Here is a 135,979-nt window from a genome sequence, read left to right as displayed (position 1 = left end):
ACAATTTTAAAAGTTATCTTACTAGTAACTAAATTTTAATGTTCAATAAAATATTTTTTCTGAAACTATTATAATATGATATAATATAATGTATAGTTAATAACTATAAGATATTTTATAATTGTAATTATAAAAATTAAATACATTTACCGCATCCTACAGCTCAACTATTCACTTAAATCAACTCTTATTTTTACGAAAAATTTAATTTTAATTGATTATAATGTATATATAAATACATTTATTTACACATTGTAGGTACGTATATAAATAATTTTACATTTTGAATTTAAGTTTCCAAATATTTTCTCAATAAAATATCAAATTATAAACTATTAACTTATAAAAGTCTATTGTGTACAGCCCCAAAGTTTAAAATTAAAAAAAAAAAACATTTTATGATTGTATTATAATAAAATTTGAAAAAAAAATTTAATTGATAAAATAAATATACTCGTAAATGTAGAAGTTAATAAAAAGTCATATTTAAAAAGCATTGAAACGTAAATAAGTAAAAATATAATGTGTATCCATAAAATTCAAACGATATGTAAAATTTTTAATGTCAAAACAAAGTTGATTTTCCGCGTTCTTTAGGTGGGTAGGTGAATACTGGCGAATTTAGCGTACAACTATTTAATAAATTCCAAAACTATACGTACCACGTACGAATATATCATTCCAGAAACGTTGAATCGTTGTTTAGGTACTATGAATGCGTACAATAATAAATGTTATTATGGCCTTAATATAAATTTGTGTTTTCATAAATATAAACGAAACAAGACTTTAGGATTTACGTGTTTTACGTACCTGTGGATCTATGGTGACCTGTATACGTACGTTTTTGGCGTATTTCGGAATCATAACTTTACTTTATTCTGTAGCTGAATTCATTAGGGATTTAAATGTGGATTGAACAAGTCAACAACAGAGTTTAAGTATTAATATGAGGGAAGGTTCTAAGTATAACACTGTTTAAAGACAATACAGCGTGTGTACTGTGTACAATAGATGACTCTCAATATAGACTGTTAAGTGTCTAAAGAAACAATATGTATTTAAAAAATACCATTTCGGTAGTACACTCGTGAATAATTTGATTTGCGAATCAGCCGACATTTGAGCATAAATATATTATCGCAAAATTGTGATTGTGTGCGCATTGTCTCTTTGACTGTGCCAAAATATCGTATATCATTCGCAAATCAACATATCAAACGAGACGAATGGTGTAGAAAAAAATTGAAACTACAGAAATTGTACATTATAATCATTATAATAAATTTTAATACAAAATTTGGATTGGTATTTAAATTTTAATATTTATTATAATTCACGAGTAATAGTATATGTATGCATAAAATTAAAAATAAATTGGATCATTTAATTCAATTTTAAGTACTAGTCATAATTTATAACTACAAATAATATAATGTGATAAACATATTGCGATAAAAATATATAGGTTGGACATGACAATGAGTCCTTATTAATCCGAAAATTACAGTAGTTGTTTAATTTTTTTATAATACACATAGTTATATATTTTTAATCAGAAAATTAGTGAGTGATCTAATAACATTTATTTTGTGAATTACTAATCTCTTTCAATAATATATTGTACAACATGTTAATACACAAATCATAAACGGTCGTGGATTGGCACATAACCGGGCGTAAAATTTTTTTGTTTTAAAATCAATATTTGAGTAAGAAGAAAATCATCTTATATATTCGACAGACGGTGGTAGAGGCTGTTGTTGATTTTTACTTTATACGGCGTTTTCGAGTGTAGTTACTTAACTGCATTAATTTCACTGCTGAAAGTGTCGTTTAGGAATGAAAACCAATCGAGTTGTGCAAAAACAAAATAGTGTATCAAAAATTGAAAAATAATATTGTTATTGTCAATCAATGAAACACATTGACGGCTGATAAGTGAATGTTTATTCGATCATTGTCAATCACAGAAATACGTTCTCCAATTGAGAAGTAGACGACTTGCTATAATATACATATAATACATTATATAGTATCGAAATCAGTGCCAACTGCCAAAGAAGCTTTATGAATAGGCTTAGCAATAAAATAAACAGACACTTTGTTCACCTGTAGTAAGTATAATACGTTTTCTATCTTTAATAATATGGTATATCGGTGATAGATAAAATGCTAAAACAAAAAAATTTGAGATTATTTTGATATTAAATTTGACAAGACACTTAAGTTATATCAATTTCATAATAAATATTATTATATAATGATAATTGATTATTTATAACTATTAGGTGTATAAAAATCCCAATACTGCAATAATGCAATGGATTTTCCACGAGATTCGCTAGATTAGTAATAAAATATTAATCTAGTTACATTTCAAACATTATTCGTTCAATATTAAGTAAATAATAGTAAAGATACTATTTATAATAATATTAATAGTTGAACATTTTTATTTTTATAAATTATTAAATTTCAATTTACAGATATGGAGATATAGGTACTTTAACTTCATGTAAGTCTCTAATATCTTGTGACGTTTCAAATAATATTCAACTTCAAAAATGTACAATTACTACATTTACTTCATGAATAACTATATTATAAATTATGTCTTATTTTCTTCTTATTTATGGACAGAATCTTCCAATTCAATGTTTTATATAATTAATACTTGTGAAGCATTTCACTTATATGTGATATTACATGTTCAATAAAAGCGCTATCCTATTTTTTTTAATTCATTGCAGCCACAAAAAATTTAAAATAAGATGCTAATATCAAGATTAAAATAACTAGAAAATTAACCAAAATATGTATTTTTTAATAAAAAAATAAAATGCTAAAATGGCAAAATTTCATTAATTGACTTACTATAAGTAATATAAGTAACTGTTTTACTAAAACAGTTTTCAGAATAATATGTAATTATTTTTATTTTTATTTGTTAGCATAATAATATTATTTATTCACATTTTTTGAATAAAATATTAAAATAGACACATTTATCGATTTTAATTAATAAAAGTTGTTTTATTTTAAATTGTTCTCTATTATGTATAATTATATTTATTTTTAATTGATATAAGTTATATATAATAAGAAATAACGTTTTTCTCGTATAATATTATAAAGGAGAAATTTCTCAATTTGAATTTAATAGCTTTAAAATCTACTGGGCTACCAAAAAAGTATACAAAACATAAGTACACAAATCGTGTAATCAGAAAAAAACCCTAGAGACTCAACTCCATATTTCGCACACAACTCGTTTATAGCTTTTTATGACTCTCTGCACATGTGTACGATATTACCAACGATGTACATCGAATATATATTAAAGTTTTAATATTAATATTGACTTTCAATTTTAATATTTTTTTTTTTTTTATTTTATAAAGATAAATATATTTTTTACAGTTATTCAATTTTACATTTTTAATTTTAAATGATGATTATTTTAATACAATGGTTATAAATATAAAACAGAGGCAAATAGATGAAAGAAATAATATGACTAGAAACAAAGCATTTTTATCATTTATAAAATTATACTACTTACCTATGGTAAAATATAGTATTAAACATAGTTCTTTTGAACTGATATAAATTTTTTAGAAGCTTATATATTGTAATTGTATTCGATTATTAAAAATAAGATGAATTAGTATCTAAGCCGGTTATAATTATTTAATTTGAAATTTATACGTAAGCTCAATCAAAATATTAATCCACACTGCTTAGACATGAAAATTTTACTATTAAAAATTGTATTTACAAAATCTAAATTAATAATAATAATGAATTGTTATTATATCAATAAAATAAAATATAATTTTACAAAACAATTTTACTTTCATCTGACTACATTTAAGTATTGTTAACCAAAGTAAGTTTATTTCTACATCGAAGTAAACTGTAAAAATAATTTTGTTTCACGTAAACCATTAAGAAATAAGTATTAGTCATCAAAGTAAAAATTAAACTTACAACTTTGTTTTATTTTTATATTATTAATTTTAACAAAAATTTTAAGACAACAGGTAATACGGTAAAAAGATTATCTTGAAAATATCAAACATAATTTGTTATATTATATAACTGAGGAACCAACGATATAGTGAATAAGATTTGACTTAACAATAAACTAATTATTATAAATTTATATATCGCATTAGGTTAAGGTCAGTTCTCATAAAATACCTATAATATTTAGCAGATTCGATTTTCTAAACCAGTGTTTTTCAACCTTTAAATTACGGTGACACACAATTAAAAATATTACATAGTTTGCGACTCACAAAATAAAAATAAAAACAATGGGTAATGTTTAGTATTAAATTTTAATTGATATTGTAAAATTGAAAATAACTTAATATATATATATATATATATATATATATATATATATATATATATATATATATGATAAATGTCAATAATATAAAAATTATTTTTAATTATTTTAGAAATTTTACAATGATACATCATTGAATTCAAAATTAACACGCTTATAATATACAGCAGATCAGTATTCACTTGTTTACTTTTTTTTCTTTTCTTTTATTATTTAAATTACTCAGAAATTATCTTTAAACTATTATTATTACATCATATCTGTATCTGTTAATAAATATCTTAAAAATTAAAAATATATTTGAATACGTTTTTAAAATTTTGATAATGATAACGTCATATGTATAAGTTAATAAAATGAATAACCATAAATAAAATAATATATAATATTAATAATAATAGTAGTAAAATAATAAATATTTATAAATACAATAGAGTTTTGCTTATCCGGACCTCGCTAGTCCGGAAATCCGGTTAATTTGAACCAACATACAAAAGCAAAAATCTTTAAACTCTTATATATCTTATATTCAGTTAAATAAATAAATAAATCATATAATGTATATTAGTGTTTATTATTTATTTAAATTATTTGCATAATAAAACCATTGATTTGACAAACCAATAGTCTTATCTAATATCCAAATTTTGTTTTATTAACATTTCAAAGCTGGTTTTGTTCCAAATTTCCGATGATCTTCATCAGGTGTCTTCAATTCTAGATTGACGAGTCACTTCGGACACAGAATATTGATTTTTTCTAGAATAAATATAATTATAAATATATCTTTAAAAAGTTGAGATATGAGCTGATTTTTAAATAACTATGGACATCACAATTAAAAAAGTAAAAGTGTTAGGCAATTAAAAGTAAAAAAAATTAACTTACAAATTTCAAATATTTCTTCCCTGTAGTTTATTTATTAGCTTAAATAATTTTTAATACTACTTATCAGAGATGGTGAACCTTTCAGTATCCGCCAGTCAAATACAGTGAGTTCCGCTTAATGTGATCACTTTGGTGTAGGTCATTTTGATTCTATTAACTGGTTGATTCTATAAAGCATTCACAACATTACACATACAATTTGGTTTGGGATTTTCATTTTTGAGTCTAATAAACGGTTTGATTCTATAAACCAGTAATCACATTAAGCGGAACTCACTGTACAAATTTTGATTCTGTTTTATTTTTCTTGTGTGTCAAGTAATTTGATGACCCTTTTTTTAAACTTAAAAATGCCTTCATCCATGGCTTGAATGATAATAAACAAACCTTGCGTGTTTCACTTAAAGATCATGTGCGTGTTACTCCGTCAAACGCGTGACATAGGTTCGCAATCTCTGCTATATTATGACTTTTATATAAATGATCGCTAATTAAAGTTTCGAGTTCCGTCAATGACAACTATTAGTGAAGTTGATCTTTTAAATTTATAATGACAATTAAACCGAGTACTGATTCGATTTACATTACTCACTAATATTTATTATTGCTGATTGCAGCAATGAAATAAGTGGTTTAGTAGGCCTATTCCATCTCACTAAGTTGCTGACATTAAATGTCAAGATACTAACGAGCTGCTAAAGGATTTTCAGAAATGTTGAAGTAAGTGGTTTAAACGTCTCTCTTATTCACCAACTTACTTACAATGAACAGCAAAACACTATTCACTTACGTAGTTCATTGAGGGCAAGAATTTTATAAAATGTCTAACGTTAAATTTTCGTGAAATAGTAAATTTAATAAACTACGGTAAACGAAACGATACCACTAAAAAAAAAATAACATTTTATTAAAAGACTATAAAATCGACAAATACAGTTGCACGACCATTTAATGGTCAATATAACATGTTTAGTATAAGGGGTAGAGGAGAAAAAAGAGGTCATACAATTTAATGTATTTGTGAATAGTGTGTAATGCGTATAGTTTTAAATAAGGAGTGATCGATTAACTCCAGGATAAGCAGGGTAAGCTGCAAAATTTGACCACTTCTCCGCTCATCAAAACATCTAGTATGTATGTAGGTATTATGAATTTATAACTGATGTTAAATTAAATTAGGTAATGAAAATACAAAAATATTAAAATTTAAGAAAAAGGCAAAGAAAAATATAAAAACATCATTTTTTTTAAATGCAATTTTATAATGCAAAAAACTATAATAGAATATTTGAATGCAAGTTTTAAAAGTATAGCACAATCTATAAGTAGGTACTATAAGATTATCATATTGTTTTTAAAATAAATGTAGAAAAATGCTCCTTTTGAACTATTGTTAAATTTGACATAATAGTATGTAGTATATTATATAGGTAAGTACTCAGATCTGAAGAGTTAAGTATAGTGAACTAAGTACTAGTGCGTCTATACAAGTTTAAAAAATAATTCACAGTCTTCAATATTTTTTAGTTTTTTTGTTATATGAATTGATATATTGTAGGTATTTTTTTTTTACATAAAAATTATAAAATTACTTTAAAATTAGATACAGGTATATAATGATAATAAATGTAATTATAATATGATCATAGATAAAAATGTAAATAAATAAAATAATTCTAATAGGTACGTGTTAAAAAAATGTTTAAGTTTATCAAATCGATTTAATACTTATATTAGTTGGTTTTATGTTTTTCCTCTGTGAATAAAATAATTTAAATTAAATTTTTCACATTTAAAGAGTATAACGTAAAATCGATAATTTTTAAGAAAACAATTGTTTAAATTGCTAAACTAATAAGACAGAGATATACTCCAAAGTATTTTATCCAATTAAAAATTGTTTAACATTTTTCTGTGAATATGCTAAGGTTAGCATTCTGATTGAAAACTATTCAAAAGAGAATAACCATGTAAGTAATTATTTATAAATAATAATGAATTATCTTCTTTTTTTTATGAATGTTTATTCTCATTATTCAAACGTCAATATTTAATTGTAGGTATTCATATTTTTTTTTTTACCAATCGTTATAATGATTTGAAATGCCCTTATATATTGAGTATATTTTCTTTGAATAATTATTAATGAACAGAGCGCTTTTAGACAGAATTACTTGAACGATAATTTCAAAGTTGAAAGTCAAAAACAACATTTTCTTAAGGATCAAATTATATAAAATAAAAAGATGAATATCGCTAAGAGATTTATATCAAAACTATGACAAAATACATTTTACACATGTTCAATATTATTATAAACACTGAAAAAAAAATATTTAAATAATAGTTAAGTATTTTAAAAAAATATTTTTTTTTAATGGTAATCCATTAACATAATATACTTAATAATATATAGTGTTGAGTCTGGTTTGAGATTCGACTACCATTTAATCAATATAAAATAAATAAATTAAATTCAACATAATATTCGTTTTTCGAAAAAAAAATTGACAATACTATAAGGGAAATGAGTATACGTAGCCTGAATAATATAATATGTGATAATGACTGGAGTCTATGCTAAAATAAACATAAAAAATAAAACTTAAAAAGTAGATAGCCGCTTTGATGTGGAGTAGGTTAAATTGTAATTCAATAGTAAATCATTGCATTAGAAAAACCCATTGTGATCAATGACGGTCTGTCAGCTCTTATTAATAAGTATATTTTATGAAAATATATTAATATTATTATTAATAATTAAAATTACAAAATGTAATAAAATATAATGATACGGGTGTACGTTTTTTTTTATCCCCAGTTATTAAGTAATTGGAATTGTCAACTTTTGATTCGCCAAATTACTAAATCTAATTCAGAAACCTTCCTCAAAGTTGAAAATCAAAGTATTTGTTCTAAAAAATATTGAATAACACACATAAAATATAAATCATTGTATAATCAATCACTCTCCTCATAATCTAAAATTGAATAAGTTAAATATCGATAAAAAAAAAAAAATGTATTTATATTTTATACAATAAAGAGATAATGAATACGTCTATATAAACAAAAAACAAATGACTCGTCAGAAATGTTCATGTATGATATTATGTGTCCATGACAACCGTAGTGATGGCGGATGGACATAAGGTGTTATGTATGTATGTACCTACTCGTACTTATATATTATGATACGTACAAAGTAGATGTTATATTTCAAATAAATAATAAAAAAAAAAAACCATTATATACCCAGGTAGTATTATTTTTTTTTATGCCACACACATTTTGATAAGAATACGAATACAAAGAAAATACGCTATTGTTCTTTAAAAAATAAAAAACTTGGAACTTACTAGACTTAAAAATATGCAACAGTGACGTCATATCAAAATATCACGAACACCTACTGTTTCATTGTTGTGGAAAGAAATATTCAAATTATAAAATGGACATATTAAGATCTCGGAGTGAGTTTTATTTTAAATGTTTTGTATTAATATTTCTGGACGTATAAAATGCTTTAATATTCGTAGTTATGAAAATCACACCAATCCTCTGGTATTATTATTCGAAGTTTATCGCAAAGTTTTTTCATGGTTTCTGAGTTTCTGAACTCACTTTATATACTAACATAGTAGGTTTTTATATTATTTCCTACAATATTCATAACTCTATAAAATGTATAGGATTAAAAATAGAGCAGGATAGAAAATTTAAGTTTATTGAAGTGAAGTGACTATATAATATTAATATATTGCTATTATTCATATTACAATTATTATACATTTTTAGAGCAAAGCCACATATCGCTTCAGTTTAGTTAAATGTACGAGTATATTATATGTAATAAGAAATATAAGTGTTAATTTACGATTTATCTTTACAGAATGCATTTAATTTTTCAATAATAAATATGATTTAACCTAAGTTTGATAATTCACGCATATGATATTAATTCATTATTTTAATTTAACTTCAGTCTTCATATTCAATCTAACATTTTTTTTTTTATTAATTTAACAACTTTCCGTTATCAATATTATTTACATACCTACTTTAATTTTTGTAATATTTTTTTTATTTTTTTTAACAGCACAAGCTCAAATTAATTTTTAAATATTATGGATATAAATTTTTTTTTTCTGAAAGTTGTATTTTGAGACATATTTCCTGATATAAGTTAAATTTTAGAGGAATTTATATTACTTGTTATAATATTTCAAAACCTGGGCTGGTAATATTTTTTGTTATACTGATACTTTTTAAGTCATATATATTATATATTAATATTATTTTTTTTTTTTAGAAACTACTTTTTACTTGAGTAAAATAAATGCTCGTAAGCATGTATCTAGATGTAGTTGTATGAAACTTTTTAGAGCGTAAATATGGTTAGAAAGTGTTTTACTTTAACATATTTAATAAGTATAATGTAGGTAACATAATAATTTAAATAACAACACATTTGTGAATACATTTTTGCCAAGAATGTTAAATTTTAGAAAAGTAATGTATCATGAAGGGAAAAGTCTAATTAGAATTGTTTTTATGTCAATTCAAATTAAGATAATCTATAAACAGTCAAATACAAAATTTTCATCAATATTAGTTTGGAGAACAGAAAAATATCAGAAACATAAAACTCAAATAAATTATTATAGTTGCATAAATTTTGATGTATTTACATAAAATATATTTAAATATATATTTTTTGCCTTTAAATAAATCAATTAATGTAAATCGTTTTTTTTTTTTATTTACTTCGACTATAACCAATATATGCCTCAGAGTATTCAGATTGCGCCCAGAGGAATGTATGATATGTGGACCCTAAGTATAAAACATCGCATATAAAATTACAGCCAAAATTACCATTTAGCAACGTTGCCATTTTAATAAAATAACAATAGTTTATTTTTATACTCATACAATTCTTTTTTTCTTTTTTTTTCTGTAAAAAATATTTAAATGTATTGCAGTCCTAAACTTAATATATATGTCGATACAAACTTGATGAACGGTTGTATCAAAGTCAAAATAAATTTAAAGTGATTTTTATGGTAAGTTTATTATAGTTTATTTGAATTTCTATACTTATAAATATATCCACCGTCAAAATATATTAAGGTGTGCTTTTAATATTACACTACAAATTTAAATTAATTTTACATGTGTTTAAAATAAGTATATCCGGTATTGCTTGTAATACTTACAAATATTAAATTATATTTTTTTATTTTTAAATAATAATAGACAAGGTTATATTAATTACAAAAGGATATTTATTAAAACTTATATCATAGAAAAAAATATCTAGTACACACTATTGTACTTAAATTTTATGGTATCAAATTCTTGTGGTTCTATACCTAAAATATTTGTATTTATGATTGATACCTAAAACCTATATAACACGTTTAGCCTTAAATGCACTTTGTTTTTATGGCCAATAAAAGTATAACGTTTTTAATATTTGACTTATAGAATGTTTTAATAAAAATCTACGATTCTTAGTTCCCGTTAAAATGACTCGAACGAACCAATATTGCATACTCAATACGCCGTGTTATACTTTATGCGAAACTGATATTAATTCTAACACAAGACCAAAAACTAACAAAACATGCAAAGCAACCACATTGAAAATAGAATATTGCTTAGGAAAACATTAGGAATAAGAAAATATGACGGATAACAAAAGATTAGATAGCACTTCATACTTATCTCTCTAAAAAGTAGAGATAAACTTGTATGAATATTCGACCCACTACTTTCATTGTATTGTACATAATTACGAAAAGGCCGATATTATCAACCTAATTTCAACAACAGACAAAAACTGTCCATCTCCTACGCCCTCTAAAAACACCACAACCACATACGTAGTTGATGTAGGCTGTCCGTTTCATTTTATAATCTAAGAACAAGACTCGAGTAATAAACAGTTATTATTAATGTTTAATCTCTCCAACTTGCAATTATTTATAAAATGTAACTAACGACAATTATTATTGTTTGTAGTGTAAAATAAAATATTTTTATATTTCTTAGCTAAAATAAGACGTATTTTCTACGATTTAAAATTATACGCAAATTAATCGATTTTTGTTGTTGTCGTGTGACGCGTACTCGTGTATGTTATTATGTGGTATTTTAGTTTTTTGTCAACGTTACGTAATATTTTATTTTACTTCTCTAATTCTTGCACTTTATAATTTCTATTGAAATAAAAGTCCATTAAAAAAATGAATGTTGAATGTATGTCGAAAACGCGCTGACAATAATAATATACTCTATACGACTATATATAACTCTATATCGCTTACCACCGTCCACAATATGCAGTTTACTATAAGCTCTGATATTTACTTGATTCTCGTATACTATGTGACACAGTTATGTACGTGCACACATGAGAATGCGGATAGTAGAAGGTGCATGTCATATATTATGTACGATGCACCTGAAGCTTTTCCAAAGGTCAATTGGCCACCCACCAGATTACGGTTAGACTACTGTCTCTTATGCTAGAACACATTATTAGTAAAGAAAAAAAACCAAAACCTTCACTGATGGCTTACTTGAAAACAATGTATTACATCCTACGCGAATTTTGTGCTTTCGTATTAAACGCTGCTGTCATGACGTAGGTATCAACTTAACTATAGTATAACTATACATAGTAATATAGTACTATACATATAATATTAGTTATAACAAATACCTATTGCTGTGTTATGTCGAGATTTAAAAAAAAATTGTTATTTATATCATTAAATATTTATAATGATCAAAACTGTAGGTATGAACTATTTTATTAAAACTTATAAATATGTGTTTCATATAAAATATCCTAATGTCTATGTGCATATGAAAAAAGCCCGAAGCAATCGCTCTGCTCTAAAGTAAGTTTTGACGTTATCTCGACATTAAGTAGGTCAATGTAACGGATGTGTTAAATAAAATACATTTTATTGAAAGCCGGTGATGCATATATATTTCCATTTTCCTGATGTATTTTTTTTTAATTCTCCCACTTGTTAAAAAAATACTAGGATTTTTTAATACTTGACTTCTTGAGTTATGTATTAGATTCATAAATTGTCTATCCAAACCATAGTCATGTTAGACGATTTTATCATTTTTTTTATATTTTAAAATAATATAGTAAATAAATAACTATATATTATGTATGTAAAATACACACATACTCATACACGCCAATCCACACATACAGGCCATTGTAAAACCAGTATACTACTCTCTCCTCTCAGGATAAAAAATAATAATAAAAGGATAATTTTTGTTTATTTATAGTACCTGTATGCTTATTGTAAGACGCTTATCGGTTAAAAATCCATATTATAAATTAATAAATAATAAATAGGTACATTTAATAAACCTATCTAATTTATAATACCTTAAGAGTTTATCCATTCCAGTTATTTATATATATATATATATATATTTTTTTTTTTTCATAAGAACTATAACTATACATTTTGCATAATATTAAAATTCAAAATAAGAGAGTAAGCGGAATTCACATTTTAAAACTAAAAGGTTGTCATAAAGAAACGATTTGAATGTACATGTTCGTTTATAAGGAAGTTTTCATTAGTCGATATGAAAGAATATCACACTAAATAAAGCATAAATTAGTACAATTGTCTACAGACGAATTAAATTTCTTTACAAACATTTTTTTTCTTTTTTGTTCGATTTGACATCTAATTTAATGCGCTTTTAGCTTAAATTCCTTTATTATAATTATTCAATGATTTTTTTTCAAGCCCAAGGAATCTGAACTCTATAATTTTTTTGTCTGATACTCCTGATAAAATAAAATTAAACTTGTATAATGTTTATAGGTATATATATATATATTATATATTATTTAACTACTTTTCGTAATAAATTACTAAAAAATATACTATGTATTATATTTTAAAATATAAATTAAAAAATTAAATACCAAATGAAAGTATTAAAAAGGGTGGCTGCTTTCCTCAAAAATGTCACGTATTATGTATAAATATTATTAAGAATATGATGTATTTTTTTTTTTTAGTAATTTGTATATAACTAATCTGTTTCACATCTACTTATTGTGCCAAAGTGGTATAGATTGTAGATTGCATTTAAAAATAAAAAAAAAAAATGTATTATATTTTATAAAGATTAATATTCATTATGTTATTCAATTTTTTTTAAATAATTATGAATCATTAATAGTTTGATGTAATTTATACTGTATTTTAACTATAGAAATACATTGTTTATAGTTAAAAGAATTTAACATTTTAATAACATTCGTTAATTTGGTTATAATTATTTAATTATAATAGTTATATAATACTGTTAAGTAAATTTTATTAATTTTATCTTATAGTTATTTAATTTTACATAATATTATGACAAAATACGTAAATACGTGTGTTAAATTATTATTTAATGTAAACACAATAAATTATAAAATTAGCAATAATAGTAAATATTTACTATAGAATAAACTGATTTATTAAAAAAAAAAACACATACGTATAACACATTTTTACTTCACGTGTTACATAATTTCTATTCTCAGGAAATTAATAACGATTTAATAATGCTATAATATTTTATATTTTTTATATAACAAAATATATTGTTTTGACATACATTGATAATTTTTTATCAGGTAGGCAAAATCCATCTAAACGAAGATTTAGCCTTCTTGTCATTTGTTGTTTATTTAAAGTAAATGGTCATTTGTGTAATTTTAAAAAATATATATTTAAATTATTGAGACTTGACAACCTGCTTAGTATTTATTGTTTTGAGTTTGGATATGAAACCATATAATTTAATGCGTACAACTTAATTTAGTAGTATAAATTTTAATTAAACAATTTCATTTTTTAACAACCAGAAATATTGTTAATGAGAAACTTTTTATGGAAATTTAATGGTCCTATTATAGTAAAAAAAATATGAATTGATGTATTTACCCTTGTAAACAGAATAGAATCGAGATAGAAAACGACTAGGGATGTTTTCAACATTCTTGACACTTTGAATTGCATAACACGTAACTTCCACGACGTTGTGTTTCGCATCGTTCATGTTCTGTGCATTCAAATACTGCAGTGTTGAATTTGCATTTTGACCGTCCCATTCAAATTGTGAATAATTTACAGATGTCGAACAATAAATACTTGATCTGTGGTCCACGGAATCCGTTAAAATTCCAAACTTCTATTTATAATAATATGTACAATAAATTTAAAATACATTTTTATAACATAAAATTTTTTTTAACTATAATAAATAGTATTTAACAAAACAAATATTAAATATATAATTCATTGACATAAAGTTAATCTTCTTATCGATCACCTAAAAAATGATTTAAATCAATACAAAAATTAGGAATCTCAATCACAAATAAATACATCATTTTTAAATAAATTCATTCATAATTTAAAACGGAAAACCCACTTTAAGGAATAGAATTATATATTGTTCGCACAACAATAAGATATAATTTAGTCTAATTGTGTGTTTAAATAAATAAACGGTTTACAAGATTTAAAAACTGCAATATCCGAACTTAAAATTTCAAATTACAAAATATAATTTTCATAAATCTACAGGAAGTAAATTAATCGAATCTGTAATCAAGTTTAATAATTGATCTGTAATATACAAAAGATAAAAAATAATAAGTATCGTATTACTATTATTATTTTTAAAATACGTGAAACCTCGATAATTCAAAATTCAAAAGAAATTAGATGTTTTTAAGTTATCAATTTTTTAGGTGAAAAAATTAACTTTTTGAGTTTTTAAAATGTATATACGCGTATCATAGTTTTTAATTATTATACAATACTTACAAAAAATTACAGTGTGTACTTATTATTAAATTATAATGAAAAATGTGATTAAACAGTTAATATTTTTTTTTTATGTTTAATACGTATACGTGTAACCAGATCGATCGTAACTGGCAATACCGAATTAAGTGACAATAAACTAAATGAAAAATAGAACAATAAAAACAATAAACACGATTAACTTTAATTATCAAAACACACCAAACAGATTAGATGTACCTATGGTTTTAAAATTATACGACATTATCCGTCTATATTAGGAACCCAGAATGTTCGAGTTATCTATAGTTTTTCTTTCGAGTAATAGAAATTTTCTCAAGGAAAAGGCATTTATTTCGACTTATTAAGGTTTTTGACTTATCGAGGTTCCCCTGTATTTTTTTGGTTATCTATTATACGTGTATATAATATAAGGGGTTACAAAATAACAACCATCGATTTAATTTATAATTGTTCATACATATATGTAAGCTTAAAATGTTTAAATATTATATTCTTAACCACAGAGATTCTACTGATATTGTTGGATTGATGAAGAGATAACATGATTTTGAGTATTTTTTAAACTGTGAATATTGTTTTGTTCATAAATTTGTAAAAAAATTATAATTATTGTTAAAATATATTTTTATTTCTACCATTTGAGCATTTTGAAATGTTATAATAGTTTTCATGTTATAATTACAAAAAAATTGTAAAACTGGTAAATAAATTTTTTTCTATTTTTCGTTATCTCATCTATTATAATAAATACTAAATCTCAATAGGTACTTAATATGTGTACTAATTTTTTTTATAAATTGTACGAAAAAATAAGTAAATTATTTTGACTATTATGAACTTTATACATAACTAGCTGATCCCGCATGGCGTTGCCCATGACAAATTAAATAATGTCATTAGATAAGCTTTTAAATTGTATTTTCTTAGTTTTCACAATAATAGTATGTAAAATGATTATTATTATCCTTTACATTAAATAAATTTATATTTTTTATGTCTTAATTCTAAAATACCATAAAGCATGTTATCGATTTATTTAGCAAATTATAATAACTATCCATTGATGGAACGATATATTTTTCAGCATATTATTAAGTTTTGTTTTCAGCATTCCAATGGTAATTTCTACTAAAGTTTTTTTGTTTCTATTACATTTTTAATCGTATTAAATTGCTTTAAATAAACTTAAACTTAGAATATGCTCTAGAATGTTCTCATTATTTGCGGTCATTGCTATAATTTAGAATGTTATCGTATTAATATTGTGTTTACTTTGTGTTGCAGGTTATTATCATTGTGATTCATTTATGTATAAATATTGTTTATAATTCATCGTACACGGTGAACCAACCCTATCTGTAATAATTAATTTTGAATATCTTAACCACAAAACAATCACTACACTAATGATTTCGTTATTGTTTAATATTGTGTATTATTAAGTATTTCAGATCATTATAATAATTTCTCGAAATTTACGGTATCCTAAAATGTGGTTGAATTTTTTTCTTTAGATTCCTATAATGTATAATCTAAATATTTAAAATTTAACAACGTTAGATAGAATTGTAAACATACCTATCATTCTATTAAAATGATCACAATTATTATATGAATAAACCGTTAATAATATTAAACATTAAAGACGGCGGTAATGGTATAATTCTATAAGTAAGTCATAACAACGTTACATTCCAAGCGTAATACGTTTTACTAGCTTTACGCCTTAATATTACTATATTCAAATATTCAATGAAATCGAGCTAAAACGATCACTCTATTTAATCTTATTGAACATAAATCCTTTTCTAAGACCAATGCATTTCAATTAACGCATATAAAATATTACATTTTTTTATCTTTTTGAGTGCAAAATTAATAAATATACATTTCTTGAAAAAAGTTAACAAAAGTAGTACCTATTTATTTTTTTCATTTTTCATGTAAAATATTTTTATTTGTCAACAACTATTAATAAAAGCATCACTTTTCTATAAATTTAACATAACCAATAAACATTTTCACACTATGAAACATCTTTTTTTTTCATATTACGCTTGAAATTAGTTCCAAAATATTTAAAATTGTTTTATTATATAATAGAAAACTATATGTTTAAAATAATTTTTCTGTTTGTTTTGATAATGATATAATTGTTTATCGTTTATTTGTAAATATATACACTATACGCTTCTTTGTACACACAAAGAGTTTTCTATGATTCATTAATTAATAGAAAACTGTTGTATTTTTCGAAATATAGTTATTATTATTTATTATTGATTTAAAATTCAAACTGATAATATAAATCTAGGGTGAAATAAGAGAAGCAAGAAAATAACTTAGCACGTATCTCTATATATTTTCCGTGCTTATTGTCACATTAGATATATAAATAAAATGAGTATTATCAATATTAGGTTTGTACGACCATAAAATACCGAAAAAGTGATAAATTTCAAAAACAACTTATTTAAAAAAAGTGGCTGATAATATTCATAATAGTTTTTAAACTGTTTTTATTTTATAGCTATTTGTTTATTTTGTTAAAACATTTAAAAAGTATACTTACTTATATGTAAATAAAGTATTCAATGTTGAGGAATATAAATTATTATTCTATATTATAAGATATTTATTTTTATGAATAAGGTTTAATTAAATTAAAAATGTTTTCAAATAAAATCAAAAACATTGAAAAATAATAACTTTTTATTTTAAATTTTTAAGTGATAAATTAACTTAATTATTTCATACGCAAAACAAAATCTTAGTTCCTACATTAAAAATAGTATTTTTAAAAACGCGTGCAACCAAACATTTGAATCGAATTATTTAAAGTTTTAAAAGCTTGAGGGAAAGTGCAGACTTTTTTATCTCTAGTATTCCATTCATTATAATACATTCGCATTATAAAAACTTTTATTTTAATTAATATATTTTCAGCTGGATATTCGATTTAAATCAAAAAAATATTTATAGAATAAAAAATAAATAATAGTAATACTAATTTTTTTATGTTTCTAAAAAAATAATAATTTATACTTTTTTATTACATAGATTATTAATATGTTGTTTAGTGTTATGATTTATAACTATTAATATATAAGTATTAACTGTGAATTTGTTTTTCTAATGGTATTTTAAGTAGTACCTACATAATCGGTAAAGTCTTTCCCATTTTAGTCGCGTGTAACTTGTACCTTGAGTAGGTCACAGTAATGGATGTGTTTAATTATTTGAATTCAATAATAAATTATTGCGTCGAAAAATGGTCTTGAGATGAAACCATGTGTCAAACTTTATTTCTATACGTATTTACAACTTATTAATAAATAATTTTTCTTATCAAATTCATAGAAATACTTTTTGTTTTCAATAAAATCGTATTACAAATCGTGTATTATACTTTCAAACGTTAGATTTAATAATTAAATGTTTTATGAGCAACAAAAGTGTTTACAAATTTTCTTGATTTTAATGAATTTCGTAAAAGTGACGGTTGTATAAATATTAAAATACTTAATATATATTAAATTAATTTCTGAAACAACAACTTATAAAAAACAATGTACTTAGTTGTACAAATATATAGGTTTTTTTACTTATAAGCCAAAACTATATAATCATAAATTTAAATTTAAAAAAAAATCAATTTGTGTTTATCAATAGCTTAAAAAAAAACACAATATTTTAAAATGTATACCAAGTCTGAAAAAATGCTAGTAAAAATATTTATTGAAAATATCAAATAACTATCTAAATTATGTTTATAAGTATAATAATTTTACTAGTGAATAAAAATACTAATAAATTAATGCATAATATTATTATGTTATAAACTATAGGTACTATAACTATACGTCTATACATACTATTATAGCTTTCAAAAATGCAACATAAATCTTTGAGCTTAATAAAATTTGAGTTGTGTACCTATCCGTGGGTTTGCCTATTCATTATATTTATAGACCATTAAAAAAAAAAAAACCTAAATAAAAAATATTAAAAAATATTCTAAATAAAGACTCAAGATACCACACAAAGAGCTGATACAATAAAAAAATTATTTTACAAAGATTCGGTGATTTATTAAAATTAAAAATAATCTAACTTTAAAAACTGAACACAGATAGGTATAATACTAGACAAATTGATAACATCAAAGTACCATCCATGCACGAATAATTAACAAAATTCACATGCTTTTAGTTCAACTTAACTACTTAAGAATTTTAACTATTATTTTGTTAATTTTCTAACTATTTATTATATTTATATTTTAAAATGTGATTTCCATGGTTGAATATTAAAATGGATATTATACAATCAAAGTAGATCCAGGTCTTTTAGTTAGAAAAGAAGAACATGTTATGCTTTATACGACGGTTAAAGCGCAAAGGATACACTGTTTTATTTTTTATTATGATAGTACAACCTATAAACATACCTATAGTAACCTTGTATCCTTGTGACTAAGTTAACTCTTTGATTGTTTTTTTCTCGTATACCTATGGTGTCAAATGATACTAACTATATTCAAATACCTAGTTCATTAAAACTCATAATTTTATTTATATACTAGCCGAGGGTATTTTTTCTCTAGAAGTCGGTTTTCAAAAAATAATATTAACCTATTGAAATAGGTATGTAGTATGGGTATTATAATTGTATAAATAAGAAATTAAGATAGAAAATATAAGAAAATAACAATAAGATGACAATAGAAATTATGAAAATTATTTATTATTTATCATTTATTTTTCTCCATAAGGTCCTGGCATATTATTATGTCTATTTCCAACACTATTTGTTAAACATCTGTTATTACATTTTTTATTAAGCCACTCTTCAAATCTGAAATAAAAATAATTTACATTAATTTAAAAATAAAAAAAATAATTATTAATTATTAATTATAATTTATCGATTTTGTAATACATATTATTATGTAGTTTCATACTTTCTATCGGTTGTTTTATCTACATCATAAGAAACTATTGATTTTTAATTTAAAGTTAAATATCTTTGATTTTTGTAGTCATTAATTTTAGTATTCTGTAAGGTTATTTTGGTATTTATTTTACCCTTGAAAATATTTGCAAATTTATTCCACAATGTTAGAGTTATCTGTAGTTATATATGAAATTTAAATTATTTAATAGTGAATCAAAAATGAAATAAAAAATACCTTCTCATTACTATCGTCAATTAGTATTATTTCTTTTTTTCGTGTGTTTAGTCATTTTTAAAAAAAAAACATTATTTATTTGACCCACATCATCAATAACAGCGTTTATATCTGTATGTATATAATATATTTTTTTTTTTTTTGCAAAATATAGACTTGGTAATTTTTTATATATTTTATAATTTCATACTTATAAATATTTGATTTTCTAAATTTTGAATTAAGTTTATTTTGATGAATTCAATAATTTCAATGTCCTTTTCTTCAATTCATTTAAATTCTTTTTTCAATCTAAAGAAATTATATTAATAGGTACTTCTTTTTTAATTTAATTAATAACTACCAATTTTTTTTTACATATTCGCTTCAGGAATAACAGAATTTATTATTATATGTGGTGCATTTGTTATAACTAAATTATTTTGGTATTTATATTCACCAATTTCGACGTTACTAATAGTTATAATATCATTTTTTCCCCTTCAAAATTATTAATATTTTCATTCCACAAATTTAATACAATGTGCATTTAATTTATTAATTATTAATATTAATATCTGGTATTTTAGTAATTGTCTGTTATTATCATTCCTAATTATGTTTTATAAATAGACTATTGATTTATATTTAAAAAATGTATACTGTTTTTAATCCTTCATCAATCAAATTGATTTTTTGTTTTGTATATGTTTCACCATTTGAAGTCGATATTTCTGTTTGTTCTTTAAGGTCATTAATTATTGCAAAAATATCTCTAAAAAAAGTTTTATAATTATCATAATTTTTTCCAAACTTATCTTTTTAAATTTATTTTACCGATGATTGTATATTTGTATTATTCATTTTATTAAAGATTGTATGAATTTTTGTGAATTTATATTCTTTTGTATTTTGTTCTCGGACTAGTGTGTAATTCTTTTTTTTCCATTCAAAATATACCACTGTGATAAGCTGTAATTAAATATTATCAATTATCAAATTAAAATCAAAATATATTAATTTGTATTTATATTTACTTTTTTACTTCATATAAATTTGGATTTATTAAAAATTTTTTGAGTATTATAATTTTAAACTTTTTATTCCATAATAATTAGAAACTTTGATATTTTTTGAAACAATTATGTCATTTCTATCACCTTCAAAATTGTCGATTTTATGTGAATTCCATAATATCAATGACATCTAAGAAGATTTATCGATAATAATTGATAATAAGGAATAACAATATCTTTTATAACAACAGATAATTTCTTTTTACCTTTGAATATGTATCATTAACCATTTCAATTTTCTTCCTTTTTAATTGCATTCCAGCATTTGACAAAGATATTATTATACATCCCATATTATTAATAACGCCAATTATATCTGAAATTTTAGAATATTAATAAATTGATATCTTGAGTATAAATTAATATTATTAATATTAATAACCTATCAATGTATTTTTATCAATTTTTGATAGTTTATTTAGTTTGATAAAATTATAATCAAATTTTTTATATAGAATTATCTTCCTCATTTGCTATCTTGATTTCTGATTTTTCTGTTACTAATATTTCAAAATCATGTTTTAATTTTTAAAGCTTGAATTTTTTTTCCTCATCACACAATTTTTTACATGATAAACATCCTGAATCTAAATTATGGGATTTATTAATGAAATTAAATAATTAAAAAAAACATATAATATACTTTAATTTACTTAATGTACCTTCAACCAACAATAATAATAATTAATAGTTACTCAATACCCATGGAAACCATTCAAAATTCAAAAAAAAATCTCAAAATCCCCATTTTTAATAATTTTTCTTTTCCACATAATAATAATATAATATCTATACAGTTAATAATTGAAATCTAAAAAATATAATAAATACCTATATAATATTTCAATTATTTTATATTTAGCAACATAAAATAAACTTGATGTATTTTCATCCAACAATAATAATAATTAATAGTTACTCATGGAAACCATTCAAAATTTAATTCAAAAATCAAAAAAAAATCTCAAAATCTCCGTTTTCACACCTAAATGTGGCGTCCTGACGCAAATATAATGGACGATACGTTCTTCTCGAAGAAAAAAATGTATTAAAAAAAAAAAAAAATTAAATCAATCTAATATGTTTTAAGAAATATGGTCACAATGATCATTTTATTATATAGATATTCTACTAGTATTCTATAAGTTAAGATACAAAATAATCTTACTTATCATATACATATAAAATTTTTTTTTTTTCAAATTTAAATATAAAATTTGAAAAAAAAAGTTTAATTTAGAATACACATGATGTACTCATTTACAACATACCTATATGAATACACTAAGTTGCATGTTTGTGTAACAGAAATACTGACGCTTTTGCTTTCAAACAATTTCCTTTAATTTGATGAGAACTCGTGGGTTCTAATAATTAGAATTGTATTAAAAACTTAACTAATAAGTCATATTATCTAAAATTTTTACACTCAATCACAATAAGTGTTGTTCATTTTCATGTCTAATGAAACAAAACAAAATATTTCAAATCAGCATTTTAATACCGATTGGGCACTAATATGATGTGTATGCCATCGAGTATTGAAAATTTATTATTTTATACTAAATATTTCAACGAAGTAAAGGATATTAAGAAATACATTTGTAAGAAAAACATACATTTTGGATATTTTATTTATTAAACATTATTGATCATTATTTCACTAGTAATTAATAACCATAATAATTAATAACACGTGAATTATATTAAGATATGACCCCATTTGTTATCCACCTAAGGTCGAAATACCTATAAATTGTGGTCCGCAGAACTAGGGTCGTCAATGGTTTTTTTAAAGCCAACAGCAGGCCAGTGGTGTGTACGGTCAGGGTCAGAACGTCATACGCTGAGCGCGGGACCACTGAAGTGCGTTAGTTGCATCCTAGGGCGCACACAACACGGAGGGAGCCGGAGGGAGTGCGTCTGTCGATGCGCCACCCGTGTTAAGAACGTTCCAGTCTGCGTTGAATGTCGCGTGCAAACAGGTGCGAGAATTTCGCTGCCGATGACTTGAAAACGCATACAAAACGTAAGTTGATACGTCATTTTACAAGTATAAAAATATTTCAAATAATAAATTAAATGCATATTAGTCATCTAACTTAATATATTATCAAATGATTTTTCAAGTTTCATTATTTTCTTATTAATTTTTTTAGACATGGATAAAAATAATGTAACTCTTGTTTTATTTCAAATATTTATCAAACGCATTATGAGTAGATGATGTTCGTATAAAATATAATATGACAAAAATGTTGATATAGTAATTGTTTTATGAATAAATTATGTTTGATATAACTACCTAACTATCGCGTTTTCTCGAACTATCAGGTATTAATTTGCTAATAATGTAAACTGTTACTTTATTGACTGATTTTTATGACTGAATTTAATATATATATTTTTTTTTATGTAGTTTTAATAAAATTTTGATATTTAAACTGATTAAAATAAAGTATTAAATATTGTTTAGATTTTGTTTTAATAACGTTAGTTAATCTATTTTATTTTTTTTTATCTATATAGAAAATGTTTAGTTATTGTTTCATCGTAAAACAAACTGTAGGATGTATGTAAATCATAAAATATAGAATAATTATACAATTTATATATAATAAAATACATTATTATTACTTCGCTTAATAAGCTATTTTAAGTATTTATTGTCAAATCAATGGTGTAACTTAAGCTGATTGAATGCTTAATACTTAGTCAGTTTATAGATTGGAATTATTAAAAGTTGCGTTTGTAATAAAAATGTATAAGAAAAAATAATTTATCTTTAAACAATACAAATAAATTACTTTTATATCATTGTCTTACCATTGATCCTTTGAACAATGCTATTTGACATGAATTCAACTTAGAATAAGTCTTACATATTTCATTTACACGCTTATAATCTTCCTGTATGAATGTATGATATACAATACCTCGTATTATGGGAAATATTAAATATCCCAACATTTTGTTCTTTTGTTTTTATTTTTAATTAAATCTATAAAGCATATTTTAATTTAAAGATTATAAAATATTATAAATTTAACAATTAGATAATATTAGAGACCCGGTATTTTCTTGGTAAATATAATATTACGTTTTACTGATAGTTGTTTATACAATTTATTATTTTAGAATAATTTAAAGATAATTTTTGTACTAAATTAAAAATAAATAAAAAAGATGAAAATAAGTAAATTGTATTATGATAAGTTTTCATACATTATAAGTATATATAGTAATTCAAGCATTGTTTGTATAAGTGATCGGAAGTTATAAGAATATACCTTAATAAAATTATGATCTAATACATTTAGTATTTATATATACAATTATTATATAAAAATTGATGGAATTAATAAAATTATTACTCATTTAAATCAAACTTATCCTATATGAATACTTAACTATCCACAACTTTTAGCATACTACTTTAAGCATATTTTGATGATATATATGGGTATATCATGTTTTTTTTTTTTGTTGTTGTTTCCTTATCAATGGGATTAAAATTAATAGAACTTACCTTAATTAGCTTAATATTTTTATATTTTTTTCTTATAATAATTTTTACTTTCAATATCTAATAAATACTAGTTAATTTTTTTTCCTGTAATATACATTTAGGTATACGGATATAAAAATGACTTTTGTGGGATCTTGTATTAAATTAAAAAAATTAAAAACCTATAGAAAAATATCTAAATTTGAAAATTGTTTGTGTTAAAAAATGATAACAAAAATAATTAAAAACTAATAAAGAACCTTGTATTCTATTTTTAAATGAATGGTATTAAATAAAAAATTCTTATGAATTTCAAATTACAAAATGATTTACTAATTTTTACGGTTTTTATGAATTTTTTGAAAATACTATAAACGCTTGTAAACAAATATTGTAAGTATACATTTTTGATAATTTTAACTAAAAACTAACAAATTATGAGGAGGTTTGTATAAAGTTATTTTTTATTTTATTTAACCTTGTTTTTACGCAGTAAAATATATTTAATCGATATTTATAAAAACAAAATTGAAAATTTCTTATGTTATAAAAATTTAAAAATATTTGAAATATTTTGATAATTTTATCGTAAATAAAAATAATATAAAAATGTAGTTGACATTTCAAATATTTACGATCACCTATTTATTTTTAGAACGATTTTGTTGAACATTTTTTAAAAATGTCTGTTTTTCCTTAAATTGTTGTCGGTTTTACCCGATTAAAAAAAAAAGTACTGGAAATTTTATCAACAGCTTATTGTTTACTTAGAAAAAAAAACATGGTCAAGTGGATCTCACTCTGCTGTACATCATATGCTGTGTGAATCACTATTATATATAAGAATGTTAAATTTGAATCCAATAATAGGTAGGTATATGAAAAACGATTCTGAACGGAGATGATTTGCCAGCCTAGGATATAATATACATATAAAATATATTATATTTTAAAATGAGTGGTGGAAAAGGTGGTTTATGTTTTATGACATATATATCCCAAAATTAAATCTTGTACAGAAAATTTCAATTTAAACAACTGGTATATATTTTAAGTTTCTACGAAAAGTTATTTTTAACTATAACAAAAATCTAAAATTATTTGCTTGTAAACAATCGTTATATTTTACACGTAAATATTTGATTTCGTAAAAATTTGAATTCTAGATGAAATGTATTTTTAGCCAACACTCAACTTATATTAAAATTATTGTAAACCAAACTTCTAGAAAATCTTTCATTAAATTCAACTCTTAACTATTTGTACAAAAAATTTTTATGAATACAACTACAAAATTATTTGCAAATATTCATGATTTTGATGAATTTTGTCAATATTTGAACTTCAAAAGCTAATAAAAATTGTGCCTATGTATTTTTATAATTTATGAATCGCTATAAGATTAACTCATGAAGAACTTTGTAATAAAACGATATTTCAAATGCCTATAAATAGACATAAGTAAGCGAAATATTTTTGACTAAATTATGTAAAATAAATACCAATCTAAATAACTGGTGAAATTGTCAAGTATCTACAACTTATACTTTATGAATAATAACAACTATTTATAATCGTTTGAGGATAAATAGTTATAATAACGTGATTTCATAAAAATTTAAAATTCAGACGCTCATAACATTTTTTCTTATAATGACGATTCGAATTTTCTCTATAGCTATTTGAAGGAAAACTTAAAGAAAACATTGTCTTACATTTTTTAACCTTAAATATAAATACAAAATAACTTATGAATTTTCAACTACAACATTACTTGCAAATTTTAGCGATTTTGACATACTCTGTAAAAGTTTGAACATTAAACGCTTATAAAAAAAAAATTGTGACAAACGGTTTTTAATATTTTTAACAATAAAAACAGCTTATAAGAAACATTGTAGCTATTAAATTAAATTTTTTTGGTATCCAAAATTTCAGAAAATTTCAGTTATCTATAAAAACCTAGTTAAAAAAAGAGCCAAAATATAATTGTGTATAGATAATGCTAAAATACAAATTTGGTAAAAATGTCATGTTCACTTGAGTTACAACTATAAAAAAATCGATTTTATTGAAAAAACTAGTTTCGCGTAAAAATTCTTGATTTTCCGTTCCTTTTTTGTGGTTTTTACCGATTTTTTTGAAAAATTGTAGAAACCTCTTACTTTTGACTTTTATGGTGCACCAAAGATATTCACTTTCACTTTGCATTGGAAGCCACCCCTGAAGTTTGAAATTGAAGCATTATTTTGACAAGTTATGCTGTATACAGACACAAAAAAACACATATCATTATAAAATCAATGCATTTATTACTTTGTTCAGAATCTAAAAAACCAGAAATTAAATTAATTGCATTTGAAATAAATCAGTACATTGATAGCACAGCTTAGTCGTTTTATGGATCGAAGAACTTTAATACATACAACATACCTATCTATGTATCTCTATCATTTTCAATTTGAAAGTAATATACATTTTAAGTGGAAAAATCATATCAAAGCTGAAATGTCAACTGGAGTAGACAAAACAGATTTTAATTTTAATAAGGTACCTACAAATTATGTTAGGGACGTTACGTGAATAAACGTCAGACTAATATATAATATACATGATACATAAAGTATACTCAATGGGTATACTAAGCTATACAGGGTTAATCTTAGATCTTAACAGTAAGATTCAATATTCTAAAAAGAATTAATATTTTTAAAAATGTTATTTTACCTAATGTATAGTTAAAAATAATCAAGAGTATAATATTGTTTTCAAAAATTCTCCATTATAATGAAGTCAAATTTCGCAGGAAAAATTATTTATAAGTGTACTTTTTAAATATGAGTGTTTGCAGTAAAATAATTACCCTTTTTACGTAAATGTATATTATTATTATATCTGTATGAAAAATGAATAATATAACTCTTGTAACAGAATAACTTCTCTTTATATTTCATTTTTAGAAAGATTTTTTTTCATGTCCAACTGTTTTACCTTTATGTTACATGCAATTAGTTTTAAAAGTAATGTAGATAATTATAGTTTTTAATACATGAATTATAGTTAGGTATTTTTATTAAATTTTTATTGAATTCTTATCTATAAATAATGTATATAAAAATAAATTATATAAATACAATTATTCATGTTTTTAGGTCTATTGCATTTTTCACAATAATTAGTAAAAATGTCATTATAAATAAAACGTGTAAATTAAATAAAAAAAGTCATCATAAGTATTTAAAACTGGAATTAAAAAAATTTAATGATAAGGCACATACATTTTTTACAAGTGATCAAAGTTGAAATTTTATAGACATTGGATGTTTAGATAAAATTTAATGATTTGTTCACAATCATATTTTGTTATTTCATTGCAATTCAAAAAATATTAACCATTGAAACTTGAAACATTGTATTTAACTTAAATTTTCATTTTCTAAATACAATTATTTATTTCTAGATATTAAGATTAATTATCTATAAATCTATTGGTTAAGAATAAAAATTATATGTATTTGCATATTTTTATTTTATTAAATAGTAGCAAGATACCACATATTTTAGCTTAATGAGTGGTAGGTATGCAAAATTTGATTTTATATATTTAGAACATACCTAGTTCATAACATTTAAATAAAAAATATAACGTTTATGTTTGAAAAAAAAATAGTAATGATATTACTTAACTTAATATTTGTTTACATATCGGTTATTTTTACTCTAAAATTGATAATGTTTTGTAGATAAAGCTCGTGAAATAGTATGATGTAAATATCAATTTTTGTAAAACCTATATTGTGACTTACTATACATTATTCTTTGACAAATAAACAATGACATTTTTCTTTATACTAGAACACATTTTCTGAAAACTGCGAGGAGCGTATTTTAATTTTAAAATTCATCTAAGTCTTAAATAGCTAAATGTAACTTACCAGATAATACTTATTATCCAATATTATAAAAATATACCAATCGTTTTTATTTGGAACACAAACAAGCTTTTTATTTAAATGAATATTTTATTTTTCAATAAATACGATGAAATCAAGGATTTGTCATTAAATTAAATTTAGTACATCCGTTCCTGTGACTTCCCAATAATGAAAAATACTTGATGCACACAATTCAGCAAAACAATTTTCCTACTTTTTTAAATTATATTGGTCATATATTTTGTTTTTTTTTTTATAATATGATACAGTTTTTTTTTACATTATTGTCGTTGTCACATGCATTTATTACATTTTTATTTATCATTTATATTTGCTTATCGTTACAGCAATACTCGAATGTAATATAACATCAATTATACTAAGTCACTATAAAGTATAGGATAAATAAGGTTTAGTATTAACAATAAAAATAAATGGAAAATAAATGTTATTTTATTTTTCATTTTTTCGATTTTCTAACAGTTACTCCTCTCACATATGGATTCAATTCGACGAATTTTACCCTTATAGTTTATTGGAAAATTTATGTTATAAATATAATCATGGTTAAAAAAAATTATATAGGTAATAGGTGTATAATATTATATTTTATTCTTCTATTAAAATGATTAAATACTTTCAAAAGTTTTAACAATTTTAAAACCATTGTTTATGTCAATTCTGGGTGTTGACAAGATAATTAGTTAAGTTTATTTTAAACTTTAAAGTTAACGAGTACCTATTATTTATAATTACCTAACAAAATCAATTATGAATTAATCAGTAAATTTGACTCATCCCTGTCAAATGTTTTACTGTGACCTATTGTCTACTGTATATATGTACAAATTATTATGAATTATGCTTACTTTAGATTGAACAATTGATATTTTTTCTTTATAATTAACTTTTATCCTAATTAATAAAGTATATCCAAAATATAATCAACTATTTATTGCCACGTTTAATTATTAAATTTGTCTATAGTTTATAATTTATAAATACTCAATAGGTATATATCATGTCATAATTAGAACAGTCACTTGTTACAAATAATTTAATGAACATCACGGTAAATTCTAAGATACGTAGGTCGATAAATTTTACCGACAAAATCATAAACTACACCGTTCAAATTCCAAGTATATTAAGTACGCATATTTACGATTGATGTCAACAAGATAAATAGATAATGTAGAAATTATAGGAGAATTGTAATACATTATACTATTATAGTATTATTGTTTATACGCGCAAAACTCGTAATATAATCAGTATTTAATAACTAATTTAATTTGTATTATTAAAAATGTTACAGTGTTATTTTTAATGTAGTTAATTCATAATTCTTGGACAATCAATTTTGTCTTCAAATAAAAATAAATGCATTTTTGCTATATTATTTAACCTAAAAAAGAATAATAACCAATGCTATATAAAATATAATATTATTCCTTTTATGACAGCGCTAAATAATTAGTATGTTTTTCATAAATATTATATTATATTTTATACATTATTTTAACCTATAATCCTACAAAAAAAATAAAATATTTAATTTTTTTTTTTATACATTGAAAAATTTTTTTTGATATTTTACATCTTAAAAAACAATGAAAAAATTAAACAATGATGAATTTGTTTTTTTAGATATTCAATATAGGTTATAATACTTAATATAATTAACATTTTATACAATTTAATTAAAAACAAAAATTTTTAATTCATTGATTTCCTACGAACTATTTAATTATATAATTATTAATTACATACAAAAAATATAAAATCATAATATTATCATAGTTTAATTTTTATTTAGCTTCTCATTATCAGTGATAGCAATAAAATATATAAATCAATCTTTGTCAGTGATTTGTGATTGCTAATTATTTTGTATTATACCTTTTTAGTTTAGACATATTTTCATTATTACTTTCTTCAACATATTTTATAAAACTATCTATTGTGCTTTTTTGTTACATTTGATTTTACAATTTCAAACCAAACTCTACACCTGCTAAAAAATAATTTTAAATTATATAACTATTGACTTTTAAAAAATATATATTATTTAAAAGTTCGCCGAGTTGGCCTTAGAAAATATGAACATATAAAAACGAGAAAAATGATAAAGGAATTATTTTAATTTCTTATGAGAGGCATACAACTAGTACTTGTATTAATGTAAGTCCTATGCAATTTTTTTTTTTTTTTTTGCAACGACTATACTTTATAAGTGCAAAGAGTTTTATTTTTTCAACGGACTAAAGATGAGTCGACATTTTTGTAAAAGAATATACCAACAGATACCCACTTCAAGCGTGAGAAGTATGGAGAAACTACTTGACGGATAATTATATCTCTGTAGGTACAGGCAAACGTGACTTCAATGATTGTACGATGCTCTATGTATGAAAAAATATTCTACCAACCTTAATGCATTTTATGTATATTATTATATAAAACAAAAAAATTTTTTGTATTTTCATAAGGATCCAACGGGTTAATAATTTTATATTTTTATAAGTGCATTACTTTCTCTCGAATACATGTTTGTATTTTTTACTTTTACAATTCTATATTATAGCGGTTGATTTGTAAAACTCAACATTAAAATAAGATATACATTTTGTTTATTTATTTAATGTTTAATAATATGTATGAGATATTGTTTTAGTTTTATTCCCTTAACCTAAATGGACCACTATCGTAAAGTTTATTAAAATGGAAATATTATCAAGTTTATAAAGTTATACATAACTCATACACAACACTCAAACGACCGTTAAAATTTTATTTATTTGTTGGTGAACTGTGTATTGTCTATAAATTGTATACATTATTTAGTACCTTTTACATTATAAATACGTATAAATCAATAATAATTATAATGTTCACTGACAAGTTGAATAGGATTGAATCTTTATAAGTCTGATTGTTCACATAAATAAGTAATGGTCATTTAATCAAAATAAAAAGTTACAATAACTATAAAAAATAATGTGTAAAGCTATGAAATTATATGTATTAGATATAAAAATACTAATATACATGTTTTAATTCTGGTAGGCACAGAAAAGGTTCAATCTCTTCAGAATTTAATGAAGCCTTTTCAACAGTATGAATATTTTGTTATGTAACTATAATTTTTTACGTACAAAAATAATAGTTTTTAATTGTTCAATATATTTATTACCTATACATATAATTAAGTACCTATACAGAGAAAGAAGTATACAAAAATAAAAACAAATAATGATTGACTGTATTTTTAACATTTAATAATAACTTATGAAAATTGGAGTATTATCCATATTCATGAGATCTAGCTAGCAGTTTCACTGAAACAGTAATCAGTGATTTATAAATTTTCTTTCTATGAAACATTAAATTATACCCTAATATTAATTATTACATAGTATTATATTAAAGACAAATAATTTATATTCAATTAACTGCTTTTTAGATACATAAAGGTGGTTACTTAATAATAAATTTACCATACGATAAAATATAAAATAGAATATAACATGTATATAAGAACTCTTTTTTTTTAATATAATACTTTTATATAATTTTATAGTAAAAAAGATAATGCTTGATTAATTAATAATGGTCATAAACTAAAAGTCGCTGTGAACCCCTATTCAACACAAGTCGCGTTTTACGCTTCATGTCGTCCTTTAATTATAGGTACCTCACAGACACTAGCAGATAGTCAGTACATTGGACCATGGGACAATTTTTAAATAATATAATATGAATAAAATAACTAAAAAATTAATGTTTGCGAATAAATTTAAAATAAAACAATAACGACTGAAATGTTAAAAAAATTTCCAACTGCAACATTATTTTTTTATTCAATGCAATTATTTGTTTGGTGGGATTAAAAAGTATTTAAAATATTAAACTAAATTCGTATATACCGATTATAGACAGTTTAAGCGTATGTATATTGTTACAATAATGTTTACTTACATCGTCAAATAGTAAATATAATATCTATTTAATATTTATGGAGAAATATAATGAATATTTTATTATACATTAATTCAAGTTTATACTTAAAATCATTCATAAAAAAAAGAAAATTTAAATAGATTATAATTACTAATTTTGGACTATATTATTATTATGTTAAGTTAAACAAAGCTAAACATGTTCTAAATTCTGATTAAAGCAAATTATATTAGTTTTTGGTAGATATATCTATTATTTTAATTATTATTCGATAAATAATATATTTGTACACATTTTTTAACTATAAAAAATACCCGTAAATACATTTATATAGTAAGCGTACTTTAATCAAGGTTCGCTCATAAACAGTTTCCAAATCCGATGGTTTCGAATTTAATATTATTTATTTATTGATTCTGGATGAACAAACAACTCGTTTGGTATCAATATGATACTATTCGTTAAAACAAATATTAATTTTTACGTTCTATTGAGTGTACATAATAACTATTTACAACAAGAGACAAGATAAATAAATTTAATATCTTTTCTCTACATTCGAAGAAATCATTGTCTAAGCAACACATATCTCTATACAATTTTTTTCTATAAACCAAATTGTTGCATAAGAAAAATTCTAAATACGACACTGTGCAGTATTCATCCGGAAATCATCACATCATATCCGATGGTTTTTACGGAAGCTAGTTCTTCGATCAATAAAAATACTGATATGGCTCAATAGCTACACGAGCCGTGACCGGAATTTTACAATCACGCATACTATAACATTTCAAAAAAAAAATTACGATTATATTATAATGGACGCACGACTAACCCGAGTGTATAGATCAAAGACGAATACATTATTATTATTACTATTATTATGTGTACATAAATAATGTGACTTTATTTTGCTTCGATACGCACGTGACCATCGTTATTTCGAACACGAGTGAGATGCTCTTACATTGGTCCACGAAAGTGCAGTATACTTGATCCACAGAATTTCTAATGGTCTATTTTTGTACCATTACATGATAAAAATGTATCGTTTCATATAAGTAGTCTACAATAAAATACCAGTACAGTCATGATAATCAAATTCCAAAAAAGTGATAACCAACATAAAAATGAATATTGAATAATTTTAAAGATGAAATTTATATTTTAAAATTATTAAAATAATGAACCTCATATTAAACCGTTAAAACGATCCAAACGAATAACATCTAGTCATGGGGGGAGACATTGGGGGTGAACATTTGCATTGTACTCAATTTTACACATAATTTATGTCATAAAACTAAAGACTCACAAATGATAATATATCCATCAAGGTTATTTTCATATTTTCACCTGGAAATTAATCCAATTTTAAATAACAGCAAAAAACAATATTTTGAATTCTGAGCGGAGCGATGAATTTATTAATTTTAAAATCGCGCGTGGGTGTGTGTTGTATAGCATAGGACTTGAAAATTATAGAAGCTTAAATAGAAAAAATTTGCACAAAAAACAATTTTAAAACATGTATGGAAAAATTTGAAATAAACAGAAAAAAATATTCGAAGTTCCGCAACAAAAAAAAAACATGTTTTTTTTAATACAATTAATTTAAAACCATAGAAAAATAAATTTATAATTGTTTTAATAAGGCAGAAAATTTGTTGATATTTTTGTATTATAATAAAATCAAAAAATAATTTTAAAAAATACTGTAAAATTTCAATCATTTACAAAAAATTTGCTATTGAATAAACAATTAATAGATTAAAGAAAAGTTAAGTTAACTTATCGACGATAAGATGGTATTTCGAACTATTCATAGAATATAGATTAAATGCACATCCCGGTTTCATTAAACTAATATTGAACTATGACAATGGAAATTAATAATATTAAGTTTTATTTGAATAGTGTGCATTTTAATCATCTAAATCGAAAAACGATTGAGTAGTTATTGTTTTACTAAGGATGATAATTCTTAGTAAGGATTTTATATATAAAACTAAATAGACGTTATTAATATTTTATAATTTTTTTAGTACTTAGAACATTTTTGTTTACCTACTATACAATTTTAGAAGATTAATAAATAATATAATATCAATTACTTACCAACATTTTTGAATCGTCGTTGACCCTTAATTTTTTAAACAATTTAAACTAACGATCGCCAATTGGTAGATCACGGTTAGTATCTAGATCTCAGAAGGAAGAAAACTGGACAGTCAAAATAATATCTCAATTAAATTGTGCTATTAATTTATTATAAAAATTTAACAAAACATTTTTTTGTCTAAGCCTTATTTATTTATTATTTTAATCTTCTGAACTCCAATAGAAATTATTTACTAACCCCTATTCTAAACGTTAACATATTGGTTACCATGTTACCATTTCATAACTTAAAAATTATTCGTTTTGTCTTTATAAATAAACATTTATAAAAAAAAATTTACGCTTAAAAATATACCGTCAAAAAATTAAATTTTCATTTAAAAATGGGTTTATATCCACAAAATAATCCATAAAAGACAAAAAAAAATATTTTAAATTATAATCTAAAAGTATAACTCAAAATTCCAAAAATAATAATTTTAATAAATTAAAATTAAAATAATAATGTTAGTATAATTAGTAAGTTACAATGTTACAAGGGGCTTTGGTTGATTTATTAAAAAAAATTAAAAGAAATCAAATTAATGTATCAAAAAAAAAAAGAGTACATTAATTACATTTCAAAATATTGTTGTGCTAGTTATGAACATAATACAAAAATGCGCTATTTTTAACAACGATGATTAAACATTAAATAAAAAAAAAAATTTAATTTTAAACAAGTTCTAAATCGTTTAAATGAAGAGCAATGTATGTGTTAATAGCTTACTTTAATTATACATAATGCAGAATACATGTCATAATTAATATTAATGTTATTGCAAACCAATCGAAATTAATAAATATACCCTGTAAACTTAAGTTGATAATCATTTGGCAAGGGCAGTGTTTCTAAACCTTTAATTCGGAACACTATAAAATTATTAATATTAAAGAGTATTATAAATTATATTAGAATGCAAAATAATTGTTTTTATTATACGGGTTGAGAATCAAGGGACAAAGGATTATTTATGTTATATATAATAATCAAAAAAGAGTAAGAGCTTATAAACGTGTACACATAGAGTAATATTAAGTGGCTGAATAACAAACTATAGAAATTGGTACCGTTCAAAAAAAAAATTAAAAACTAAATATTATAGAAATGATCTATTATAAGATTTTGTCAAAAAATCGTCCGTTTTTAAGAATATAATTATTATATGCACATTGTTTACGTTTACTACAAATTTTCGATTTTTTTTTTTTAGGAAACACTTTTTAATAAGATAGTAAGAGACAGGAAGACATTTTTTTTAAGCTTTTGAAGAAGCCGTACTGGTTATAAAGCCAAGAATCATCGAGGAGTACCTACTGCTGTACAGAATTGTTTTTTATCCATTCTAGTGAAAATAAAATCAACGGTACGATGGATTTGATGAATGGTATAATGCTTGAACCCAAACCCAAAATGGTGATTGAGAATTTATTATATTAAAATTACATATAATTACTAGAAGACTTTCAATAAATCTTTCTTGGGAAAATGTTTTGAATATTTTTGAAAATGTTGTTAGAAGACCTACATAAAAGGTCTGTAAAGTTAAAGATTACAAAGGGGTTGAACATAAGGATCATTAATATACTTTACATAAATGTAGAAAACAAATTATTATACTACCTAATGTTACCAATATGTATACTAAATATAAATACAGGTTAGACTCTTGAAAAAAATATATTCAAAAGTGTACACTATAATATAGTGTATATTTTACATACAATTATCCAAACTATTAATGTTATATTATAAATGTATAACTATTTATAAATAAATACAATATTATTAATAATATTCACGCTTATAAAATGCAATATTAAAACATAATACATTTAATTAAAACATATTAAAACAATAATAATATTATATTATGATGGTAATTATAATACATTTTATATTATATTAATAATATATAATTATAATATTACATACAATATTAACCACCCAAACTATATAATGTATAAAACCTATAATATATATATATATATTATTATATATATTATATAATGTTCAAATTCTTAAAAAAAACATTGATCTCTTATAATTCTTTTTATAAATATAATCGTATTGTTAGTAATACAATATGATACAATTTACTACAATGTTGTGTAGCTACAGATATAGCTCGCGCATGTCTAAGCAATTCTTCTGCAATTATAAAACTATCCACCTTACAATGTAGATTACCTGTATTATATTCTCCGAATCACAACCACACCACTCAACAACCGAAATGGCTGGATAATTTAGAAAAGAGAATAAAAAAAAAAGTACAATAAACTGTGAAGAGTATGATTGTATAGTAAAATTTTAAAGAGCACTTGTTTCATAAACCATAAAAAACTAGCTTCTAAATATATAGTTATTTTCGCTTAAGTATATTTTTATACTTAAAATTCATACTATCTTAGACATTATTATAAATAAATAATATTAAAATAATATTTAAAATATTTATTATAAAATTATTAAACTTTAAGTGTGTTTTTTTTTTTTTTTTTTTTGTAAATGTATCTTATACATTCATACATTTTTATACATGTAACAGTTGTTAATGTTGAATACAGAATAATGACGAATTGAGCAAATAAGATGTTAAAATAAATAGGTATTAAAATAATTTATAAAATATAGTAAAAAAAAGAAAAACCAACTTACAAATACTTACAAATGAAGATCTTTAACTTACAATCGATCTGGTTAGATTTTGTCGATATAGGGGGGCTAAATTCACACACGTAAAAATTATTAGTATATTATAATTTTATTAAATATTTATCTTGCCTTTAAACTTATAAAAAAAATTCAAAACTAGGGAATTCTGTTCTACTGTATAATTGATTTCAACTTACTCAATCACCACTGTAATGAGTTTATAACATTTTTATCCTTATATTTATCTATGAAAAACATTTTTGAGCAGAGGATGAGAGTGATACATCATCTATTTTTAAGGATAATCTATGTCATACAAAGATATTTACAATTACGTTTAAATTATTATTAGTATTTTCATAATTAATTTTGTAGGATTAACTAATATTTTTCTTAACTCATAATTCGATCCAGATGAGGTTTATAAAACAAATAATAGTAATGAATTTAAATATTTTGAAAAGTTTTGAGTTCTTGAGTGTAGTAAGAAATTTAAATTCTCTAGGATTAATATTGTTTAAATTAAAGAAAAACAGATATTTCTAAAATAATATTCAACATTTGAACTTTAAACGCTTAAAAACATGTATGACTTAGTTTTTGATCATTTTCAATTTTTTTTAAGAAGAACGTATGAGGAACCTTTGTTTTAAATCTTTTTATCAGAAAGAAATGTTATTAACATAATTTAAAAAGATGAAAACAATTCATATTTCTAAATAAATAGCTCATAAAGAACATATTTTTAAAATTCTAATCTCAATATTTAGTTAAATTTTCAAGTTATTACAATTAATCACAAATTTAATTTAATTTAGTCAAGAACAAATGTTAAAAGTATTTTAGTTTTTAAAAAAGTTTTTATTATTTATCCCAATATTATTATGATTAAAATACTCAGATATACCTTTTAAAACACAATCAAAATTAATAAAACAGTGAAAAAACACATATTATGAATAATAAAAACAGTACTACCTATACGTTTTCAAGCTCCTCCGCTCGTAAAAAGTAATATACCTATAATCACTATAAACAAATCTACCTATATACAATAAAAACCGTGGTAAATTGTATTAAGGCTTTAGTGTAATATTTTATGATTTAATAACGATATTCAAATTAAACTTAAAATATTTGCGGAGAAAATAACTTTCAAAAACCTAAATATACAACAAATGAAACTATTTGAATGGTTTAAAGGTATTTCTTGTTTTGGCACAACCTTTTAAAAACAATCTACTTTAATAATGGAATTTAGAAATTTACATGATCCTAGTAAAAATGTAGCTATGTAGGTACCAGGGTCATATTGCATGTAATGCTTGCGATCCCTTTGGTTATATTTAATAAAAATAAATTAAATTACAGAACATTACAAAAAGAAGCAATAATAAATAAAAATTATATTATGAAAAAACTAATAACAGTTTTTTGCTCTGCTTAAAGTATAAAATAAAAGTAAACGAATATTATTTATAAATATATATATATACGCGTGCGCGCGCACGCGTGTGTGTGTGTGTGTGTGTGTGTGAGTGTGCATTAAATTATTTAATTGTTCATATATTGTTCATTAGAATTTAAATGATGTTTAAAAAAATCAATAATAATTACTTACTATTTTATTTAAAAGCAAATAATTTGTAAGTGTTTTTATTTTAACAGTAATTTATATTATTTGCATTAAAATAAGTACATTTATCTTTTTATTATTATATTCTTAAGTAACAGATATTATGATCATTGGACCATTACATAATTTGTATGTTTTATTCATGATAGCATACTCTGTATATAATTTTTCTTATAAATATTTGGATCACGTGAATAACACTTTTTTTTTTTTTAGGTATATCATGTGATCTTTAAAAAAATATTCATTTGGAGAAAATCTTCGACAATCAGCAATACAATGGAATACTGGGTGAAGTAATATATTTTGTTATGAAAACAATAATACATATGGTATTTTAATATTGAAAATATTTATTATTTTTGTATTAGTTTTGAAAGACCTAAATAAAAATAATTAATAGCATAAAATAATAAGTTATTGAAATAAACACTATCTTTACTATTATTTTTATTACTAACCATATGTGAAAATAATAATTGTTTTAATTTTATTCCCTAAAAAGTGAAAATACGGAAACAATGCAAATGCGATAATATCACCGAAAAATAAAACCAAAAATCAAAAGATATCGATGTCGAGCCACATAACCAGTCTTAATGCGATGTGCAAAAACGAAGTACGTATACAAAAATCAATCATGTACTCGTATAGTTACTTGTTTAAAATACTATCAAAAAAATAACGCAATTACTTACTATTCGATAAAGTAATATTAATATAGGACATAGATAATTATATTATATTGTTTTATTTATATAGCTATAATATTTATATAGTATATATAATACGTGTAACCTAATATTACACTATAATTCCAGTAAAAAAATATTGTACATCGTAAAATACATGAATATTACAAAAATAAAAACAAACAATAAACAAGACAGTACATTCCTATGTTTTTTAGTTTTTACCAAACAAAAATTAACAACTGCCGTTTTGATAGTAGGTACCCATTCTCATATGCATTATTTTTTGTTCAATATTTCTCATAGGTATTTTAGTAATTAAATAAATGATTTAATTTTATATAGATTTATTTATACCTGTATTATTTAATCATATACAATTTTAACCTGTATGATTGAGTGATATCGATGATTCTTCTTATTTTCTTGAAGACCATTATTTTAGTCCATGGATATTGGATAGGTAACCTTTTTGGTGTCAAGGGCCAAAAAATAATGTAAATAAATTACATAGGCCATACACATTATTTTATTTACAGTTTAAATTTTTTTATCCACTAACATAATATGGTATTATATACTTTTATACTAATTATAAATTGTAATCTCGGGCCACATAAAATCGCTATACGGGCCGCGGGTTGCCGACCCCTGTTTTAATACATCTTTACCCATCCTTGTATCATTTTATTATTTCTTCAAGATCAAAACGAATAACTGCATTTAAATATTATATAGATCATAGACATTGATTCTCTTATTTTAAATATTTCACTTAAATTTAGACTTGGTTTATCAATAGAATTAATTCAATTTGATTATAGAGTTCTAAAAAAAAATGAACTATTCTAAGTATTAACGTTTTATTTTTTTTATTATTTAACACGAAAACGTAAATTCTATGATACTAATTAATAATTTTAATATTCCCTATATAATTTATAAATGTACACGTCTTCCCGTAAAAAGGTATTTGTTTTTGTAAATTATATAAATATTATTATATAGATAATAGGATAAAAAGTTCATTATAATATAGCCAGAAAGTGAGTTACACACCATTATACATTTATTATAGTTTTGTAAACGAAATTGTAAATTGATGGTTAACACGCTCAAATCAATATTTTTCAGATATATATATATATATATATATATATATGTATATGTCATAAGCCAACTTTTCTAAGTAACACCCTATTAATGTTATGATATTATTATAAATGTATATTTAAAAATCAATAATTTAATAGTGAAAAAAAAAATCAAATATGATTATTGTGTTTAAAAAAGATAAAAGATCACAGTTAAATAAATCAGTATTATAACCATATTATTTACTTCAGATTTAATTTGGTTTTCTGGAGATATTGAATTTTATTATTATCAAAGTGTATCTTCAATATTATTCTATAAAGTTTATTGGTTAGGACAAAAATTTTTAGTTTAAAGTAAAATATTGAATTCAATAATGCTGATTTAGAAACTTTTATTATTATTTACGTGAACTTTGTTACTTGTATCTTTATCAAAAAAGTTGAACAACAATTAATTTAATACTTATTTCTCAAGTATCATTTTATTAAAGTAAAAATATTTATATTATATTATAGCCTATAGGTTTTGAAAATATTAAAATATACCTTTGATACGACGATCTTAAAATAAATTAGTAGGTTAGGTTAATTTAATATGACTTTTCCAATTTCACTAAAATAATTTTCCCACATTTTCTATTCATATAAACCTTAATTTTTAAAGAACTTTGTTAAGTAAACTTTGCAATCTATTTTAAACATTTTAATTGTTTTATTTTCAGAATCTAGAAATTAATCTCAATTTATATTTTAATTATATTTATGAAAAAATAAACATAAAATAGGTACTTAGCTAAAAACAAAGGTTTCAAGTTGTATATGCTTTAAATTATTTTATAAACATTAGGATAATATATTAATTTGTTTTTATTATAATCGCTTTACAACAGCGTTTCTCAACCTTTTTAGCACTATGGACCACTTTGATAATATTTTATAGGTCGCAGACCACCTTAATTTTAAGAAAACTAGGAAGACCTTTTTTCTCACTAACAAAAATATACAAAATAAAAAAATTATATTTCTATTACTTAATGTTAATTTTATTATTATTATTAAAATCTATGGAACCACGGACTAACGGTTGGGAAACACTACTTTACAAATAGATAATTTTAGTGAAATATTTATCAAATACTTTTCTAAAATAATTGTTTAGTACAATTTGAAATTATCTAATATAATTTATATACATTATAATATACTATATCGTATAGCATATTATCTGCATTGTATGAGTTAATTTATAAATTTATGGCGATATCAATTTTTTATTTATTTGAAAAAATAAAAATCAATTTTGTTTTACAGTTATTAAGAGTATAAGATTTTATATTAATAATGTATTTCAATCTACGTACCTAGTTTGAAACTATTTCAGTTATTAGAATTGGACAGTAATTTCCTAATTAGCTCATATTATGTTTATACAATAAACAAGTTAATCAGAATTAATCCATAATTCAAATATAATCGGGTATTTTCAAAACATTTATTTCTAATAACCATCAACATAATTTTTACGAAAAAAAAACAAATATAATATACCAATAACCCATTTGTAAAACATATAATATTAATTATTGAAATTTAAAAATAATAACATGTTTGTTTTATGTCATTAAATGTATTATAGAGTAAAAAATGTTACGGAGATGAAAATGTCAACGAAAAACTTACAAGTCCGATGATATTTTTTTCCTATGGCATGCTGCTCACGGTTATTGGAATTGTGGGTTTGATTGGAAATGGATTAGTCCTCATCGTATTTACCAGGTAAAGTATAATATTGGTTATTATTTCATTATTTTTTTTCCGTATAGTTTAAGTAATTATATGAAATATTAAATGTATAAAAACATTCCAAAAGCGTTTAACATTAAAAATTTAACAAAAATTGGCAATTATATAACATACATGTTTATTTTATACATGATTTAGAAGTACAGTTGTGGATTAGGGGGTCTTTAAATATTTATTCTGTTAGATTTTTTTTCTTTGGTATAGTGCCTACATGAATAAAATGTGAAATATCATATTTTTTCAACATAAAAATGAGTGTCTCAATATTTTTTCAAGTGTATATCGATTTCCTAGTAAATATACCAAAATAAGTGCTTTAAAAAGTGCTATCTAATAAAACTTTTATTAAAAATTGAACACAAATGGTACTTTAGAGAAGACATAAAGTTTTCTCAGAAATCCCAACCAATTACTGTATAACCAAAAAATGTATGTACAGCCATTTTTAACAAAATGTATTGGTAACGTTGGGTAGGTATTACTTGGAATTAAGCATCAAAAAATTTAAATTGTACACACGTACGTCGTACACTAATATAACCAATATATAAATATATAAGTAAAACCTAACCAAAAATACATATAAGATAATAAATAGTATAATCACTATAATACATTAATTAATGACAATATTATGTAAAAGAATTAAGTAAAATATCAAACAAAAAAAATGGATGTATTAAAAGTGATATAAGGTGAGGGGAAATAAACCTAGGTGGTATTTTTTCTACGAACATTATATAAAAAATATTATATTTTTCTAATATTAATTTATTGTTATTATTTATTTATTTATTTTTTTTTTGTCTATGAATAAAAACATTACTGCAAAGCAGTTAATATTAATTAAATGATTTTAATTTTACATTTTATGAAAACGGTTAGGTATACAAGGAAACTAGGAGATTTAATTAAAAAAATAATGGTACGGTGACATCAAGAGCAAAATAATTTAGAAGAAGTTGAATGTTAGAAAAGCGATAACCTTAGAAACGCGTGATTCCGAAAATTTGCGGAATCGTGTTAATTTTAATAGCCATTATTGGCATTATTTTACATACACGATTTTGCAAATTGTATACAATATATATACATGATTCTGAATAATTTTGAATACGACGTTGCTATTCCGGAAACGAATATAACGAAATATATATCTACCTATTATTGTAACTTAATAGGTATATTACAAATAATTTAGTGCTTTAAACAATTTTGTGCTTTTGAAAACAAAATTTTCGGAAAACATAATTCTACAAAAAATTTACACATTTTTGGATACGTTGGATTATTTTATTTTATATTGTAACTTGAGCATATGATTAATTATTTGCTTATGAATGATATTATGGAATTTTAACAACTCTTTTTTTTCGTATGACATCAACATAATCAAGTATCAATTGTCAAAAGTTCATCAATTTAATTTTACGAGAGATAAAGTATAAGATAAATGGCAATTACATTATAGAATACATACCATTATCTAAAAACATTTTAAATATACAAAATGATTCTTTTATCAAACAACACTCATTATTTCAAAAAGTATAATTTTTTTTTCTAATTTTTTTTTTTTTTTAATTTTTAGATAGGTACATGTTTTCTACAACTGTATAAAATTTTAATTTTTTTCGCTCTTATATTTAATGGTAAAAACTATCAATTTTTGATTTTCAAATGAATTTTCAGAATTTGAATTTTTAATCTAAATTAATATAGACATTTTTTCACGAAATTTCTCGTTAAAATTAAAACCTAGCCTAAGCTAACCTATCTTTCGTTGATCCGATGACAAATTTTTGCTGCTCAAATTTGGTTGGTTTAGAAGGTTTTTATATGTTATACATCAATAGGTACCTACTAATTATCACCATCAGCTCTGGGATTTTTATTTGTAAAATCCAGTAGCTAAATAGTAATGAATTCTATATCGTCGACCCCATGGTGTAACGGAGAGTGGTGATAATATTTGTACTTGTTACTACCTGCGATATGGCTTATTATCAATTGTCATATAATTATAATTAATTGTACTAATATAACTATTTATTACTAATTATCTACTGACGAGTTAAAATACATTTACACTCAATAAACACTTCCCAAAACTACCCAACTTTGGGAAGCTATATCTCATCAACGGATTAACGAAAATTGAAAATTTGAATGTGATATTTCATACAATAAAAATAGGCATATTAATTTATGAAATTTTAAGTATAGGTCGTCATTTGAAAATCAAAAGTTGATTGTGGTTTACCTAATAAATATAAAGGTGAAAATATGGAAGAGTTTTACAATTCTAGAACAGTATTAAAATTTTTTTTAAGTCAATACTTTTTGAAATAATACAGGTTGTTTGATAAAACCCTGTATATTATTATTCTACTGGACTGAGATAAAATTATTTTAGCTCCAATATTATCTCAAATCCTAATATTTACAGATGAAATGAATAGTCAACGACACCATTGAGATGGAAACGTTGCATTTAAAATTATGCGGAATCGTATTTATATATATTGTGTATGTGTATCAATGGTTATTAAAATCTATACAATTCTGAAAATTCGTGTAATCGTGTTACAGCCATAATTAGATTGAGTACAGTAATAAGATATTTATGATAATTTATAAAAATAATATAAAATAACATTGAGTACAATATTACCCGTATAACAAATAAAGAATTTGAACAAAAACTGTGACTAGTTAACTGATAAGTGATAATACATAAAGTTATTATTTAAATTTAATTTAAAATAAACTTATTTTAAATAGATAAATCTAGACACATTTGCCAATATCGGAATCCTCTCTAGTAGTTTATTTTTACTATAATTAGTTTGGTAATAATATATACATATTATATTCAAGAATATTATTAATGTATATTATATATGGAAAAAAATACGTTCTAGAAGTAGAGAACAATTATTTTTAGTACAAATTTTGTACTATTTGATAAATTGTACAGGAAAAAAAATTGTGTATTCGTCCAACGGGCAAATAAAACATAATGTTGAGATAAAATTGGTAAATTATTGAATTAAAAATGATACAAAAAATATAATTATAATATATTAGTTTTAATATTAATTTTTATTATTATCCAAACGTCTATTATTGTTTTTTAAATTTAATTTTTACTGTACGATTTTGCATAATATATAAAAATCGATAATTTAATATTATTCGTAGGTAGACGAATATATTAATATACTTCTATGTTATGCGTTGATGGTTGGTAATTATCACTTATCACTATTAAATTATAATTTAAGTATAGGGAATAACAGTTTTTTTCTTTGTTTAACTTATTTTCTTATATTTAATTAGGTATTTTTTACGATGCACCACATATGAATGAATGTTATTGCAGTTATGAATTTAATAAGAATTTTAATAAATATTATAGTAAATATTTTGTAATTACACCCTCACTATTTTTAACACTAAAACAGTTAAATAAATAGTTTAAATAAACTAACAGCTAAAAATTAAAGTTACAATCTTCATAATATCATATTTTACACTGTTTTATCGCCTTTTTGGATGTATTGACATTGAGTAAAATATGAGAATCATACGTGTTTTTTAAAGTTAATATTAATGTATACAAAATACATTGTACATAAATATATATTGAGGTTTTGTTTTTAATGTTTACCATTATAAAAATTAATAAATTATATTTTATATGAAAAGTCCAAACATAAATCGACGGAACGTCACACACTCGCACGGCTATTTTACAAAGCTTCAACTATAGAACCTTACAAATTTATTCAAGTATGCACGCATATTATAATATGTAAATACAATTAATTCTAAATAACACCAATATAACGGTTGAAGAAGCATATAAATGTAAATAATTGTCTATGTATACTAGAAACTAGTAAATATTATGGGTAACATGATGTGTGTCTTACCTTAACGTCCCACACTTGATTCGCAATCGTGCAGAAAAACGGGTGACCGGTGACCGGAAATATATTATACGGTTCATAAATATAAAACTACAGCTATTCATTTATTTAGTTTTTATTATTACTCAAGAAAAGATGAAATAACCCGGTATCATGGATATTGAAAATTAAATTTTTTTAAAGTAAAATAAAACCAAGAATTAAATTACAATAACAGTTATAACTAATTTAATAATACGTATACAAAACTCGTCTCTCTGAAATTTCGTCGTAATGCATTATACATTATAATTTATTTGTTTATATAATATGTACTCTCGGATAACGACATAGTTTGATTGATAATCAGAAAATATAGCAGAAAATGTTGCAAATACGGAGAAAATTATCAGCACCCCTAGTAGTATCGCTTACTAGTATTATCATATTATTATAGAAAAATGTGTACCACATTAACCAAATTTAAGTCAAGTCGACCGGTAGACTTTATACCATGGTTCTAGTGAGCGGTAACAGTAATATTTTTATTCTTCGATCAGTCTCAATGGAGAACGGCGACCACCAGAGCTGTTATTATAGTCTGGTATTATACTCAGCGATTCGAACAAACTCTTTTGGTTTTTTGTTCACAAATGTGTAGAGCGATGATATTCCTGAGTAAAATGATGTAGAAATATCTTTGTAACCACTTTTCAACACTTTCAATTGGATGAAAGACGTTTTCCATTTTCTGAAGATGTAAGTATGAAATGAACTCAGAGGAATGCATTAAGGTTAAATGTTCATCAATCGCCTATGTACCTAGTACCTTGGCGATATTATTTCTATATTTTTCGTACTGGAACAATCGTTATTTAGAACTTATTGTAGCTGAACATAACTCTAATATCTGAATATCTGAAGACTTTATGAAATATTATTAAAATATGGGTTTTTAAAACTTTTCGTCGTATATTAATATTGTTGTAATTTATTTTAAATTAAATTAAATTAATATCGTAATTCACAGTTCGTGGTTATCTGTAAAAACCTTACATTAACAAAACACCAAATAGGTTAACTCCCTGAATATTGTGATGAATATTTAATGATGAGGGAACAGTCAACGATTTTCAATTACTTAAAAATTATAAATGAAATTTTTAAAAGCTTCCATATATATTGCGCGTGTCCTAAAAATATGGTGACCAAACGTAATATTTTTAGTAGGACAGTATTCTTTTTTGACTCATATCCTAGTGTCCTTAACAATAGTGTTAAGTCCATAAAGTTTTAATCTTCTTTTGAAAATATTATGAGCTAATTATACATGTTTATAATTTTTTATAATTTGGTATTAATTTATATTTTATGGTTCGAGCTAATGTAATCTAATTGGTTAATAGGATAGTTAATTTAATTTGTTATCTGTTAATAATATTTCCTGCATATTAACAAAGTTTTGTTATAATTTATTCAAATTGTACACTTGATATTTTTACCTAAATAAATATTTATACTTAAGTTTAAGTTTACTTAAATTCCAAAGAATTTTCATCATAAAGACACACATTTTTATATAAGGCGATGACTTATGAGCTTATAGCCCATAGATCATCTCATAATATGGGAAAAATGGATAGAATAGCATACGCATTGAGCAATTACAACAGATGAGAAGCTAAGTTTTAAAATTTTATTTTTTTTAAATTTTATATCTGGTCATCTGTAAGAATACAACAGGGGTGGCCAAACAATCGATCGCGATCGACCGGTCGATTGCGGACAATTTCAAAGTCGAACATGTTAGAATTTATTTTTAAGGTCACACGCCCTATATGTTTCTTAATAATTTAAGTTATTCAATAATAGAAAACAATTTTCTATGGAAGTCGATCCTCAAAGTTGAAGTATATTTTTGGCAGATTGTGATCAAAAAAAGTTTGGCCACCCCTGGCCTACAACATGGAAAATTTGCGTTCAATCAACAAATCTATTATGTGCTATTATTTTTAATTCTGAAATAATTTGGCCTATTAACAAATTTAACAATAAAAATATTATCGAAGACATTTTCAATTGATAATATTTTAATTTTTAATTGAGTTATGTAACTTATAATCACGCGGAATGTTACAATTTAAAATAAAATACTCAAAATCGCTTTTAAATGTAAATATAACTTTTCACAAGATGCTCTTAGGTCTAATATCATTATATTTAAGGTAATACTACAACAATTAATTAATAGTTCAATTTACTATTTAATTAAAAATAACAACACAAAAAAGGATTCTACTGTTTACAATTGTAATATTCTATATCCTGTGCATTTATAAAACGGAGACGATATATAATTATGCTAATACAACGTCGCTTTAGCTTTTGTATAATACGTATAATTATGTAAGCATATAAACGACACTATAGGCATTGTGTTTCCATTTACACATTTTATTTCCACTTATTCTAATAATAATTGGTAGGTTAAATACTTCTTATTTTAGAATTTTAAAATTAAATAATACACGAGCAATTCAAAAATATAAAAAACAACGCATTAAATACTCCACCTCTAATTAAATAGTATAATAAAAAGTTTTAGTACGTATATCATAGGTTAAAGCATTTTCACATGGTACACATAGTACATAATATAGGTGTTTGTGATTGCAGTTGAAAACGAAAATATTTGATTCATATTTGATTTCAATATTAATTTAGAACAAAATTTACTAAAATCACTTAAGTTGAACATGTACATAGTTATTTACAAGAATGTCCATCCTTTTTCCTCAATGATGCAGCTACTCAAAGTCAAGTTTTTGGAATTTATAAATATACGTAAAGATAAAATTGTCTCATTCCGAGATGCATTATGATATATATTTACCAGATACTCAGTAAAAATACAAACTTCTGTATATCAAATTAAAACTCCTCTTCTCTATTATAAATTATTTTGGACACAATTTTACTAAAAATGTTACTGTAATAAAATAAAAATTTGAATAAATAGTTTTTAAGTTATAGAACTGTATGTACTGTATGTTAAGGATAAGGATAAGGTTTGGGATATATGAGATCTATGCTGATAGTAAAATGTTAGTAATCAACTATAATCTATTGTTATTTATAATTTATAAAAAATGGTCTTAAAGTATAATAAATACAAAATAAATACTTCATATATTTAAAATTTTTAAGAACTATTTTCCTTAAAATAAAAATTTTAATAACTGAAAAACTACTTATTAAAATTTTAAATCAGGTACAACATTTTCAAAAAGATATACACTAAATAATTTGTACTAAAAAAATATAAAATAATTCTCATTTAAAAAATAATATTATAAGTTTCACTAAAAAAGACTTCAAGAATACAAAATAACCTTAAAAATTTTAAATAAAAAATATTTTAATATTTTAATAAATCATAATTTTAATTAATTATCAAAGAAAAAATGATGATGGCTACACTTGGTTTGGTTAATCACTCTATACATATAAAATTCTTTCTTTTTTTTTTTTATTAAAATTTTAAGAAATGTGAAGAATAATTTAGTTTTTAAATTTCCAGATCTTACATTATGTAGTTGAACAATAATATAAAAAACAATTCAACGGTATTACGTTGTAGTTTATTTTTTATTAGACCATACTAATAATACATTTTATGTTATAAGTTCTCGGTAATTTATCTATTATAAATGTGATTTTACTGCTGACATAGAATTATTTTACTGTAGAATCGTTTACCAATAGGTAATAGAGCTTTACTAATATCTACCTAACATTTTTAATTTACCTATATCTTGTAAATCTCAAAATGTTACAATCAATTTGTATACAGTAGACGTATTATATGGAATTGTTTCAATTCAAAAACAATGAAAGTGCGCTCATGAATTACGAATTATATATTTAAAATATATTTAAAACTAAATCTTTACCAGTAAAATTTAACATTTACACGAATTGTGCAAAACTTTAATCACTGCACTTATTTTATAAACAAAAATATTTAAGCAACAATTGTTTTATGTGTGTATATATATATATTTGTATATAAGTTATTATTAAATCAAATATTATTTATATTTTTAGATTTAGAAGACTAAAAGGTCCATTTTCAACATTTGTATTAAACTTAGCCACTGCCGATTTCGCTACTTCAATCTTGCATTTTATGTCAGCAGTCTCTTCATTCAAACACGAATGGATCTTTGACGACATAGGTAAGTAACAATAATAATATGAATATTATCAAATTTAAAATAACTATGTGTACCTCAGTTGAGTCATTCAGCAGGTCAAATTTTACTAAACGGGGATCTAATGTAACTTAAACTGACACCACTAGCGTATTAATTCTAAAACATGCTAAACTCAACGTCATGACGTACACATAGTTCTACTAATATAAATGTTTGTTTTAATTAAACAATATAATTTTAAGATACAATGGTAAAAAAGTCTAAAAACTTAATACGATCAATATGAATGTATATTATATTACTATAGACTGAGTATAGAGCTATACTTGTAATAAACTTAAATAATATTTAATATACCAACCGACATTTTACATTTTTACCACATCAAGTAGAAAAATTTATAATAGTAGTCTAACAATATTAAATAAAAAAAAACTATTTTAAATATATAACAGTATAAGCTGACGGTGTAAGAATTTGTAAATGCGAGTGTACGACAGAAAATACAGAAAAATTATTTCATTGTAATCGTGTGACGCGCATAAAATAACATAATATAATTGACATTTCATAATAAATGAAAAATATAAAAATGTAATAAAGATTTATAAGAAGATTGATTATCAAATATAATAATTGATGATGTCTTAAATTGTAATTACCTATAGTTTTTTTATATGCTATAATTTCATAGTCATTATATTTAAAAAGTTAATGTATAATAAACAAAACATTGTTACGCCTATATCTTATTTTAATTTAAATAGTTACATATTTTAGCTACGAATATTTTTACAACGATCTTTCAAAAGTGCAAATTGTCAACTCGATCAAGTAGTTATAAAAAAAAAATGTATAACCTCATAATTTATTTGGGACTAATATTATTTGATAATATATCATTGGTTGACGTTTTGATGTTTACGAGGAAAATTCAAACTATAGAGCAAACATCTGAAACGAACAATCGGTTATTTTATATATTCGTACTTCTATATAATACGAAACTATTAGTATTAAATTATATATTTTTTTTTTATTTTTAGACTAAGTTATACTAAAATAATTTGTGAAAACTTAATATTAAAAATATATATAATTATAAAAAATATATAATTTCAAAAACTTAAAAATTAACGAATTTGTTTTTATATCTATTTAAAAACAATATTCATAGACGGTTTTATTTACTATTTTTATGTATTCATGCTACAAAGTATATCTTATACATCTCCTGCTAACTGTTAATATTTTTTATTTCGTTAAGGTATATATTATTATTTAGATGAAAAATGTCATTACCTATAAACTACATTTTTCATCTAATATTTATAAGTTTTGTATCGTATTATTTTATAAAAGTTTTTTTTTATTACATTACAACAAAATTAATAAAATCTGTCTTTTGAGTTTTGTTTAGGAACTAGGTATAATTTATGATGTAATTATTTTCTATAAATTCGAAATGCACAATCAGAATATTATAATAGGTATGTGTCAATATCGTACTATCCAACTATCAAATACTATGTTCTTAGTCTATAATATTATATTATGTCAATTATTATCACTTTTCAATTCGTTAATATATTCAAATAATAGAAACCATTGATGAATATACTAAAAATTTGTTTTACACAATAAACAATACAACCTGCACATTTCGTGAGTATAACGATTAACGACATTATACTTGTGTCATTTTAATTGAAACCCGCATGAGGAGGTGACCATAGAGCCTGAAAACAAGTATTTAAGTAAATAACAACAACAAACATCAACCATTACTATAAATGCATCTAACAACGTTACCCATATTAAAAAAATTCTGTCATTTTAATAATACCAATAAGGTATTACAATAAAGTTACACGTAAAACTTGAAAAACTAAAAAAAAAATTTAAGGATCAATATCGAAATTATAAAGAGTCTACACAATGCCATAAAAGTTGTACGTATAATTATCAGATTTATCAAAGCTAATGAAATTACATGATATAAAAAAATAATCATTTTTGTTTTTTTTATCGAAATATGTTTTCATATTAGTAACATAGTACAAAATTTTACTATAACAACTAACTTAATTGATTAAAAATGAGACAAAAATAAATACTATACATTTTTAATTTAAAAATCATGAACTATTATTATTAATTTTAACAACTACGTATTTTTAAGTAAAAAAATGTAAAAATCCTTTTACGAATGAAACAGACAAATATTAATTAGTACATTAATATTTTTGATTTTGAGCTGAACGAATTACGGATTGGCTTCAATCTTTGACTTTAAGAATAGCTTCTACTTTCTAGTATCATATAGATAATTATAGCTCAATGTTACAGCAGTATTCTAAACTTTATATTTTCCTATTTTTTTTTTTTTAGCAAAATTGTATAAAATATAAAGCATTTCGTTAAAATTATATATGACGTAAGAACAATAAAAATTTAATCCAAAAGTTAATTTTTAAAAATTGGAAATTTTAAACTTCTAGGTTAATATATTTTAAATTGATAAAATACCTATGTGAACCTATATTCTTTTATTTCTTTTTACAGTATCTAAAATAGTGTCTGAAAGATGTATGAAAAATGAGATAAAAACTTGAAAATAATTTCAAACTTTTCTCATCAAGTAATAAATGAATATTATCACCAATAATCGATTTTTATGAGCTTACTTTCTCAACAAAATTAGTTAAGTAGCTACTATTTTTCTGAACTTAACATATCTAAAAAATATAATGGATTCTATCATTAAATTTTTTCAACATAGAAATTTTCAGGCATTTTAATTTAAATTACGTTGTATGCCAATCGTAAATTTATAGATGCAGCACTTGCGGTATATATTATATTATTATAATAACTAAATAGAATTTATGTACGATGCGAAAAAATTCAATGCTATTACTATTAGGTTATATAAAATAAATTACTCTGGGTGATTTTAGAGTATAAAAAACGAACATTATAAAAATGAAAAATCACTATTTTTTTGCCTACTTTGTTTTTTATTATAAAATATGAGTTTTGTATAAATGTAAATAAAAAAATAAAACATGAGTAATAAAATAATAAATTAAGACCAATTAAAATTTTTTTATTTAAATCAGTTAATTGTTTTCTGAAGTATCCGTTAAAAATTTTCCTAATTTATAATTTACCGTACCCTTGCGAATTTCAATACTGCATCGCTTCTTTATTACGACGAATTTGCATTCAAAACACGTCTGATTTTCTATCTATTTAATGGTTTGAATAACAATTTGAATTTTCCACTACATTGATTTTATGGCATTTTCTATATTTTAAATACGTTATCTTATTAAAATTATCAATACCTAGTTATATCTATAATAATGTGTTATAAATTATAATATAATTAATTAAAATTATTTTAGCTATTATACTTTTTTCATTTTATTTAGCTATCTACTCATAACTTGATCAATATTTAAAATTTAACTAGACGGTTGTATTTAAAAAAAAAGTATCCAAATTATTGTGTTATAAATATTATAATGGTTTTATTATCATATAATAATATAATAAGTGTCTGGCCATTTTCGTTCTTTCACTTATCCCAATACTATTAAATTGTGACTTTAAAAATTATTATTATTTATTATTAATATATTACTAATTTTTATTTTATAAATATCACTTTGATATTTAAAAATACCTGTAGGTATTATATACGAATTTTTTCGATCAATTCTGAGAGAATAACTCGCTGCTTTAATATAATAATATGTGGTTGTAAGAAATAGTTGAAATAGTTCTATTAAATTCAAATATGTGTGAACTATTTTAAATTTTTTAAATTCTAGTAAGGAAAATACTTATTTAATATTCTTTATGAATAAGATAATATTTTCAATTTTTATTTTTTTTTAAAGAATAAAAATGTGTAGTTAATCACTGTTAGTAGCTCGTCAATGTTTGTAATTTGTTGAAACTCTGTTTCATGAATGATAAAAATAAAACTTAAATATAATATAAAGCGTGGAAAACAATTTTAGTCTCCTAAATATATTTGAACTACATTTAATGAGTGTAACCGTTTTAAAAAAAATCTTGGATAAAAATTTTTTAATACAACAACATATTTAACTCAATGATAAATAAAAATTATCACTTCCCAAAAATTTGATGCTTAATTGTTATATGAATTTATATTAATCACTTTTTTGCACCGTGTTGGTTTCGATGATACTTGGGTGCCAAGTTTATAAAAACTATGTGAGAAATAATTAAATGGTAGAATCTTGCGATCAATAAATATTGCATGAATTTAAATTTAAATTGTAAAATTTTCTGTAAATCTATGTTCTTAATGAAGATTGAGAGTAATAAATCATTATCATAGAGCGTGAATTTATTGATCTTTAATTTTATATTAGTTCTGTATATATTCTGATTGACACTAAAAGTGTTTCGTAGTATAGAACAAAGGTAGCCAACCTGCGGTACGCGTAACTCTTGAGGTAGGTACCTGCATTTTATGTTAATTAATGGCACACTAGTGTCAGTTAAAAGAATATGTATAATATACATTGTATATTATATTATTGTAAAGTAAATAAATAAATATTATTTGTCATGGCCTTTTTTATTATTATGCACAATATAGAAAAAAATCGGCGAACCAAAGTATTAAAATGAGAATTGAGAAAAAGATTTTTAGTGCATTATAGGTACTGCATAATTGTTTATACATAGACCTTTTGATGTCTTAAGACATAAGCCTTATTTTACAATTTTAACTGCATAAGTCATCTTTAGTGCAAATTTAGACGTTTTCTAGATAATTTCAACGAAATTGAAAAATTATTAGTCTCAACATCAAAACGATTTTTGCTTTATATTTTTCGATTAATATAGAAATAAATTTAAATAAGTAGGTATATAGTCTTTCCACTTTCCCGTGTGTGCTTTGAATTTACGATATCTTTAATATTATTAAGCTATCAATATATAATATATTTTTCTAAGATAAGAAAATATAATTAAAAAAATAAATAATAAATATAAATATAATTCAGGTCTAAAATCGTCAACATTGTTTGTTTTTAAAAATGTTTATGAAAAAATTATTTATACATAATATAGGTAATATAAAATTTTCAAGTTTTTCAATTTTCTATTTTGTTAAATTATCATTATTAATTACCATATTTAAGCATCTTTAATGAATATTTTGAAAAATAGAATTTTTAAAAGTATTTATAATGATGTTTATTATACGTTTAAGTATATTTTGTGTACCTACAAATAAACGATTACTTGCTTTAAATCTTTTAAATACATGTCTATATATAATATATGATTTAAACGTATGGGTAATATTAGTGCAACTTGATTATTATACGTGCATACGTTTATTTTATTATAATTTAAAACTCTTGTTCGTCTCATTCCATTTACATTGATCGGATTATTGAACTTGTGATTTAATATGTATGAACTGCAAAGTGAAAACCAAATAATTCAACAATAAATACTATGACCTACATTTTTTATGCAGGGTTATAATGAAGAAGTTGAACCATATTTCAATTGTGAAGTGATTTTTCTATATAATTAATATTTTAAAATCCAGATTTTTCCAGTAGTTTAAATTCTACCATTCTACAAAATATATAAAGTATACATTAAATATAACAATAATATTAGGTTTATATATTAATTTTAATAACTAATTATACACAATATTTGTGGCAAAACAAATCATGAAAAACGTACAGAATCTCTGTCTATATTATTATGATGGTATCAAGTAACTCTCATTCGAAAAAATATATAATACTTTTTATATTGTTTAGTCATAGACGAAAAACACTTATTACACAATTATGACGAAGACTTTATTGTTATGTCTGACTATTTAATTTGAAATATTTTAAGCTTAATAAATCATGTGCATAGATGATAATAGATCATTATTTTATAAGTTGTGAATCGTATATAGAAATGACCCGACATTAAATATAACGTCCTCATCTTTAAATAGATATATACTTCATCTAAAAGCAATTGAAGAAAAATGAATTTTCTTAACAATACCATTGTAAGTTTTTTGATACTTATTATTCACTGCAAGAAAAAAAGGGGTGGGTAGTGATAATTTGGTATGTAATGTAATGTAATATATTTATATTATGCAACGTCATCTGAAATAGAAAACAAATTATTTGCCGTGCTCATTGTCTTGCAGGATGTACAATATATGCTTTCGGAGTGGGACAATTTGGCTTGGTTTCAATTGTCACTCTTTCAACTATAGCAATTGAAAGATACCTAGTTATCACTGCAAAACCAGTATCTGGATCTTGGAAATTAACGCGACAGGGTGCAACAAAAGTGAGTAGCACACTATACCAGATATGTTAATTTACTGAAATAGTTACCATGTTTATATTTATTGAATAGTAAAACACGTGTATATAATAACTACAAGGTACTCAAAACATTACCTAGTAAATGTTTTAGCGCATTATTAACGTAATATCAAACAACTATGTAATATAGTATAACTGCAGTACACATTACACAAGACGGTTATTAGTGTGCTTATGTTCATTCTGGTGTGAGTGCGATAGTGCGAACCAAATATACAATCAATAAACTGAAACTGACTATATTTTTTAAAGCTTTCTGTCTATTTCCCAAAATGATATGGGTATCTACTACCGTTGTATGTACTATCTTACGATATATATATATAAGACTGTTATAGAATATTATATTCATATACCTATTATATGGTTAATTACTTCGATTATTAGGTATATTAAATATTAAAATATAATAAATGTTTTAAAATTCTTATAATATAGTTTTATGGTAGGTATATTTTTAACAGAAAACTCCACTAACATTAATAATAGTTATATTGTTAGTTTCTAATATCTAAAATCATATTTTTTTTTATTTTGAATAATAATCACGATATACTTACCAACAATATTAAGAATTGATCATTCTAGAAACCATATAATCATGTTTTCGTAAACATCAGTAAATAAACTCTTATTATATATTATTTAAATTCTAGTCGTTGTTAAATAAATATTTTTAATATAGATAAGTTCTTATTATATAGATAAATGGTTGTATCATTCATTGTAATGAATATATGATACTTATACAATATTTAAGCTCAATATAATATGTATAATCATATTGATTGTATATTAGAATTATATACGTCTTGTAAGACTCAAATAACTGTTTGAAGGTCATCAAAATTAAATTTAAGGATTCTACTCATAATGGAAATTGAAAAGTTAATTACGCACTATATTTACATTATTTACATTAAAAGAAAATTAAATGTTTTAAAAATGAAAAAAATGTTACAAAATTCAAGATTAAATTAGAATCTCTTTGCGGAAATGTAGCAAATACTATAATACTTATAATACTATATAATATATACATTTCCTAATATACAAAAATTAGTGGGCTAGACAAAATAGTGTTCTATTTATGTTTTTGTGACGAATAATAATACAATTATTCTTTTATTTTACCAGCTGACAAAAAAAAAAAAATTATTTTACACAGTTACTAACTAAAACACAAAATAATAATTACCAGCGTGTATACCTATCTTGAACAGAAGAAACTAATCATGAACAATATACCTATTCTATATTCACTATATTAAATAATAAATATAAAAATATAACTAGGATTTTGATCAAGTCAATCAAATTTTAATTGATTTAAAAATTGTTTTAGTGTTAGATATTTTGGGTGTAAATCTAATTACATTATTATGAATAAAAATTAATAAAAATATTAAACGTAACCTAGATACATTTAAAAATAAATTATTAGTCACACAAAATTTTTCATACCGGTCATTTTTAAAAATACCTTGTAGTTCTAAAGAATTATTAAAAACTACCAAAAATCATGACCAATGACCATAGATAAGAATTAATCATTTATCAAATTTAAACTATCTTGTATACAATTTTAAAGGTTTTTTCATTGAATTTTAAAATTGATAACTTTAAAACAATATTTGTTCTTATAAGAAAATTCCATTGTAAATTTATTATATTTTTGGAGTTTTTATTTAATACAATTTGTAACTCTTATTTTAAAATCTGAAAATTTGATTTAATACAAAAATAATGTAAGTTATCATAGATTCGAAATCGTTATAAAATAATTTTTATATATTAAGTTTCTTCTACAATCGTATTAATTCACTAATTAAGGATGAAATATTATGAAATATTATCCTATACTTCAATGTTTTGATGAATTATATAATTCTAAAATAAATAAAAGACAGTACCTGAAAATTGTGCATTCACACTATTTTTTTAGGTGTGTGCGTTTGTATGGATATACTGTTTATCAATAACATTGCCACCGATTTTTGGTTGGTCAAAGTACGTATTAGAAGGATTTGAAACATCGTGCTCGTGGGACTATACGACCAGAACCGTCTCAAATCGGTTATTTTACATTTATATGTTGTTACTCGGATTTGTTTTTCCAGTCTCGATCATTGCATATTGCTATATATTCATTATTGTGTCAATACTCGACCACAATAAAGAAATGGCCGATTGTAATAGCAATGTCGCATCGTTGGGCACAGGTTAGTGAAATAGTGATTTTATTTACACAAAACAAAAACATGATATTATTTTAATAAATCTGATGGAATATATATTTTGTATTACACGTTTTCTAGATAATATTACTACTTTACTACTTGATAGTTATAAAACGGTAATCTAATATAATTAGATTTAAAATATAACCAATTAATAGAAAATTTTCATTTTAAACTAATTTATTTTACCTTTTTTTTCGAGTTGGAACCGACAACCGGGAGGGGACCGCTTTCGCATTACTTCCTCCCGGTCAATTCATTTTACCTAACCTAATTTAACCTAATATTAGAGAAATTAGTACAAATTAAATTGAAATAATATCATTTATTTATTATTATTCATATTAAGTTAGTAAGCTTATGGGCTTTATTTTATGTATCTCAAATTAATTAATCGTCCAACCGCCTAATTCCCTACTAAACTAAAGGAATATTAGTTTGATTGCCTATAAAATTAATAGTTTATCGACATAAAATAAGAAGCCAGTTAAAAAAATATATAAATACAATGTATAGATATAGATCAGTTATATGCCTTGTTGTCATATCTTCAAAACTTTTTGATATACTTGTAGTATATGTATAATGTATTTACACTATTGAGAAAATCTCTCTTTCTGATCTAAATAGATTCTTTATATAACTTTTTGAATACTTTTTTCATAAGAGAAAAATATTTACAGGAAAATTATAATAAGATATCATTGTAAATATAATATTTTTTTCAATTATTTTCAGAAGATAATAATAATCGACTAATTTTGGTCATCGAATATTTTAAAAGCAATTAATCGTATGATCACGACACCAATTATTTTAAATTGTTCAACTATATATCAAAGAAGTAGAAACCACATATTTTATTAGGTTATATCGATTTAAAGAGATAAAATTATTTGTTGAGCGTAGCAATGAAATAACCTATGACTAAAATAGTTTCACATAAAAATGAAACTTTTAAAAATCTAAATAACATTCTCAAATATTTTTTGTTTAGTATTTTATCGAATACATAACACAAAAGCTTTAAAAATCGTAATTTTTAAGCGATTTTTTTTTTAAATTTAAATCTATGACAAATGTAATTAAATTTCCGTATTTAATCGATAATTATGTAGGACGTAGGTATATAACATTTGTATAAAAATTAATTATTTTATGAACGTGTCTCAAAATAGGAAAACTATTATTTTAAAAACTACAATGTAATATTTTACTTGCTAAAAATTCGTTTTTTTTTTTACAGAGAGTTGGGATTACAGATTAGCATTAAACGTCACCAGACGAGGCCAAGCAGTACCAATTCGATCTGCATTAAGAACGTCTTATATAATCTTAATCCTCATTGGATTGTTTATAGCGTCTTGGACTCCATACGCTGTTGTTACGTTTGTTGGTCAATTTGGAGACAGCCAAACAAAGATAGAGCCATGGGTTTCTGCTCTTCCAGCCATATGTGCTAAGGTTTGCTACATGATTTTGTATAAGTTTTCTGATATTTCAAAAATTATCGTTTGATTGAATGACGCTTTTTTAACTATTATCGTTATTTATTTATTAGATATTTTAATTGCGACGTAAAACGTATTATTATTATCATTATTTTTATAAAATATGAAAATATTATTAATTATAAATTATAATTCAAATTCAATAACATAATATATAAATATATTATTTACCTACTTATATATTTTTTATAACTCGATCAATATTATTTAAAATATTATACATTGAGTCTAAAATGAAATTTCATACTTCGTAATAAAGATATATTCAACTATAAATAAATAATATATAAAATATCTCAAAAATCAGTATTTACAATTATTCATAATTATTTAATATTTAAATGAACTGAACGTTGTCAATTATTATCTAAAAACGATAATTTATCAAAGTTTAAAAGATAACATTTTACATTATAACACTACACTAACTTGAGGTGTAGTGAGATAATTTAAGTGAGTAACCACCACCAAGTCTCTTATTTTAATAGCTATGTTTAATAAATAATACAGTATAATGTAAATATAAGTATCAGAAGTATAAACGTTTAATTTTATGTATCTATTATTGAACACTGATATTTATTTTGAAAAAAAAAATGTATTGAATTTAAAATTGATTTTGTTATTTTAATATTTATAGTAATGAAACATAATATTTAAATAAATAAAAAAAAATAGTTTAAAAATAATATAATATGCAAAACTTAAAATTAATACTAATAAGAAAAATACCAAATAATTTAAGACTCATATGATAAATTATAACATCGATATGTAAAACGAACGAATACATTTAAATTGTTCAAAATAAAAACGCTTGCAAAAATGTCATAACTTTTAACTCTTTTATAGCTCAACCAACGAATGAGTACGTTTTTTTTAAAACAATTCTAAAACTCTATACTTTTATACATAAAAAAGACATGTATAACTAAGTTCTTTTTAGTGTTTTAAGTATTTTGATTTATATTTTACCCAGAGCTATAACATATCTTCCAGCTATAGTTTTCTATACTGATATTAATGCTCATATTGATCGTTTTGTTTCTACTCAAAATTAAAATTATGATTATATAAAAATAATCATTTTATTTAAGAATAAAAGATTTATAAGAAGATTAAATAATTAATTTGAGAATAAAATTAATCTATTAACTAAATTGAAATTAAATTATTTTATGACATTCTGTAGGTATTCTATAATTAATTAATTTATTATTATATTTTAAAACGAATGAACTTTTTATCTGTTTATCTTTTTTTAATTTATTAGTAAAATAATATAAACAATAGATTATACAATAATATATTAGATAATTTAATACACGGTGTTACAAAACAAAAGTAATAAAATTGATTTTACTAATAATAAATAATGATTAACTTTTAAGTAGTTATTATAATATAACGGCTAAGTTTGCATATTCTAAATGCAATTTCAATACAAAAAATAATAATAAAATTATACGAGTACTTATAAGTTATAACCATTATATTATAAATCATAATACTATAATAGGTTTAATATTTCATTCATTAAACTATTATGTATTAACTCGAATATGTATATTTTAAGTATGACTATCATTTGTATAAATATAAGTTTAATTTTAATCAATATATTTTTATGCAAGCGTACTGCTCGGATACCAAATTAATACTTACTATAAATGTAGGTACACTGCGAATCAATTTAATCATACAGTGATTATTCTATATACGAGTTGGTTGAGCTAATATCGAGTTGTTAAAATTGCATTAATGGTATAACTTTTAATAACATTACTCTGTACTTAAAACCAAAACCTTATTTCACGTCATTTATTTCAACGTAGTTTATTTATTCACAAATTGTATTATTTAGTTTCATTATACAATCCAAATAGTATAAAATTTCAAAGGACTGCGCCTGTAATAGTTTTTACGTTTTGGACCCATGTTATAAACCTATTTAAAGTTATATTATACTTAAATTTTAAACTCTATGATAACTTGCTAGAGACTGTTTGATAATTTATTTATATTTTATTGCCATAATATTAGGTATAAAATATTCAAGAAAATGTTACAATCCACATATCGTTTTATTTTAAAGTTTCGTATCACTTCATACGCTCTATTCAATTAACTATCAACTCTACAATTTTTTGTTAAAACTCAAGTAATTTATTCGCTCACCCTCGGCGCAAGATTATGGATTCCTCCATTTAATTGATATATTATAAAATATCACATAATAATATAGTAAACTATTCTGAATACTTCACTTTATTTTATTCTCCCCTTCTTTAAAAAAAAAAAATACGTTATAAATATTTAAATATACTCTTCAGATAATTTTAATAGCTACATGAAAAATATAGTAAATACACAGTTTATTTACTATGAATTTCAATAAATTTCAAACATCATTATTGAATTAAAAATCAATGTATTAACCATATGAATTATATTATTAATACCTAAACTATTATTAAATAATATTCACCAGCCTAACATAAAATATTATTTATTTTTATTCTGATCTTTGGACTTTAATCATTTCATTAATTATCCTGTCTTTTATTTTCTGCAAATATCCTCATTTCAACTTAAATATTTAATTTATCTACATTTTTGTAATACTGTACCACATTGTACACACTTTCTTAAAAATCTAATCTTCTATCTAATAGTTATCCATTATTCCAATCAGGAAACCACAGAGTAAAAATATATTTTATATTTATATTATTGTTACCATAACACGTCATTTATAGTTCTAACTCATCATGATTATACTATAACTTAAAGACTTTGAAAACTTATAATATTAAAAACTACGTCAGTAGTCACGTTTACGAATTACAATAATCGAATGCATGGTATTTAATATTATGGAATATTTCTGCAGGCGTCTGTAGTATACAATCCCATAGTTTATGGCCTCTCTCATCCGCATTTCCGTTCATCGATCCGGAACTACATATCGGGCTGTACGACGGTGGGCCACAGCCACACGGAACTCTGTACCCCGGGACGTAACCATCGGTTAGTAACGAACAAAAGCCTGAACCGATTCGCTTTACTCACTGGACAGGACAAGAATCGTGCGAATGTCGTAGAACTGAAGTGTGTACGTCACCGAAGAGTGCCACCAGACTCGAATTCAATTTGCGTGGACTACTACAGTGAACCCGACTGCCGGCGAGTAAAACATAAACTGAATATCACAACACAGTTTTTTTTTTTTTACTTTTAAAGTTTATTTTGTTTAAGATCATGTTGTAATTATATGTTTTCAAATTGTAGAAGCCTAACGTTGACGATGGAACCGAACCGGGGTTCGGCGATCATCAAAATCGATAAGGTGCCATTTAAAGTCGTCATGTCCACTATCAGAAGTAAAAGCGTCAACGGGAAAATAAATACGAGTAAGTGAATTTCCGTCAACGTCCTAACCTATGATACGATGATCATTGTAAACACTTCGAAGTATTTGGATGTTTTTTACTATTTAGTTTATTATAATATGATAAAGCGTTACCGCGAGAAACACGGTGAAAGTGGAATAGTATACTTAGGTACTTGTATGTTACCAACCTCCTTGCATATTTGTTAATTCACTGTACACGATATAACTATGAGCATTGTGTTTTTGTCCAATAAACTCATATAGATAAAAAAAATTCAATCGTACAAGTAAATAATAATTATTGATCTAATGGTGGCCTCGAGTTCGGCTATTTTATACTGTAACAAAAACAGCAGAATATTGTTCATACTTCAGCATCGCAATTAATGCACACATATACTTACCCATCTAATTAGCCAAACGCATGCCTTTATGATCAATTTTATTCCGGTCAACTGTTATGTATGATATGGTAGTGTAAAATAAATGGTCGACTTTATATTCTGATTTGTTGTAATGTCGTTGGTGAGTGGTGATGATTATATAAAACTATAAAATGACGTAGATACCGACAATAGTCGTACGTCAATACTGCAATTCGAGTGTGTTATACTGACGCAAGTGGAGTATCCACGGAAGGGGAAATAAAAAACTTCTCCTCATCCATAGCCCCGAGATGAATAGGTAAACTTGTATACTTTTACATGAAATGCGGTCTTTTTAACTTTTTTATTCATTATTATAATTTCGACTTGGAAACATAATAAATAAGGTATACATTTAAAATGCACACACACACACACACACACATATAAAAACGAATGCATATAATATTATACGTACGCATACGTCATAATAGATAATAAAGTTACATCGATATAATAATGTTTTCATGGTTGTAATATATTTGGTGATATGCCCACGACCACATTAACACAGGAACGCTGTTTATTGATTATGTAGTAAATGGCAATGCATCATAATATTCGGTATATCACCGTAGCGTAATATGTTTATTGCGATGTGACTTAGCTATATTGTAGCTATATAGTACATTAGTACCTATAACTAATTTACCGATATTCGATACATACGTTTCGCCGTCATCGTACAAGGTCGTACAAGCCGACAATTTTACTTTATTTTTCCTATTAATTTCCACGCACGCATTATTTTGACGTTCTGTTCAGAGAAGTGAAATTAGAAAGATACTACTCAATTATAATAATAATTACCTTTGCACGTATTTTATTCATTGTTTGGCATGTTATATCGTGTTATTTAATTTGTAAACATTTTGATAAATTAATTATTTTTTTTTTTAATATCTATATATGTACCTATACATAGGGGGGGGGGGGGGAACAGAACTCCTCAATAATCAACGTTAAGTGAATTCACGCCCCCCTTTCTTAAAGTGACCCTGAATATGCACCTGACTCTGTGTATTTTATCACAATAAAGTAAAGTTGAATATTATCTCATAAATCACAATTTTTCGTGATAGCCGGTAATTTGATTAATTTGTAAAATGTATTATATTATAATGATTAAATGGTGTGAATATCAATAGCGTAAAGGGACTAAGTAATATACATAATATAAATCCAAGGCCTCAGCAAGTCATTTGTAAATGTTTTGTGGTATTACGACTTACGATTCATGTACGAATCATCTACAATATTATAATGTACCGATTTATGGCATCCATGTAAATACTTAAGAAAGATAATTCCCTCTAGTTTTTGTTTATCGTAATATATTTTAATTGATTTTAATAAACATTTTAAAAAAAAGCAGTAAATAATTATAATATATAAGTTGTAATCGAATATAGGTAGGTATTTATTAAAAAAAAATTATTTTGAAGAATGTACTTATGAAAATTAATAAACTAACAATGTTTTTTTTTTTTCATTTGTCACGAATTAGATCTACCTATTATCCATATGTATATTTGTAGTTTCGTAGTTTGTTTTCCTTGAATGGCCTGCAATTCAAACCAATTCCGTCTGATTTGAACTGCCAATTATTGTACGCGACGATACCTACATATTTAACTATACTATACAATATATAAATCCAATGCATTCCGTTTATACCGACTGATTTTCTTTAATAAATAATCCCGTTAAAAATAAACCCGCCATTTTTTTAAAAAATGCCGGTTACTCACTGCTGTATAGTAAGCGTCCAGTGGATCTTATGATGGCAGGGTAGGTCACTGTGATAGATGTGTTAAATTTAAATTAAATTATGAAATACTTGTACCTAACCCTCAAAGGTACCAACTAGATGCGATTTTCTACCAAAAACTTCCCCTAAAGTTGAAAATTGAAGGACTTTTACTGCTCCAAAATGTGATGATAGGAACAAAAAAACCCACATCATTTTAAAATCAATACGTTCAACACTCCATCCAGAACCTAATATGTTTTCTACATTTATTTTTACCAGTGTCGTACAAATAATAAATAATAATAGTCAATATTTTTGAACATATATATGCCTATAATAATCAGTAGTGGATTGGGCCCCTGTTTGCCACTATTTCAAAGCATAGTGGGCCGGTACCAGATTACACGTTTTGGGCCACTAGCAGTAAAATATCTAAAATATGTGTTCTTTTTTTATTTTTGTTTGATGTTATATAATAATATAATATTATCATATTGGACGATGGTGGCCATTGCCCGTAACAAACTAGACATAGACACATTAAAGTAGGTACAAACTATAAAAATATTAATAAATAGTATGTAAATTAATTGGAATCAGTCACTGCAATTTAAAATTAATGCAAATATTATAGTGCAACTATTTTCAATGTAATATATGATTAATAATCTACATTTGTTTTTTAACTTTATATACAAGATATACAAGTAGGTATATATAATTTATTTATTGGACGTTGGACGTTATACAATGATTGCACTGGGTAAATATAAGGACATATATTTTAATTAATATGCAATTAATCAAAGTAATTTTTTTTATTTATACTTATTTATTACATAATATGTTGATTTTTTTTTAATTAATATAGATATTTTAGTGCAAATTTATTATAATTTTTTATTAGGGATTTATTTCCCGTAGTAATTTTTCCCGGGGTTATTTTTTCGCGGTACCATATCGACCCTTGTCTGGCTAAATGATTGGACTGGAACGCATTAGAACAGTATTCCTGTTCACTTCAACTTGAAGTACAAAAAAAATAGCGTTCCGTTTTGTTAGGAAGAATGAAATATTCAAAATAATTCAGATTTTATTTTATTTTTAATATGTCAAAATTAATTTTCAACTTTTTATGTAAAAATAATACTTAAAAATAAAAAACCAAAACGTTTTTTATACCATTTTATGTTTTTTAAGTAGCTTAAAAAATTATGCGATATTAATAAACGAAAAACGAAAATTTTCGAATATTATTTATCAAAATAAATCAATAAATATAATTTAAAATTAACAAATAAATGTAGGTATAATAATATGTAAAGAAAGACAATATTACAAACAATGATATTTATAAGCTATTCCTTTGACATAATAATATGTACGACATTATTTCAATAAAAACTTCATTTGTTTTAACATATTGTAGGTATAAAAATTCAAAGTTAGCACATTTAATATTTTCTGGAATATTTTATTGTCGATTTTTATATTAAACGCTAAATATATTTCTATATATAATTCAACTAACACTAAGCATCTATGCTGATGTTTAATTGCGTTGGTATTTATAATTTGTTAATTACTTTATATTCTTAGCAAAATACGTTTATAATAACGGTAATATAGTAACAGAAAAAACAATAGCATTTGAAATTATTGAAAATGTAATACTTATTAAACTTGTATAACGTTAAAATAACGGAAAACGTAAAAACAATATTATTTTATTTTTGTAACTTTAAGCCCTACATGAAAATGCAATACGTTTTGAAAATACTGTAAATCACATTTATAAGTTATTGGTAGGTATATTATATTATCTATAGTCTATACCTTCTATACCCGTAGCGGCTATCTACTGCCCGCATAATAACAGTTTATACCTACCTATTACACGTTATCTGTATGCTATACAAGTAAACAATACTCGAAAGATATTATCAAGATTAAAAATGTTGTTTTAATATTATAATACTGCAACTGTTATACATATCTTGTTGACCGTTTCCATACAACTGATAAACGTGCTTATGTGTTTATTTATAAATTATAACTTATAAGTTATGATTAATGGATAAATTATAAAAACCTTCAGATTCGAAAAATTGTCCATTTCAGACACTAATAGATTAGGTTAAACTTAACTGAATCGTACATTTTTTTTTATTATATTAAAAAAATGTTATTTTATTTTATTTTATTATAGTATGAAATATGAATATATTGAATAAATTAAAATCATAAAATGTCATTATGATATCATAATACTTTAAGTACAAACGTTCAACGGGCAATAGTTAATACTATAGATATAAAATACGATTGCGATAATAGATAGATAATATAAAGATTAAATAAAATTGAACATTTTTATTGATAAAAAAATATAATTAAGATAAAATAAAAACATTACAAAAAATGTACATATTACCAAATTTTACAAATTGGACTGAATAAAATTACCTAAACATTTTGATATAGGTATTAAAATACATATGTAGTGATCTTTAATACCACCAAAATATACAAAAATATACAAAATATAAATCACATATTTCTTATCTCCAGTAACTTAACGGAAAGGATTTTTATTTTGCTTATCAATATTTAGGTTTTACTAAAAAAATATACAAAATGGTACAACATTCTAACCATGACTATAAATATTAAATTATAATAGTTCATGTAATTATCTAACGTTTTCGCTGTCCCATAAGTCTAAACGTATGCGTATAATATACAGTATTATAGATACTTCTATGTAATGAACCGAGTGCAGTATATTACCCCGAGGGTGACATTATTATCGTGTCACACTACTCACACGAGTATACGTAATAACACTGATCCTGTTTCATCCTGGTGTGGAAATTTTCGGCAAATTTTTAGCGATATCATATTCGCCGATATGTGAAATGAAATTGGTCTAATCGATTTAAATGGTTTTAAGAAAAATTAATTACGGGTTACCTATACATTATTTTTTGTGTTTATTAGAAGTTGAAAATTATAATTATTTAATTTTCATAGTTAATAAGTTCAAATATATAAATATATATATATATATATATTTTTTTTTTTTTAGTAACTGACAAAACAGCTAGTTCCGAAGATTCAAATGAAAATCAAAATGAAGAAGTAAAAAAAAACAACAGTATATCTGATCAGTTTGTATTCGATTTTTAACGTTCCACCCGTTTACTTAAAACATTTTACGATATCTAGAATTTAAAATTTAATCAGTGCTAAATAATGTTTAGATTTCCACGGTAATAATATTATCTGTATTGTTAATATATTATATAGAATCTATGTCATTGCAATTTTTGGACTGACCAGGGTCAGTATATAATAAGAACATATACATTTTAGATTTAATTTTATCGCCTATGGCAATTATTATTATGAAAATATATTGACCTATACCTGTATTATTTAATTATTATATTTAGGTAGTAGGTACAATACTACAATGTAATAAGTTCCGTGAAAGCCAAAAGTTACACACTAACTCAGATGATTATGATGATGATAATAATGTAACGCGTTGTGTGCAGTTATGAATCACCCATTATTATTAAAATAAGTACCTATATAAATTCGTTACCATTTTAATAATTATTGTATTTAATTTTAATTCGACCTTCTCTTTTGATATTTCATGATGTTGTATGTTAATATAATACTTAATAATATATTGTAGTAAACTTTTTTTTCATTCTTTTTAATACTTGAGTATTATAATTTATAATTTATTTTATTCTTTATTAAAACATACGAAATTGTAATTTTATATATAACTGGTATATTATATTAAGAATTTATTTTATTTTAGCATAATGAATCTTTTGCAATAAATAAAGTATTATTTTTTTCGACGAAACTCTATAGCAAACAATATATATTATAATTTAAACTATATTATATATTATGTATCTAATGAGTTCTATGATATTCAAATATCAAAGGTCCTTATACTAGTATACACTTTGGGAGATTGCACCCGCGTTGCATGAGAAGTAAGAATATTTTAACATGAGTAAATAACACTGTACAGGGTGAAGAAATTCAAATAATGACCTGTATTTTTCTTTGCAATCATTATGTACAGAATTTTTTTGAAAATTTCGAGACATACCAATTGATATTCAGATATGTAAATTTTATTATAAGTTATAAGTATTAAAATTTTAGCTGAGCGGAGTAGTAGATAAACATTTTACGGGGTACTCTCCCATCATACTCCTTCACTCCGCCCATCTTAAGTTGAAATACTTATAAGTTTATAACTCATAAACTACTTATCCGAATTTTAATTTGTTTTTTATAAAAATACTCCAAAAAATTGAGACAACAAATAAAGTATAGATCCCCATTTAAATGTCTTAAGTTGACCCCCAAAACCATAAAATATTGTAAAGAAATATAAAACTTACTAATTATTTTAGATATTTCTAAATAAAAAAACTTTCATACTCAAAATTTTTCTCTATTATGAATATTTTATATATAATATGATAAAATTACTGTAACATAAATTTTGGATCATTCTATGTAGGTATCAGTGGTTTTAAACTCGTGCGTCACACCTCTCAGGGGCGCCGTGGTTTATTATCAAGGGAGCCGCGTGCCATTATGTATTAATTTTTTTTTTTTATCAAGCCTCAAAACCAAAAAAATTCTTATGATTAATAATTACATGTTTATTTCGTTATTAAATAATATGGTACACTGTACCGTAAATATAGTTCAGTAGTACCTACAGTAAATTAGTATATTTTTATTTTTATTATTATCATTAGTCATAACTCATAAGGGAGCCACTAACTTGATTTTCAAAATCAAAAAACGCGTAAACCCGAAAAGGTTAAAAACTACTGCTATATATGTATAATTATATAAATATTAGTGTTATGGAAAGTTGATGTTATGAGAGAAACACAGAAAATACACATGGGATATACCTACCTTCATAACCGATACACATGTATTAGATTATTCGCAAGTACCTATAATACGATATGTATTTTAGTACGATAAATAATTTTAACAATGAAGCATAATATTATAAAAATACTCACTCTATATTGATGTGTTTTCGAGAAAAGAAAAATTATTTTACATAATTTTTAATAGGTAATAAAGGTAATATAGGTAATATTTTTAATAGGTAATTATTTACTTAGATATTAATCATAAAAACGTGAAACAGCAGAAACTCCACTCGATAGTATAGAAATAGTATGAAAAGGAAATTAATCGTTTGTAAAAAATAGTTAAAACGAATGCACATTTATTTATGTATTAAATACCTTTTAATTATGAACATAAAATCGAAATTCCGTTGTCAAATTATGATCAAAATTCAACAGCATTTACTGAGAGTGCATGTAATGGTTTTACTATATTTATTTTAGTATTTTCTAGATGTAATAGACATTTCAAAATAATTATTATGTTGGTTTTTTATGCTATTGGAAATTTGAAATTTTCTACTTTTTTTAATAAATGTATGATAAAATTGTTTTTATAGGCATTATAATTTATAAGTTAAAATTTCGATGAAATTAAACAATTATTTTAACAAAAAATTAAAATATTCACTATTTATAGAAAAATAAATACATTATATAAATATAACTAATTTAAAAAATATTCTCAGAAATACAGACTGTCTTTGCTCAAAATCGTTTTTTATATACTTAAACTATCATAATTAATTATCATTAAATTTAAATTTAACTTACCCAATTATGAGATAGATACACTCAACGCCCTCTATACAACAGATTTCAGAATAAGTTCACCAGTTCTTTTTTTTATTATCAATATGGATTCATAACATTTGGCGTAGGTACATATTATACACAATCTGATATCAATATAAAAATTATAAACTTTAATAATAAATATTTTTTTTTACATTTTAAATTTGATGACACAATATTGGCCTAAGACGCATCAATTAGTCGTTTTTTTTTCACCGGCGGAGTACGATTGCGCGCGTTATACCATTTTAGGTATACGATTGCGCACAGTGCCAGAATAACAAAAGACAAAATTTTAATTACTCAAAGGCGCACGATTGTGGATACGACATTGCCCAATTTATTATTATTTTTAATACTTAAATACAAATACAAATACATTAATTCAGAAACTAAGAATGATATAATATTTAAAAAAAAACTATCATTAAATTTACTTAAATAATAAAAAATAAAAAATTTAAAATTAAAATTTTTTAATTTTGAAGCCCCGATACCTATTTCCAACTATAGCCAAATAGGTACTTAAGTAAATTTTTTGGTGATTTATTATTTAAATAATGTTTGTGTTCAATTTTCAGATTTTCGATTTTCCTTAATTCTTTCTTCGATTTTGGTTTAATAAAATTATTCGTTTGGAAATGGTTAATAATAAGTGTTTGTGCCTGAGTTTCCATAAAGGTAGTTAAAACAACAAATATCGGTGAAAAACAGCATGTTTCCATCCGGAAAAACTTTTTTTGTTGCTCAATAGCATCAATTTCAAAGTTAATGTGTAGTATTTTAATTTTAAAAAATAGTGATTATTTTTCGCATATACTAATTAAATATTTCCATACATTAATATAAGTATTTTTAAGTTTATCTACTATAATCTACTATAGTATCGTACGGATTAACCGTGGACCAATGGACCTATATTATATTTAGCAACGTTGCTTAAAAGTAAAAATAATATAGCGCGCGCAATCGTACGCTTAAAAAGGTACCGCTGATAAGGACCGCGCGCAATCGTATCGTGCCCTTTTTCACAACGTTTGTCAAAAATAATATTAAAAATAATTTAAATAATACTAGGTATATACCTAGTGTAAATCATCATCAAACATTTCAAAATGAAAGCATATCACAAAAAATTCAGATTTAAATGTGCACAAAAACAAAATGTATATAATTAACATAACCAACACGTAAAAAAAATATTCGAATTATAGGTAGATATAGGTAGGTTATAATGAAAAAATATAAAACATTAATCACTTCAATAATCGGACGATTCGGAAGATGTAACTAAGTCGTTAGTTACTGCAGTGTTTGATGCAGTTACAGCTTCTTCCAACATGTCATCGATAATGAAATCAAGGTCCCAAAGTTTGTTTTCTTCTGTTATTGATCGATCGAAGAAATTGGTCATCATCTCGGGCGTTATCTGTTTAACTCCATCATTAATCAGTTGACGTACATCGTCCAACTCAGAACTTGAACAGTTTTTCGTTTTCATGTGACTGTTTACAACCGACCACGCTAAATGTATAGGATTCAGTTTACAATGATACGGTGGTAAACGTAGAATAGCTTTATTATAATTTATTGCTTCTTGTACACTCCTTCTATATATGTCAACGGTATTTCTTATCTCTTTCGCCTTTTCGACTAATTGAAACTTTACCATTGGTCCGTCGAATACTATACCTTTATCTTCCAGCCATTTTAAAATACTATCTTTTTTCCAGGACATGGTGGGCACGTGATTTTCTACCGAATAGTGTGACGCGTTATCCATAATAATAACAGATTTCTCCTCGAGTAAAGGCAAAACGCTACGAAACCAATCATAATATATGTCACCATTCATATTTTCATGGTAGCTAGACATATTATTTTTTGGTTCAAAGCATAAAAGCCCTCCCTCGACGAAACCTTCGATTGATCCAATGTGTACGGCAATTAATCGTTGGCTTTTACCGGACGATTCTATATCGGTCCGTAATTCTTTGTGAGAATATTCACCGATGTTGACCCACGTCTCTTCCAAGTAATAAATAGTTCTACCTTCTTTTCTGTACCGCCGTATATCTTCTAGATATTTTCGACGCCACAGTACAATATTTTTTTTTTCAGTAAGAGCACAGTTATTTCGATTCCATCTCGTGTATTCGAAATTTAGGTCTTTTAATATTTTTTTTAATGAGGTAAATTGTAACGATGGAAGATCGGGATCGGCGTTTATGGCAAGTAATATATTTTTTGAAGTTGGTATTTCGTGTCTAAACCAAAAACTATGAATTGTTTGACGAATTTCGCATTTTTCTAAAATGTCAAGTTTTTCAATTATTTTTGGTCGAATTTTTCTTTTTTTTGCAGTTATGGCTTGTCCACCCCTATATTTACGCACAGTACTTCTAACTGTTTGAATACCGATACCAGTTTCTTGCGATAATAATTTCGTTAATTTCGAGAATTTAAGATTGGGTTCATTTTTAGTTTTGTTTTTGTACATATTAATTAACATTTCCTTTTTATGAATACCTACAGCCTAAAAAAAAAAATTAATATTGTTAATTTATTGTTTTAATTTTTATAAATATTTGGTTAAATAATCACAATAGCTATTTGGTGCCCTTTAAAACATAAATTATTTTTGATCTTAAAAATATCTATCGTTGTTTAATATATCTAATCCATCAATATTTGTTATAAAATTAATATTAATTTTTGATTTAAATAAAGTTGAAGAAATATAAACATGTTTAATTTAAAGTAGGGAAAGCACAGTGTTAATAACTGATCAAATTTTGTCGATCGATTACTTAGATTTTTTTAAAAATTTAAATTTTAGTTGATAGTTAAAATAATTTTTCACAATTTTATTATGCTTCCGTTTTTTGAATTTTTGTAATAATAAACGTTACATCATGAAGGTCGTACTATTATTTCAGTATTGTAATATCTATTATTTTATTATTATCAAATAGATACTTAATTATTGTTTATTACCAATAAAATGATTTATATATGTATTATATACGTATTGTTTGGTCGCTTAACACGTTAACTTAATAATTTTGATTAAATAATCCTTAAATATAAATGATTAAGTATTTATTAACAACCAAATTAATCAAATAAAAAAAAAAAAATGGAAAAATATATATACATATATTATATCTAAACGATGATAAGATATTAGTAAAGGATTAACGAAATAATAAAGATTAAAATTGACAACAGGAAAAAAATGTAGAAAATATTATTCAAAGTACTTGTTTTACATTTTTATTTTTACTATTAATTTTTTTCAAACTTTCTTTTTAATATAAAAACATGTATATGAGTTAACACTAGCTTGTGTACGAGTAAGCACTTAAAGCACTATACATGTGTAAAGTATTATCTACTTTTGTAGGAGTTTACCATCACCCTCAAATAATCATCATAGTCATAAAACACATTATAACGCTCGTTAGGTTTTACTTAATCGCGCATCTTCCTCGTACATTTTCCGTTTACATACACATCATACCGGAGAGGAATAAAAGTATAAAAGGTATTGCCCACACAATCGCTTATTACTTTATCAGTTATTTTATAACAATCAAAGGTAAAAAATGCGGGTAACTAGGTAAAATGCTCTGCTGTACAGTAGCTAACACGATATCTTTATATCTTTAATGGTGGTAGCTAACAGTATTAAGTAAGTTGTAATGAATGTTGTGTTAAATTTGAATTCAATGATAAATAATTATCGAATACAAAAAGCGATTCTGAGCAGAGATGGTTTGTCAACCATATTACTAAGTACATTTTATTTCATATTCATATTGATATTATGGTAATTTATTTTACTTACCGTAGAAAGGCGTAAATACTAAATAAGTTCGTGGTTTAAACAGGCAATAGCTTAAAATTAAACTAATTATTTAAAAAATGTAATGTTTAATAAAAAAATATAATATCATAAGTAACTTGAAACTTCTCCACGCGAATAACATTTTTGAACAATATTACAAAATAACTAAAATCATTATTTTTTGTTTAAAAAATAGATACAATTTTGTAAAAAAGTTAACTTCAAATGTCCATAAATAAAATATTGTGTTTATATATTTTTTTAGATTCTTAGCTTTCAGTATTAAATACATGAACTTGTAGCATTGAATTTTAAAATCATATCTATAAAAAATTTAAATTGTATACATTTTTTTACTATAATAGATATAAAATAATTTGCAAATTTTATCAAAATAAGAACAAATGATGTAGGATCTTGAGTTCAATTTTCAAGCGTTTTAGCCAAGTCCAAATTTGTATCAACAATTTCGAAATATCTATTCGCAAGCAACATTTTTTTCACACATAAATTTAGAAAATTTCATACATCTATAAATTTAAAAAAAAAACTAAAATATTTTTAAACTTTTACCATTTTAATTGTCAATATCAAAATTTGGTGACAAGTCTATATGCATGCGTGAATTCAAGGGGGGTCAAGGGTCCATTCCCCCCCCCCCGTAGACTCTGGTGAATTAAAAAAAATGTCTATTTTCGTCAGCTGATAAAATGCATTGTTTTGTGAACATAATATTATAAATCTGTCTAGTCAAAAACTGGTGTTGTATAAAAATACACATTTTTCTCAATTTTTCTTAATTGTTGAATATTAGTTTCCAGAGCATTTACAACCCGGTTAGGTTATATTTTAGTTCTTTTTAAATTTTTCTGTGTACTAACAATAATTGTCGTAATTACTAATGTCAGTGAGCAATGTTAATAATGGAATATTTAGAAATTGGCTGGCGCTAAAATTTTACAATAAAATAGTATAATCCCTTTTATATTAAAAACAACAACAAAAATATAATTATTATAATTTACAAGGTGTTAAATTACGTAGTTTATGTGTATATATTATTTCTATAAACAACACCCATGCCCAACCATTTCTCAAATCTTAATACTCTAAAACGAATTTTTTTCATAAATTTATTTATAAAATTTAAGGCCTTCGACATATTATTACTATTGATGCTCACTTTATATATTTTATTTTATTTTCACAAATATCTTATTATTAGCAGGTCTGTTAAATAATTTTAAAACAATTAACGTATCAAAGGTAAATTCGTGGAACCATATGGAATAGGCGATTTGATCCACAAACACCAACGCCCCTTTATGGGATTCAAAAATTGGCACGTGCTGCAATTACCACCTCTTCCTCTCAAAAAAACACCGTCAAATATGATATCGTCTATACTATCTATAGTCTTTGCCTAGACGAGATATTAAATTATTAAACGGAAATACTCCAAAAGTCATTATATAATATGGTTAGGTACAAACTTATAATATAAAAACCACGAATTAAGATAAATTTATAACCATTAATAATCAATAACCATTATCGGTATTATCGCTGCGTATAATATATACCTATGAAATAATCGGACAGTCGTTATGACTGCCTTTATTAAATTATGAATGGAGCAATAAACGAATTGGCTTACAATTTTTTTTTATAATTTTTTTTTCTTTGTTTTGTTAACGTCACCTATAGAAATAGTAAAAATGATTCAATTTTCAGCATTGAATGATTATTAATATAAAATTGAGGCTAATTTGTAATTCAGAGGATAAAAAATATTTCAAAATAGTTGTGAAAAATGAAAAAAAAATAGGAAATATAGGAGTATTAAGCAAAACCAATTTTTGACAAAATCGATTTTATTTTCATTTCAATAATGAATTATTAAATTATAGTCTTATATATTTATATAGTTATATGTATTTCAAATTGTCCGTCAAATAATTATTTTAATATTTTATAGGTAAGTGGTGTTATAATTTTCAAAATATTTTGTCTAATAAATTCTTGTTATTTAATTATATTTAAAGTTATTGATTAATGTATCATAGAATTTTTAATACGTTTTTTAATTCAATATATTTTTACAAAAATCATCAGGAATATTAAAAAACTATTTTATAGATAAAAATGCATAATATTAATTTTAAGAATATGAAAATTTAATGCAAGATTCCTCATATTTTTTTTTAAACTTTAGTGTAAAGTCAAATAAGTTAGATCTTATAATATATTTTCAATAATTTTGACTCGGTAGATAATGATTTATTGGTAGGTATTTATAGAAAAAAATCAAAAATTTATAATTATTATAATTAGTTCATTGAGAGTAAAAATATTTAAAAAATTATGCCATTATAGAAAATACTAATTTAATTACTTGATGAAAATTTCAGTTTTTAGAGTTATTCGTGTTTTAAGTTATACCTAATAGGATAGAGAAATTAAAAAAAAACCGGTTTAGGCCAAAAATCCTATTTTTTTTTTGTTTTTCCCGATTATAAAAGAAGTAAACGAATTTTTTAATTTTTAAAGTATGATTTTCTATCCAAAACTATCATTGAAAATCAAATAATTTTATTGAATACTTATTGTGTACGTTGATAAACAACATACACTCTCACACACACACACACACACACACACACACACATACTATTGTAAAATCGTTATGCTCCATTCAAAATCTAAAATATATAACATTTTAATTTTTAACCACTATGGCTGTGAATTGAATACAAAATTCCTTATAAGTATTTCTTACAGGTATCTTAAAATTTCTAAAGTATAAATTACTTATTATAATTATAATTGTAATTATACAATTATCGCTTGTTGGTTTTTTTTTTAATTGGAAGTCCAAAAATGTCACTCCTAATAAATACTAACCCCTTGAACATTAATCATAGGATCTCCCCTGTATGTGCCTCATAAAAGTAATTTCAATAATGTACTCACAAACACAATAAAAAACCTATAATTGATATTTAATAAAATTATAAATATTTTTACCTTTCCTGGTGGATTTTTATGGACGGTTTTTGTCAATGGTTCCTTATTCGTATGGTCCATTTTAGATTTATAAATTATTAAAATAATCAAAACCAAAGTGAAAAGCAATTAAAATGTATACTGACTATTAAATTAATATCCATTATACTAGTATATTATCAACATTCGACAAGTGGGGTCGCAAAAACGAAGCTTCGTGGTGAAATGTGAACGGTGAACTGCACTGCTCTCTCTGTCTATATGGATTTTAAAGGCCAATTATTGCAGGTGATAAAACTATTTTTATAATGTTATTAGCACAATACTACAATAGCGGTGGATATCTACCGAATAGATAACCAAAATCATATAATCAAATTATTATTTAATAGTTACGATTTTCAGACTTAGTACCTATCAATGGACCGTCTCAGACAGTTCGAGGGTAAAGGAGAATTATACTTTAGGGTATAACCTGATTCGTGATTGAAATATTTAGACATTTGAGACACGTGCAAGCACACGGGTAAATAAATCATAATACCTATAAGATATGTCTTGCAGTATATGTGTATGAAGCAACATAATACGATATATGAATATCACATGTATTTTTATGGTTATAGAGTTTACGAATTGCTCTTAAAGGAATTGGTGACGGTGATTTCCTGTCTTTGTCTAACACACGCGCAGTTCTGTTGTGTTTTTTATCCAACACGTTTTTTTTAGAACGGCCAATCTACATTTTTGATATTAAAATATAACTTCTTAAACAATTGAAATATGACAATTTTTTAATAACTCATTTGTAGTATAATGATTTTAGGATTTTGGGAGATCATATCAAAAATGTTTGCGGACCATTCTCAAGCAGACTTGACGACAAATTCAAATCTGTTTCCAGAATTCTTATCGCTTTACTATATCAATCGGTACGTTGGACAAAAAACACGTCTGAATTCTTATGTTGCTCGTGTGTTAGATAAAAGCAGGCGATCGCCGTCACCAATCTCCTTAAAATTACATTTTTACATATATGTAATAGATATAGATACCAATTACGACAAAAACACAAGATCAATAGACCAATTGCGATCGGTCATTTTCAGAGTTGCTCTAAATAATAGCCGTTATAGTAATTTAAATTTTAAATACTATGTAAAAATTATTTTTATTATATTTAGTAAAATTTTAGTAACTCTACTCAAATAAAATAAAAACAAACACTTATTATAAATACAGTAAAAATAAATGATAATTGTACATAAAATATAAGTGTCTATATCACTACCTATATCTAATTTATGTTATCATTGAGTTACTCCATATTATTCCAAACAAGTATTAAGTAGTTAAACAATTGTATTAGACCAAAACATAACATATTATGTACCTAGGTAATAACTTATATAGTGATTACGAAAACTTAATTTCATTTATAAAGTATACAGCTACCTACTTGTAGATATAATATGTTGGTTATTGTAAATTGTAATTATTAATGATATTTTATAAAAGTTCCCGATATTTTTATAGAATATTCGGTGTAAATCTAATATTAATATCCTGGATAGGTATAAAAATATATATATTTTTTGAAAACAACAAACATTTAACACATAATAGCTACTGTGTGAAAATGACTGTTCCCCATATCACATATTGCTTTCTAACAATATCCTGACTATAGCCCCACCCCTATAACGTGCTTTAGTTAGTAGTTACGCCTATACCGTATACATCATCTTTTCATTGATCCAATAATTACTGGTGTCATAACTCAGAAAATAGAAACGCTCTAGAACAATCAATATAAAGTAATTATAAATGGCTATAATACATTAAAATAATCGGAGCAACTTTAATAACAGATTTTAGAACCTACTATACCTACCTACTTAATATTAGAACCATAATTCCCGAAACCTGCAGGAAGAGCAAGTTCAACAATCATTTACGATCCAAAGAAAATTTATTTTATTCATTCATCAGAATTAATGTATTGTAGATACATAAACAGATAAGGCGTAAGTAATTTGTGCCAAGAAATTGTATTTGCGCTACATTTAAAAATTAATTTTAATAATTTGTTCTACTTTTTAGAGTAGTAATTTGTCCCACATAAAATTAGATAAAAAGGGATTATGATATCTGCTCAAAAAATTGTAATTCATGCTAAGTACTCTAAAATAATATATAATATATATTTTTTTAATTTATTAATAACTTTGTATTAAAATCATTCATTAATTAAGTTAATTTTAATAGATAAATTCCAAGAATATTATTAAAATTTAGGTATATATACCTGTATAATGTTAGTTTAATAAATAAAAAAGTTGCAAACTAATAAACATCAATGAGTTTAAACAGGCAAAATCGTAATAAATTAAAATATTATTTCGTCATGGTCCGTGAGCAATATATTATATCAATATTATATGATGACTGATAAGTAGTAACTATAATTAAAAACTTTGTAGGTACCTATGATCACTGATTTACGTCCAGTGTCTTTATTTTCTGCACGCAACACTGATATTTACATGCAAATGTTAGATAATTCACTATTTTTACTACACAGTAACATTATTAATTTGTACCTATCATTTGATTTTGTATTGAAACAAGAAAATATCTTTTCCTATCCTTTATAATATTTACACTACAGTAATTTATTATATGTAATAACTATTAATATTCTTGACTAAATTTATATTGAATACGCATTAAATGTAAGTATCTTAACAATTAAGTAATTCAAAAAACATTTTTGAAGCATACAGCATATATTTAAATGGGTTACCTACATACATTTTGTTGCTACCTAGTTATTCTACAAAATAAAAAATATACTGCAATCGATTATTAAAAATATATATATTATAAAAATAATTTTTCAATTTTCATCAATCATCTATTTATTTGCCTATAATCATATTTTTCTTAAGCCCTTATCTCCAACAAAACTGTATTTTCAAAATAAGTCTATGAGAGTAATAACCTAACCTAATCTACATATTATACTAGGTCAATGCGAGATAAAAAAAAAAAACGTGTTCACGTATAATAAACATACTGTAAATGTAATATGTATAAACATTTTTACAAATTACCTAGGTACTCAGATCGTATGGAATGTGACCGTTATAAATTGTCTTATCGTCAGAAAACGTAGACCGTATAGGATGTATAAGGCATTCGTAATTCGTATTGGCACAGATATATCAATACGAAAATAAAATACGACTACCTATAGTACTGCTGTATACATAACCATTAACTGCCAATCTGTAGACATATATAGGTAATATATTATATGATGACAAAGACCGTACCTATATTATAGACCATTGTTTCCCAATCTTTTTGCAATGGCACCCATAAATTTAATCTTTATTGGGTAAGCGACCCCCCGCTAAAAAAAAATAAAAAAAATTATACATATGTATATAATTTTATATATTATAAAATGTAAAATACGATATACTGAATACTAATAACGTAATAAATAAATAAAATAAATTATAAAAAAATACGAACAATTAGTATAATAATAAATAATAACCGTAATCGTAACCGCGAGTCGCGACCCATGGTTTGGGAAACGCTGTAATACAGACGACAATGCAGTATAACGATTGCGTAAACCACGATAAGGATATCGTAATATTGCTATAAAAATAATTTTAATTTAATGAACCACCTGTCCCGGCGGCGATCACTTTTGAGTTCCGAGTGGACTGAATGATTCGTTCGGTTGAATTCATTTATGATCCGTCGGCAGCGTCGTCCGTAGTAGATATGTACTTATTACCGCTCGCGTACAGGCTGATTTTCTCTCCGTGTCCACGGTGTTTATGGGTACGTCGGTAAAGAGACGACGTTCGACAGAACTGTGGAAAACCATGTGGCACCGGAGAAAAACCCCGCGACACGTGGAGACTGCCAGCGGAGCTGGTGAAGAGCCCAACCGCCTCACGTGTAAAGGCCTGTCGAGTGTCGACGACCGTCATCAAGAGCCGTGTCAGCGCTTTTCAGCGCCCCGGGGCAAAATTTCATTTTGGACCATAGGTATAGCATATTAATCGCGAATAAAGGCGCCCCTTACTTTTACAAAATTAAGGCACCCGGGAGAAATTGCTCCCTTTGCCCCCCCCCCTTAACACGGCTCTGCCGTCATCGCTGGCGGCGATGGTTGTCGTGCGTTACGACTTACGATTTATCCCTTTTCATTTTTCTAGTGTTATGCACCTGTTGATTGGTCAGAAAACATTATATTATGTACACAATCAGTATGAACGCTATAACAAGTAACAGTCATCGGTTAATGTCGTCGTACACAGTGGAATAATTACAGGGGAGATTGGAGATTTGGGTTTCCTATCCCCCTTGACCTTTTTTTTTTTTTAAAAAAAAAAAATGACTGATTTAACCACATTTTTATTTACTGATATTATTATTGAATATTTTTTAATTATTTGTTTCCGTGTCACATGTGTATAAATACATTATTTATTGCACTGAAAAAAGATGCTTATGATAAATACAATTTTTGGCGAGAAGGAGGTTATAGGTAAAATACAAAAATATTTCATCCTCCCCACACCACCTACAAACATGACCAAATTACGCCACTGATCGTACACCAAATAGTCATTGGTGAATATTGGAATATTGATTAAATTTGAGATGTTATAGTAAACATTGTGAATGTCGACATTTTTGTACAACGATATTGGTGAATGCTAGTAATGCCGATATTATTTAATCTAATATTTAAGAATACGGAAGCGTCACAATTATAATACAGTATCTTATACTATCTATAGTATACCTATGCAGTATAAGGTATTGTACAAATTGATAATTTTGATAAAATGTTTTATTATATACTATCTAGTTCATTAGTACCTATGTAGTGTAAAGTATTGTACAAGTTAATCTCCACTTACTAATTAGTTTGCATTAATAATCCATTGTAATATGTGAAGTCTTAACTTATCTTGATATTTGACATTTTTGCGTGCATATCAAAATATTATACGATATAATAATCACATAAACCATAAATATTATATAGGCCCTAAAATAACACGTAATTGCAGATAATAATATGTTAATATACCTACTACTATGAAAAATTTCGTGATAACAAAATGTAGCATTGAATCATTTTACACACAAAAAACATACTTTGAGTGAAGAATCTATCAAAAATAAAATAAAACATACAAACGAACTAAAGATAATCGGAATTATAATACCAATAAATTTTCCAACCCACCATTCAACAGTACCTTACACTCAAATAATTTAAAAAACAGCCAAACTTATTTTTAGACTACGAAATTAACCATAATTCAAACTTATACAAATTATAATGAATTAAAAAATAAAATAATGCTGAACTCGAGTGGTTTTTTTTTCAAGCAGACGTTCATTTTTTATAATATTTAATATTAGTGGACAAGCGTTATCCAAAAAATATCGTTTTCTTAGTAATCATTTGTGGTTGTCAGAACATAAGTAACTTTAATATAATAATTTACTTTTTTAATATTTGAAAAAAAATACCACACAACCCGTAGCAACATTTACTGTGAAAAGTCATTCTGTAAGCAACGAAAGGCGACGTTTACTACTCAAAGTTAATTGCGGTACCAGAAAAAGTCTTAGTTTAGACAGAAAAAGTTAAACACATTTTACACGAAGAATTTATTTCAGAGCCAACCAAAAATATCGACATCAAACCAAAAATAGTCGACATCTGACCGTTAAAAATCTTTATGAAGCCATCGAATAAAACGCTTAATCGTCAATGGTTTATTTAATATATATTAATATAAATATATTTTAATACTATATTATATATATATAACACCTATATAGTCATATAAGTTATAACTAATCGAATATGTACAGCATATTTTTCTGGGTGTTATAATATAGCGATGTGGCTGCATAAATATATATAAGTTAATTGTGCAATATCTAGTTTTTGAAAAATTTATGGATATCTTTGAAAAAAAAATGACCAGAATTTTTTACATCTTAAGTGAAATTTAATTTAAATAGTAAATCACATGCTTACAATGTATAATAAAAAACGGAACTGTGGTGTACTTGAATTGCCTATCTAATACGCCCCGTGACAATATTTATAATACATTAATTTGTATTATAGGTAATTGAAACGCATATAAAAATAACTTAGATATACACCATTAATTTGATAATTTAAATAGTTAAATCTGGGGTGCTCCATCTACATAAATATCACAGAAATAAGTTCCTTTAAAAATACTAAAATTAGTAAAATTGGCAATAATATACCGACAAAACTAAATGTTATGAATTCATGATTAGCTGAATCGTCCATGATTATAGATAATGTTAAATGATATATATATAATATATATATCATATAATTCTTAGACTTCGTATACTATATTACAATTTCAGAAAAATTGAACACGGGATCCATCAAAAACAAAAAGTGTGGATAAAATATTAATTGTCGAGAATTATTACTATATGTATTTTGTGCAACAACATTGGTAAAATATTTATGTAAATGTATATCACACTTTTTCATTATTTGTATTGTTTTAAAAAATATATGCGTTAATAAAATTAATAAGATGTTGTCAATGCACAGTTCTATAATGATAAAACTTAATTCTAACAAAATTATCTAAGTAGTACACAAAAAAATTAAAAATAAATATCCAATATTCCAGTGTTGTAAAATTTAAACTTTTAAACACTTATAAAAGTTAAAAGTGACTTTTAGTAAACTTTTTTTGTTATAGATAAAAAATCTTAAGATGAATCTTATATTGTATTTTTAAAGTTTTGATGGTTTTATAAACTTTTAGCAATTTCAAAAATAATTTACAAATTTTATGAATTTCATCAATATTTTAAGTTTAAAAGCTTATAAATATATATATATAAATCGATCTACAAACAACTTAAGAGGACTCCTATATTTAAATTTCAAAAATGTTGATCAATATAAAAATATGTTCGTCGTATCGACATTTATATAATTTATTAATATAAACATTTTAAATTTAGTGAATTTAGTGATTTAGTAGATTTCAAGTTTACATGGTTATTTTCCATTTTGTGAAATTTTTGGTGAATAACCGTTCATTTTTTAATTACAACAATAAAACAAAATTGATTTTGTTGTAACCAGGTTTTGTTTAAAAATACCCGTTTTTCCTGATTTTAGATTCTAAGCAAAGTAATTAATATATTAATTTTATAACCATCAAATGTTTAAATAATCATTTTATATAGGTACATAATATAATTTTTTAAGTTTATAAATTGTCGAAAATTTTCAAATTATTTTGTAGCTATAAGTACATTTCTAAAAAGAATTTGATTTTTTAAACCAAAGGTTAGAAGTTTAATTTTTTTACATTATATAATAATCCGTAAAATAACTATCCATAAACAATTTTTGATATCTTATTGTAATAATTAAAAAATAAAAAAACCTTGATACTTGAAATTTTCACCAAATTTTTATAATATTTATTTATTTATTCAGCCAAATCAATTACAGTTACAATATGATCATTTTTATTTTCATATACTTACGAGATAAAATATTTTCAAAATACTTCAACTATTTTTGAGTTATTTGATATTTGAATTTTTTTCGTTTTATTCTATAGCTGTCGATAAAAAACTTTCGTTCGATCAAAGAACTTAACATTTTATACAAGATCCCACATTATTTGTTCTTATTCATACTATGTAAAAATATTCAATATACATATACTCAGTTTATTTATATAAGCATTTGAAGTTTACATTTTGACAAAATTCGCTCATAACCTAAAAATAATTTTAAAGAATATACCCAGTTACACTTATGACGTAATTTTGATGTATGTCCAACTTAAAATGGTATTTATGGGATTGAGTTGACTCAGAAATAAAAATTATTAATTAATATTGGATTTGGTATAATTCTGACGTAGTCTTGTACAACGAAGATTAGGTAAATAAATTGAATCCAATTATAAAAATAATAGAAGGATAAATTTAGTTGTATTCTAATGATCCAAAAATTAATAAATAGTATCAATTAACATATTTTAGTTATAAAATAAATGATGTTGAATATAGTTTGTTTAAGCCCAGAAATATGTATAATCTGATATGTAATAACTTAATGATTTTATACTTGTCTCTAAACATAAACTTAATAACCTAACAAAAGCCTCAATTAAAATATTCATCATTAAATCAAGTATAGATTTAGTTTAAGAAAAAACAAACAATATGGTCTTTAACAGACATATTGATGTGATAATATGCTATTAAGATACTCATATTATCTGATTTTAACAATGACGTTTTCATATTTAAATATTCATTACCAATGTACCATTTTATGTTTCATATTAAAACCAAACATTGGGTATTTTTATTCTTATAATAAATATGACACACATACATAAAAAAAAAATCTATATTTTATAAGCTCTAATTGATTTTTCAATTGATCTGTGATTAAAAATGAAAACGTACGAACATGTGATATTTTAAATGAAACACATAAATTATTAATTAAAATATATTTTTACACATAGTAGAAGTATAGAAAGATAATTAAAAATTCTGTAACAATTTGCCAGATTTGTAAAAATGAACTGAAATCATAATATGGTTAATATAGGTCATTTTTCATTAATTATAATTTATAATCAATATTTCAAACGATATAATTACATCACCATTTATTTTGATCTTAGTTTAGTCTTACAACATTTAAGAAAATATAAATATAAATATAATACCTATATTTTCTCATCAATTTTAAATTTCTTTCATAAAGGGGATGGAAATGGAAAAAAGTTATCCCTAAGTTTAGTATATTACAATGTGCTATCTTATTTGTTCTAAGTGATAACTTAAGATGACTTATTATTTTTATATTTTACATCAGACATAAACTAAATCACTTATGCTCTAAGAAATATAAAAATTAAAAAAAAAACATTATAACACCTGTGTTTTATTTTACTTGTTTTAAACAATTATAATAAAAAAATATATAAATTGTACAGTGTAATACTACCATGTAGTAACGTATAAACAGTTAAAAATAAAATAACATTTTATAATTATTTTATCATATTCAAATACTATTTTACTTAATTCCTGTAATTTGGTAACATTGTTTTCCACATTATAAATCAATAACACATAATTTAAATATTAATTACATGATACATAAGTAATAACATATAAAAGTTTCCAGCAGTATTAAAATAATGTATTATAGTAAAAAATATCACAGAGGTGAAGTTATTCAAATTTTTATCCAGTAGCCCTATTCAAGATCTTAATCTTTAAGAAACAATATTATTTGCATTATTGCTTTTTGATGGAGGCACCAAATGTTTTGGTAAAGAATCAGGCAATTCGGAGCCTTCTAATTTGATCTTGATTAAATACATAGCTAAGGCAAATTCATCAGAATCTAAAAGACCATCTTCATCCTGGTCAGCTAATTTCCATATCTTGGATAATACTGAATTAGGTAATTTCGACTTTAAAAATTCTTCTTTAGCAGCTAAACAAAAGAAAAATTGAATTGAACAGAAAATATTTTTTATACAACTTAAATTATGAAAAATAACAAAAACCATTAATTTTAATAATATTCTATACTTTTTTATATATCATTTGCAGTGTTTATAATCAAATGTTATGAACACCACTCACTTATACCAAATAGAACATGAGCAAAATTTATATTTGTAAGAAACTTAAATAAATTTTAGGTTAATAAAATTAAGTTTTTTTTTAAAAATTATTTTAAATTGCATCGACAAATATTATTATACAATACTTAAGATGTGTTTTTTTTTTTTATTTAGTATAATGAACGCATACAATACAACAATGTACACTAAGTAGTTCCCATTTTATGTTTTTACTTTAATTTTAAGATGAATTGACCTAATAAATTTTAAGAAAAGGGTATAAAATAAAATATCTGATTGGTGTTTATAGTATTTTAATTTTTAAGTAAATAAGTAAATAATAATATAAAAATTTTTAAAATACTCTTAAATGGCTTGAAAAGTAAAATATAGTGAAATCGAAGAAATAAAGGACAATTAATTTTATTTAACTTAAAATTTGATAATAAGGTTATATAGGGTATACTTATATTAAAGCTAACAACACAAAATTGAATCTACTGTATTCAAATTTGCTAAGTTGTCCATTTGTAAGATGAAGACGACATTAAGCAGGTGTAACATCCTCTTCATTATTATCAACTATAGAAGAGTTATTATTAAATAGATAAAAAAAAATAATTTTTTCAAAAGTTATTTATATCTTACTCTAAGTTTTATTTCAAGAATTATAGAATAATAATTTAAATTTTAAATGAACAAAAAAATTGGATGTGTTTTTTTTTTTAAGAATGTGAATATAAATGGGTTCTTTAATAACAAAAAATATAAGTAAACAAATCTAAGTTTCAAGTGAACTTTGCAAAATCAAAATTGTATAATAGTAAAATTCAGCATTTCTCAACCTTTTTAGTGTCACGACTGCCAAAATATGTATAAAATATGGTCAATCACTTCACTATCCCCCTATCTATATTAAGTACTAATTTGAACAACAAAAATATCATATCATTAACCAATTAATCAAACAAAATATATCATTTTGAATATAAATTTATAAATAGTATGTGTAGTACCTAATTTAAACTTGTAACAGGTACATATAAGTTTTTTTTTATTCAATAAACAATAAAAAAAAAGGGTTCATTTTGTAAATTGGCATTTTATTATTTTTGACCTACGTGATCTCTAGTTAAGGTGATTACGGCCCCCAAATTGAGAAACACAGGTAAAATCCAATATTATTATTATCTACTTACCAGTGCGAACTACTTTTCCGTCATTCTTTACTAAATTATTAAAAATATTGTCAAATGGTTCCCTGTAATATTCAACAATCCATCTTTGATCATATTTGCCTTCATCAATTCCTTTAGTTTTTGCATAAAACGGAGTTGAAACGTCATTTTGACATGGTATTACATTACCTGTTAATAACAAATATAATTATATAATACATAGTAATATTATTAGATTTATTGAGATTACAATTTTCATTAGCTTAGTATACAACTATATAAAATACTTTCTGTCTATGTCAGTAATGGTACCTATCTAACAGTTTAAAAATGTTTAAGTGAATGCTGTACCCATGATAAGGAATGATAGGAAGCCAAGATTTCCATCATGTTACATCCTGTATTCTTGTCTGAATTTCTCAACCAAATATATAGTCATATCATTAATACCATTTATAAGAATGTTCAACCTACTCAATACTCAACGTTTTCTAATACTTAACTATACATATTTTGAATAATTTTAAAATTTAAATAATGTTGTGATTTAAAATTATATTGGCACGGTTCCAAAGGATATGGATATAAATAAAAACCATGAATTATTATTCACTTAAAATAAATATAAATTGGTACATTTACAATTTACCTCCCAGTTTAGTTATAAGTTTATGACTAATCAATCAATGATAAAATAAATTATTTGTATACATATTTTAAGTACATAAGTTTGCTGCGGCTGACGCATATTTGTGTAATTTGGTATGTTCACTTTGCGTCTTTTCAATATATTTTTTAATTGGTTATAATTCGGCCAGTGATAACTATTAGGTAATAAGCTTATTATTTTCTTCAGCATTATTGTATATGTGTTATAGAATGTAAGATAATGACTAGTATTACAGTTTTTCTATTTTTAGACCTACACCAATAAATTGGACCACACCTAGCTATGTGTAAAAGAAAATGACAAGTGGTGATTGTGTTTAGTTACTATCAAAAACAACAATTTTTATTTTTTATTAAATTTTCTTAACAATTTATGATTGAATTGCTGTGCCCAATTGTATTCATAAGTATCTAAGTAATCTTAGTTATTGGTATTAATATTAAGTATAATTTGTTTTAGATAAAAACTTACTTTGTACGTCTACTTCATTCATTGTCATTTCTATATTGAATCCATCCATTAAATTTGTTGCGCGATTGATTAATTTTTGATCTAAAGATTTGAAAGAAGAAAAATCTTTTCCTTTTAATATTGCCTATTAAATTTCAAATTTTAAATTAAATTTAATGATAGAAATCAAAAGAGTTTTATTAGAACCTTCATATTTTTAACATCTGGAAAATCTCCTTCACTAAGGTTTTTGTATTTATCCTGGATTTCAGCAAACACATTTTCCAAATTATTTATTAGCTCATTTTGACAATGACTTTTATTTATAATTCTTGATAATAGTGGTACACGCGACTTGAGTTCACTCATGATATATGCATGTACCTAAAACAGAGTTTCAATTTAGTCTGATGAAATTATTTATTATCATTTCATCATATTTTACATCCTTTCATATAATAATATACATACACATATTATTAATAGGTACTTACAATTGCTGTGTTTGCTCTCTTTCCAATATGGTTCAATTTAGATATGAATGAATTATGTGGAAGAGATTTCATATCTTGAAATAAGTCATTTTCTTCATCATTAAACATACTGAAAATACAATTTAATACTAGTTTTAACATTAAAATGTAAACATACAAAATTACTATGAACATAAATCAATCATTATTTCTTATTTTTTAAATAATTTCCTCACATACTTGAATATCATATTTTGTAATAAATACTTAAGCAAGATTATTTTTTACAAAATTCACTCATAAATCAAAAATTAGACTGACTACCTACAATCTGTACTATAATATTATTTCAATTCCAGTATTCATTTTTTGATTGCTGAACAGTCAATTATAAGGTTGAAAATACTCATTTATTTGCTTCAACACAAACTTATACGTGTGAAAAACACTCTTTTATAACATTTTATACTAATAGAATTTAAATATCAGTAACTAATATTCACAATTCAATGCAAGGAGGTACCTAATAATCATTTTCTAACAATAAAAATTAAAAATCTTTAATACTAAATATTGCCTTAATTTAAATTTTATTGGTTAACAATAAACTAACTTTATATAAATGTATAAACTTACATCCGATTAACATCGTTTCTATAAGGCTGATCCCAAAATGAACCAACATACACTCTTGGAACTTCTGGACAATCTATTGTTTTTCCAAGAGCCCACATGAGTGCGCCATGAACTCTTAGCACTGATCTTGAACTTAAAAAAAAATAATAGTAATAATAAATTAAAGCTAATTATAATTATTTAATAAAATAAAAAATATAATTAAATAATAATGTATAGGTGAATTGTAATTAAACTAATCTTTTTTAAAAGAGAACAAAGTTGATTTCTTAATCTTCCTCTTTTAAAAGTAATTATAAAAATAACAGTAATACAGTCTGTTCAAACTTAATATTTTTTTAGGTAAACAAATTATGTTCCTATTATTATTCAAAATAAAATATTTTACTAATATTTAATAACATATTGTACCTATGCAATGGTAACTCAAACTCTTTGAAACTTTGAAGCATCTTGTAATTTTAAATATTTTTAATGTAATATACATAATTATATTTATATTGATATGTTTTTTTCATATTATGTACATATTAAAAGGAAATAAATTTGTGATAGGTCTTACGATTAAACCCTCAATCACTCATTCAAACATGAAGAAATTGCTTCAAATAATCCTATATTCCCGAATCACTGATCATATTTATTTAAATTAAAATATAATCACATTGAAGTACCTACATTTATTTTGAATATTTTCAAATACACTCAGAGGATAAACAATTACTATTTTATTCTATAAATATAACATTCAATTAAACCTAGTAAAAAACTTACTCAATTGTATCTGCTTTATTTAAAATAATTCTTAATTTACTGTCATGATTTTTCAATACATCAATAGCTTCTTTCAATTCATCTGAGATATCCAATTTATTAGCATCAAAAGTCAATACTATCATATCTGACCGCTCAGCAAACCAATTTAAAGCTTGATTAAAATTGTAATCTCGTTGAGCTCTTTGTTTTTCTCCCGATAATATACCAGGTGTATCAACAAAAGTAATGGATTTCAATAGCGGAGTATTCACAATTCCACAATTAAGTTTTTTTAAAAACTTATTTCCAAATCGTGACAAGTCACCAAAATTTTTAGTTGGGTCAGCAACAAGAGCATTACCAGGTATAGATTGTTCATTATCACCACCCATGATCACCATAAATTTATCTGTTGTTGGTTCTGGGCCTATACGAATACCGGGATAATCTTTTTCAATTAGATATCTAAAACAAATTTAATGAAAAATAAATATAATATTATATATTGTTATCTTAGCATAAATTTAAACAATTTAGGTATTATTTACCTTATCATTGAAGTTTTTCCAGTAGAATATTGACCAACAAATAGTACCATGGGTTTTGCATCAAAATCTTGATCAGTTAATGGTGGCAAATGAAACTCATGAAACAAATATTGTTTTTCAAGAGGTAAGACTTTAGATTTATAAACGTTTTTTAAACGATTGAGAAATGTATCATCGTCTTTTACAAAATTCCTAAAATAATTAAATTAATTAGTAATTAACTATTAAGTGATAATTATTCATTTAATTACTTGTAAAATGAACGGTGGATAATCTTAGTAAAATTCGGGTGTTTACTTAAGGCTTTACAGCAGCGGACATAATAATGTGGAAGTACACCCATTTTTGACAAAAAAAAATTAGAAATAAATAATCTAAAACTGAACTCAAAATTAAAACTTTCGAATATGTACTTTAGAGTTTAGAACTTCCAGTGACAGATCATACTAGTAAAAAGTAACTACTACCTCTACAAACATCAAACACACACTACTTACCACGATTTAAGATTTAACTATCTTAAATCATGCTTCTTTTTAACAAAAATACAAAATGACAAGTAGATAACGACTACAAGTGTCTACAACAACGAATCGATAACGGTCAACGACGAACGATATCTGTAAGATAGCGTCATTGTCATTGCCGAATAAATTATTGGACCGGCAAATACGCTTTATTAGTGATAACGTTTTATCAAAGAGTCTCTATAAACGCCGGATCCAAACAAATTTTTGTCCCTATGCTAAATATACGGCAACAATTTTAACTCTTAATTTTATAATTAATGCATTCATATTTAACATGATTTTTTGGTAAATAAAGATACATTATGATACTAACATTTGTAAGAATACATCAAAAGTTTAAATAAGGTGACAGAATTTAAATAAATTTAAAAGTTAATTTTGTTATGGTTGCCTGGCTACATTTAAATCTTTGGCCAAGATCTACATGTGGCAAATTAAGTCTTAATTTCATTAAGGTAATCAACAATTGATCATGCATAGAAATATTTTCAACTTTCCATTTTAAATAATAATTTATCTCAATGTTTTCACATATTAGCATTAATAAATCAAAGATTTTAGAATTGGGTAACCCAGTATATAACTTAATTAACTCATCATTACTTGAAATAAGTTCATAAGATAAGCACTCAGAAATTGAAGACATTTTTAACTTTAATTGTTCATTTTCTTTTCTTAGTAACAAAATTTCTGCTTCTAAGCACTTGTTAGTTTGACTAGACCTACAAAAAGTATTTAAAACATGACAAATGCAAAATATTTATTTATAGATAATAATATCATACATATAATATTTTATTAGACCAGTCCAACAAAAAAAAAAAATTGCTTTGACTAATCAATAGTACTTATTTTAAATATTTATTTATACTATTCTATATTTTAATATTTATTTCAAATTCAAATATAGATTTTTCAAAGGATTGTAACATGATAATGTTTTTATTAGATTTATGTATAACATATTAATATATATTTTTTCTAATTTAATTAATTTAATTAGCCAAGAACTTAATTTCATAATAGTTCTTATAATTTTAAAAACTATGATGTCTCGAATAAAAAATTTAAATTTCCATGTTAATTAAATGAAACAATTTTATAGGCAAAAACTCAAGTATAAAAATTAAAAAAGAACTGGTCTTATAATTTAATATTATATTTTGTATTTCTATATATAGGTACATATAATATATAGCTACTAACTGCAGGAGTTGATACTTTAAATCATCAGTATTCAATTCAACAACTTCTGATGTTTGAGGAATAATAACAGTGCTAGTGGTAACATTATTGGAATGACAAGCAATTTTGGTTCTTTTTCTTTTTTCTGGTGATTGGAAATTAGAAAATGCATTTTTTCTATGATCTAATATTTCAGGACCATTTATTTTGACTCCATTTCTAAAATGACAACTACAGATTCTAGCACCAGGTCCAGGCTCAATATCTCTTCTGTATGCAAATAATTTTGGTGTTGTTATAAAAACTATCTACTTCTTTACTACTTGTTATAAATATTTACAAAACTTTTATAAAATGTAAAATAAAGTTTTTTTACTTCAATAATTTAATCCATCTACGTCTCTCCTTAGTTTCAACAGGAAATTTAAAGAAACTACATTTATGTTTTTGGTTATTGTGAGTACAATTAAATGCCCAGCACAGCATGACTAATGGTCAGTCTTATTCAAAACAGTAATCACTGAAAAATAGTTCGAAATTTATGTAAATATTGTAGATGACAGATGTACATAAACTATCAATACACTAATAACATTATTGTTAGGCTATCAAGTATTATTCATAACATCATAAGCAACTAAAATGTATTATATAGGTATTATGTATTTTTAATTTCTATGAATCAATGACAACATAATTAATAATATTATAATTAAAATATTCCCGCCAAATTTGTTTTTCTGATTAATTTAAATTCCTGTTCATATTTCAGAGAATCGAATATTTAATATTTTTTATAGTGACCTAATTTAACTTTTTTGACTAAAATATATAACTAAATCAAAATAGTTTTATTTAAAAAAAATGTTTAGTTAATAGATCCGTGTAATAGGTATAGGGATTTCGATTTGTTTGGATCCGGCTCATCTATAACGTCCTTGGATGACGTCACACTAATATAGCGTATTGCCGGCGGCAACCGGCTGATGTTTAGAGGGCAACAGAGATAACAGGTATCAAAAAAAAACTAACCTTGAAAATTGCAAATAATTTAAATTCACGAATTCGTACAAAGAAATCACAAGACACAAATAATATCAAAAGCCTAACCGATTTTCACAGAAGCAAGATTTATCTTTTTTACAGCAACTATGAATACTACTTGTTCTAGAAATTTTCCGCCCCTAATAAAAGAAATAAGTGGGTTAGTATAATATTTTCCATATATATTTTTAAGCTATAAAAATGAAACGCAATTTAAAAAAGACGTAAGAAATAAAGCAAAATATTTTATTTTTACCAATAGATTATATCTTTATGGCTACTTAATAAACCAACCTTTTTATGAAATTATGTAATACTTGTATAATATTACATTTTTCATAGATAATATTAGTAATATAATAATACAACTAGCTTTTTGATTAGGAAACTATTTAATTGTATTTTCATAGCATTACAAAATAAGAAGATTATTTATTTAATATTTTGATTCTATTGTAAAGCTAGTTGACATTTCCTTATTATTATTGTTATTTTTTTTTTTGTGATCGTACCTATATCAATAAGTTTTTACTTACTTTAAGTATGAAAAATATCGTTCCATTTGTTCCATCAAACGGTCAAACAATTATAGTTGCTAGTGTAAGAACTAAAAAAAAAATGTGAATAACAATACAACAGTGGCAGTAGCGTAGCTAGACATTTTTTGTTGGGTAGGCCCAATATTTTTTTATAAAGATTATCAAATACCTACCTATCTAGGTTTATTTGTTACATTTCGCATAAATCAGTTTCTTTATGTTTCTACTCACAACTTTAATTTCTTGCCAATTCTAGTTCTTAATAAATAATGTTAATGGTTACAAGAACGTATTACAGGGATTATCCATTTAAAAATAGGTAGTAAGTTACTGCCTAGCTGCTGGAATTATCATTTATCCTTCATTCTATTAAATAATGCCATTTCTACACACAACCTACTATAAATTTCAGATTTGAAATATCATAAATTAATTATAAAATTCGTATAAAAATTGTCTAAGTTTGACGAATATAATATTATCACACCCAAAACAATTTGTTATAATTCCGTGTAAAAAAAAGCTAAGCTAAAAAAATATAGATTTATTAATGATTAAATCTTTAAAAGACGTGATATAATATGAAAACTAACTAAAATGCCATTTTATAATATCAGTAGGTACATTAATCATGGTTACAGTTTTTAACAATACAACAGTCAACATTCAACATGCATATACATGATATAGATCAAGACAAGACAATGTTTATCATTATTCATTGTTTACCTAATAAAATAATAGTTGTGTAAAAATAATATAATATAAAATATTTGTCGCTTTGTGTGACATATTATATGAGATAGAGCCACAAAGGATTCCCCTCTTAAAAAAAGATTAAACCTGATTGCGCTTCTAGTAAATATACGATACCTAAAAATAATTCGATCATAATATTGCAGGTTGTAGTTGTAGACACGGCTTTAGATCTAAAGCCGTGGTTTTAGACGAAACAGAATCGAGTGGATCGACTAAAGCAGTTCTCAACCAAGGTACCTAATAACACACCGCCTCAGAATAAAAACATTTCTTTATCGATCATAGACTGAATTAAAGACAGCACTAGACTTACTTCTAATTTACTCGACGTTGACAATCTTCTGAACAAAACGAAATCAAGTAAAATAGTTTTAGGTAAGGGTAGTGTTGAATCCAAACAATTTATCTGGGGGACTCACTTTTTTTCTTTGGTGACTGGTAATACAGTCATTAGATGGTTTCTATACTGGCAATGCGGTATAAAAACATTGATATAAATAAATTATATTTTATTAAAATCCATTAGGTGTGGTAATTGTAAAAAGTATTATGTATTTAATAAATAGGTACATTTTGTTGAAAGTTGTATTTGTCGGGGGTGCGAAAGAAATTTCAGAGGGGCATCCGCCCCGCTGAAGTATACCTGGATTCAACACTGGGCAAGGGTAATTCAGCACAAAGGAATCAAATTCAGACGAACTGATAAAAATACAGTAACCAGCTAGTACCCCAACAAACTCTTTGACACACCTCTTCATAAATAACCCATAATGCCGTAATCTTTATTATATTGTGTTCTCAATTGCTAGATATCACAAGTTATTGTAACACAATCTTGAGGTTTGACTTCTTGCTTTATCTGGCAACAACTCATAAAAAATTATCATCAGTTTAGCGATATACTTTGCCATGTCTACCATCTACTACATAAAACTCTTCCTGTATTTTTTCTTAGATTTAGTCTGTTTCTTTTTCTCATCAAGCCTTACTATTTTTATAATATCTTTCATATTTTTTTTATTTCGCTGTTGAGCAATTGTTAGCAGTCCATCGTTCATTATGGTTAGCAAAACATAGCACTTTTCCGTCTCGTCTACCATCTCTTTGTGCATAATATCCGTCTTGGGTATAATATTTTTCTCACTAAATGTCTATTTGACAGCAACACAATTGGTGATGACTGAATTTTCTTCCTATTTGATAAATACAAAACCTTTGAAATGATCAAATGATTTACTATAACCAATGTCTACAGTTTGTAAAATGGTAACGAGTTTCCTCGGTAGCTGTTTGCTGGTTAGCATAAACGACTAAGTGCATCAACGCTTGTTTAACTCTTAATAAAAGAGTTAGCTGTGAATGCTTCACAGTGTACTTTTGTTTCTGCAAATGGATTATATAGTTGAATACTAGTTAAATAGTAAAAATACCTATTTTAGTTTTACAATTGCATCTTTTTATACTTGTATCCATTCCTTTGTAGCTTCGTTATTTGTGCATACATACTGCTAGGGATAACATCGAAAGAATCAAGTAGGCGCTAACAATTTTTGAACGTTATGAACATCTCATTGCTTGAGAAAGTTCATTACAGCCTCTATTTTCTGTTTACTTGTTGTTATTATTCCTTCTAACATCTTAAGCCGTAAAAATTAAATTTTAATCGATTGAAAGTTATGTTTGTTTAGATTAAATACTATATATATTATATGATTAGCTTCATTAAATAATTTAAGTATTGTTTCCCAATTGGTTGGTCCTTGTTCTATTGTGTGGTTGGAAATTAGTACATCGTCTATAAGAATCATTTTTATTGAAACGATAAGGTTTTATTATTTGATTAATCTTAAGTTGGTACATAGATGACCTATTGGCTAACTCGTACTGAATCCGTTTAAACTTAAACTGTCTGTCTAGAGTTATAAATTATATTGTCTTCTCTATAGTGTTCTTACTTATGAATAACTGATCGAAAAACGTGTCTAAAATCTAAATGTACAATTTCATACCTAATAATCAGTACAATATTGTTCAGATATATAAGATTTAATAGAACTCACATTTATTTTATTAAGAATTCGGTAATCCACACAAAATCTACTACCTCTTTTTTCTTCTTAATAAAAATCGGAGACACATGGGGAGTTTGAATCAGAAATTATACCACATTGTTTAAGCCTTCAAACAAGTTCGTTGTTATTATTTCACATTTAGCTGTTTAAATGTGTTTGAGATGTTCGAGCTTGAGTAGTTTGATTTTCTTTTTTTACCTCGACGCGTCAGAACGTTCATTAACAGAAGCTTTTGTATAATTTTCAAAATTTTCCAGAACATTATCGTGCATTCTCTGAAATTTAAAAAAACATTATAATAATAATAAATATGTTATAATTTTAATACATACATTTTAATTATAATTAATTGCATATTATTTTTTAATTTAAGGCTATTGAAAACGAACCACTTTTAAGGGGTCATATTTAGGCAATATTCGATATCCTTCGTGAGTTAAGTGTAACTGTGTGTGTTGTGACTTGTGACTGATCATTAGTGTGCGTGACTTCCCCTAACGCTTTATATAATTAAAAATAGACTACGGGCTAAAATTCTTGGAAATCAGTAACGCTTACATACGCGCAATCACATGTCACTCAATTTTACTATAAAAAAAATGTTTACATAGAAATCCCAAAAAGCGAAAGAACAATTTACCCAGTAACAAAAGTCTGATTTTAATTTTGAAAACATATTTGAATTTTTTATTCTCTTTTCTAGGTTTTGTAGAAAATGGATTTTCAATTTTTTGTATGGTTTAATTACTATCATAACAGAAAAATTATATTTATGCATAATTTTTTTCCAAAGTTCACCTTAATTTAGTGTTACTAAAAAAAAAATAAATTAAAATCCATTTCCTACAAAATCTAGAAAAGAAAATAAGGAATTCAAATATGTTTTCAAAATTAAAATTGGACTTTTTTTACCGGATAAATTTTTCTTTCGCTTATTGGTCTAAATTCACGAAAAAACGACCCGCTTTCAACAGTCTTAATAAATTACCTTGATATGAATGCAAACATTTCATGTGAATCTTAATGTGCTGCCATTATATTCTTTTGTATAGTAATTACAGAGATCACACTTTGTTTTAATATTTTCGTCTTCAGTTTTGGGTGGTCGTTTTATTTTAAAATATTTACCATCTAAAATTAATGGAATAAGCAAATTATTTTGTGTTTTGGTTTCAGACATATTGATAAATTAATACATTGTAAATAGTTAATTGTCGTACTGCAAATATTCGTCACAAACTGGTGTGTAGTGTTAGTGTAAAAATCTAATCTACTAATTTGTCGTGTCCATTACCTTCTTTATTGCTGCACGCAAAAGTTAGACTATACATGTACTAATTGTAGATATTGAATAAGGTACATATGTAGAGTAAAGACGTAGTAATCGTGCGTTACAGATATAACTATATATTATAATTTATTAGTAATGGATTGAAAAATAATTTCCAACAACCTGCATAGTGCATACTGTATGTATATATACCATACAAAATCACCTGAGACTAGAAATCTTACCTGTATTTGAATTCGTAAAATAAATATTGAAAATTTAAAATAATATTTTATTTAATATTAAAAATTAATGTTGATAATAAAAAGCAGAATTCTATCGCATAAATATATCGAGTATCTTTCGATAAAATTATTTTATGAAATACTCGTTACATTGGCTCAAAATGTATTGCGATACAACTGATACAAGATACTCGTTACTTCTTATTATTGTAATGAGATTTGAGATACAATTGTATCTAAGATATTATATCGAAAATATTAACCAACCTGGATATTATACATAGGGAAAGTTGTTTTAATGAAACACTTTTCCAAAAGACCGAAAGGATACCTATATTTCTTAAAAGTGTCAAATCTGATTAGCGACTAAGGGTGAAGGGAAAAATAGGAACATCTTTAAAGGAAGAGTGCTGCGCTGAATCTATGGACTTATAATAGACAATGGAGAATTTAAAAAACAAACTAATCAGGAAATCTACCAAATATTTATAAAAGCCCACCATAGTACGTATATATAGATCAAAAGATTATAATGGGTTTAGAACTAGAAGTATAGCAAACAATATTTTTGGCGGACTGAATAGAAAAAGGCACCAAGCGGGGCGATGTTGCGAAATATCCAAAGAAACCAGAACAAAAGACGGTAAAAACATGGTTAAAAAAGATAAATGTTAGTCTACTTAGACTGTAAAATCTGAAGGAGAAAAATAAAAAAAGGAAGTTGAGCTCTTTAAGCCTATCTTTACCTTCAACACATATTAGAAAAATGTTATCTTCTTCTGAACAACTTTTAAAGAATAAACTTCCATCCAAATATATTTTCATAAATCATATAAATTATTGATAGGTGTAAACAATGTTAAACATATTATATAATTCAAGAACGGATGATTTCAAAGTCGATCACGTTAGAAATATTTTTAGTCAATTTCATCGAAATATCCAGAGTCGTGAAAAACTCGTTAATAACCCATTCGCGGCGTAACACCGAATTTTCTCGCGTGAAAATCGTCTGAAGGTCTGAGGAACACTTTCTGAAGACGAGCGGGGTCTTCGTTCAGCAGTTGGCGCGTTTCAAAACCGCTCGAAAGTTCGGAGAGACGAAATGTGTTGCATCTACCGATGGATTCATTGACTAGGGCGTATGACGCTCGATCGACCCGCGATGACCGTGGTGTGATGCAAGCGTTACGCACACGAGACGCGCCGAGCGCAGTTTGCGCGGCGCAAACGTAATATAGGAATAATAATAAACCGTGTAATGAGCGTATTTCTAAACAAACACAAACGGTCTGTTATGATTACGCGTAACAATAATAATATTATAATGTTCATATAATAACAACGAAAACAATAATAATAATAATAATAATAATGATGATAACATTGTTATCACCGTCGTCTCGCCGGGGTGGCTGCTGCCGACCGGCGGGCGCGGGTCGTGTGGAGCGTGAGACAAAAATGTGAAGAAAAAAAAAAACGACCTTGAGGGTTCAAGGTCGATATGAATAATGAATAAAAGGTCAACGCCGTCGTCGCCGCATACTCGCCGTCCGCCCCCCGATAAGTTTTATCGGTTGAAAAATGCACACACACACACACTCACTCACACGCACACACACACACACACACACACTCACTCACACGCACACACACGCAATCGCGCGCATTTGTTTGATAAACACGCCGCCCCCACAGCAGCCGTTCAAAAGTCGCGAATCTCGCTCGGCGGACGGGGCGGACGCGAATCGGTCGCGACAGATGGCGTTGCGGTGCACAATAATAATAATATTTTACACCCGTGTTTTCCGTCCGTTCCCCGTGTGCGCGACGCGGCGGCGTTGGCGGCCGGAGAGTGCACGGCGCCGCGTGCGTGTGCTGCCGTCGTCGCTGGTTCTCTCTCCGCCGCTCCCTCCGCGCGCGACGCGCTCGTCAGGCCCAGACGACCTTCATCTTCATTCCCGTTCACCCCCTGCGCACGCCGCTCCACCGTTCGCCCGCCGTACAAAACCACCGCCGTCGCCGTCACTCGTCCGTCGCGTATTACTCATACGCTTATATACATACACTGTATATATATATATATACATACACTGTATATATATGTATACATACACTGTATATATATACACTGTATACATATGTATACGATATATGCGTGCCTACGTCCCGCCGCCGTCGTCCCGGTGCAACAGCAAAGCGGCCGCCGCCTGGTACACGCACACGCGAGAGCGCTACGTACACACACACACCGTCACCGTCACCACACCATTGCCGCCGCCGCCGAGTAGTCGCAGTCAGTCGCGGACGCGGTCGCGTTTTAACCGTCGCCGTTCGTCGTGCCGTTCTGTCGTCGTCGTCGTCGTGGTCACGTCGTCTTCGCCGTGCCGTTTTTGTTATTGTTTGTTTTTTTTTTTTTTTTTTATTATTTTTTATTTTGTTTTCCAAAATCTCGACGTTGCGCGCGGCCACACAGGAGGAAAATTATTATTCGCCCGAAGAGCGAACGTAAACGGTCGTAGTAATATAATAATATTATTGTTCGGTAAATATCGTGCATTGTGTCGTCGTTTCGTGTCCTGGCGGCGACCACCACGTTCCGCGGGTGTTAGTCTAACGGATTATCGGTGATAACGTTTTTGAACGCCAGGTAAATAACAATAACGATGCACTTAATACCTATTCAACATAGTTCATAAGGTCGACGATAGCATGACGTATATTTGTATACACGCCCGAACGTGTAAATCTGCAATTGACTTGACTAGTAACGACTAACTGACACGATGGTGAATGTCCTCGGAATGTCCTGTCGCCACTTTGACGCGGGCTGCTGACGATTTCGTCGTGCACGAGACGTAGCCACTGTTTAGGAAGCGGTAGAGTAACGAAAAAACAAAAAAAAAAAAAATAGTATTTGCGGCGCTAAGGATTCGCGTGCAATAATAATAATATGAATGTTATAGCGCCGTCGTTGTTTATTGTTGTTATATTATTATTGTTGTTGTTGTTAATACTTTTCGTTCGTTTTCGACCATTGTCTGTATATATCTCGGCACGACGGAACTTTGCTGCGTACCTATGCTGGAACGGACACACGAGGTGTCGGCTCGACGGCGACGATAGGGCAGGGGTGGGAGGGAGAAGGGAAGGACAGGACAGGAATCGGCGGTCGTGGGGCGAACGGAGACGGGTAGGGGAGGTGGGGGGCCGTAACGGACGTGGCCAACAGAGATGCCGGTTGACGGCCTCTAGCTGCGGATGTTTTGTAACGGTATCGTGCCATTCTTTGTGAACTCTCGTCGTGCCCCGCCACCGCCACCTCCGCCGCCGCGGCCGTAGCCACCGTTCTTTCCCGTCGCCGCAGCCGCTACCACGTTACCGCCACCCTTTTCCACGATTTTTCAGACCGTTGACCTTGAACGCGCACGCCGCGCCGCACGGACGCTCGCGCGCGCACCGCCGCCGCCGCCGCCGCCGCCGTCGTCCTTATAAGGGCCACGGTAACGTTATTTATTTTCAGCCGTACTCAAAATCGTATTTTCATAATTATTGCAGAGTACACGCGGCGGCCGATCGCGAGTTTTTTCATTCTTCGCGTTTACTTGCCAGCACTATCGGACCGTATAATACGCGTTTCTCCGCCGTTATAGGTCTGGTGGATCGCGAGTAGCTTTTGGCGTTTCGCGTCAACTTCGGGCTGCTGAGTATACGCGATTCCGTTCGGAAGTCGCCAGCACGATTATTTGTTTACGCGTACACGATAATTCGAAAAGTATGTACGATATAATATTATATATGCTATTGTGTACTTATATACATATATATTTGTATATATTATATTATACTGTTTACGTATTATTACATATTATTGTTGTACACACTAATATGGGTAGTATAGGTACATAATATACTCCCGAATAGTCGCGAAGTCAACGGCCGATACGCGCCGCCCCGCGGTCTCGGTCATCCTTCCTAGGCCACGTCAAACTGCGGTCAAGGTCACTATTGTAAGCGCCCGACGACGACGATGATATTATTATTTTATTATCATTTTAAAAAGACACTATTCTTCATTTGTTTATTCTTATTTTATTTCGCCAACCACTGTCTACAAACAACCCACACTCCATGATGTGCTACATGCACGCGAAGTCACCGCTTCCGATTCTATAATAATGTAACCGCCCGTGTTTGATGTGACTCGCTCACCTAATAAGTACGACCGAATTAACACTATGAGCCTAAAAGAGCTATATTGTATAAATATACAACTGACAGACCTAACTGACAGTTCTATATTATAGACTTTTTGATTGGACGTAATATCTAGAAAAAAATAATACCATAACTGCAGATGTGCGAAATAATGTTAAAATATTATGATTCCTAATAAAATTAAGATTTTTATTTGAAAATAAAAGGGCGCCGAGACTACACTACCATTAGTATAGAACAGAAAACGGAAACTGCAATAATTATTTATTCGATTTTTCACCAACTTAGTTTTTGGTTTTTCTTAAACTTAAGTTTTATCGTTGAGAGGTGTAAGGTTTATGCAATTTGGTTGTTTTTATTTCGTTGACGTCATTACAATCTTGGGGAAACAATAAACAATATAATCATGACCGCGTGATCGAAAAACAACGATGAGACATATTTGGACGGTTAAGACTTATTAGATAATTTTAAACTATGACTATCTTATGTTACAAAATGAATCACATTATATTATTATGCAGAGTTCGTTTGAATGAATTGTGTGTTGTTTATGCATTGCCATGCCGGTATATACCAATGACTTTAATGGCAATACTATCATTCATGGTTTTGGGTGTTCAGTATACTAGAACTAGTAGAACCTTAACTAGGACAGATTAAATGGATTAATCATATACTGTTGGTATAATATTGTGATATGAATCTCCTAAATAGGTCATTGATAAGTCGGGAAGAAAACTCGGAAAATTAGATACTGTTTTATAAAAACACTTAGTATACAACGCATATTATTATACAACACATTTTTAAATGTAAGTCTCTGCCCACATTGAAAGTATCTGTACACCACTGAATGATATAATTTGTTTTTTTTCCATTAATAGTTTCTTATGGTAATAGTTGTCACGTCGGATGATCAATACGGCCTTGCCCTATTGGGTGTAAACCTGTTATTTAAAATTGTTATTAGTTTTAGACGTTTTATTATTCCTTTACAATGTCTACATATAATAGACGATTCGTAAAAAATCCTTCTATACTGCGTATGTAGCGGTTCAACGAGAGTTCGACACATCTGACAACGATGTGTCGTAACCAAAATTCATCTAATGCGACAGTATACGATACGTTATGTTATTGTATAATTAAATTATTATCACTTGCTAGACCATTGACGACTTCTTCTCACTGGATGATTATTATTATAATTATAGACCGTGTTCACACAACGGACGTCTACACACAAAAATATTCTGAAAATTACAGTAGCACTCTAGCAGACAATAATAGTATGTAGTAAAAATGTGTGAAAAATGCGGAATACAGATGTGTCCCCGCCAAGTATAACTGTTTTACTTGCCAATTGGTCACGTTTAACTATATCATTGAACCGCGCCATTCAAGACAACTGTTCCGCAATGGTAACATTACCGATATCGTTATTCGTTATAATGTTTGATACAAAATTAATTTTGCACATTTTTCATTTAACATTTTTATAAATATTGCTTTTATTACACCATATACCAAATACCACACAGTGGATCAAATGAGTAGTGCCCTATAACTGTACCTAAAACTGGCTTTTGTCTGTAAAAAATTCATTCTACGTATACATAGGTACGTTGTATTTATGAATTTTACACCTTAATTTATTTTACCCTTATTCTTCAGTGTGACATTTTTCTTTGTACCAATCTTACGTGAATCAATAATTATTCCGTTGGATAGATACGTTTTTAATTTATTAGAACTCTATGCTTAGTTTATTTTTATACTTCAATTAGATAATATATAATATGGCTTGTGGGTATATTTAACGTTTTTAAAAATATTTTTTAGAATAGGTATATTACAGTTCTAATATTGTCGTTAATATGCACACAAAATTACATCACCGATGAAACTACTTTAGACCCTATTGACAACCCTATGACCTTTGTTAAGGAATTGTACTACTTAATACTTTATACCCCCGGAATAATTGCGCCACCGTGATCGTATGAAATATGTAACAGGGTATATAACTGTATACTTGAAGAGAAAAAGAACAGATGGTGTGCTGTGCTACGTTCGGTCATGATTCTTATTGTTTTTTGTATTACTATATATAATATTATATATATCACGCCTATTGTGTCGGATAAGTAAAAAAAAGACTCGTCGACAACATTGACATTATAATAATAAAATGCGGAATTGTGTGCACAGTCGAATCGTATAAAATAATAATAGTAATAATATATTTTCTGCAGCCATCTCCACATCGCGAGGTAGTGGCACCTAACCAGGCAGACAAATAATCCGTAAAATTCCATTTGACGAAATTACACGTCATACTACTGCACGCCGTGCTCTGAAGAAAAATACACGTTTGAAACTTATATTGACCCAAAGCTATTTTATGCGTCGTCGTTTATCCACAATATAAAATATAATAAAACATTATAACAACGTGTAATAGACGGACAAGCGCGTTAAGAAAAAAAAAATGATATATTATTATACAAAATGACCTAAGAACAAAGACGGATCGATAACACTATGTGCTTAACTTTCTCTTTATCGAACAAAAACACCCGACGACCATATTATAATTTACCAGCTATTCCATATATTATAAGGATAATATTGTAAGTCGGTTGTTCGAAATTCCTCGATCTCGTTTTGTTTACCTCGATACACGATAGACTTGGACACAATGACACACAATTCAACAGGTGTTCAACTTTTCATTTATATAGGATTCGCTACTATATAATAATACATATATAGAACACATATACTACGTATTATTACTTACTTTATAGGACTTATTACTTATAGGAGATACTCGTATACTTTACGTCTATATGATGTCCATATATTGTGCACGTAATATACATCTCGATGGCTCGATAATATGCTGCAATGTGCTGATAATCAAATACTAGTTTATAATTCTTACGTTTCTGTAACTATAGTAACGACATCATAATAGGTATTTAACATTTATGTATACTTAAACTAGTTTAAATTAATTCAGTTATTTATCCAAACAGGTTATACCGTTTACTTATTATTGCAATATAATATAATGACTTGCTGGTATTGGTTAATGTGCATATTCTCTTTTTGTTTAATATTGTAAGACTCTTACGTTTTTTTTTTAAATGAATTTTTTTCCCGTGACCCAAAATGACAATTTAATTACCTAATTCTACTTATATTTTCAAATCGTCTTTTAGTATTACCATTGTTTTATAACTTAATTCAATGGATGAAAATTACAGTGATCACTAAAATTTACTTTCTTATGATTTATATGACTTAAATATCATAATTTATATTGTATAATAATAATAATGTTGTAAATCATATTATTCGAGATAATATATCTAACCTTGTATTATACTATATAACCTTACGTTTAACACTTATTTGTACTAATTACTCACTTATCGGGTTAAAGGTACCTATATCAATTATCAAATTGTACATGTTTTACACTTTTACCATTCAGTCTACTTGAACAATATTGAAATCGAACTACCATTAAATGAAGAATAATGATAATAGTTTAATAATAATAATAGTATAATAGGTTATAGGTAGTTGGATAACTATCGGATTTTTTAAAAACAAAAATCCATAATGCATAAAAATTAAAATACGAATGAAAACAAATATTGCTTCTTTGAATGTTTATGACTTCAGAGATTGTGTCATACGACTCATACATTTTACATAATATTACAATAGTCAATATATTATGATATGAATAATGTAAATATTTTATTTTAATAATCGGATTTTTCACTAAAGAAGCATACATTACATGCATCATATTGTGTATATTGGTGTATAGTGTATACTCAATTCATTGGTAACAAAATGTTTGTAACTAGGTGAATATGCAGAGTGAAGGTATCTTAATTGTTCAATAATGTACCAATCATAAAGACCGAAAGAGATATGGAATGAACACACAAATAAATATTGATAGTTCAATATTCTGTCGACTTGGTATATCCATTGTTAATTTATTGTTGATAGTTATAGAACTATTAGACAACTATTTTAAATTGTAAAAAAAAAAACAATAAAACCCAAGTGTTATAAGAATAATTTAATTGTTTTATTTTCTCTATTAAACCATTGTTTAAGTAGGTATTTATAAAATATTTACATTAATATTATATACAATTTTTCTTGATAATTCTGCGCTGTCATTTTCGCCGAGTCTTACGCTAGGTTTGCAGAATATACAAAAAAAAAAAAAATTAAAAAATTCATTGTTATGATCTTTGCTAATGGTTTTGATCATTAGGTATCTAGAATGAAAACGTTGGATATAATACCTACGACCTACCATTATTCAATTTACTTTGGATAAAAAAGTATTAACGTATAGAAAACATCCAATCCATAATTCGCTTTACGAAGAATGTAAAACCCATAGCTATATAGTTTGTGGTTCCATTTTAGAATATGATATACACCAGTTTAGAGCGTGAGTTTTTATTTTACACGATACTATTTATTTTTACCAACTTTTCTAAGTATTATTATTTATAAGACATAAATATTCAAGTTTATTTTTGATGATCACGAGACTGGATCCTAAATACAAAAAGTGACACGTCGTGTTATCAATGTGTTTTTAGTTGTGCTTTGGTGAATATATTAAACAATTATGTATTTTATTTTGGACATGATATTATGTACAAATACAATTCAAATGGTATTTTATGTAATATTTTGAACTATTTCGGGTAAAATGCTATATTTAATGTAGATTAAAGGCATCAATTAAAAATAAAAGATGTGTACTTTATGAGAATATAAAAACTAGATATTATATCTTAGACCCTATAATATTAGAATAAAAATGGCATATATTATATTACCACTCGCGCCAATTATTCTAGTGTTTGGCACCGGTCACTGTGCTCCTCGGCGCCATCACTTCATTCTGAAAATCAAAAATAACCCTTGATTACTGTATCAAAGCATACGCCGGGTAGATGACATAATTATAAACCCGTTATAGTGTGGGAAGTAAAAACTCATACTATATATCTTCAATAGTCGTGACTCGATATAATCTATGTATTAGTTTTTCATAATAAAGGTCCTGTATGAATTTTACTAAATCACAAAAAAAAAAAATTATTAAGTTATATTTACAGTATAATTTGTATTAAATAAAGCATAAAAAAAATTTTTTATTGAAATTTTGTCTAATGACCAATATTTATTTATACATAGTAATAAACTGTGAATGTTAGTAAAATTTATAAGTAGGTATACGAGTAAACCTACATTTTTTTTATTATTTTTTTTACAAGTAATAAACAATGTATCAATCATAGGTACTGGTACTATAATTACTAGTCACAATAAGAATATATGATAAATATTAACAGGTCATGAGGTTTTGTTGAAAAAAGCAACAACAAGCAAGGAGCAAGGTTTTGTTGAATTGATAACACTTTCTATTAGCTTGATAATTAATTTAATTTAAGAGATCGCGACACCAATTATGCTTCAAACGTCTCGGAGGATTGCCAGGTATTGATGGGGTGGCCAAGTTTTTTATTCATTTATTTGGATGATTATTTTAGACGGTTATGGAATCTTTTATAAAAGATTTTTGCTTCATCACTTATTTTTTTTTAGTTTTAAGTCTAAATATAGTAAGTATATGATTTGACACGTATAAGGGTGGAGCGTTCATTGGTTTTCTAAGAGTAATATATTTCGAAAGGTTTGGATTTTCTATATGAGTTAACTTAATGTAGTACCCTCCCTTTTATACTATAAAAACTGGATCGGAAAAGGGGAAGTACTAATCACGTTGCCAATTCCCGAAATGAACGCACGTTTGTTATTTACAAAAATGTGTACACAAAAACGTTTTGTGATGATGGTCTCGAGAGATTCAAGTGGTTCAACTGAAGTTAAAAAAAAAACCAGTACCGGGTCGAACGTTTTTAAGACACCAAACGCTGTTATTGTATAAGTGTAACACAAAAATAAAATATATTTTTAGACGTAAATAAAAAATATTTCATTAATAGTAAATTACATAATTATACCTATTACTTACATATTGTAATATACGTATACATCGTAATATCATTATTCTTTGTAAAATATAACACTTAATGAAATACTTAATAAAATAAAAATTAAATGTATATATTTTATATTATAAATTATCATTTATATATTAATTATTATTATCATTGACAATAATAAATAATTGTCAATGCCGTTTTTGTGGCATCTTGCGAATTACGCGACGGCGGATTCTATCGTTAACTCGTACATCGGTCGTTAAATGGCGTTCTGTGAAGCCGAGTGAAGGCGACCACGTGCATTTATTTATTCTTTGCTAATCGAAATATTTTGCAACCTTTTTTATATAAAAAAAACACACTGCGGTCGAGTACAAAAAATAACCCTACACGTGTTCTACAATTTCGGGAATGATATAGGTTAAATAAAAAAAAATGATTTCTTTTTGAAACCTTCCTTTACCAACCCCAGTAACCACTGCGGCGGCAAGTTAGTAATGGTACTTATAACTTATAAGTGCATATTGATGTATTGTGCATAGCGCATACATATTATTGAATCTGAGATTGAAATACGGTAGGTACTTATGGGATTTTGTTTCCAGTGATAACTATACTTTATAAATAATAATAATACAATGGTGCTCAAATTGGTATACTAATCTGATTATCGTGTCTTTTTGATTTAGATATCCTGAATTTTATTTAAAATTTTTCGGTAATTTTTGGATTTTTTGCATTTAATACTTAAACGAAATTCTAAAAAAATTTATTTCAATACTTCAAATGGATTTTATAAAATATAATTTTCTATTAATGCACAATATAATTGCTGTAATTTGCATTTTAAATTTCATACAACCAATAAAATCGATACGGGCCAACAGTCGCATCATCTGCGGAGTATATTATAAATACTGAACATCATAAGTAAACTCAATCAAATCCAGCACCATTAAATCAACATACTATTAAATATTAAATTAATAATGCAATAAATTTTAATTTTAAAGAATTTCTATTTCTTATATATTTATTTAAATGTTTACAGCTTTAATGAATTTTGTATTGGTTGTTTTAGTAGTGTATAAAATCCACAGCCCTGTACAACCTGCAGTACATTACCTGTGTTATTGTATGCACTTCGTCAAACCTTTTTGGGCCTCGACATCGCCACCATCGTTCATGTGTTATTAATTATTTATGTGCATACAAAATATTGTTATATCTATTATGTTTGTTATGGTAGCGGTGGTGAATGTATCTTCGAGCGTCATGACACACAGTGGCGTAGCGAACCATGTTTTTCAGAAGCGATTGCTTCTGGTTTTTTGGGGGGTGGTGGTGGGTCATACCTCATGACCTCATAAAGCCCACACACACGGTTAGTCTTGAATGAAAATAATGAAAATATAAATAAAGAAATTATTATGTGCTTATTATCTATGCTTGCATTGTAATAATATTATGATTTATATCATTAATTCACGAATATAAAATAATAATAATAATAATGTTATGGTGACTGTTATTCACGGACTAAGATACCTATTGATATATTGTAGTCCGTGGTTTTATTTATAGTTCTGAGATAACTGATAATCAGTTTACCAAATAATGGACACAAATCATTATCATGGTCATATACGTATATGTATCAATACTGACTTATGAAATATTGTTGTTCTGTGGTTTTATAAGGTGTATTTATAAATAGAATAAAATAAATGATAAATACACCAAATTATATTTTTATTATCTGGAGAGCAGTAATGACTGTAAAGACCGTTCACTGTTTACTCGTAACTCGTTCATTGTCTGTGATTGACGTTACAAAACGTATACGTTCAGTGTGAATAAAAAGTTTAACTATAAAATCATTTAATTATTCTGCACATTTTGTACTTGTTTAATTATCTTTTAAAATTGTGTTAAAAATTGTCATTTATACTTTCATTATGAGCTCTTCAGTATGCGTTTGTGGAAAAATTAAGGGTGATATGAATCACACTAATTGGTCGAGACATTTAGACTATTGCAAAAAAAAAAGAAAAGTAAATGGAACAGCGTCTATTGTTAAATACTTTAAGACCAACAACTCTGCATCGATTGAATCAAGTAATAAAGCTAAATTATTATCAACAAGTAAATATTAAAACAATGTTAAAAATATATTATATATCTAGGTACTTGTAATTAATTTATCCACAGTCCAAATGTGTGGTTTGTGTTGATTTTTTTATAAATATTTTCTTAAGTAGGTAGGCTTAAAATATTTTAATGATTTAATTTTATTTATACTTAACAGTTACAGATATTGAAACATTTAGAACTAGTGAAAAACATACAAAAATACCTTCTGGATTTGAAATTGGTAAATATTTTTTCTTTTTTTATTATACATACATCTTTAATATTTAAATTTATCATTATAATTATTTTATTATTTTCAAATTAGCACTAGGAACTGATACATGTGCGATAAACATTGAAACTTCTATACAATCTGAAATTGGTATGTAATTGTTTTTTTTAAATGTTTTCCCAAGGAACCTACCAATAAATTATTTCAACATTATTGTAATTTTACAGTAACAGAAATTGAAACTAATGAATCATGTGAACCGAATACAAAAATACCTTCTGGATTTGAAATTGGTAAATATTTTTTCTTTTTTTATTATACATACATCTTTAATATTTAATTTATCATTATAATTATTTTATTATTTTCAAATTAGCACTAGGAACTGATACATGTGCGATAAACATTGAAACTTCTATACAATCTGAAATTGGTATGTAATTGTTTTTTTTAAATGTTTTCCCAAGGAACCTACCAATAAATTATTTCAACATTATTGTAATTTTACAGTAACAGAAATTGAAACTAATGAATCATGTGAACCGAATACAAAAATACCTTCTGAATATGAAATAAGTAAATATTTTTTTAACATACCTATGTATATTTAATATTTAAATTATTGTTATATTTATTTTATAATTTCCAATTATTAATTTATACAATTTACATATACCTAAATACTTAAATTAGTTATCAGTTATCAGTGTTATGTTTGTATATTTGATATACTTTTATTTAAAAATATTTAAATTGTATTTAAATAATAATACTTAAATCTTTATGAATATATAGTTTTGTTTTATACATTTTACCATTTTGATTACATATAAGAACTATAATATTATTTTTTACTGTAATTCATAAAGTACCTATATTATTAATTTAAATATATAATATTTCATAACATTTTTCAATGCTTAATGAAATTGTTGAAACAGTTTATTTAAGGCAAATTAATTTAATGTTTAATAAATCAGTATTACCTATAATTTGTAGGACCGATGTAATTTCTTCTCGTTTAAGTTATTACTGTTAATGTTCTGTTTGGTATTCTTTTAAAAATTAGATTATTTTATATGGGTTTAGTAAAAACAAGTGTGTACAATTTTTTAAATAAAATAATGCCATTTGCTATGTTAGTTAACTAGAAGCTATTTTTAATTAATTATTAGTTTGGTTTTGGTAATTGGTACTTAAGAGTTTAATAGTAGCTTATACAATTTGTTGTATTTAAAATTACATTTGATTTTTAACAGGTATGGTGCCTAGGGAGAATATATTTCCAAATGATCCTGTCAATTGGCCAGAAATTGTATCTTACCAGCTTTTATCTCATTTTGTTGAGTTAGGACCTTGCCAGCCTTCTCCACTTGACTTGAAGCTAAATGCATTTCCAAAAAGAAAAGATAGTAATGGTAATCTTCGATCCTTTCATGAAAATTATTATTTTAAACGCTTGGAAGATGGTACATTTTGTAAACGAACTTGGTTATCCTACTCTCCTTCATTAGATAGATTCTTTTGCATGACATGTAAACTTTTTGGTTTAGTTAAAGCAAAAACCTCGTTTTTAGCTACCACAGGATCATGTGATTTTAGAAATATTTCAAAAACCATTAATCTCCATGAATCTTTACCTGAACACATACAGAGTGAAATAAGTCGAGGTTTATATATGTCTAATACACGAATAGATGTTACATTATTAGAATCAGCTAATCGCCAGGTAGCTGAAAATCGGAAGATTATGGAAGTTATAATAGATACATTGGTTTATATTGCAAGACAAAATATTGCAATAAGAGGTCATAATGAATGTGTGAATTCAGATAACAGAGGAAACTTCTTAGAACTCCTTAAGTTATTGGGAAAATATCATGCACCTTTAAATGCACATTTGCAAAAAATTAATACTAAAAAGTGTAACCGGTTGACCTTTTTATCTGCTGAAAGTCAGAATAAAATGTTAAGTATATTAGCAGAAATAGTACGTTCAAAGATTTTGCGTGATATAAAAAAATCTAATTTATTTTCTGTCATCATAGACACTACAACTGATGTATCAAATAAAGAGCAATTTACATTTTTGATGAGATATGTTAATGAACAAGGGAATATTGAAGAAAGATTGGTTGCGTTAGTGACTGCACCAGATTCGACTGGTCATGGTTTATTTGAAGTATTTTGCAATATCACTGAGAAGTATGAAATTGACTGGAAAAAAAGATTATGTGCTCAGGCGTATGATGGTGCGGCTTCAATGCAGGGTAAATATTCAGGGTTGAAAACGTTCATACAGAATGAAAATCCCAATGCATTGTATGTTTGGTGTTCTGCACATTTGCTAAATTTGGTAATAGTTGACACTTGTGATTGTTGCATGGTAACTAAAGTTTTTTTTGGAGATATTAGAGCATTGGTTGAATTCATGCGAGCAAGGAAGAGGACTGCTAGTTTTATTGAGTGTCAACAACAATTATATCCAACGCAACGTATAAGACGCTTAAAACGTTTTTCAAACACTAGATGGACTTCTCACGACAGAGTGATTGTGGTAGTTTATGAAAAATATGCAGCTCTACTAAAAGCACTAAATTTCATTGCTACTGCAAATGATTCTGACAGAGATACTTCTTCAACTGCCAAGAGTTTAATTTTGAGAATGTCTTCTTATAATTTTGTATCTACCATGGTTTTTATAAGACAAATTTTTGCCATAACTACTCCATTATCAAATTATCTACAGTCCAAATCAATTGATTTTATACAAGCTATAAAATTGGTCGATATTGCGAAAAAACGATTAGAAGACCTTAGACTTGACAATAATGCACTTGAAAAAATATTAAATGAAGCCAAACAATTTGCATTTGATCATAAATTATTAGAACAAGACTTCAAAAAAATAAGGAGCAGAAAAAAAAAAGTTATGCCTGGAGAGTTATCAGGTGATGACATTTCTCCATCAAGCTTAGATATTTTTAAACGGGATGTATATTATAAAGTATTAGATATCATTATAAATTCACTTGATTCTAGATTTAAGGACTCTCGTGAGGTTATGATAGATTTGAGCCTCCTATCTCCAGAACGTCTTATGTCTTACAGAAAATGTGGTGGTAAAAGTTTACCTGATGATGCATTTCAAAGTGTATCAAAATGGATTAAAAGTATTGATTTAAATAAACTAAAAGTAGAATATTTAGCTTTTAGTAGTAGCTTAAATGAACTAATTGATGGATTAGAACCAAAGCAACTACACAATAGTACAAGCACTTTAAATACCCATGAAGATGAGAATGATTCTGAAAATACTTATACTGAAAAAAGTGAGAGCGAAGATGAAGAAAGTAAGAATGAAAATGTGAACGTTGAAAAAATACTTCATATATTATCAAGCCATGATTTAATAACAGCATTTCCAAATTTATATACTGCATATAAATCACTTGGAACTATTCCTGCGTCATCAGCATCAGCTGAACGTAGTTTTTCAAAGGTAATATACAAATTTTAAATATTTTTTCTACAAAATTACATTCTTGATAATGTTCTAACTTATATTTTACATTTTTATATTATTTCAAGGTGAAACTTATAAAAACACGTCTTCGATCTACAGTTGGCCAGAATAGACTTGAAAGCTTAGTACTTTTAAGTACTGAAAAAGATATAACTATCGATTACAATGAGGCTATTAATAAGTTTGCGTTAACATCTGATCTATTGACAAAAGAATTAATGTTTAAATAATTAAAAAGTTCCTGAGAAAAATGTGTTATAGTTAGTTTAGTAATTTTATATATTAATACCACCAAGTTTGGTATTTTTTTATGTGTTTGTTTCTATGAAGAATAGATGAGTCATGAGTAGTAAGTATAATGCAAGAAATTAGTGTTTGTTTAATATTTATAAATATTTGTTTGATAATTTTATATAATAAGTATAGTTGAATTATTATATTTTAACATTACCATGGTTACAAGTATAAACAGATATAAAAAGATATAAGTATTATATAATATCATTATTTTTATTTTTTATTTATAATAGAAAGAATGCATTATTGAACTTAACGTTTTTTTTTTTTTTGAGGGGGGGAGGTTTGAGATTTGACTTTATTTTGAGTGATACCCCCTCCTATTTAAGCATTTGAGTATCATATACACCGCTTGGAGTAGGGTGGGGTGGGTCATAACTCATAAATAATTGTTTGGCTTCCATATGAATTAAAGTTCGCTACGCCACTGATGACACACAAATATTATTACGAAAAACGCGTATCGTTAGGTATTGTCGCATCAAATTGTTGTTTGATAATAACGACGCGTATATACTAATTTAAATTTTAAACTGTACGTAACTTTTACGGATTTTTAATTGAGACCTTCGTTGCCAATCCATTTACCAGATATAAAACGACTTCATGTAGTCACCAGAACGGTTGTCTACACAGCCCGCGTGTTTACGGACCTAATTTCCCTTTAATTTATCATATTATAATTTGACTATACAATGCGTACTTGAAAAACGATAATGCGCTCGTTCGTCGAGCGAGCAGCTCGCATTTTTTTAAATGTAAATTCGTATTATATCGGGCGTGTTTTAATTTGTATTATTGAGAGATTTATAAAATTGGGAGAATCTCGCCTCCGGTCCTGTTTTCAATGTTGAACTCGTCGTTATCCTTTTTGCTCGGACTCTCGCTATTAAAGGAAAACACCTTCATTGCACATTGTCGTTTTAAGTCATGATGCGCGTGAACGGATGAACTTATTATACGTAATTTATACGTACCTTTTGAATTTATTTGCCAGTTGCAGTATTAGCACGTCAACGTACACGCATACTACACTGTAGAGTTAAATTCGCACTGCACATTTTCAACTTCGACTTGCGCGTCGGAGTTCGCCAAAAAACACGGACTGCGCTCAACTGCTCAAGTACCCCGATTCCCCACGTGATTTTATTACAACGTATTATAGATTGATAAAGACGTGCGGTGTTTATTAAATGAAGAATATTATATTATTTTATATTATCTTTCGCTCCAGCGTGCAGCAACAGTGCCGCGGTGTAGACGCACATTCGCGTTTGTCAACACACCGCGTGTTCGGTATAGATAATAGTAAAATTGACTAAACAGTATAGTACCTAATACCTATAGCGATAAATACGATAATAGTAAATAATAATAATAATAATAAAAAAAAAAAAATGCAACGAAGGGAACGCAGGATGACGGTCACTCGCGCACACATAATAATAATATTATAATAAACGAGCGGGTGCGCGCGCACGCGTCCGTGCCTGACCTTGGCAAGGTTGAATTTTGAGAGTCCGACGAACTGCGCGGCAACGTCGCCCGCGCTCCACCACACGCTCGCCAGCGCGCGCACGGTCGACGCGAGTATAGTTATAGTTTTGTAACGTCTGCCGCCGACGACGTCCTCTCGTCGATTTATAAAAATAAACAACCTCGCGGCGCCCGTGTCCTCTAAAAAAAAAAAAAAAACCGTCGCTCGAACGGTGTCGCGTTCGTGTCCGTGCGAAAGTGTGCGGCGGTGACGATACGTCTGCCGCTGGAAAACGAGAAAAGCGTTTGCGTTTTTCCGCGAGTGGGAGGAGCGCCGAGAATATCACAATAATGCTTTCCAGTCCTAGCGAAACGCGTTCAAAAAATACCTATACTTACCCGCAGTCTACCAGTTCGTTAAACAACGATTCTTCACGCGATTACACATATTATACTACGTATCTTTTTTGCTCCACGCGCGGGCTTGTGTAGGGAGCTTTTGAAATTTTTACTAAAGTCGAAATACCATCAGTCATAGTATATATAGCTAAACAGATATATTAATTCATATTCTTAGGTATTGAATAATTGTACTGGTTTTGATTTTCGTCGTCGAAAATCCAATAAATTCGGTTAAGCAATATTATACGTGTTTACGTACTACAACCGTAGAGATTATAAACAATAGTAACCTATATTCGGGGGCGTATTTAGAAATGTCTTACGAGTGCGAGGGGGAGGGAGGCACAAACAAAAAGTTCAAATTAGCGTACATGGAGCGTACAGAGAGCCTAAAGAGGCTAAAGCCCTGGTTGTAGGAAACCAGAGCTTAATACTCTCAATAATAATTAGTATAAAATACGGTGAATGGGGGGGCACGGACCCCATGGACCCCCTAAAATATGCTACGGTCTATATTGGCTATATTTGCATACCTTTTGAGTGGCTGAACAATGCTAAACTCGGCTGTATCTCAACGTCATAATACGTTGATTATGCCCTATAAAATGTGTAAAGCTAAAAAAATAAAAATATTGAATATGTATTGAGTATCTTCGGGTACCTACCGTTTGCAAATTAGAAATTATGGTTTCGTCAACGCGCTAATTAATGATTTATGATATTATTATTTATTATTGTTGTTAATCGCGTACGACGACCCATAAATAATGCTCTCGTGTACTTTTTTTTACTTGTTATGCAATAGTTGTGTATATCGTTTATTATTTAGTTATAGATTTGTTGATTTGTATAACGTAATGTATAATATGTATATTATATTATGTTGTTATTGTAGTAGACTTATTATCAGTATTGAGTACTATTGACCTATGTGTAGGTAAGCTAAATAGTAAAATAAATGTATAATGTACGAAAGTAAAACACGTGTTATATAAGATAACAATATTATCTTATGATTAATATTACTGTAAAATTAATTTTAAAAAAATAATTGCCAAAATGATATAATCAGCAATTTGATTTGTGTGTTTGTATACACGACCTCGTCTACATATATTATACACAATCACGCAAAGCCCAAGTACTTAATCATAGCACTATAATATAGCCGACTGCTTAATCCTTAATGTGATTTTAGCTATTAGAAAGCCCATATGAAATCATATCAAGTCCATCATTCCAATTTTGTAGTCGACTAGGTGAATCGTTGCTTCGAGAATATTTACATCCCCGTTTTCGTCTGCTTCTTCCGAGTCTATTTCCAGTTCCATATAGTCGCTATACTTCCGCGGATATAACTATATAAGAGTAGAGTATCATTTTATTCTATAATTCCTGTTTTAAAATTTTAACAAACATTTTATTTATTTTTATGTAAGTATAACTGTAATAATAATTATGTGTATTTAACAAATTGTGCTGGTTCTATTGATACAGATTACGGACGAATTACAGTGTAATGTATTGCGGGACGCGTCTCTTCTTTTATCTGACTAGAATAGGTAAAGTGATCAATATCTCGAATAGCAAAATCTCATCGTGTCTACATCGAACCAGATCGCATAAACTGCGTACAAAGGAAACGGAAAGGGCGTATATTTCTCTTGGAATGCGTGTACATAATATTATTATGTGACCACGGTCAAACCGTAAACTGTATTCGAATTGCCGTTATTTATTATTTTACATTCTATATTATGGTATAACGCGTCGTGCGGTGTAATAAAATAAACTGCACAGCCGTCCCGACGCAGTGGTATTAATAATAACATTTAAAATTAAAAAAAAAAAAAAAAAATGCCCCGCGTGAAATTGGAACTTGTTGCGCAACGAAGAGAGTTGCCAACGGCCGACGGGGACCGCAACGTACAAGTCAGATACTGCAGCAGAGCATAATAATACGTACATTATACATACGATATTATATTTTATGTTTGAGTTTCGTGTTATAATATTCCTCTCACTGGATTCGATGATTACGACGAGTGTTTAATTCGTCGAATATCGCCGCGTTGCCCTGATCGTTTTTTACATGCTCGCCGTGCACTTTTAATCAAACGAGCACGCTCGATCATTAGTAAAATCGAATTGACAAATTTTGTAATAAAAACATTTTCGAAAAAAATACCGAATTCCCGTTTAGGCGGTATACCGGCTACACTGAATATGAATTGAGCAATGAGTCAGTTGATGTTATTAAGTAAACATAATTTAAATTATCTATTACATATATTGACGTAACATTTTTTTGTTAACTTTAATCGACCTAGTCAACATATTACACATGCATACCGTCGTATGATTTAATATTAGCTTGTTAAATGTATAGGTATATTATTGTTATGGTTACACGGTGTGTACGTCATATGATATGGAGCAACGACACTTCAAACTTTTAAGTATAAATGTTTTAAATGCGGTTATCGCCACCATTGTTTTTTAATATGTAATAGAATAAAAATATTATATTATGATATTATGAATTATTATTATTTAGGCTGACCAAAGGTAACAAAAAAGGTGCAGTTTCATTTTTTATCTATTATAGGTATCATTAAAGGGCTTAGGATACATGTAATACGTATAATATATGCTGAGTTTTCTTCGAATAACTTTGTAGTAGGAATATACGTTTTTCTATAGTGTGTATTAATGTATTTTTATATTTATTCATTGTGGACGTGAGTCCTATAACATTATAACACAATTATTAGAATTGTGGTGCAGAAAATAACAAATAATTTTACAAGAAATCAACTAATATTACTTATAAATTATATTATTAGATTAAAAATGATGAGAATATCTTTAAATGACAATAGAAAACATATGAGTTACCTGCAAGGCAGGCGCGAATCTAGAACATATTTACGGTGACCCCCCTCTAGAATAAAATTCCGCTAAATATCGGCAAAACAATGCATTTTATCAGCTGACAAATTAGACTTTTTTCCAATTCACCAAAGTCTACGGGGGGTATGGCCCCATGCCCCCCTTTGGATCCGCGCCTGCTGCAAGACTGCTATCATTAGGAGGTATTGGAGCGGGGAAATTAAATTAAAATTAAATTTGTATTTGATTTATATTTGCATACAATATGGTTTGGAATTTCTAATATTGTGACAATTGATTATAAATTACAATGCTTTACTGCTATAATATGTTTCATAACAAACCCTTCATTTTGTTTGACATTTGTTTACAAATTGTAAATTAACCTATTTTTTTCTTGTTGATAAAAACTTGAACGGTAACTACAAATTATTTATAGTCTGAGGTGCCTATTCAAATTCAAAATATTTAAGAAAAAAAATTTCAAAAAGTTAGCCACTATAGTCTTAACTCATAACACATATTGTGTATTGTTCCAAAACAATATTCTCCACGACCGTCATTATTAAAACGCCTAATATTCTTAATTTGATCTCTATTCGATATAATGAACGTACAAGCCGAAGGTTTTCGATGCGTTTCGATGCATTTTTCGGTGCATACAAATTCGGACTCTAATAATAGTTATATCGTTATGTGTGTTATAATATATTTTGCGTCGCTGACGATTTATTTATCATGTTATACGATACAACAATATTATATAATATTATTATCGCAGGAGGCGCGCAAGAGAATATAAAATTAGTATCGTGTCGGGATAAAACAAATATACACTCTGTGTGTCGCTGCAGCTGCTGTTGCTCATACTACTACCAATTATAAACAATGCAACCAAGACATCAATAACCCCTTCGAACTGCGTTGCAGCCATCGTCGCCGTCGACCATTCCTCGATCGTTCGCGCGCGCATTGTGGCCATTTCACTCGGCCGTCAGGTCACACAACCGGTTTCGTCGCCGGCGTGTCGTTGCTTCACCGCACTCGGCTCGTTCGTTCGTTCGTTCGTTCGTTCGTTTTTTTTTTACAATCTGCACACGAGCAATAACTTATCGCGTACATAGGTATATACCACAACGTTATGTTATATGGTAGCCGTCCGGCGCGGTTACTCGGCCGAACACGTAACGTTTCTCTCCGCGATCTGCCCGTACGATCGCAATAATAAAATGTTGTGCCCCCCAGTGCAAGCGCGTATAATAAAAATATATAATGTTAGATATTATAAATCAAATAATCCGGTGGCCCGGTCGTGTAGGTAACTTTTACGTACGTAATAAATAATATAATATAATAAGCCGTGCGCGCGATTTGTATATACGTATAGTCTTATACGCCTTACGATATCATTGTATATTATACATCTGCTGCAAATATTACATACAAACGCAGTTTTATACGCATATTATTATTTCGATATCGTAATACGGGGTTCTCGATGATTGTGGGAGGAGTTTAGGGGAGGGCGAATTTTTCCGTTTTTAAAACGCGTACATACATTAAAATATCGTTTAGGCGGTAGGTACTATACACGAATTGTATCTGTAAAAATTAATAATATTATGTGTGTTATATATTATCATATTATTTTAGATGTTTCTCTCTCTCTTTATCCGTTGTGCATATTATATAGATTACCAAACTATAATAATAACTACTATATAACTATTATATACTGGACTGTTTTCAATAAAAGTTATTTAATATATTATTATATCATCAATATATTAGATTCCTTTGGTCTCTGAGGGTGTCTATATATCTTGCCTAATTTTAAGAATTATTTGTTGTTTTTTAGAAATATGACGTACCTATAAGAAAGTAAACTAACATATTTTTTATGCAATCACGTAAAGACAGATACTAAATCCGAAACTAAATCTTAACAATATTGGATTTACGTCGACCTCTAAGCATTTTCAGTTGTATCTGTAGTTTTCGTTCTTTTTAATGTTTATAATAAAAATATAACCAGAATTAAGAAGAGAAAATAATACAATTATTCATCATAAATATTATAATTTTGTATTATATATTATTACATATAATATATAATAATAATAATAGTCATATTATTATATTATAATATAATATTATATAATATATGAAACAAAATGAAAAATGATAGAAAGATGTATTAATTTTTATAATTTAACCTAGAATACGGCCAGTAAATTATAAAAAATTGCGATAATACCCATATTATTGTGACACATAATATATCTGTATATATGACTGTATATTATATATATTATGTGATATGCAACGTTATTCAACTTTATATATTCGAGCCATATCTGTATAGGTACAAACGAACTGGATTTTATCTTACAAAATATAATTTGGTAGGTATATATATTATGTATACAGTAATTATACACTAGGTACTTACATTATAAGTCTATAGCTATTGTAGGAATTTAGGAAAAATATCTTCGGAGAAAAAAGCTCCGTACCACAAAATACATTATTCGTTTTTATTATGATTTACATAATTAAATATAGTCATAAATTATGACTCATAATATATAGGTTGACATGTTGTATGACTTATTATAAAATATTATATTTGTATATAAATTTAAAAAAAATGTTGAATAATTAATAAAAATGTACCTATATATACAAATTTAAAATAATTTAGTAGCACTGCATTCTAATGTTGTTGCTATAACTGCGTGTATTTGTATTTGCTCTTTTTCCCTATAGCCGGGGCTCTATTTACCGCTTGTAAGTATATGTATATAAAAAGCTATATACATCTAAGTCTTGTTGACTGTTCCAAATCAGATTCTCTATTCCTTTAAGGTTTGTTTATTCTTCATTTACATTATTCTCCTTTAAATATACAGTTTTTAAATCGTGTTGCCAATGACGAGGACACACTTTTGAAATTTTATATCTTATTGACCATTTATATAACATACACCTAATATAATTTATCTTAGAATTTAAGTCGTGTTTTTTATAAGTTTATATTCGAGTTTATATATGATGCGAATATATACTATTGTAATATTATATAAGTCATCGCTCTTATTTTAGAGTTTGGCCCGTCGTCGCGGTACCTATATAATGACACAAAATAAGATATAAAAATAAATAGATCACGATGGCATGAGGTTATAATACACTCGTCGATTCGTCGTTTATCCCTCCCCCCCACTGCCAAAAAAAAAAATGGCCTCGTTATACACATCATATAATATATACATATAGAATATTACATAATATACACTTAGACAACTATCGCCGCATTCTTATTATAATATACATACACATGATACATATTATATATACCTAACTGTACCTAAGTATAATAAAGTTTGAATATTTGGATTTCAGCACGCAGAGGACGCGCCGTCGTCGACAGCAACGATCTGATAAACGTACCGTATCGGCGTGCCCCGCGAGACGATAGCGACATGGCGTGCGCCCCCGCCGATCACCTTAGTGCCCACATCCGTCGTCACCGGGACTATGTCGAATGCCAACGGTTTTACGCGGTCACGTAGTACACGCAGCGACCCGGCGCGCCCGACGACAACCGCCGTACAGTACGCATAGGCGCATCGGCGTCGTCGTCTTTTCGGTGTTCGCGAGACGCCGCGATGCCAATCCTCCGTCCGTCACCGCGGCGGCCACTGTTCTGAGACCATGGCCGACGGCGACACCAGGATGTGGGGCCACAGCGTGCAGGTATCTTCCGGTCCGGTCACCGTCACGTCCATCAATCTGATCGCTCCTCGTCTGCAGCCCAACGCGCAGATCACCACGATAAAAGGTGTGTGTATACTGCGCTGCAGTGCGCGTATTATATATTATTATTTTTTGTTATTTACTTATATTATTATATACAGGGGTTGACGACTTCTAGTACTTAAAAATCTAAAAATACGCATGCACTTGTGCACTTAAAAATCAAGGAATGTGCGCGCTTAAAACGTGCCTCAAAAAAAAAATATTTTATTTATTATTATTTATATATAGTCTAATTATAATGTTTGAATAGAGAATCACTATATAAATTCCGACACGTATAATTTTTTAAACGAAAAGCCAATGATTGTTTTTCCTTTGGAATATTTGAAAATGAAAAAAAAATATATTGCTAAAAGAGTTTGAGAATAAAACGAGTACCCGCCAAAATAATATAATGACGGAAACTAAAGTTCACTTCCCATATACATATCAGATAGTAAATTACCTAACCGATAATGTAAATATTATTTTTAAATGGAAAATTAACCATATTGTTCTTTTTGGTCTAAGCTAATTTTAAAAACTTATTTCGAAAATTGCCAAATATGTTCTTAATTTTTCTAATATTCCCAATTATGCATTTATATGTATGCAATAATGACAAAATATGCAAAAATATGCCGAATAAAATTTTAAATTTAATCTCCTAGTGTTATGAAATTCATTTATTGATCACTAGAAATTTTCTAAAATCTTTCTTAAAAAATATGAAAAAACTAGAAGTCCTCAACCCTAATTTTATTATATAAAATCGCGTTTTTAAGGGGCACGGTATAGGCAATTTCTATTTTTAATTTTAAATCGTAGTTTTTAGTAGGTATAGGTAATCTATCTTAATTCTTAATCCAGTGTAAATACCATAATCGTTGGGGTTGTTACATCGTAACGGGATTATAATATTATATCATAAGTAGGTATAGAAGAAAAGCGTTTTGCTTGAAATCGAACTAGGTCTTCTATAATAATTAAGCGATAGTCGTAAAAAAAAATCAAATTTATACACCATAAAAATGACAATAATACTTGCATGTTTCGTAGCATTTTTCTCTTTTCATTTTAATTAATTCAATATCACGATTAATACATATAAAAGTTATTATTGTTATAAAATCGGTTTTTCTTAATGTTTTTCAATAGCTTTTTATATTAATAATTTATTTTTAAAAAAAACCGCTATGACACACAAAATATTGTCGTTTATATTGTTTAAAAATGTGATTTCTAAACTGTTACCTTAGTCTGAATGGTTTTTTTTCGGTTTTTACAAAAAATGTATTGATGTGAGGTGTCCTAATCGTTTACTATGACGTATACTTTACGCCGTGTTATATATTTTATATTATTACTGTATTTTAGTTTTATCGGTTTGTATTCATACGGCCTGTAGCTGATAATCGTCATCGTATTATAGAGTATAGCTACTAAATAGCTTAAGTAAAAGGACCTCTATTTTATTTTTAATAAAAATGGAATATTCAATTTTAAAAACAAGTTGGTTGTGTACAAAGTATAACTATAGTGCCTCGCTTAGTGCATATAAACATAATATAATATTATCTAAAATAACATCCACTCTATATATCTAGCCTTTTTGACTCCACTAAACTAATCATCTAAATCATCTCATTAAAGAACTCAACACATATAATATTCCAAGAAATCTTTTCGGATAAGCTTTCCGTCGACGCATTGACTCAGAAACCTTATAAATTAACAGTAACAAAATCAAGTTTATTAATTATCTCCAGTATATATAATTATTAATCATTATAAACGTTAATTCTGTCCTTTTTCTCGAGCGGGCTAAACTATAACGATTAATCGCATATACGAATACGATATAGCGTATCATACGTAAAACATATAATTATGTAATTTTCAGATTATTGTTTATTTATAATAAAAAAAAATTATATATATATATGTATTAATTACCTTGGTATTATTTACCTATTTACCTATTATACCTAAACGAGGTGTGATTTGACTTAAAATGTTGAAGGGGAAAAAGTTTTTCAAATTATACGTACCTAATTACAATTTGATCGATTTGTAGTATATCTTAATGTAACGTAATTATAATTCGATTGACCACAAGCATGAATAGCGTATGGCCTATTTTACTTAAAAACCATTTCCGAGTAGATGGTGTAAGATTTCGTTAGCAATTTTTGTCTCAAAAAACTTTTTTGATGAATTCTTGTTACGAAACATAAATGTGTATGCTACTCATTACAAAATGTATCATACTAAGATTAAAAAATCTATTGACTCATCGACAAAATTCTATGAAATTACTGGAGTCATATTCGTACAATTACAAATCGTAAATTGTATTTGTCTCAATTCCACTGAACATCAATGCATGGAGTGTGTAATGTGTATAGATTATTAAAATATAAAATGTAAAATATTTATAAATGTAAGAAAAACGCATTGAATTATAATATGTTATATTTGCTATTCTCATTATAAAATGTATACACCTGTATAATATTCTGTTTATTGTTATGGTAAAAATATTGTATATTGTACTACCTATATTAAAATTTCAAATGGATACCTATACTAATATAATAATAACCATCATAATCGCTTATTAGGACATAATATTTTACATTGAAACTTAGTTATAATAATTGTTCCAAAAATGATTACACGCTACTCGATAAAATTAAGTGCTCGGAGAGTTATACCTATATAATAATATGCAATGTCTATATAATACCTATTGCCTACAATGCCTACCAATGTAGCGTTAGCCATTGGTTATAAATTAAAATAATATATTGCAATGATTATAATACGCGTTATTCTGTAGAATTCTTAAATATATTTATATATTCATTAATGACTAATGTATGGATTATACAAAGTTTCTCTTGGTAGTTAATACATATAGAATAACAGTTCTTAATTAATACCTACATGAATTATTTTATGTATAAATGCGTAATAGTGCATTATTATATATTTAAATTTATCACAAATTTAAATTTTTAATTTTACATAATATTGATAATTTGTTTAATATAATAAAATGTGAATTAACCGTTATAGTTAGTTAAGTCAAAATGAATTGAATTAAAAAATACATAATACACATTAATGCTAATATTATAATACATTACAAATTATAACATTATATAAGAATTTTGATAACGTGTTTTGACTTTCCACTCACAGAGGAACCTCACGACAAGGACGGCACAATGACCGAAATAAAAGATGACATCATCGACGAAGTCGGTTCTGAATGCGATCGGGAAGTAAGTAAGATCGACTTCTCAGGAGTTACTATGAGAAGTAAAAAAATGAGAGCGGTCGAAGAAAACATGCCCCGGCCAATGTCCTGGGAAGGAGAACTTTCCGATTCGGAAATGAAACAAGTAACTGCGACTTTCTAATTATTATAAAATGAACTTGGATAAACATATTCATTAACCTAACTGATTTTCAGGAAGAAGATAGGACAGTGGATGTACAGACAGCGAATCAAAATTATTTACTACCGCGAAATGAAAATGTAAATCACCAACAATCGTCTCCAGTTAAACGAATTATTTATAATGATAATAACTTGGTGAGTGTTTCTTATTTAAAGCTCGTCAAAGTTTATATTGGATATCTTCTTTATGTTTCCTTTTTTTTACAGGTTGACCGAGTGATGGAGCATGTCAAGAGCAAAGTAACTTCGTCGAACAACGACATTCCGTTACTTGTTGATAAATTGCTAGGTGGCGGTTACAGCCCGTTACTTCAACATAGAACAAATGGAATCAAACAGACATCACACATTCCTCCGACTCAAAGTCCTGATTCGGCCATACACTCTTGTTGTTCTCCTGCACAGTCACCAATCACTTCCAGACATAATCCTCCGTCATCCTCGGGGTTTTCGTCCCCGTCCACATTCACACCGTCGTCATTGTCGAGGAATAATAGCGATGCTTCGCAATATGGTGGATCACAGCATAGTTCTTGTTATAGTCAAAGGTAAAATCGTAAATCCATAAGTGTTGGTATTTTTCTTGTATAATGTAGCTATAAGTTGTACACTTGTAATGTTTTTACTATTGAAAATTATAAATTTACATATTTTATTTACAGTTATTCCTCGCTGTCTGTTTCACCTACACATTTTTCCCCAACACAATCACCAATTCAGCCAAGGCACATACAAAGAAATTTTCATGAATATACTGTGGCAGAGGAAACCAATGGCTATGAAGAGAAATTGTCAATGTCTGACATTGGTCAACAGCATGGTATAACCTCGGGTATTTCAAGACAACAACTGATTAATAGGTATGTATAACGTTTGTAGAATGAATTATACAATAATATTAATACAAAAAAATGTCTTAATTTTTTTTCTAGTCCCTGTCCTATTTGTGGTGATAAAATTTCTGGTTTTCATTATGGCATATTTTCATGTGAGAGTTGCAAAGGATTTTTCAAGCGCACTGTACAAAATCACAAGAACTATGTGTGTCTACATGGTTCAGCATGTTTGATCACAATAGCTACACGCAAGAAGTGTCCAGCTTGCCGTTTTGACAAGTGCTTAAACATGGGTATGAAACTAGAAGCAATCAGAGTTGACAGAACAAGAGGTGGGCGTAGTACCTATCCATTTACTTACACCATACCGCCTTCCAATATGCAACCACAGCATAGTGGGCAGCACTCTGGAATGAGCACTAATTCTGTAGACAATAAAGTCAAGCAGGAAGAGCGAGCATGCAGGTCCCCACCCCAAGAAACAGCCAGACTGATCCCTCAATTATTGCAAGTAAGTAATATATAAACATCACAAAATATAAATATTATCAGTTACCAATAAGAAATAGCATCTTAAAATTATTATATATTCTTAAATTTGATTCATACATAAAATTAACTTATGCAGATTGCATAAATAATGTTACTGCAGCATGCTATACAATTTCCTAAAGATTTCACATGTTTTATAAAAATAAAATTAATTTTGTGGTTAATAAAAATAAAAATATTTACTATAAATTTAATTTTTGATTTTTAATTAATTATTTAATATTTATAAAATTGTTTTAGGAAATAATGGAAGTGGAACATTTATGGACTTATAACGAAGGATCATTTGAATCATCAAATGCTAGTGGAAGTTCTATGAACCATTGTGGTGGTGCCAAAGAATTAGCAAAGAGTCGCTTAATGGCTGAGAATTCAGGAACAGATTTTCTTTCCAATTTATGCAATATTGCTGATCATCGGCTATACAAAATAGTCAAATGGTGTAAATCATTACCCTTATTTAAAAATATTTCGGTAATAATATAAATATATATATATTTCAACTATTCATGTGAGGACTATCATAATTAATTACTTAAAATGTTGTCTTTAGATTGATGATCAGATATCGTTATTGATAAATGCCTGGTGTGAGCTATTGTTATTCAGTTGTTGTTATCGATCAGTTAGCAGCCCTGGAGAAATACGTGTTAGTCTGGGCAAGTCTATTTCTTTAGATCAAGCAAGAGAATTAGGTTTAGCACCTTGTATTGAGCGCATGTTGAATTTCACTCAGCACTTGAGACGTTTGAGAGTAGATCGTTATGAATATGTAGCCATGAAAGTCATTGTACTATTATCATCAGGTAACATATAATGAGTTAAGTTTGATTTTTGAATCATACTTAAAAAAGTTAAACCTTTAATATATGTGACATATGTGATTTACAAATGAATATATTTAATTATATTAATATTGTGATTTCAGATACAAATGATTTGAAAGAACCAGAAAAAGTTCGTGCATCTCAGGAAAAAGCATTACATGCTTTGCAACAGTATACTTTGACACATTATCCAGAAATGCCATCCAAATTTGGAGAATTGTTGTTAAGAATACCTGATTTACAACGTACTTGTCAGGTAAATATGACAAACTATTAAATGGTTTTAAGTCAGAGGTATTTCAACTGTATGTCAGGTTTAAATGATTGGTTCAAATGTCAATCAAAAGAACCGTGGTATCAAATAGTATCCTGTTGGTAGTAAACTAAAATATAACTAATATATACTATAAAAATAAATAATGCTACCTATTGCTACCTACACATGCTACGTTCAGATGACCAGTTGAATATTGCGGTTATTTGTATTATAAACGTTATTACTCTCATGTCATTAATCTTTTGGGAGTTACTTAATTATTGAGAGGAAAAAAAATATCCATGGGATGAAAAAGTTGAAATACCTCTGATTTAAGTAAAATTGTGTGAATGTGAGCATGTATTTAAACATTCAAATACAATTAAATCATTTTATGTAGCTATCCTATGAAATTGGATTAATGGTGAGATGAGATTAGCTTTCAAATATTAAAATTGTTAGCTTAATATTTTTTTAATTATACATCCTTAACCTAACTTTATATTAATTAGTAACTAGTAAGCTTAGTAGTTGTATTAAATTTATATTTATTTGTATGGTTTGTTATTAGGTCGGAAAAGAAATGTTATCAATTAAGAGTAAAGAAGGAGAAGGACAAAGCTTCAATCTTTTAATGGAGTTATTAAGGGGTGATCATTAATAGTTATTATTTTTATTATTATTATTATTATTATATAAACGTCTGTGAAAGTATTTCTAAGTTTTTATCTGTAATATTTATCTAAGAAGTTATTATAATTTCTGTAAATATTTAGAAATATTTAATATAATGTGAAATTTTGTGTACCAAACCTACACAATTTTGTTTTTATGACATTTTAGGTAATTTTTACCTCTATTCTATTATTAGATTAAACTGAAATCTAAAAATTTTAGAATTGTAATTTGTAGATAGGTATATTTTTCTAATTTTAAAATTTTTTAAGTATAAAGAAAATTATATTTAAAACATAAATTCAGAACAGTCTGAATACTGTGATCTTAAAATAGAATTAACATTATGTATGTAAATAATAAATATAATAATTATAAATCTCCAATTATTTGTAGTACAGGGTTTTATTGTTAAAAAACTCATTTTTTTTTCAAATTCTATCAGTGTTCGGTATTGGTTATTCTTTTAGAATGCCGTGTACTTAATAATATAATACACAGTGATGGGCTGGCTGTCTTCTATTTCAATTGATTGTACTTAATTATTATATTTCTATGTTATATTATTCATATGTATTCTGCCTACTTACCATAAAATGTTTACCAAACTTGAAAATCTTAATAATAGTTTTTGAACCATTTAATTAATATCTGTTTTAATCAGAAGAATTTGACAATGATATAATTAACCATGTGTGCAATAAGTTACGTTACCAAAATTTAATTTACATGTTTCTTTGTTTTATTTTCTATTATTATTGAAATTTTATTGTGCCCATCACTTTGGAAAAATATTCCTTTGCTAATATTTTAATTGTTAGTATAAAAAACGTATATGTTTAATTTATTTAAATGATAAGTTTTTAATGTATTATTATATGATTTATGTTTTATATTATTTAAAAGATAAATTAAATTTTTAATTACCTTCTGTATTTTTTTTCAATAATTTTTTACTATCTTATTTAATTTTTGACAAATAAACAACAAACTGTATAAATAAAGCAATACATTAAATTTACTGATATCATAGTTTGTTATATTTAGTAGACATTGATGTAATCGAAATCTAAGCAATATTTTACTATAAGACAATTATTGTGTGTGCATTATGTACATGTAGATATGCATTATATAAATAGGTATACCTACTACCTAATTAATATGTTTTTATACAGTTGATTAATTAATACAAAACAAATAAATACATTTAATTTTTTACATTGTTTGTTTTCCAATTTTTTTATTTGACATTAAATATATTATTGTATGTGTATTGTGAGTAGTACTAGAGTTGATACAGATGACAATGGATATGACACCAAGTATGAATTTATCCAATTTTTCATTGAAATTGAAAAAATGTAAGTTCCTAATATAGGTATTATATATCAATGTTACAACTTAAAAGTATAACCATACAATTTATCATAAAAATGTTCACATACATCGTTATAATTTTACTAATTTTAGATGTCTACCATCATCATCAATTATGTTCCATTTCTAATACATAAAACATAAATCAACATATAAATTCTTATTTATATTTTCAATTATGTACTTCAGAGGCGTTCTCGGGATATTTAAATGGAGGGGATGAAAAAAATGGTTTTTCATAAAAAGCCTCAAGGGTTAGCAAAATTAGACAAAACGTGTATTACTAATATCAACGATTTGATGTCTTATCGCCATCTATTGAGAATTTTTTTTGACACAGTCGAAAAATCAGCTAGTGAGCAATCTATAGTATTTATAATCAATGCTAATATGTAAGAAAATAAAGAACATTTGGGGGGATCTATCCCCCATATCACCCTGTAAGAACGCCCATGATGTACTTTATGATTTAATTATCTAAGTTATAGATATAATTTATTGATTTTGAACATCAGTCTGACAGGGGGTTGCACTCAAAAAAAATTATATGAAATAACCTAATGAATTAATTTTACAAGAAGTAACAAATGAATGACAAATCAAGAGATGAAAGAAGGAGGTATACAAGAAATTTTTCCTCAGACTGAGCTACAAAAATTAGCTGCCGAAAATTTTTCTATTTTCTGGGGATACAGATACTTAATGGCTAATGCCCATTGATATGACTAATATGCTGTAATCCATTTTCAAAAAAAAAAAAAAAATTCTCACTGGCTCCAATATGAATATAACATATGTTGATGTGACTCAAACTTAATATTACATATAACATACTAAATAACGCTGTTACTGAAATTATTTATGTGAATTACTAATATGAAAAACTTCATATTTATTATTGTATAAAAATGTAATATTTATGTACCTATATCAATCTGTTTCCAAGTTCCAACAAAATATAGAAAACATTTGAACATTTTGAACAATATTTTACTCTTATGTCTACGCTTATTGCTTATCAACGACATTAGTGTAGCACTGTAGCGTTTGAAAATTTGAAATACGAAAAATGGTTTTACAAAAATGTGTACCTATAGTGTATACCAGCGTTTCTTAAACTTTTTTATCCGCGGAACACTTTTTTGTGTCCAGTTTTATCGGGGAACCCCTACTTTTTTTTTTAATTTTAGCTATTTTTATGTAGTTTTCAACAATAATAAAATTATGTAACAATTGTTATAGTTTGATAATTAAAACCCCTACTTTATTTCAAGAGTGTTAATACATTAAACATTTTTCCTTGTTAGTCGCTACTAATGTTTAGTAGATTTTTTAAAGTGACTTTATTAAACTGACTTTTAACAGTGAAAATATTCTGTATTTTACTATATTGAAACACTTGACTTTAAGGAGTTTAGTATAGACACAAAAGTAGGTATACCTGCTAAAAATTCTAAATTTTTAAATAATTTTCTTCGAAAATCATTGCAAACTGCAACTATAAAAATATAGAACTTTTACA

The 135,979-nt window shown here is 26.0% G+C and overlaps 5 protein-coding genes and 2 long non-coding RNA genes across 15 annotated transcripts; 3 read left to right on the top strand and 4 right to left on the bottom strand.

Annotated features, from left to right (window-relative positions):
* Nucleotides 1-19,792: 19,792 nt before the first annotated feature.
* LOC126549103 (uncharacterized) lies at nt 19,793-21,271 on the bottom strand. The gene is made up of 4 exons (XR_007603255.1): nt 21,143-21,271; nt 20,969-21,080; nt 20,517-20,617; nt 19,793-19,992 (listed from the first exon to the last, which is right to left on the bottom strand). It is a non-coding gene; the product is annotated as an uncharacterized LOC126549103 (long non-coding RNA).
* A 1,975-nt stretch (nt 21,272-23,246) lies between these two features.
* Nucleotides 23,247-70,587, top strand: LOC114125641 (rhodopsin-like). Of its 8 annotated transcripts, none has more exons than XM_050197218.1 (12): nt 23,251-23,410; nt 36,165-36,317; nt 39,462-39,541; nt 39,751-39,864; nt 42,671-42,810; nt 50,859-50,989; nt 57,195-57,340; nt 59,324-59,600; nt 60,865-61,082; nt 64,023-64,315; nt 64,421-64,542; nt 69,790-70,587. In XM_050197218.1, the coding sequence occupies exons 4-12, from the start codon at nt 39,820-39,822 to the stop codon at nt 69,888-69,890; spliced, it is 1,473 nt and encodes a 490-aa protein (XP_050053175.1). In that variant the 5' UTR covers nt 23,251-23,410; nt 36,165-36,317; nt 39,462-39,541; nt 39,751-39,819; the 3' UTR covers nt 69,891-70,587. The 8 variants fall into 8 exon arrangements, with proteins under 8 accessions (XP_050053177.1, XP_050053176.1, XP_027845186.2 ...); XM_027989384.2 differs by having other exon boundaries at nt 39,462-39,577; XM_050197217.1 differs by having other exon boundaries at nt 36,165-36,367; nt 39,462-39,536.
* Nucleotides 70,588-73,346: 2,759 nt separating this feature from the next.
* On the bottom strand, nt 73,347-79,557 carry LOC114125638 (uncharacterized). The gene is made up of 2 exons (XM_027989380.2): nt 79,350-79,557; nt 73,347-75,008 (listed from the first exon to the last, which is right to left on the bottom strand). The coding sequence occupies exons 1-2, from the start codon at nt 79,407-79,409 to the stop codon at nt 73,734-73,736; spliced, it is 1,335 nt and encodes a 444-aa protein (XP_027845181.2). The 5' UTR covers nt 79,410-79,557; the 3' UTR covers nt 73,347-73,733.
* An 8,359-nt stretch (nt 79,558-87,916) lies between these two features.
* LOC114125639 (EH domain-containing protein 3-like) lies at nt 87,917-94,418 on the bottom strand. Its single transcript, XM_027989381.2, has 9 exons — nt 94,028-94,418; nt 93,777-93,968; nt 93,247-93,693; nt 92,473-92,604; nt 91,858-91,966; nt 91,571-91,747; nt 91,385-91,508; nt 90,265-90,432; nt 87,917-88,932 (listed from the first exon to the last, which is right to left on the bottom strand). Exons 1-9 carry the CDS (start codon nt 94,117-94,119, stop codon nt 88,709-88,711), a joined length of 1,665 nt encoding a protein of 554 aa, XP_027845182.1. The 5' UTR covers nt 94,120-94,418; the 3' UTR covers nt 87,917-88,708.
* Nucleotides 94,419-99,759: 5,341 nt separating this feature from the next.
* LOC126549479 (uncharacterized) lies at nt 99,760-108,589 on the bottom strand. Its single transcript, XR_007603589.1, has 3 exons — nt 108,445-108,589; nt 100,894-101,036; nt 99,760-100,180 (listed from the first exon to the last, which is right to left on the bottom strand). It is a non-coding gene; the product is annotated as an uncharacterized LOC126549479 (long non-coding RNA).
* LOC114131234 (nuclear hormone receptor FTZ-F1 beta) lies at nt 103,681-134,298 on the top strand. Of its 2 annotated transcripts, XM_050198757.1 has the most exons (12): nt 103,681-104,070; nt 126,067-126,505; nt 129,670-129,872; nt 129,944-130,066; nt 130,139-130,479; nt 130,594-130,791; nt 130,864-131,278; nt 131,560-131,793; nt 131,873-132,125; nt 132,248-132,402; nt 132,803-132,826; nt 132,974-134,298. In XM_050198757.1, exons 2-12 carry the CDS (start codon nt 126,379-126,381, stop codon nt 133,061-133,063), a joined length of 2,163 nt encoding a protein of 720 aa, XP_050054714.1. In that variant the 5' UTR covers nt 103,681-104,070; nt 126,067-126,378; the 3' UTR covers nt 133,064-134,298. The 2 variants fall into 2 exon arrangements, with proteins under 2 accessions (XP_050054714.1, XP_050054715.1); XM_050198758.1 differs by lacking the exon at nt 132,803-132,826 and having other exon boundaries at nt 103,691-104,070.
* On the top strand, nt 116,023-117,824 carry LOC126554506 (zinc finger MYM-type protein 1-like). Its single transcript, XM_050209598.1, has 2 exons — nt 116,023-117,570; nt 117,660-117,824. The coding sequence occupies exons 1-2, from the start codon at nt 116,035-116,037 to the stop codon at nt 117,822-117,824; spliced, it is 1,701 nt and encodes a 566-aa protein (XP_050065555.1). The 5' UTR covers nt 116,023-116,034.
* Nucleotides 134,299-135,979: the final 1,681 nt, after the last annotated feature.

This window comes from Aphis gossypii, chromosome 1, assembly GCF_020184175.1.
Source record: "Aphis gossypii isolate Hap1 chromosome 1, ASM2018417v2, whole genome shotgun sequence".
NCBI classification, from domain to species: domain Eukaryota; kingdom Metazoa; phylum Arthropoda; class Insecta; order Hemiptera; family Aphididae; genus Aphis; species Aphis gossypii.
The sequence above is the reverse complement of the archived record's forward strand: the minus strand, read 5'-3'. Positions and strand labels throughout refer to the sequence as shown.

Coding starts and splice junctions, on each gene's coding strand:
- LOC114125641 (XM_050197220.1), top strand. CDS start 39,820: ATGTCGAGCCACATAACCAGTCTTAATGCGATGTGCAAAAACGAA. Junction 39,865..42,670: donor ATGCGATGTGCAAAAACGAA/GTACGTATACAA, acceptor AATGTATTATAG/AGTAAAAAATGTTACGGAGA. Junction 50,990..57,194: donor ATGGATCTTTGACGACATAG/GTAAGTAACAAT, acceptor ATTGTCTTGCAG/GATGTACAATATATGCTTTC.
- LOC114125638 (XM_027989380.2), bottom strand. CDS start 79,409: ATGGACCATACGAATAAGGAACCATTGACAAAAACCGTCCATAAAAAT. Junction 75,009..79,349: donor ATAAAAATCCACCAGGAAAG/GTAAAAATATTT, acceptor TTTTTTTTTTAG/GCTGTAGGTATTCATAAAAA.
- LOC114125639 (XM_027989381.2), bottom strand. CDS start 94,119: ATGGGTGTACTTCCACATTATTATGTCCGCTGCTGTAAAGCCTTAAGT. Junction 93,694..93,776: donor GGAAAAACTTCAATGATAAG/GTAAATAATACC, acceptor AATTTGTTTTAG/ATATCTAATTGAAAAAGATT. Junction 91,967..92,472: donor AGAAACGATGTTAATCGGAT/GTAAGTTTATAC, acceptor TTGTATTTTCAG/TATGTTTAATGATGAAGAAA.
- LOC126554506 (XM_050209598.1), top strand. CDS start 116,035: ATGTTAAGTATATTAGCAGAAATAGTACGTTCAAAGATTTTGCGTGAT. Junction 117,571..117,659: donor CTGAACGTAGTTTTTCAAAG/GTAATATACAAA, acceptor TATTATTTCAAG/GTGAAACTTATAAAAACACG.
- LOC114131234 (XM_050198757.1), top strand. CDS start 126,379: ATGGCCGACGGCGACACCAGGATGTGGGGCCACAGCGTGCAGGTATCT. Junction 126,506..129,669: donor GCAGATCACCACGATAAAAG/GTGTGTGTATAC, acceptor TTCCACTCACAG/AGGAACCTCACGACAAGGAC. Junction 131,279..131,559: donor TGATCCCTCAATTATTGCAA/GTAAGTAATATA, acceptor AAATTGTTTTAG/GAAATAATGGAAGTGGAACA.